Below are 144179 nucleotides of genomic sequence, written 5' to 3' on the forward strand. Positions count from 1 at the left end.
CGCGAACAGCTGAAGAGATAGAAGCTGCCACTGATTTGCTGCCACCGCAGAAACACATGGACTGCTGCCCCTTACAGATTGCCACCCCAAGCACCTGTTTGGAATGCTGCTACCTGGAGCCAGCCCTGAAGACATGGAATTCATTTCAAACGAATGCAAATGTAGTTCCTAAAGATTACAGATGACATCTATTCAGGGAACAGGAAACAATACCATGTGATTAATGTGACCAATAATGCTCAGATATCAAATTACAAAAATCTAGCACTTAGTGAACTAGTCACAACTGATCCAGAGCTTGAAATTTAGTTTGCACAAAACATTCATTAAACAATTCTGAACAGTGAGTTCATTCAGAAAATTATTTGTAGGCAAAAAGGCCATTCATTTACTAAATAAATTATGAGTTGTTCACCCAACTCCGCTCCATAAATGGAGACCCAACCAATCTGCCTATAGTAGACATTTCTTTGGTAATGTGCCTTGGATAACCAGAAGAGCACTCCCAGTGCAGTCATAAAGAATTATTGATCTAACACTTATTACACATTTTACAATGCCAAAGATTCAGAGGGAACATGAACATAATAACATAAATTATACATACATTACTGCAAACAAGCAAAAATGTTTTGGCAGTGCAGGCAGGAAACATAGCAACAAAGGAAAAAATGTTTAATATAAAACTTGCAGCGTATTCTTTTCCATATCTCATCAGAATTGCATTGTCTCTAGAGATGGTAGCAGCTGGGGGATGGAAGAAATGCAGGCAAGGTGCACTTACTGGTGTTCCATATTTATAGCTAGTAGGCCCACTCCCTCTAGTTGGTGAGGTAATGGCTAGCTGTGCTTCCTTAATTTAGCCAGGGGAGTAGTTGAGAGATGATATCCCTTATTGAATTTTCTACTTTAGAGGTTGCATTTCAGTGTCTTACAATTCATGAAATTGTGCTGATTTGGCAACTTGCCCATTAATGATTGTTTTTAGTTATTTTTTGTCAAGGTTCACAGAATTTATTGAGCATAAGGCCATGTTAAAGTTCAAGTTATCTACACTCAAGTTAAATCCTCTTGAGTTAACCTAGTTTGAGAGCAGCTATGCTGCTAAACAACATTCAAACTTCACAATGTGATTGGATTAGCAGCTGATGACTTGTACTAACTCCAGCTGTACACTAAACCCCCACTCCCCAACCCCACCAGGCCAGACAACTTGAGTAAAAAACACAATGAAGAGTGTTTGTGTATGGATGGAAATTTAGTTAACTCTGCAGTTTATATAAATCCAGCAAAAACTGTTACTATTGGGACTGGACACAGAAGGGAGTTTAACAAAATGTTACACTAAATTTTAAACATACAAATGTTCTTGTAAAAAACCACTTAAACAATGTACATTTGTTACTACTTATGTAATGAGTTTCAGTCTCTAGTTGCATTAACATGATCATTTCATAAGTACTTGTTTCCATTTGTGAAAAATGATTGGCTAACTCACTAATATCATGGTATCACTACTTACTTTTGTTGCCTCAGTCCTTTAAAAGAAATTCAGAGATAGTTAAACTCCATCAATCTGAAAAGTTTATGGACTAATAACTAATACTACAGATTTCAGAGTAGCAGCCATGTTAGTCTGTATCTGCAAAAAGAAAAGGAGTACTTGTGGCACCTTAGAGACTAACACATTTATTTGAGCATAAGCTTTCGTGAGCTACAGCTCACTTCATCGGATGCATTCTCACGAAAGCTTATGCTCAAATAAATTTGTTAGTCTCTAAGGTGCCACAAGTACTCCTTTTCTTTTTGGCTAATATTACAGAAAACCTGTAAAATGTCTTCACAAAACATGAAGAAAACTTTTCTGTTAAAATCTTCACCACACTTCTCTAGACATTGTCTGTGACTTTAAGAAAACACTGTCTTCATTAATCAGTCACTGAATCAGTATTTTTAAAAATAAGCCTTTGATCATGTCCCTTGACAGGACCTTGGTGGTTTTTTTCATATTAGAAATTCATTTTTTCCAAACAAGATTGTATTTTTCTTCCATTGTTTTGACCTCAGATGCTTTAGGGCTGCAAATCTCAGGCATCTGTCTGTCAAAAATATGTTTCCCATCTGGATGCCTTTCAGTCAAATGAAAACCTCAAGAGGCTTTTGCACCAAAATGATTCTCAATCAACAGTAAAACTTCTTCAGTCGATGTAGGAACAGATTTGACTACTATTGCAGCAACAGAAATTGTTAAAATTAACATGTAGCTGTAATTGAAATGGTGTTACTTTCAGCATTAAGCAGAGGAAACATAGATGGAAGCTTTCTGAGGTATACATGAAGATGCTTCTAATAAAATGGAAAAAGCGTACCTTCAAGACACAGTTCCTCTTCACCATTTTCCACAGAGATCATCACTACACATCCACTTCAGCACTACACATCCACTTCAGAATTATTTTATTATTTTTCCTTATTTGTTTAATCTCCATGAGGTTATTTGGCTCTATATTAATATAACAATACCAGATTTTCCATATAGAATGTTTTTTATTCAGACAGCATATATTTATGAAGAATAGGTATTCATAGAGGAAGTTGCTGCATATCAGCAATGTGAAGTATGTTATAGATAAACACCAAAGTACACTAATTTATGCAATCTACTGGGTATCCATATATCACCACTGCATATGAACTGATTGCACATTCTAACGTATCATATTTCCGAAGGGTTATCATATCACTTTATCAGGACTGGATTCAAGCTTAGACAGCTCTCAACAACTTATACGAACTGAACAAAGCCAGCTCTGTAACTCACGCCAGCAAATTCCCTCTTTCCAATCAACAAGGTATTTTGATGCTCAGTATACAAGAGAATTTCCATAGCTTGGAGGAGATACATTTAACTGATTCACGAAGAAAGGCTTCCAAATGCTTCTGGAGTAAGCTCATGGCAGAATATAAATACGTTTTGGGATTTAGCTGAAAACATTCAGTTGTTCAGGTGTATCTGACATGTCAATGTACATGTGATATTTACGTTAGTTCTGTTCCTGTTATTAACAATAGGCCAGACTGTAACTCTGTATAGCGTCATCAGTAGAAGGGGTATCAGATGGCCATGAAGTTACCCTGACTCACCTCTGTATTCTTCTGTAGGGTTGACCACCCCAAGCAGGCAAGTGAAGATCTGGCATACAAACCTGCAGATCTCAGGCTTCCCCAGAAGCATAGAACCATCCTTGTGGAAGCTTTGTGCCTCCACAGCAGCACTAACTATGTACTCATCATGAGGTGGTGGAGCATGGAAATGTATACAGACTCTGCCAGAATACTGTCTTCTGTCTGCATTATGTGTGTGGAGGCATCCCTGCTGGGAGCCAGGAGAAGAGAAAGATAAGGATCTTTCCCTGGCACCACTCCTGGCCTATCCACAGCCCCTCAGCCCACTCACTGCCTCTCACACAATGGAACCCCGGGCCAATGAAAAGGGTACTAGTCCTGCTTTACATTGCTGGCTGACAGTCCTTTTGCCCGCTTTCTGGGCTTTGTGACCTCAAGTTTTATTTTTTTTCCCCATGTCCTGCATCCGATAGATCTGTTGCTCAGCAACTTCCACCTCCATTCTCAGAAAAATAAAAGGAACAGCTCAGTGTGTGCCTGTGGATGAATAAAAAACGGATCCATCTTCTCAGACACTTCTTTTTATGGATGCGTAAAAGCAAAGGGAAAAGCATATGCAGTCTGAGAACTTGCAACATTGTGTGAATCCTATTGAGTGATTGCTCATAGATGAGCCTGACATCCAACCTAACTGCTGCACTTAATATTACAGGCTGTTTTAGTGATGCTCTGTTTTCTTTAAAACATTGCACAATAAGATCTAGGACCTACTTTCATTTAAGAAAACACAGCTCAGCTATCTTTCTTTAGGCATTTATAAAGCACTCATCTCCTTAGTAGACTCTAAACATATGGCAGTATAAGCTGGATATATACAGTGAGAAGTAAAAGCCAACTTATCTAAGAACAAATTAAATGAACGGAAAAACCCACTTGATTTCGCAGGTCTAAATTAAGAGTGCTGGGTAGATCAACCCACCTCTAGTAAAATTATTATTCGTTTTCCAAAGAGTAATGAGGCAATATTCTCTACAAGCTAAAGTTTTGGACTGGGAGCTAGGAGCCCTGAGTGCTATTGTCAACTCTGCAACTAACTTGCTGTCTGACCTTGGGCAAATCACTTAGCCCTAAATGTTAAAGCGTTTACTAATTTTGAGTGTCTCAGATTCTGGGTGCCCAACTTGCAACATCAAGGACCAGATATTTTTTTCAGAAGTGCTGAGTCCCAGCAGCTCCCCATCAACTTTAGATGGACTTGTGGATGCACATCACATCTAGAAGGGCAGAATACAGGGGGACACACTGGAGGGGGCATAGCATTAATACTTCTGCAGGTCTGTGGGACCATACAATGGAGTTGCTGGGAAGGACCTCTGAGAAACACTGTGTCTCCTCCCATGTCAGCCAAAGATTTCCATCTTCATCCTCATCTACAAATCGTGATCATGAATCTTCGCATAAACAAAAACAGGAGTCAGACCACCTGCTATAAAGATTAGGCAGGCCAATGTGAAGCTGCCTTGTGGTAGAATAAGGTATCTGTGTCGCCCCCCATCCCATTTCTCTTGTATATCGTGAGGTCAATATTCAACCCAGTGGAAATCCATGTCATATTTTGATACATATTTTACAGGAGAATACATTAGACAGCAGACGTTAAATTCTCTATCCAAATCCTGTTAGTTTTTCCAGGGAACAGCAAGTAGAACAGGAATAAATATCTGCAAATATAGTCTCAGAATTAAAAAAAGCCAGTTCACAGGGTCTAGTTTCTAAATCATTGCTGTATCACTTCCATTATCCCAAGTTCCTGTGAAAAGGTTCATCCACCTTTAGATCAGAGAACCTATCTCTAACAGGTGCACTCCAGATCCTGCATTTGATTAAATGAAACGTCAATTTTTAAATTTTTCCATCTGGAAAAATAACATTCCATAAAAAGACCAGCAAGAAAGAGTTCCTGTAAAGGTCAGATATACTGGAGGTGACATAAATCACAAAGCCCACAATTGTATCAGCTATAAGCCTCTGAGAAGCTGAAGGTTTCTATGCTCCTCTGTAAATGAATTTTTTGTTTTGTATTGGGTCAGCTCTATAGCTCAAAGAAAAGTTTCCCTTTTTGGCCCAGATTTAAATGGCTGGATCCTTATCTGATTACACCAGTGTAATTCTGAAATCATCTATTCTAGTTAATGATGTTACACTAGATTTACTCTGGTTTAAGAAAATTCAGCATCTGGCCCAATGCACTTAATGTACAGTAAAAACATTACAAAGACAAGGTGGGTGCGGTAATAACTTTTATTGATCCACCTCACCCACGTTGTCTCTTTAATATCCTGGAAAGCAATATGGCTACAACAACACTGCATAGAGTAAAATCGCTGATATCCAATCTGTAAGAGGTTCACAGCCTATAACTAGAGAGGGTGATATACTTCTAATCAAATATCTCCACAAAAAGAATACCACATAGCATATATAATAAATATCCTAGCTCATTGTAAAGTTGGTGGCCTTCCAAATTCTAATGATTGTGATGCACTGAGACATATTAATGGGGAACTTGATGAAATGCTACAGTCTAGAGAATTTTTTTTGACCTAGTGGGAGTGCTGGAATTTCTCATACCAAAGCACATTTCTCTCCATCTTTATTTCAGCCAAAATCAGCAGGCCAGCCTTCAACATGAAATGTTTCTCCAGAGCTCCTACAATGGAGACAGAAGGCCTAATCACATTTTAATTGAGCCAAATCAGACTTCCAAATTCAACACAGATTCAAGATATATTTCCTCTGGTTAAAATCTAAAAACACTGGGCCCTCCTCTGACAAGCGACTAATTCAGAAAGGACAGCCTTGCGGATATAAGGATGATGGTGTGTCAGAATGAAAACATATCCTCTGAAAGGGGTATCATGAAGAGGAGCAATGCAATATTTTATCTTTCTGACATCATAGGTCCCCCACAAAAAAATACAAACCCAGTTAAATAGGTTGGGTTCATTATTGGCTCATTGGGAAAGTTGGTCATTTTCCCCAGTCAACTGTTTTCTCAGGCTTTTCCTGTGGGGAAATGATTAGCTAAAAAATGGAGGTGAGATTGCAATGGGGCCATAGAGATGATTTACGGGAAGTAAGCTGGGCTATGCAATTATGATCCATAATGAGGCCTATGCTGTGAAGGAGATAATGCTCATCCCAAGAATGTTTTCAGGTGATTGTAGCTTGTTAAACTCTGCTCTTTTAGAAACTGCAGTGCACTTAGCTTGTTATAAATATAATAAAAGTGTAAATATACATTAAATAGTGAGTTGCTTGACTTTATCTGATACCTAACACAGCCTGGCTGAGCAATCTATTGTGAAATGATACTAACAAACTAACAAACCCACATAGGGCTCTGTCTTGTAACATGATGAGCATGCTGTCCCAGATCCAACAAAGCACTTGCTTAACTTTAAGCCCATGAGTAGTCCCACTGACTTCAGGATTGAGAGTATTTTTTTTCCAGGAAGAATATTTTCATCTAGTTATTGGCTTCAACACCTTTATTTTTTAAATCCAAAGTGTCTTGGGATGATATGCCTAGGCAATTGAAAGTGGTACATTGGCTCCTAGTTGATGCAAGTAATTGAGCTTGGAAAGCTTCGGTGCTCAGAATTAAAACAGGGCCAAATTTCTTCCTGACGTAAGGACATAGAAGCCATCTTACAACTGGCCAAATTCATCCCCGGCAGAATTACTCTAGGGTTGGATTGAGAATTCACTGCCTTCCATTTAAAAGACACCACTATAACAGATATTGCTACTGCCTGATATCCTACAACTCAAGAATCAGGGAAACAATTTAGCAGCTTACAAATGTTTTCATCTTAGACAAATGTTCTAAAAGCATCTTGATTGTCTCTGATTTTAACACATTCAGAATTCTTCTGCCTGTATCTATAAATGAATGCATGGTAGTGAATGAATCTATCATAGGAATCTACAGAGAAAAATCTCTCCAAGATTAGGTTTGAGCTAAAATTTCTTGTAGTGCTTTTATTTTTTGGGATTTATTTTAAAAGGTTGTGAAACTATAAGTTTATCTTTCAAGTGACGCACCAAATAGGCTATCATACTTTAAGGATTATAGTCCAGAATTCAGTTAGTCTTTGGACCCAATCTCACTCAGACCTCAGATCTAAAGGTTAGGGATGGCATTTTCATAAAGGCTCAGCATTGGCTTAAGTTAATGGGAAATCTTCCATTGACATCAGTGGGAGCAGAGTAAGGATGACACAGAGCACTTTTGAAAAGACAGCCTAAAATTTCACTATATACATTAAGATTTCCATTTACAAATATTCATCACAAATATTTACTAAGCAAAAAAGGAAAGTGAGGCTACCTGTAATAAAAATTTGTAATTCTCCATTTTCTGGGCATGACCAGTAGAATGCCAATCAAAGAACTATAAAGGTTAACCAACACTGATTGCTTACCACATGTTTACACTTATATATTATAAATCATTATCAGATCTGTTTCTTGTGGCTCTTAGTGCTTCCCAGTTATATACATAGGTCTTGTTCATATCTATATTTTAATCTATCAGAACAAACCACAGATACATTTTGCTAAAATAAAATTACCAGAATTTTCAGTATGATACAGAGATGGGGAAGCAACTGCTGTATAACAGGCTGGAGAGCATACACTTCAAAGAGAATATGTTGTTAACGGGCAACAAGACATTAGTCAAGCACTAAAGGCATTCTGCTTGCTAACTTCCTGTAAGTCTCAAAGTTGCAGGTGTATCTTTGCATAAGAATACAGAATGCTAACTGCTGATTCAATAGTATAGTGCAAATGTGTTTTCAAATTCTGATAGACTTTCCGTTTTTATTTTTTTAAGGAATTTTTTTAATCAAACAATTAAGCCTCTAAAAAAGGAATAAAGTAAAACCTGATCCTATGCCTAACTGAGCAGGTTATTTTAATACATTTGATTTTTCCCTCAACTGCTTCGCATCCTGGAGGAGTAAATCATATGACAAAGTTTAAAGGGAATTTATTATATGGGTCAAGCAAAGTATTGCTATTTCCTCTGTGCAAATGGAAACACTAAATCATACATTTTTCTCACAGACAATATTTTGAAAGGCTTGTGTTTTTCTACATTTCAGTCTCAACTCTTCCCACAACAAAAGTTTATTAAGAAGGAATTCATGTTCTTAGGGCATTACCATTCCAAATAAACAATTATCCCAAACACACCCCTGTTGAACAATGCAGACTTGTTCATCCAAAATAAATAATTGTCTTTCAATTAGAGATTTATTATCTTAACATGTTTAGTTTCATTGCTGGCTTTAGAGTAGCAGCCGTGTTAGTCTGTATTCGCAAAAAGAAAAGGAGTACTTGTGGCACCTTAGAGACTAACACATTTATTAGAGCATAAGCTTTCGTGAGCTACAGCTCACTTCATCGGATGCATTTTTTTTCCACTGCAATGCATCCGATGAAGTGAGCTGTAGCTCACGAAAGCTTATGCTCTAATAAATGTGTTAGTCTCTAAGGTGCCACAAGTCCTCCTTTTCTTTTTGCGAATACAGACTAACACGGCTGCTACTCCAAAATCCTATTAGATGGCAGATAGGAAAGATAATTAGCCTACAACTCAACTATCTCATGCTTAATTAGGGATCCCTTCAAATCACATACATAGAACTCTATTTCTCTGCTTCATAATGTTACTAACTCTTCATCTTAAGTATTGTAAACTGGCAGGAAACAATATGGTCAGGGATTAAACGAGTGCTCTTGAAATCTAGAGATGATAATGGCCCATATTCTTCTCTATATTCTAGGTGCTTTGTTCCACGCCAACAACATAAAGCAGTCCTAAGACTGGTACAGCAGGCCATGGAAGGATAATTCCAGTGTAGGAGAATGCTTTGATAGCAAACAGCCAGCATAATGGCTCCTACACCAACCTCCTTCCTTGTAGCTGGCAAAGGGGCTTACATGGGAGAGAAAAAAAGGCCTGGCTAGGACTTACCTGCTCAAGTGTTCCCTGACTGCTACAGCAGCTAGTTGGGGCCATTGGCATCTGGTGTTATTTTAGAGTTTGCACATTTATGAATTCTACCTTCACATTGGGAACATGAGTCAAAGAACTATACTCAGCCAATGAGCAAATAAAAACATAAGAGGTGTCTTTTGTAGCCAATGAAAACAGCTCAAATGCCAAATACTATATGCCAAAGGCAAAATTGCCATTGATTTCAGTGCAAGACTGGACCAGAAACCTGTAGCCTGTGCTGGGGTAGTAGGAAAGACTATGTAAAAAACTTGTGCACTATGGCCTATGGCTAAGATGGCATATTAATACAATTGTGATAAAAGATTCCTGCTCCTTTAAGATGACGTAATGAGCTCAGATGGGGTATTTGAGAGGACATTCAGAAACGGTTTGCAGGTGGAATTTTTTAATAATAATTTTGAAAAGGTCTGTTGGATCGTTGTACATATTTATTTAAAAACAGAGCTTGCAGCAAACTCTGATTTCAGGGATACAAGTTACTACTACCCAAAGGGAAAATCCTTCCAGCCTTCATGTTCTGAAACCTCAGCTACTGCAGCTCCATATTTTGTTGTTGATATGCTTAGCTTCTAATAGTATTTCCATTGTATTTGCATATGGTTACTTCTTTAATAATTATATCTTTTAAAAGGAAAAGAGATTGTTTCAGAAGATTCCATGATGATGGGTGTAGTGTAGGAACCTAAACAGAGTAAAACAGAACACTATGTTGCTATCTTATGGCAGGAGGGAGCTTTTAACAAGCCATTTTAGATGCAATGCTCACTTATTCATCTGGCTACTAGGCAGAAATGATTTGACCTTCTGCAGGATCATGAGAAACATGAAGCATATTGTCTCCCAGCAAAACAGTCTGAACAATGCCATGGACAAGTGCAGAAGAAAATCAAACCACTGTTGTGGGAGCATAGGAAGCGGCACTTAACTGATATCATGCAAAGTAGCAAATTTTGTTTTTGATTTTTTTTTGTCTAATGGATTTTTTCTAAGCAATGAGAGGAATAGAGCCAGTTTTTTGAATCTGCCAGTCTTTTCAGGATCTCCCTCTAACCTCAGTCATCAGAAACATGAAAAAAATCTTAAAGTTATAATCAGCCAATAGAAGGCCACTCAAACAGCTGAATTGTTTCTCCCAAGCCTCACTAAAACCTTTGTTAGCCTTTATTCCCCACAAGTCAGTGGATTTTCCCTTTTTTTGTGCAGAAGACTGGCAGGTTCCTGGTCATATCTGTGGTAAAAGACAAACATTTGTTTTTCATCTTTAGAAAGAACGGATTTGTAGTTTCCAGGTCAAGGACTCAGAGGATTCTATCTCAGAATGATTTATTCTGTCTATAATGCTATAATGACAGCATTCATCTCTCCAAGATGAACTGCAGAAGAAAATAAAAGTCTAAGTGGATATTACTCCAATTTCAAATTTAGAAATTTAGCTGCTATGAGAAGAATGACCCCATCGTCCCTCGTCTGTTGTTTTAAAACATCAATGTCTGATTACTTTCACTAAAACAACATTGTGGAACTACATGTTTCTGAAGGGAAGGTCTCCCAAATATTCACAATTTCCCTCTTACAGGGTGGTTGAAATGTATCCTGGATGCCTTATGAGACCTCGTTCTGGATCTGAAACCCATGTAGATGAGCTTCCTAACACGGTGTGATACAACATGAATAGAACTGTGTGGCAACGTACAATTTGGAGGGACAATCATATTTCCCAGGGTCAGTGCCTCTTCAAGATAATTTGTTTACCGAAACACATGCTGAAAGACTGCACTGCCTATAGTCAATAAATACCATGAATAAAAACCCCAAGAAGTGTAGCCGTTGCCATATCTACTATTGTTTTGTCATGTCCATGGTATGATAATTTTTATTTTTTTACTAGAAATCTCTCAGTGGTGAAAATGAAATCAAATCCAACCTTCTGAACATCATCCTTGTGAGGAAAATATATAATAAATCAAGCCCAAAATTGCTGATATCGTCCTTAGCACTACTTCATAGATTTATATTGTCCATACCTAGGCTGAAGTTTTCCCTGCCCTGATCTGAGAAAGAAAGGACTTTCATTTAAACTAAGCCTTCTGACACAGCACCCCAGTAATAATGGTTTATGATCTCTCAACCCTTTTTTTTAACTGAGCAGCACTTAATCAGCTAATGATTCAGATAGTGTAGAACAGAATCACATGTAGTCATATCTGCCTGTGTGCTCCCAAGTAGTGCATGTATATCAAAATAGCATAAGACGATAGGGGCTACTAAAGATGTACTGCAAACATAAGCCTAACAAGATGTGAAAGATTCCTCTTTGTATTACTGTACATTAAATGGGCCTGAAGAATAGTGAATGGTAATCCATGGGGAAGGCCGAAGGGTTGGCATCTTGATTTCACCTGTAATCTGAAAGTGTTTAATTTCAATAAAGGGTATGAGGAAATTAAACCTGGAAAGGATACAGTATGCATAACTCTCTATTTGTGAACAACCTGCAAATTGCTTCATTGAAGCATAAAAAACCTTGACTTTTCTTACATTACAAAAAACAGCTTCTCAATTTTTAATTGATAAGAGTACAAGAAATGGAGGTGGTAATTGTTTCAGGTGCTTTCTTCTGCACTCCTTATCCAGTGACTCAGCTTTGTTTTCCAAGCTAATCATTTTTTCTGACCATTAGTCAAGGGCCTCGAGTATTTAAAAGTAAGACAGAGCTAATATAACTATATTGTGAAGGGCAGACATCTATTGTGGCCCAATACCTGATTTAGACACATAGGTTAATGGAGTCAGACTATGATGGTGAATTGTTTTTTTTAAATCACTTACTATCACATTTGCCTGCAAATATTTCTATAATCCACCATCATCAGCGTAGCCATGCAATACTAATCCCTGTAATCAGAGCCTGTTGGCTCAGTAGGTTGTGTGTAAAATGCAACCTCTACCTTTGCACATGCTTATTTTATGCATACCTTTTGCCTGTACAAACAATATTTGCGTGAGCAAACAGAGCAAACAAAAATGTGCACATATAAAGTAATATGTACCCAAATCAGAGGTTTGGCAACCTTTTATTTCCCATTAGCTGTTCCCCTGTAAAGCAACAATTTGGGAAAAATTGGACGTGTATATTTTCTATTTGAAAATCCAGTAAAACCTTTTAATAAAAAACCTGAGCAGGTCACTTCATTTCTAAAAGCACAGTTATAGCAGTGTGTATGTGCAGCACCTTTTCCCCCAAATATTTCGTAAGGATTTTTAAGACAGAGACCGATCTGTATTCCCTTTGTAACTTTTAGGGACAATGAGATTGCATCCTTTATTGACTCTGTTCAGTAACCCCAAGAGACAAGGAACCACAACATCTCAAAATGATAGTCGCAGCTCTCACACTGTTGTATGAGGAATTTTTCTCTGTCTACAAACCCCGTGAGAAATTAAATTAATAGGAAAACTCCCACATTTACGGTAAGTAATTACATAGTTGTGAGAAGCCAATACAAGCAAGGAGATTCATAGTTAAGGTTGACACTCCAACCTTAACTACTATATTCAAACAGATATTATAAGCAGTCCAATACCATGTATAGTGTGACATATGCGGTTCCAAGGCAGAACAGAATAAACTGAGGGCAGAAACTCAGCCTTCCTTTTGAATTAGCTTCCTTTTGCTACTGTAAGTCACAGTCCAAGCAGATTTCAGAGTAGCAGCCGTGTTAGTCTGTATTCGCAAAAAGAAAAGGAGTACTTGTGGCACCTTAGAGACTAACAAATTTATTTAAGCATAAGTTTTCATGAGCTACAGCTCACTTCATCGGATTGTTAATATGGCATAAATACTTGTAGGGTAAAATGGTCCAAAGTGTCTATGTGGTTTAGGAGTCTAAATCCCACTGATTTAATAGGGCTTAGGCACCTATATCACTTAGGTGCTCTGAAAACGTTACCCAGGACTTATTACTGGCTTATGTTAGACACTTTTGGGAATGAGTTAAAAGAGCACAGGCTGATCAATGGGATTATTCACGTTCCTAAAATTAGGTATGAGCTAAATTATCTTGTTGAATTTGTGCCTAATAATTTAGACCATGTTCACTTAAATCAATGGAGCTACATAAGAATTACTGAGAAGAACTGGGCCCTCCATTTTGCCTTGGAAAGCTATAATAAAAGGCATCTTTCATAACACTAACTCAGTTACTATGAACTTCTGACAAACAGCAAATCTCTGCATGTATATGTACTTATTCCCAACACTTGCAAACCAAAGTACATATGTCAGAACACCATCAAATAAGAATAAAACCCTTAGATGGCATTAAATCACATTTTCCTAATTATTTCAACTTTGCCATTTAATGAATGATAAATTCAGAAAACCAGGAGACCTTTCTATGATAACCACTTATCTTGTTTGTACTTAGCCAGTGATGGTCACACAGTTTTATTTCTTTTAAATAAATCAAGCGAGAAATGAGTAAAGCAACATGGGAAATCTATATAGAAAACAGTTGCTTCATGGATGTATATATAGATAAACACAAAGCATTACACAACAGCATATAAATCTGGTCAATTAAATGGTATTTTGTGGTCATGGTCATTGTTATGATATGGTTAATCTGAAAAACCCTAATTCCAGTATCTAGATACAAGACCACGAGTTGATAATCACAATAAGCTAAGTGAAATCTTCTTGATGGACTGAGAAAACTGTGTAATATCTTCTCATAATGTTATCATTAATCAATTCCTGTTTTAATATTCTACTCCCTAAAGACTAAGTGACTATAAGCCAGAAAAAATATAAAGAAGATTCTTGTCTTTATCATATACATTGCACATTTTAGTATATTCTTTTTTTATCATAGAGTTTGTTACTAAGTACTACTAATACCTGCTCCGGCTGTTAATTAAGATTGGTTTGAGTAGATTATATATCAGTTCTACAGACAAATAAACTAGACTAAGTTAATTTCTGTTTAGGGTTGCCAGCCCTCCAGGATTGTCCTGGAGTCTCCAGGATCTAAAGATTAATTTTTAAATTCAAGATTATATCATGTGATGAAAACTCCAGGAATATGTCCAACCAAAATTGGCTACCCTACTTCTGCTGTTTTCCATCTTGTCAATAAAGTGTCCTTAACAAGCAAGTTTTAATATTAAGAACTCTTATAATTCTTACAGCATCAATAACTTTCTAAGGAAAGAATTAAAAAATGTATCAATTGCAAAGAAATTTAAAATTACTCATAATAAAAGTCCAGTGGAGGAAATGCATTGCTTTATTTATCTTTTGCGTGTCTATCACCTTTACAACGCATAGGGAGAAATATTTTTATTAGCTAATAATCTACTTGATGCACATATACATCAATAAATAAGTAGTTTTATGCAAAGGTTGTGTGGTAAGGAATCAATTGTGAACCAAACTTGTGGTATGTATAGCTACCTCTCCAATAATCAGACCAAGGCTGTGTTCTCCCTATGGCGTCATAACTTGAAAACTTTAAACCTCCAACTTAATGTTTAAATCTAGAAAAAAATAAAAAATAAGGGACATAAGATTATTATAATCCAATATATTTATTTACAAGGTACAGAAAGCACACATGATACTGGGTAAGGGAAGTAGAATGAATGCCAAAAATTTGGTTTTTCTCCTTTTAATATAAGCACAGCTAAAACTTGTTGCTTCGTTTACTTTTCTACCATTTTAAAACATTCCTTTGACTTTCAGTATTTATAACTGTCAACGCCATTCAATAGATTTATATTTGCAGATTCTATGGTCAGAAGGGACCACTGGATCATCTAGGCTGGCCTTCAGTATAGCACAGGCCACTCCCCAAAATAATTCCTAGAGCAGATCTTTTAGAGAATCATCCAATCTTAATTTTAAAAGGATTGGACATGAATTTTTTTTCTGGTTTTATGTACCTCAGCATGAATCTTCACGGCACTGATATAGTTCTTACAGTTGAGAGTACCATCATGCACATTTGTTTGCAAGACTTCATCCTCTGCTCCCATCAGGTTATCTACAGTTTAAATTCTCTCTCCTTTCCCAAAGCATTTCTCCGTAATCTCTAAACTATATTTAGTATTGCTAAAACAAACAATCAACAGTTTAACACAGCAAATCTATCTGATGAAAGAGGGACTCAGGAAATGATCAAAATTAAGAAAATAAACCTCAGAGAGAATTTCAGAGATGGTGTTCCCTGAAGCTAACATAATTTGTCCAAAAGAGGCTCAATTTCACCCACATTTCATTTAGCAATTTCCAGTAGCACCTCCCCCAAATATTACATTAGGAACTTGTTACAGATAACATTTAAAGATAGGGATGATGACAGCTGATGTACATAGATTAAAATCAGGCTCTTGATGTCATTTTCACCACAATAACTTTTCAGTTTTTCACCACAATAACTTCACTGACTTTATCATTGTTAACTCCTGATTTATACTGATGTGATCAGAATATCAGGGACCTGAATCTCAAAGGAGCTGGCCACCTGCCTCTCCTATTGACTGCACTTGGAATTGTGGATTCACAGCTCCTCTAAAGTCAGAACACATTCAATAAGACTACTCCCGTGCTTCAACTTAAGCTAAGGCTTAAGTATTTTGCTGCTTTGGGGCCTGAATTAAGAGTGCAGCTGACAGTCAGTTTAAGCACTATCTTGTAAATTTCATACTAGAAATCGTTGGAATCAGCAACTAATATTTGAAATAAATTATTGCTCAAATCTCATGATGTTCAAATAATTAACTAACTATGGCTGCTTTGAAAAAAGAAAACAATTCTAACTGATACTATCCAGTGTTTTAGAACCTGTTATAGTATTTGCTTCTGAACCTTTCTCTTTCACTTATCCCCATGTAGAAGTGAGCAGCTCTGCATCTTTTTACATCATCATTTCTTAAAAGCAGCCAAAATGAAGCTAGAATATCACAGAAAAATAAGAACTATGGTAGTCACGTCACCTGTAGTAATACTTCTTTAAACCTGTTTTTTATTAGTCTGCACTTCCATGTTTACCACAGGATATGGTCTCAGCAAAGAGACTTGTAAAGTGACTCAGGCATAATTTATGGTAACAGTCTGAGACAAGTATAACATTTTCAAGCCAAGAACTGTCAAATATACTAGTTTCCAAAACACCCACAAAAATAGCTCTGTCTGCTTCAGATAATTTGTTGAAGTTGATTTTTATTTGAAAGGAACACCAACTTAAAATTTAAGCAGTTTAAAAACACGGTTATTATTGCTAAATATTGTATTAAAGCAGTGCCCAAAGGCTCCATCTGGATTGTGAACCCATGGCGCTGGGCCTTGTACAAACACAAGGAAGAGCCACCACGAGCTGCTGGGTGCTCTCGGGTAAAACCAGGCCAATTTTTAAAGCACCTAAGTACGGATTAAAGATCCTGGCTTTAAGCCCCCATTCTTAAAAACCTTACCCATTAGCTGTATGCAGAAGGAGACAGGAAGTTAGAGAAGGGAAGAAGTTAAGGTCACAACCACAGAAAAGGAAAATTATTTTGGTAGCAATATCCTCTGATGGACTGTGGTGGTGAAAGATGGGAAAGAGGGAGGCCAGGGAAGAATAGTCATCACATGAAATAACTAGGCTATTGACTCATGTCTTGGCAGCTGGGGGAGTGAGCATAGTGTGAATGCTATGGAGACATCCTGCCTTATTCCTTTCCCGGGGGCAAAGAAAGGCTTCCCGCACCGTCTGCACTCATCTCTGTGCACTATGGCAGTAGAGAGCAAGCCGCAGCCTTTTGTGTGTAATGAGCTTTTCATCGCCCTCTATTTTAATGACTCAGCAATTACTTTTTCTTCAATTCAAATTGCTCTCTCTCCTCTGCCTGTGATGCAAATCAAGGCAAAGTCATGGAACAACTGAAATTTTTATCACTGTGGATTTCACCTTTTGGTTATAGGTTTTGTTGCAAACTTCTTTAAATCTCAAAATTGACAGATGATGGACAGATTCCTCAGCACTTATAATGTACTGTATCTGCACATGATTTGATATATTTAAGACTTAATTATAAGACATTAAAGAGAAGGCAGAAATTTCCACCATATGTTTTAAAAATGCAGTATTTGGTTTATGTCACAGAAAGACTTGTAAAAATGAAAAAATGACTATGTACTCATTACCCACCTAAAACAGTGAAATCTCTTGAGGTTTCAGTAAAAAGAATTACATCAGTTTTGGAAAGATATACAGAATTGATCCAAAGATTGGCTCTTATTGGTGGAAAAAATTAATTACCTTTATATCTTAAAATATGCAATTTAACTAATTATCTGTAACACTAGGATTCAGTATGGAAGGAAAAAGTAACAGATGAAGAGTGTTGTGGTTCCACATACCACTGAGTTGGCAAAACGTAAGTGTTGTATTTGTAACGTGTTCAATGTATCCTACAACGGGCTGTCTTTCCGCGACTGCTGTACTTAATTCAACTCCAGGCAAAATGATGATTTCGGGTAAAACCAATGCAATGAGAATCAGAATTGGACCCATCATGCCCATTCAGATCCACAGCCCCACCACATTTATTTCCTATGCCTATCCAATTTTTCCCAGGAAAGAAGCTTTGCCTTTTCCCACAATATTTTTAATTTGGTTTCAGAAAATAATTACAGTATTATACTCAGCACACTCAGATTGTATATGTACAAAGTGCTGTATTAAAATAAGGGCTAAATTGTGGCTTTGCTACAAGTCCCATGCAAAGGGCAGCAGCATCACTGCAGTGATCCGGGAGCAGGAAGGAATCAGATTGTCACTCAGCCCACCACTTGATTTCCAGTTTTGTCCCTTGCTTTGGTGTAAAGGGGCCTTAATGAAAACCAGGCCCAATATGCTCAGTTTCCAATAGAAACTAGTACTTCATGTAGCTCTTCAAGACCATTAGCAGGCTCTGGAGGGAGCCTCCTCCATCCCTATGAGTAGAGAGTATGGTCTTAATAAAGAAAGGGGCAGGGGAGGAGGAGGGAAGTAGGGGTATGAAAGAGGAAATCCAAGAGGCCTTCAAAAAAACAACCTGCCCCCTCAAAGCCCCACAGGACTAGCAGCATGAGCTGAACTATGTCACACACATTGAAAGCACTGGACATTCTGGAGGGTTTTAGTCTGGGACGACACAGTTTGCAAGCTCTGGGCTTGATCCTGAGAGTTGTTGAGCACCTGCAACTCCCACTGAGTTCAATGCAAGTTACAAGTGTCCAGCAGCACCTCTCAGGATCAGCCCCTCTGTTACTGCTTCTGATCTGCTGGGCCCTGCAGAGCCATCTAGTTGATATTAAAGAAAATTATCATCCTTAGGAGAAAAATATCAAGGGAAGAAAGAATATGTTTGCAATTACACAACAATAACTGGCATAGCACATCAGCAGCAAGCTCCTAAATCTTAGATCTATCTGAACTTAGCAAATGATGTCAGTTCCTGGCAGCAGTACCAGACTGGTCAAAGATTAAATCCAGAATTATCATTTTATTAGTTTCTGGATCACAGCAAGAAGAGGAAAGTTATTCCCAAAGTAGCTGCTTCAGGAGAGGGCAACCAGAGTAAATTTCTCTCACTTGGCACATTGTACTGGGGTCATTTCACTGACTAAGGGAAGATGGCCTAAGCTACAATCTGTGGCTAGTGATTAAAACAAGATAGAATTGTGTGTGAAAGAAAGAAACAAAGAAAGAAAGAAAGAAAGAAAATAGCTGGCCATGGCAACAAGATTCAAAAGTGACTTCAGAACTCCCAGACCCAGGAACCTGTGCGGAGAGTAGTAAAAAGAAGAGTATTGAAAATGAAGTACAATATACAGACTTCAGTCTGGATTCCATCTCCCAAAGGAAGAAAGAAGACATGGCCAACACCACTTCTCTTACAGCCTCTCTTTGCTGAGCAACATCTGACATATCTCAGGCAAACAAGTGTTGCAATTACATTTGGCAACAAAGGGGAAAAGGAGGTTGGGGAAAAGAGGCGGTGATAGAAGAGAAAACTGGAATATGCTGGTTACTGGTATGTTACCTCCTGCATAATCTGCAATCTAAACAATTGTGGGGGGGCGAGTAGTGTCCAGGAAGTGGATCTCTTGTGTGGACATGGTATCCACATGGCCCCACAGTATGCCAACATTTTTATGGCAGACTTAGAACAACGCTTCCTCAGCTCTCGTCCCCTAATGCCCCTACTTTACTTGCGCTACATTGATGACATCTTCACCCATGGAAAAGAAGCCCTTGAGGAATTCCACCATGATTTCAACAATTTCCATCCCACCATCAACCTCAGCCTGGACCAGTCCACACAAGAGATCCACTTCCTGGACACTACGGTGCTAATAAGCGATGATCACATAAACACCACCCTATACTGGAAACCTACTGACCGCTATTCCTACCTACATGCCTCCAGCTTTCATCCAGATCACACCACATGATACATTGTCTACAGCCAAGCTCTACGATACAACCGCATTTGCTCCAACCCCTCAGACAGAGACAAACACCTACAAGATCTCTATCAAGCATTCTTACAACTACAATACCCACCTGCTGAAGTGAAGAGACAGATTGACAGAGCCAGAAGAGTACCCAGAAGTCACCTACTACAGGACAGGCCCAACAACGAAAATAACAGAACGCCACTAGCCATCACCTTCAGCCCCCAACTAAAACCTCTCCAACGCATCATCAAGGATCTACAACCTATCCTGAAGGATGACCCATCACTCTCACAGATCTTGGGAGATGGGCCACTCCTTGCTTACAGACAGCCCCCCAACCTGAAGCAAATATTCACCAGCAACCACACACCACACAACAGAACCACTAACCCAGGAACCTATCCTTGCAACAAAGCCCGTTGCCAACTCTGTCCACATATCTATTCAAGGGATACCATCATAGGGCCTAATCACATCAGCCACACTATCAGAGGCTCGTTCACCTGCGCATCTACCAATGTGATATATGCCATCATGTGCCAGCAATGCCCCTCTGCCATGTACCTTGGTCAAACTGGACAGTCTCTACATAAAAGGATAAATGGACACAAATCAGATGTCAAGAATTATAATATTCAAAAACCAGTTGGAGAACACTTCAATCTCGCTGGTCACTCGATTACAGACCTAAAAGTGGCAATAATTCAACAAAAAAATTTCAAAAACAGACTCCAACGAGAGACTGCTGAATTGGTATTAATTTGCAAACTGGATACAATTAACTTAGGCTTGAATAGAGACTGGGAGTGGATGGGTCATTACACAAAGTAAAACTATTTCCCCATGTTTATCCCCCCCTTCACCCCCACTGTTCCTCAGACATTCTTGTCAACTGCTGGAAATGGCCCACCTTGATTATCACTACAAAAGGTTCCCCCCCCCCCACTCTCCTGCTGGTAATAGCTCACCTTAAGTGATCATTCTGGTTACAGTGTGTATGGTAACACCCATTGTTTCATGTTCTCTGTATGTGTATATAAATCTCCCCACTGTATTTTCCACTGAATGCATCTGATGAAGTGAGCTGTAGCTCACAAAAGCTTATGCTCAAATAAATTTGTTAGTCTCTAAGGTACCACAAGTCCTCCTTTTCTTTTTATGATTTTAGTAGTTTAACTAACTTAGTGACTTTACTACTAAGAAGTTTGTATTGGGGCAGGTCCCACAACTGGCATCTAGCCAGTGCTTTGACTTGCCAACAGTCAAATTTATTGCTGTTCCACTTTACTAGAATTCCTTTCACTGGACTCTTTGGAACGTTAACACAACTAAATGTCGGGACAATTTGGTGAAATAATGGCACACCTGGCATTATGGTGGAAGTTTACTGTGGGAAACTTCACGCTGAAAAACATTTTGGTCAAATGAAACCTTTTCTTTGCAAATATGTAAAATAGAGCAGACTTCTAGTGTCCTCCCGCAAACACTTTCAAAAATGTACAGGGAGGATTGTTGAACTATGTCCTGGTTGTCTGTAGTAATCTGCAGTAAATCAACAATCTGCCTTACAATGTATTTTCCTATAATCCAAAGCAATAAAGCATACCAGAGATCTGTCATATTATTTCCACAATATTTCTATCTAGTATCTTTTGCTCCTTTTATCTAGTATCTTGCTTCTATCTTGCATCTTTTGTATGATGACACAAATTCTGATCGGACATTACTTTAGCATAACTAAGATCAATATCTGGCTAATATCAGTATCTCAAGCCTCTGCACAATACTGTATTTTCATGTACTACATTTTTCCTTTCCACAAAGATGTACATATGCTCTTCCTTGCAAGCTCCTCCTGACAATTCACTTTGTTCAGTTAACTTTCCACCTTTAACCAGACTCTCTTGCCTACAATATAAAACATTATAAAAATTACAACACAACCAAACTAAATCCTTCCCACTCTCCTGTAACTATAAAATGCGTGTCAAACATAAGCAATCCAAATCACATGAGCTTGTTGCCTCTCCTGCCTCGCCACCTTCTGTCTGTACATTGTCTAACTTAGGACCTAACCACACATCCTTTACCCATTAAACTAGCCCCAATGAAGACAATAAAGAGTCCCTAGAACCTGAGCCTGTAATCATTACCAGATATAGTGCTACACGGGGTAGTAAGCACTATGTCCATTAGTATTTCCACAATCAGGTCCTTGTATAATAAGTTCTTCAGAGGAGGGCCTCTGGGTCAGTCTGCTCTCATTTATGTCAGTATGAATGCAATTCCACTGACTTCAAGGATATTACTTTAATCAGATTTATAATAGTGTAATAGATCAAAAATTTGTTCTTTGTCTTGCGTGTGTCTGTAAAGGTCCATACATACCAATGATGCTATAAAATAGTTTCCAGAGTTGTGTTTGGATGGGGCTTGCAATAGGCTACCACTCTCATACGATACTGACTATACAATCATATACTGACTATACAGTTATATACATGACCTGTCTTCCGCATGCATATTCATCTTGCTATCAATTCCTTTGCTTAAGCTCCAGATTTTAATCAATTTTCAGATGGTAAAAATCCAGCTATAGCAATTTTCAAATTCCTTTGTGGGGTGTTTCTTATAATCAGTTCTGCTATAAACCTGAGACTCTGCTTTGTGGATATCTTTTACGAGTTAAACCCTGAAGTTCAAAAACAGATTGTGTAAGAACTTGAAACCAGTGAAATTTGGCCACTATGAGGGTATTTTCATGAACCACACGCTTTAGATAATTCTTAGCTGGCTTCATTACCAGCTGTAGACTAGAAATGGAACAAACCTAATGGGTTACAACTGTTCTACAATCCATAAAATATCAAAATATGAAATCTCCTATAGACATATAATTTGAAACATTGTGTGTGTAGATTGCTAGCAACAAACTTATGTTTGTGTTGTAGTTAACAAAGCCATCGAAGTATCCACATTCTTATACCCTATGAAAAATATGTTTTCAATAGAATACTCTCAGCCTATAAAATCAAACGTCCTTTATTCTAAAATAAAAGTTCTAATAAATGTCTTGTATTGATCTTTTCTTCTGTTATACCTTATGGGCCCAATCCTACAATGATATGCATAATGAGATAAAGAACTTCTGTTACTAGTGCAATGCAAACCTTTCACAACAAAATCTGTAACCAGGTAGCATCCTGCTAGCTGTCTTCTAACATGGATCGGAATTCAGATGTATGTAGCTCTTTATGGATATGTTTAAACTGCAGTGTAAAATCACACTAACCCAGGACTTGTACCCAGGGTCCCACGGGCATGCAGGGTCTGAGCCTGAGTCAAGCTGGGACCCAGGGTTCAAGCCCTATTGCTTTGCAGTGTAGACGCAACCCCACTGAACTTGTGCTCTGGGAGTCCGCCAAAAGTATCCCACAATCCTATGGGCCAACTTTCTTTGTCCTCTGGACAGTCAAGTTTGGTGGACTGTCAAGTTTTCCCACACTACACCACAAACAAAGGGCTAAAGTGGCCACATTTTTGGAGGGCACGAAGAAGTCAGGGATATGGGTGGTTGGACTCCCATCTGATTATGCAGCATATATACCGGAACCCCAAGGTTCAACAATTCCTAACCTGGGGTTACAAGCAATGGTAGATACTCAAGCCCTAGGTTAACAAACCCAGGGACTGGTAACTTGAGTTCTTTACATTGCAGTGTAGACATACCCTATGAGTCCCACAAACCTTTTGTCAAAGCAAAATTTTGATGCTTCTAGCTAGGTACAAGTTTTTTTGAGATGCAGTTTTATGGCTTGGAAATTAAACTTCTAACCCTTGATCACAGAGTTGGGCCTTCTGGATAAGTGAAACTTCACAAATTATGAGCCCTATAATGCCAGGAGTTTAAACTCAAATTATCAGTTAGGTTTTGCATTTCACCTTTGCCATTCAAATGAGCCAAAACCAAAGCTAAACTCAAGGGGTGCAAGACAATGCAAAAATAAAGTAACAAAAAAAGTTCAGTGAAACCCATGCTAATTTAAAACCAGCAAGTTTAGCAGCGGTTTAATTAATACTTACCAGCAATGACAGAGAACAAACCATCAATTTACATGTCTCTTACTGAGATTAGATGATCACATGAAACTACCAGAGATACTTGGCCTGATAGGTCAAAGGATTTCTTTGCATATGAAGGATGATGAAAATCAGCAGAAGCTCAGGAAAACTTTAGGTAGCCACCATTTTGATTCAGGTGGTTATGCTTTATTTGGGGTGGAGGAGGGGAGTTGTTGTTTTTAAATAAGACTGGCTCAAATATTAATTTACATTAAACATTCTGAACACTTTGAGCAGGAGTTGTTGTTTTCTACAAAACTGTTGTTTTATAGAGTTAATCTCAAATAGCTATTCCTGATTTACTTCGTGGTTGATCCACACATGGAGTTAATCAGGAATAGTTAATCTTCTTTAAATTTGCACCCTACCTTTCATGTGTAAACAAGTCCATATTTCAAAATTATGGTCAATGTTGAATGTTCAATCCAAACTGAACGTAATTACAGTGAAATGAACTCTAAGGGAAATGATGAGAATTGGGAAAGGTACAACAGGATTAATACTTTTTTGTGTTTGTTGGCACAAAAAGGAGAACTTCTAGGTAGCCCATAGTCCGCTTCTGTAGTAAGACCAGTGAAACATCTAACAGCGTTCCTGTGAATTGCAGGCTGGTTCAGGTTGTTCAGGATTTCCAGAGGGTTATTTTTTTTAATCCAACAGACAGCACCTTTTTGGCTCCTACATACTTGCTTTATAGCATTATTTTAATATTTTTATAGAGAACAAGAATATCCACAGATAATAGTAAAGATTAAGGCAGGGATTGGCAACCTTTGGCACACGACCCACCAGGGTAAGCCCCTGGTGGGCCAGGCCAGTTTGTTTACCTGCCACATCTGCAGGTTCGGCCGATCACTGCTCCACTGGCCGCAGTTCACCGCTCAAGGCCAATGGGGGCTGTGGGAAGCAGTGCGAGGCGGGGGACGTGCTGGCCGCCGCTTCCCACAGACCCCATTGGCCTGGAGCGATGAACCACAGCCAGTGGAAGCTGCGATTGGCTGAACCTGTGGATGCTGCAGGTAAACAAACTGGCCCGGCCCGCCAGGAGCTTATCCTGGCGTGCTATGTGCCAAAGGTTGCCGATCCCTGGATTAAGCCTTTATGTTATCATTAGAAACACTGGAGCTGAGCTGCTGCAGTGCTTCAGTGGAGATACTCACTACAATGATGGGAGGGGTTCTTCCATTGCTGTACTTAATCCACCTCCCCAGGAGGTGGTAACTAGGTCAATGGAAGAATTCTTCCATTGACCAAGCGCTGTGGAGGCTGTGGATTAGGTCACCTTAACTACATCGCTCAGGGGGTATGAATTTTTCACACCTTAGCGTGACATAGCTGGGTCAACCTAACTTTAAACCTGGCCTAAAACCCCCCGAGAATTGGGAAAAAGATGCTTTGGGATGTATGCAGAAGGTTTCCTGCTCTTTCCTCTGAAGTGTTTCGTGCTAGGGAAACAGGAATCTGAGCTAGCTGGACCATTGGTCTGATCCAGTGTGGTTGTTTCTATTACATAAATTTAACAGTGATCAAAATTAGGACATCATCCAAACTGGAGGAATAGTGAATACACAGGGGGAGAAAACTGAACTACAAAAAACTTAGAGCAGCAGGGACTGCTCATGGGGGCTGGAAGGTGGAAGGTAAATCTGTAAATTCCACATCTTCAGGAAGAGAAAATAAACAGCACAGATAAAACGTATGGGATGTAAAGAAGCAACAACAATTGCCACATTAAAGAAAATATATTCTTCTCGTCTTTCCTGACTTTCTCTTACTTTTACTTTTTCATGTAACCAGACACTATAATTGCCTCGGAGAGGGTATGGGAGTGGGAGGTGATCCCCTTGCATCTTAACTTCAATGGTCCAGAATGTAGAATTATGGGAACTACCAAGGCAAAGTTTAAAAAATAATTAGGGCCAGATAGGCAACTGATCATTGGCAGTCATCACTGGAAAAATTAGGTGAGTACAAGAATATTGAGAAGATGCATCTACGCCAAATAATATTTTTGTCCCACTACATTAGTTTCATTTCCTTGTAATAAATTCTTCATTTTAAAAGGTATTTTGGCTTTTTCTTTTAGTAATTACACTAGCAGCATTGGAAAGCAAGCATAAATTTAAGGGAGCAGCATGCATGTATGGCACAAACTGCTCCCCATACATGGAGCCACTTTAGGGTACTACAGAAAGATCAATAGACCTTAATTCATCTTTTTAAATGAAAAATTGATTTTTGTTGATAATGAACCATTTTTCGCACTTTGCAGGTGATGCCTCTGTGTGAATCTCTGTTAAATTTGAAAACTTTAAACTTTTTTCTTTTCAGTAAAAGAACATTGGTACTTACTGCATGGGAAGAAACCAACCAACCAAGAATAAATGGACAGAAATGGCAATATTAATTGCTCCAGTTTGACTTTTTTGGGCAAAACCTCAAATCTAAATTTGTCCCTGCGTACTTAGACAGATACTCACTATTGCATAAAAAAAGTCCTTTCACGCAGCATAAGAGATACTTCAGAGGAAAGTTGCCTGTATGACCGCACACTGTTATTCTACACTAGGGAAGTATTCTACATACTTCCTGCCACTGCTATCATCAGTTAAGCTTGAACTGGTGCAGCATGTAATGAAATTTACAAAGTTCAACACATAATGCAAAATTGACATCTACATACCAAACAGCAGCTTTCAGCTGCACAGCAGACACAAAAGACTAGCTAGTTTCATAGGAATGGATAAGAGAACAGGTCCTATATATGTTAACTGTTCTTGACACGGACACTTCTTGGATCTGAATGGTTATTGTATTATGTCCTCATATGAGTGCTAATCAATAATTTTGGGCAACTGGCAGAGATACACACTTTAATACACCAAGAAGAATCTTAGTCCTGGCCCCAGACTACAATTATTGGGTAGCATTGGGCTATGACTGGGTAGTTGACAGAGTGAAATTCAATTACAACTAAATTTGAACCCCAGTATAAGACAGACTAAATTAAACCTCTAATGTCTTAGACAAGTGGGAAAGTGGCCTAAAATCTTCCCGTCATACCCAGTTGTTAGTAGTTAGTACCACAAGAAACGGGTCTATTTTAATGAATACTTCAGATATTAATCAGGATAGAATCATTGCTATATACATTATTGAGATTCATATCATCTCCCAATACATCTGCAGGGAGAAAGTGAGGACTAAATTCCAATAAATACATGAACGTTGGTTTTTCTAGTGCTTATGAAAAGTGCCAGCTAGACATCTCGTATGTAGGCCATAATTACCAGATGGGGGACTCTATCCTGGGAAGCAGTGACTTTGAAAAAGATTTGCACGTGGGGGTGGATAATCAGCTGAACATGAGCTCCCAGTGCGATGCTGTGGCCAAAAGAGCTAATGTGAGCCTTGGATACATAAGCAGAAGACTCTCGAGTAGGCAAAGAGAAGTTATTTTACCTATATATTTGGCACTGGTACGACCACTGCTGGAATAGTGTGTCCGGTTCTGGTGTCCACAAGTCTAGAAGGATATTGATAAGTTGGAGAGGGTTCAGAGAAGAGCCAGGAAAATGATTAAATTATTAGAAAACAGGCCTCCTTTCTAGTGATAAACTAAATAGGTTGAGCTCGAATCTAACAAAGAGAAGGTTAAGAGGTACCTTGATTACAGTCTATAAGTTTCTACATTGTGAATGAATATTTGATAATGGGTTCTTCAAGCTAGCAGAAAAAGGTATAACATGATCCAATGGTTGGAAGTTGAAGCTAGACAAATTCAGACTGGAAATATGGCATACATTTTTGACAGTGAAGGTAATTAACTATTGGAACAACATACTAAGGGTTGTGATGAATTCTCCATCACTGGCCATTTTAAAATCAAAACTGGATATTGTTCTAAAAGATCTGCTCTAGGAATGATTTTGGGGAAGTTCTGTGGCCTGGATCACACAGGTTAGACCAGATTATCACAGTGGTCCCGTCTAGTTCTGGAATCTCAATCTCTGAACAGTGAAGTCCTCTCTCTGCAAAGCAGGTACAGCATACAAACAATTCTAACTCCCCTGATGCAGCCCTGCCACTGAGCTTCAACCTTGATTTGGATAAAATACATTTAGGAGCAAAAAGAATAGCTCATTTTTCATGTCCATTCAAACCTTGGCTTCTCTGACTTCTCTTGAATGCTAAGGAAGGTGCCAATGGCTGCCAATTATGTAAAACTAAGAAAATTTTTCAGTCAACATTTTTTCATTAAAAAGTGCAGATTTGGTGATGATTAAATGTTTTGAGAAATCATGTCAGTTTCATTTAAGTGTTAATGTAGGGAAAAAGGCAAAAAATGTGAAAAAAGTAAGGTTTTGTTTTGACATTTTCAAAACAAAAGTGTTTGATTTTTTTGATTAAAAAACTTGTAATTACAAAATTTCCTTCAATTTTATTAAAAATTAAAAACTGTTAAAATTTCTGACAATCTAAACAAAACGTTTAGTTTTCGTCGAACAAAATGTTTCATTCAATTCTAAATGAATTCTTCACAATTTTTTTGTGCCTGAAATATTGAAAAAAAAAATTCATTTCAGATCTACCCAAAGCAACTTTTTATTCTGATTCTTCAGAACTGCCAGTTGAACCAAAAAATTGGTTATTTGCACAGTTCTACAACTATGGTAGTGGTTTTGTGTGATGTGGAAACGCTCCTCGGAACTGACCTGAGACCTGTACATCTGATACAGGCTGAACAGCCATTAAGTGTTTCTTTTGGTTACTGTCAAGGGGCTGATCCTGGAAGCACTCAGATCTGGGACATAGCGCATGGAATTATTGCAGGATTGGGCCTCCAGACTGGATCTGAATCATCGTAGAGGTGAAATGTTTTTATATAACATTACCAGTCTCTCTTATAGTAATAATCTACAGATTTCTGGTGATCAGTATTCTGATTGGTAGGAAATATTTTAAGTTTTTATGGTGGGGAAGTTATAATTAATTATTATAAAGTTACAGCCAAAATTAAATAGACTAATATTTGACTAATAAATTTCAGAGAATCACTGGAAGTTTTACAAGAAAGTAGCCCAGTAACTCATCACCTAAAGACAATAGTGGTACAATCTACAGGGAATATGAGTTGTAAAATACAAAAGAAAACACTAAAAACTGAATGTTAAATACTGAAACAAGTAGGGAGGATATTCAGAGGTGTGTGTGTGTGTGTGTATGGGGATGTTCATAAAAAATTAATGTTACAATTAATAAAGAAGACATAAAAAATGAAGACATTACTAACTAATATGGTACCAGAAAATCTGAATGGAATTTAAAACAAATATTGCTTATTATCTGTATCTATGTAACACGTCACAGAACTGGTGAATTTTCCATAAAAACTAAACTGGGAAAACCAAAGGTAATAAAATGTGTAGAAAACTGTAAATAATGAAACTGAAAATAATTAAGAGGAAATACATGTCATGACAGATTGCTTAAAGTGGCAACTTGCCAGGGTGATATATGTGCTCATATAAATTCTACAAGACAGATAGTCTTGGGAACATTTGGAGAATCATTTTGGCAAGTGTTGAGTTATCAGTTTGGAAGGATAATTCTAACAGAAAAGCAGGAATGGAGACCTGTTTAATTTGAGTAAAACATTGGTTTGCAATTAAATACCTATACTGCTATCACAGTTTAATACAGGAGTTATGGTATGAGCTAAGAATATAATTTAGAAATTAGAAGAAAATTGGGATCTCCATAAAATACAGACTTAAACAGGATTTCGAGATGGTTTATAATGCTAAAAAATTTGTTCCCTAATGTTTTAAACTAATATTTCCAGTAATGTTGGGCCAAATTTATACAGAGCATCAAGTTTCTTTATATTTGCAAAGTATGATAATGAGAAAACCCAGATTGCAAGTTTACTTTAAGAGGCTGAGGTGATACCTCAATTAATTTGAACTTGCAACAGAGGTCCAATTAATAAACTTTTAAATGGTTTAAGGTTAATTACTAATTTGTATTTTAATATATTAATCACAGGATTTCATTTCACATAAATCTTTCTAAAACACACCAGTGACTAAGTAATCCAGGAGGCTACTGTCATGCTGAATGTATTCTTTTGGCAATGAGTACATGAACCAGTCAGCTCATCTCTTACACCCAATTTATTTTATAAGTAATCTGTATTATCTGGAGATTCCTGCAATAATAATACATGCAGCTGAGAATTCAAGAGTTATAGTTTAAATTCAGAATTCATCTATTTCTGTAAGGTTAATAATCTTAACCTAAGAGTGCACTTCTACAGTGCCTTCCAGGAGGGACTCTCCAAGTGCTTTATGTATGTTTAGAGTCCCGATCGCCACCTCCTGCAGTAAAACCCATAGGGGAGGGAATCTCCATGATAACCTGCTTGTGGAGTTTTTCTCCATATTATTCCACTGGGAGAGGCATGGGTTCCCCTGATCCCCACTGAGTATGTGGCAGGGCCTTTCACAAACCCAGCAGATCCTCCAAAAGCCAGCACCAACTTTACTGAGGCTCTGTATCTCTGCAATGGCTCTGCCCCCAGAGACCCATCCTTCTGGTCCCTGACAGCATGATGACTCTGTTGGAGCTGCAAAACCAGACTCCCCCAGGATGTAGTAGACCCCTGGGGGAAGGGGCACACAAGAAAGGATAACAGAATCTTGGGCTGTATCATCTTTAATGACTCAACTCCAAAGTACCAAACAGAGGAATAGTTGTGTGACAATCCTCCCGCTTGCCTGGTTTTCTCCCCCTCCTACTGTGTGGCTGTTGGACCCATGAAGCTAACTTCAGTTCCCAGTTTTGCACAAGCTGAGGGAGACCTTCCTTCCAGCACAGATAGAAAAGTTATGAGCCAGTTCTTTTACCCTCCCCACACACCTTTGATGTAAATAAAATCTCCACTTTGTGGACAGGAAAACAGATACATAGACTCAGATCCTCAAAAGATATTTTGAGATATTTAGATTCCTAACTACCACTGAAATCAATGGGGGTTATGTGCCTAAATACCTCTGGGTCATAACAATTAAGTGACTTATTTAGGTCACACAGAAAGTCTGTGGTGAACTGTGCCCCAGAACCAGCTAAATTTCATCCTGTGGCTTAGTCAGAAGACCATTTAACATCATTTCCTTCCACATTAATGAAAAAATGCCTTTAAATCTTGACATTGGTCACAGCAGTTTGGTGGTTCTACCAAATACATTCCATTGGGGATTTTCTAAGACATGAGAGAGAAAACATACTGCTTTCATTTTTGAAAGCTAGTAGTAACAATGCCAAAATGCCAATGAGTGCATGTACAGTGTTTGCTGTGGGCTAACTATGGAACCAATCCTGCAAACTTGGGCAGAGTATAATGGGATGAGTCACCCATGTTAAGTTAAGCACATGCGTTAGTGTTTGCAGGATCAGGTATATAATTCTCGGACTAGACTACTCTATTTCAGAAGTCAATATTTGTCAGTAGTTCCACTGTGGTCACAGGGACTGCTTATGGGGAAAAAGGTTATTTGAAATGTTTGAAAAAGTTGTTTACATGAAAGGTAAGTACCCGAAGATTTGGATAGATTAAGAGAGTGTTCTACGTGTCTAAGATCTAAGTGATTTAGGTGCACTGAATGGGATTGTGATCCTACATCGTTATGGGTATGGATTCCCTGCAGATTCACCCTTACCTCTTTTGAAAATCTCACCCTTAACTATTTCCTTTTCATTTTTAAAGCAACGTGATGAAATAATTTCCAAACTTCCTTAAGGCTGATACTGAGTGTATTTTGCTGAGACTTCCGTTATATACTAAATGTGAAAAGGGAAGGGAAAAGAAAGACGAATACAGGAGGAAAAGTCAGTCAACATTATCCAACATCATTTTAATTTCCACCAAGAGAGTAATATAAACATATTAAACACAAACAGAACACGTTTTTGAAAAGACCATATGGCACTATTACAGTGTTTTAGCTTGATACAAATGTAATTTTTAATTTTATAAAAATTATAAAAAAGCATAGGAACATTTTTAAGTAATATATCAGTAAAAACAACAAGGAGTCCGGTGGCACCTTTAAGGTTTTTTGTTTTTGTGGATACAGACTAACACGGCTACCCCCTGATACTTGACATCAGTAAAAATAAATCTCAACATTTTAATAGTACTTTTAAAATTCTTACTGTAAGAATATTCAAAGTGCTTTTTAATAACAGTGTCGTAACTCAACATTAGTGCAGTGTGCCAAATAGATTTTAAAGCAAATATTTATAGCGAGTTGTACAATTTTCTAAAACTAGTAGACTCAAGAGTCTGAGAAGTAGTGTTAACTGAGGTAAGTAACTGACTTAACTAAACATTACTTAAGTACTTTACATGCTGATTCTACCACTAAGAGAAAAAAGTTGACATCCTTCATATGAAGACAGAAACCCTACTCATGTCATGAAACCAGCACTATATAAAGAGAACATTTAGAAGGCAAAGAAAAATGGCTTCTCCAAAATATTTATACTACTTAGAAAACTATGATCCTATGCCACAGACAGTATTTAATACAAAGATCAAATTCTTTACATTTAATAGGTGCACCTAATTCTCCACTGAATAAATTATTTTGTTGACAATTCATGGCATTCCAAGAAAGCCTGATTTCAAGATTTTGTAGTTAATATATCTCAGTAATTAAATAAGCCTTATTTAGATATTTTACAGTATATTTATGTCTGAATTAGTATGTGATTTTGTTTATTATCAGTGACAGCATCTTACTGCTATGTCTACTGCCAAATCTTTGAGCAAGTGAAAAGTGCAACACTGCAATAGAACAAAAACCCACTGCCTACTGTTACACTATACAATAATAATGGTAAGAGGGCCACTATACTTCTGAAAACCATGGTGTAATTTAGAGGTGCCTCAGAGGTTACCTTTTCAAATTACATCACTTTTTAAAATTAAAGTTCTTTATTGACTGTCCGAGGATGCAAAAATGTTGAATATTCACCACTCATTTGTTAAAGTCCTTATTTTTAAAGAGACAAGAAACAGAGTTTAAGAACCAATCCCTTGGCCCTCATTTGCATATTATAGGACCTGAACATTTCTTACTCAAATTTTTAGTTTGTTTAGAGAGGAAGATTTTAGTCAGTATGAGAAAAGGGAATAAAATATAAACTAATTCATTTACTTTTTAAGATGGTATGGTTTAAGAAGTCAAACAATTGACCATTTTTCTCAGTATAAGAATGTTTATACAAACCTTAGCACTGAATCGATAACTAGAGGTGAATTGCACAATTATCTCTCTATTCCTTCATTTTAAAAATTAAAATATCATTCCTTTAATTCCAATAATTTGGAACATCCAGTAATGTTTCACCTATTTTCCATCTGTCTGTTTACAAATGCATTAGGAATGGTTTAATGGACATACAAATAGATATATTTTTGTTAACCACTTCCCAGTATCAAACTTAAACATGGGCTAGAAAATGATAAAATATAATGCAGAATTATTTTTATCTTTTCTTGACAGGAAAAGTTGACAGCAGTGTCCATACTTATTGCAAAGAATGTAGCTAAACAATTTATTAATAAAATGATTTGATAGTACTATATATAGTTAGAGGGGAAACTCAATAGTTTATAATTAATTCAAATTACCATCCCTGATTTTCAAATGATCATTCGGTAATTTTTATTTTTGGATAATAAATTCTTGATCACTAGTGTACTGAATTCTAAATTCACTTATTTTTTGGAAAGATTTCCAGTGCATGTAAATGTGAGAGACTGTGATTCTTTAACATTTTGAATTATGTGCTGATGTAGGATTAACCAGAGGTGCTGAACTTAGAGCTCAACATTTACCAATAGTGATGCACGATCCTCATTATTATTACAGGAATAATAAATATACAGCAAATGGGGGAAGGATTTCTGACAATTATTTGGATCAACATGGTTCTCTAATGTTACAATAAAATGTGCCAAAGTGCACAATTAGTGTTACTAGGATATTGTGGAAAATTCTGCCGAAACTACATGCACATTGTCACAACTGTCACATTACCCTTCACACCTCTTTTGTCTGTTCCTCTCTTTCTTTCTCTTGATTTCTCAATACCACTCCTTTCTCTGCTAGTCTTTATCTCATCTACTTATGTACATTTCCAAAATGTACTATCAAAATCCAGAAAATGTAGGTACAGCACAAAAACAATTCAATTTGCATTTTTATTGTCCTTGCAATTATTGAAAAGCCCTCTCATTCAAATGGTTCTGCTCAGGGCTTAACATTTCCCTCCTCCCATCTACTGAAAGAACTGCACCATTACTAAGTGGCCTGAGACCGTCTTCAGAGCCTACCTCTACAATCCTTTCAACAACACAGTAGACTTTCCATAAAAATAAGAGAAACAATTAAAGCTAGTTATACTATATATTATAAACAGAAATACACTGCCCTTGAGTATATCTCTAAATTAATTCTCAAAGATCTGCTGCCTTTCATACCATAGCTACTCAAGAGTGCCTCAGAAGCAAGTTAGATACTTGCAATGATTCTGGGACTAGCTAGTATCTCTACTTTGTTAATTTTTATAAGCGAATACATCTCTCTCATGTTATATTATATTAACTCTGACAGAGCAGGGGAAACTTTTTGTTCCTATGTATAAACACTATACAATTAGTGAATTTTCTTTCTAAAACATAGTACTGTCTCACTGTAATGACAGGTTAGTTAAATCTAAAATAGATTCTCTAATCATCAGTTCTACCTTGGGGTTTTTAGCTTCACTGGTTGCTAGCTCCTTGTCAATAAGCCCCAGGTTGTGCAAATTAAGAATGGAATCAGCAATTATCCGTGCTGTCCTCTTCTGATAGCCTCCAGATGTCACCATCAAGATAGGAATTCGGTGGCTTCTGGCAGCCCTGAATACCGCTTCATCTCTTTTAACAATTCCCTGCATATTTACAAAAATGAAAAACAAAGTGAAATGATATGAATGTCACTTAGTTTATATTTTTACTGATATGGATTTGTAGCCTGTAGCTTATGCTTTTATGGCTTTATATACATGAGAAATTACCATTATGTGATCTACATGTTTGATTTTTTAATAGGAATACAATGAAAATCTGTTAAATAATTATTTAAATTATTTAAATATCCCTCTAGTAGTGTATCTAACAGTATGCTTTGGCTTTCTATACACAAACTTTTCAAAGACTATTTATTAATTGTATTACAGTGGTGAGTAGAGGTCACAACAGATTGGAGCCCCATTGTGCTAGGTACTGTACAGACTCACAGTAAGATAGTTCTTGCATAGAAAACCTAGACACCACAGAAAAGGGGTGGGAAAATGAAGCATTATCCCCATTTTACAGATAGAGAACTGAAACTATAAGACATCATAGCCCTGATTCAGAAAGGCATACAAGCACATACTTAACTTCAGGAGGACTACTCGCATGCTTAGGATCAAGTGACTTGCCTATGATCATATAAGACATTCCTAGTAGAACCAGGAACTCAACCCAGATTTCCAGTCCAAGTCCTGTGTCTTAATCACAAGATCATCTTTCCTCACCCTTTAAAAAGGGTACAATATGACTACTATAAGAACCTATGTACTGTACAGTTGAATGGGGTCCTTCATGATCCTGACAGGAGAGAATCCATCAAGAGCACCAATCCAGATCTATTTCTTACTAACAGAGGGGAACGTTCTAAAACATGAGAATAATAGGACAGATTAGTGATCAAGAGCTTCTATACTGTCACTGAACTCATTCTTTACTGCATGCAACACAGAAGTAAAGTTTACTAGGTTCAAGAAACCACCTTTGAGGAAAAGGGAAATTCAGAATTACTTAATGAGAAAACATATTAAAATCCACAAGTATCCACAAGGACAAAGTAAGGATAATCCTAAAAGACACATAATAAAAGGTGCAACCAACCCACTACAACTCCTCTCCAAGACAATAATAAAAGTAAGAAATGTAGCTTCACAATGGACTGTTCAGAAATCAAAAGGTTAAAAAATTACTATAAATAGAAAAGGGGGAAAGGAACTAAACAAGAATATTGAAAATCACAACTGTGGGGAAAGAAGCGGCCAAACAGATATAAAATGAGTCTGTGCTAGACAAAGGGGTTAAGAAAAATAAGATCATCCCTTATAAAAATGCATCAGGGAAAAATATTGGAACAAAATTAGAAAAATGAAAAAAGGGTGAAAATGAATATTTAAATTTGGCTATTTTAACTGTTTTTTAAAATCTATCTAAAGATTTTTTGTTTGTTTAAATGGTACTGTACAAGGACAAAGGGTTTAACTAGGAATAGTGAGATGAAATTAAGATAAAAATTTAGGCTGAACATCAGCAAAAACTCCGGTGTAGCAGATTCTTAAGTGAAATATTAGAAGCTTCAGCAAATGGTACATTTTAGAACAGACTAGACTCAGATGTAGAAAAATATACTATAAGGAAAAATTCTGAACTTGCAGAAGGATGAGCTAGATAACCCAGTAACTATGATTCTGTGATTCACAGAAATCTAAAAAGGGACAACAATCTTTGCATGGCTAGAGCACTTTCCATCCAAGGACGTCAAAGTGCTTTACTAACATGAATGAATTAAACCTAATCAATTAGGGGTATGGAACGGCTGCCATATGAGAAGAGATTAATAAGACTGGACTTTTCAGCTTGGAAAAGAGACAATTAAGGGGGGATATGATAGAGGTCTATAAAATCATGACTGGTGTGAAGAAAGTAAATAAGGAAGTGTTATTTACTCCTTCTCAGAACACAAGAACTAGGGGACACCAAATGAAATTGACAGCAGATTTAAAACAAACAAAAGGAAGTATTTTTTCACACGACGCACAGTCAGCCGGTGGAACTCCTTGCCAGAGGATGTTGTGAAGGCCAAGACTATAACAGGGTTCAAAAAAGAACTAGATAAATTCATGGAGGATAGGTCCATCAAGGGCCATTAGCCAGGATGGGCAGGGATGGTGTCCCTAGCCTCTGTTTGCCAGAAGTTGGGAATGGGCGACAGGGGATGGATCACTTGATGATTACCTGTTCTGTTCATTCCCTCTGGGGCACCTGGCATTGGCCACTGTCAGAAGACAGGATACTGGGCTAAATGGACCTTTGGTCTGAGACAGTATGGCCGTTCTTATGTTCTCACACAAAGAAATAATCCGTATCTTAAATATGGGGAAACTGAGGCACAGAAAGACAATTAAATAACTTGTCCAGTATCACACAATTTAGAGAGCCAAAAATATAACCTAGATTTCCAGATATTCATTTATGTGCTTTAAGCATAATATCTTTATTTTGTTTACAACTGGAAGTTTAATTCAAACATTCTGAAAGTAGAAAATATTTGTACGGGAGTCCAAACACTTTAAGCTAAAATAGTCTTTTGCTAATCTTGGTTCCCATTTCAAGAAGAATAGTTTTAAATGAAATATATATATTTCAGTACAGCACATAGTGTATCCTAACAGAGCAGAAGTTGCATTCCAAAACCATTAAAAAAAATACCAACAGTGCAACTAATTTCTCAATAGGGTCTTTTCAGCCTGCTTAAATATTTACATCAGAGAATAGTTAATAATAAGAACTATTCTGATGACTCTTTGCTTGCTTAACACTTTGCAATTTACAAATTCAGCATTAAATACAGAGCTTCTCTTCTATCATCGATGACAATGGAAAATGAGCATCATCACTCAGACACTAAACACCAATCCAATCGCATGCTATGTCATTAGTCAAGCTTCTTCTGAAATTTCTGTATCCCAAAATATTTTAGCTGATTTCTCAGAGCTCAGGATCAGATTCATTAGAAAATTTCCTAAGACAAACATGTATATGAAGTAGTATTTGTTGCATGTTATCAGCAAGCACGTATTGAGCGCAGATCTACGGACACTTAGATCTGCCTCAGTCTGCACAAGACAAAGCGTGGATCCCTGAATCCAAAGGGGAACTGTGCCAGAAGCTAAGCCACAGCATTGCTGGTAGCACTTAGTTGATTGCCTGGCCCCATCCTCTCCCACCAGCTTCTGCACGCTCTTTACTTGCTCACTGTGGCAGCCCTGGCAAAGAGGGATGAAGACTGCTATTGGCTGTTACAAAGTGGCCTGTGATCAACTGTTCTCCATGTCCACTGAGGCTAGGACAAATAGTAATTGGCTTAATCTGCAGCAAGGGAGGTTTAGATTAGATATTAGGAAAAACTTTCCAGTTCTAAGGGTAGTTAAGCTCTGGAATAGGCTTCCAAGGAAGGCTGAGGAATCCCCAGCATTGGAGGTTTTTATCAACAGGTTGGACAAACACCTGTCAGGGATGGCCTAGGTTTGCTCAGTGCTGACTCAGAGTAGGGGGCTGGACTTGATGACTTCTCAAGGTCCCATCCAGCCCTACATTTCTATGAAATTTGAAAACATTCAGCAGGAAGGACTGATTCACATATCAACTTATTCTTTTTTCCTTCTCTGGTGCCTTCATTTAAGGTTTTGCAAGCTCTGGGCCAACAACAAGGACAGCTAATGAATTAAATGCTAGAAAATGATAACTTACAAAACTGCAGTTGCTATGTCTGTCCTTTCCTGGGGACTAAGAGAGGAAAGACAAGACAAGAGGGAGGGGAAGCTCAAGATCAGAGAATAGAGTGATAAGTTTCAGCAGAAAAGAACCATCAACTGGAAGGATGCGATTAGATTCTGGGGAGGTTCCAAAGCTTCAAAGCTAAGGGGGCAAAGTTGTGGTGAATCCAGCCATTGATACCGGTATTCACGGGGGAACACCCCCCCCCCCCCGTAAAGTCTGTAGATATTGTATTGTTATACAAACCTGTGGTGAAATAGCAAGACCTCCCAGTGGATCACCATCCAAGATATCAGTTCCAGCATTATAAATGATGATGTCTGGCCTCAGTTCATTTAATGCCCCTTCCACATGTGTTTGTACCTTCTGAAGATATTCTGTGTCCTCTGTACCCCAGTCCAATTCAACCTTCCGCTTTATGGCTCCTAAAAAAAATTGATTTAATGATACTGAATCAAAGAAACAAAAGAACATGCTGTGAAGGAAAAAGCAAGATTCAGACAAAAGCAAGATGAAAAGCATAGAGATTACAATTTATGAACATTTTGAAAATATACAGAATTTCATAAGATTTTAACTTAAAAACATTCTCGCAACCTTTCTCCCTCTTCCTCCCCACCCCCCGCAAAAAAGCTGCAGCTAAATTAAACATTACAACCTGGGAACATTTTACATTTAAAAGAAAAAAATCTGGCATAATGAATAAAAGAAAACATAATACAGAGGGACTATTATTGAATAAAAGTAATCTCCATTTATATTTATCCCATAAATATTCAACAACTGGGAAGGAAATCAGTAAGAATATCATCAAACTGACAAAAGACACAAAGGCCTGAAAGTAGTAAAATAAAAATGTAAAGCAAATTTAATTGCAGTGCAGGCAAATGCTGGCATGAAAGGCTGGTAAGACAAAGACCATTAAGATAAATTATTAATATTTATTTGTATTACAGCAGCACCCAGAGGCTACAATCAGAATCAAGAGTCCCTCTGTGCAAAGTGCTGTAAAGATGCCAAGAACTGCTTACCATCACATATCCTTATCAGGTGTATTGGCAAACACTAATTCATGCTAATTGATTATTTTGATGTCAGCAGGGTTCTGTATGGGTCTGCCCCCACAGATCTGATTGTGGAAGTGCGACCTAATTTAAGTCAAATAACTACAAATGGGTGGAGCAAAACATCAGAAGAAATGCCGGATGGTGGATAAGGGTAAGAGAAAGGACACACAAGATTCCATAGCCTAGCTATGTGCACAGAAAAAGAGTTTTGAATAACTTACAAATACATTAAAATACAAATCGACAAATCAAATCCATTTCAGACTTTCTTCAAAGTAGGGACTGTGGCTCATTATCCTGTAGGTGCTGTACAAAACACACTGGTGCTCTAGATCCACTGAATATAAACAAAAATTATAATGATCAATAATAATTTGTCCTAATAATCTTTATGAGGCTCATTGTTGCATTCCTGTCCTCATCCAGCTTTGCAGTTGTTCTGTGTCTTTCCATCTTTCTTTTATTCCTTTCATACTCTGCTTCCTTTGTTTGATATTATTTTTCATGATTTCTGTTCAGGGAAAGCAGGGGCAGAAGTAGTCTTGGCACATCAGGTGGCAGTTCCCAGGGGGTTTCTGTGATCCAACCCATCACAACAACTATGGACAATACTTAGCTCACGTTCAGGGGAAACAATGTGGTAGCTGGATGGAGTTTAAAAAGAGGAGCGAAACATTTAGTAGAAAAAGAAACGTAAGTGTTGTTCTGATTAAACCATTAAATGTCACTTCTGACAATCACGGACTGATATCCCACAGCTTTCAGGTATCATGTCCTCATCTTCAGCAAACACAACCTAAGATTACAATATTTAATTGCTTACTATGTATAGTTTCCAAGTTCAAAGTAGCTCAAGTGACATTTTTGGGGGTGTGAACACACAAGATTTTTCTGGTTCAGACTCTCTCTCTCTAAAAAGAAATTAATGCTAATACTTCTGTGGATCTTAAGGTAGGCTGCTATCAATATTCCCATTTTACAAAAGTGAAATGGAGGCAAAAAGAGGTGGCATGATTGTTTTGAAGTTACACATTGACTTAATACCAGAATTGAGAATGGAACCCAGTCAGGCATGCTGGAACAATTTGTATAGTGGTAGTGTGGAGAGCCATTGAACCAAACTGTAAACCTTGTATATGATAGAAACCACTTCAAGCCAGGGAGAGCGGCAGCAACCCCCAGCATCCTTAGTTCCAGTGCCAATTAACCCAGTGGTCCTGACCTAGAGTCTTCTGCATTAGCACAAGACTACCTTTTCCTTAGCTATCCCTGAAGTGTTTCCTTTCCTTCTTTCTCACACCTGCTTTCTCTCTCCCCAGTCCCTTCCTCACTATCTCTCTCTGACTTTTCTCCCTCAATCTTTCACACTGGCCCTCTTCTCACAACGGTCCAATTCCTCCCCACTCCTTTCTCTCAACACTTTCTCTCCCAAATTTGTTAGTAATTTCACTGATCCTGGTTTCCTCATATCATGGCTGCTCCCTTGGGATGTGTTGCTGCTTAGAGCTAAGTAGTAGCAGTGCTGGCCACCTATTCCTCCCCACTTCATCACACCAGAATCACAGTGATGTAAGGAAGCCTGCAAAGAGATCAGTGAGTAAAAGAGGGAGGAGTCACCAGGACAAAGAAGGATGGTCAGGGCATGAGTCTAGGGCAGGGGTGGACAAACTTTTTGGCTCAAGGGCCACATCAGGGTGCAAAATTGTATGGAGGGCCAGGTAGGGAAGGCTGTGCCCCCCAAACAGCCTGGCCCCTGGCCCCTATCTGCCCCCTCTCACTTCCAACCCCCTGATTGTCCCCCTCAGAACCCCGACCCATCCAACCCCCCCACTCCCTGTCCCCTGACTGCCCCTTCCTGGGCCCCCCGCCCCAAACTGCCCCCTGGAATCCCACCCCCTATCCAAGCCCCCTGGAATAGGGGAAATGAGGGAAAGGGGGGTGAGGGAGTGGGGGTGAAGAGGCAGTGGGGAAGGGATGGGGTAGAATAGGGCAGGGAAAGGGGAATGTGGGATTGAGGGGAGGGGGATGGAGAAGAAAAGAGGGTAGGGGAATCGTGGGGGGAAGCGGAAACCTGGCATGCGGCATCCCCTTGGCAGCAGCTGGGGCTCCCCCATTAAGCAGGCCCATCAAACCCTCACCATGACAAGCCCTACTCCCCTACACATGGACCTGCCAATGAGCCCCCCACACCTGACCCCCACCCCACTGAGCCCCAACCAGCTGCACCTGGACCCTCACCCCATCAAGCCCCACGCCCCCAGCACCCAGACCCCCCCAATGAACCACCCACACCCAGACCCCCCCCGCCAAGGCCCATCTCCCCACACCCAGAGGGCCGCCCATGAGCCCCAACCACCTTTACCTGCATCTCCTGCAGACTCCCACTGCCCCTGCACCAAGAACCCCAAAACGAGCCTTTGTGCACCCAGATCTCCCACTGAGCCTCCCGCACCCAGATTGTCCCACACAGAAACCTCTCACCCCACACCTGGATCCCCCCACATTAAGCCCCTCCACACTTGTATCCTGCTGGACTGAGCCTGCCCATCCACACCTGCTGCACCTTTTGCAGAGGGACGGGGCCCCGGGGTTTTCCTGGGGCAGGCCCAGCCCTTGCACTGTATCAGGATCAGGTGCAGCTTCACTGCCGAGTCCCTGTACCGGGGGAGGTCAGGGCTTCAGGGTGATCTCCTATCTCAATGCCGCCAGTGGCCTGTCCTCCCCACTGTCATGCTGGAGCCACAGTTATTTATTGACAAATAAAATTTGCAGAATTTTAAAATATCATGTGCATAATATTTTGGTGCAGAATTTTAATTTTTTTGGTACAAAATTCCCTCAGAAGTAATGATAGATAGAGGAGGAAAACTTAGCTGACAGCTCAGAAGCCCCAGGAGTAGCATCTAGTAGTGAAGAAGAGGAGCTGAAGGGGAAACTTCGCTCATCTTGATTTTGAGTCACATTTCAATTGGCATGAGTGAGAGTGCTACAAGCAGGGGGAAAGCATCTGATTGGATGTGTATGGCTGGTATGACTAGGAGTCTATGTGTTTTCCATCTTAGCAAGAAAATGCCAAGCCTGGTAGAAACAGAAGTGTGACAAGTTTAGCAATTGTCTTTATTTTCAGAGGCTTTGGGGTGAAACTCACCCCAGTGCAGAGAGAGCCTATGCCTTCCAAATGGTTTAAGGCATATATTCATGGCCTAAAAAAACCTGAACTTGTATGTAGATGCTTAAATGGACCATCTATACTAGGACGAATGTCACCTTTTAGGTATTGTACACACACTTATTTAATAAAAGTCTTACAATTAAGCAACATGCAAAATGTTAACAGGATACTAATTTGATATGCTTAGTTAATAAACTGAAGAGGCAGCATGAATTGAACAAAGGACCACACAGCAGAAAATGTAGAGTAGCAAAGAACAATTCACACCATTTTTTCTAAATACAGCTATTAAAACTACAGAAGGGTTGCCATTTAAAATCAACAAGCGTGCTCCATTTTTTTGGAAAAGTTATAAATGAATTACACTCCATATCTTAGAAAACATTGCTATTTGATAAATAAGTATAGGAATGCACTGACCAATTTTGTTTTAACTTCATCTGTTAGTCATTTTTCTCTTGTAGACATGATGTACCCTTGACAAACATTTTTGATGTAATACTTTGAAATGAGTATGCTATTGTGTAAACACTGGAGTTAAGTATTTGAAAAATAAAGAAAGATGTACTGCATTGCATGTGTTCCTTGTCAATCATCCAAATTAAGCAAGTATGCTATTTATCAGAGTGACAGTTATATTAAAAAAATTAAGCAGAAAGAAAAAATTACACACTGCACTCTAATACTATAAACAAATCAAGCCTGCCACAGACATTTGCATCTTATCAAACTGAATCAAAAGATCAATCCAACTTTAGGCTTTTTCCTTTTAATTTAAAAAGCCAATTAATTAATTATGAGAGGCCACTACACCTAAGAGATACACCATGGTGAAACACCAAATTCCCAGTGTCTAACAGTTGTGAGAGTATTCTATTTCTTTTCACAATGCTTACAGGATATTCAGAGGTTTCTCATTTTCTAAAGGCTTATATAAATAACAATTCTGCAGGCAACATGATCCCTAGTTACGCAGAGTTAGCTAATCCTGAATGAACCATTTGTTAAAAAATGTTTAGTCTAACGAAACATATACAAAATTCTAAGTAGTGACAGTTGTCCTTAAATCAATAGCACGTCTAGCCTATTCTGATGTTTTGCATGGTCTCTTGAATGGCTTACTAACAAGACCAGCTAAAGTCGGCACCTTACATTTCAGAAGTTCATCCACTACTGAGAATACCTAAAATACAGCTAAAGATTTTTTCTTGATGATCAATGAACACTTAATGAATTTTCAGGTACCATTAGAGGAAGGACTCTGTTGCTCTTTGGTGAACTTGTCATTTTAAAAATCAACGTGTCAGTCAATTATAAATGTAGTGAAATTCTCAATAAAACCAAAACAAAAGCACTGCTTTGCACAGCGAGTTATATATAGTTGAATTCCTCTAATAACATCTGGAAGAAACATTACTTCTCATTAGAGGTCATGATACGCTATTCTTCATAGGAGTTTCAACTAGTGCTTCAACTGACTCATCTGAATGGTCCTGTTATGGGGTATGCCTGACCCACACTGGGCCGGAAGGGATTAACCCGACGCTATGGGCTGAGGAAGCCACGGCCCCTCACACCAGCTGGGCATGCTCCGACTGGAACCACAGTATAAGAGGAAGCAGCTCAGGTCAGTCTGGGCTGACCTCTGATGAGAGCAGATGTGTGCTGCAGGCTCCAGCTGGGAGAGTGCCGGAGCCACCAGATGCCGATGCCAGCCAGGACTGTGCCTCTACCGAACCTCAGCTGAGGCCAACGGAGACAAGGCAGTGATTGTCAAGGGACTCCCTGCGTTGGAAGAAGGTGTAGGAAGTGAACCTGGGAATGGTACAGTAGTGACGGCTGACCAAGACTGAGCAGCGAGATGTCAGTTCCCTGGGGCCTTGGATCAGGACCTGTTGGGCCTCTACCCCATTCAACCCACCATGAACACTGCCAATATGTGGGGAGGTGAATTGGGCCACCGGAGGCCACTAAATAGACTTTGGCCACTAGTCTTTAATGTCCTGAACCACTGGACAGCCCTATTGACTCTGGCCATTGGATCATACTGCCCTGGGAAGAAGGGCAACTACCTCGACTTTGAACACTGCGCCTTAACAGTCCTGAAGCCCAGGTCTGCCTTAGTGACTCAGGTCCCGGGGCCATACCACTCTTAGGGGCTGACAGGATATATCTGCCTTATGATAGGTCCAAACCTATGCATATAGACCTGTTAAGTAGAGTTAACAAAAAGTATCATGAATAATTTCACTTATTTCTCCCAGTTGGTTTTGTGCATTTTTGTGCCCTCAATAAGTTGCCCATCCAGCTTTTCCTGTATATTAGACTGCTGCATGGCATGGCATGAAACTTCTCATCTGCAAAATGTTTGCCTTTGTGAGATTTCATACACAAATGCCAGGGTGGCATCATCTATGTTAGAACAACCATGAAATAATGTTTCATCCCTAGATTCTACAGCATCTTGCATCAGCATCAGTAGCAGCCGAAGCCTATTTGGACAGGTGCCTCACCTCTAGCCTCAAAAGATGTGTGCCTAGAGCCTACATGTTTAAGTTAAATTATATATTTTAATTAAATGCCTCTGCAGCAGCTTTCTGTGGTAACAAACCCATGATGCTAATGGTAAAATTGTCTCTTCACATCTAGTTGCTGCCACTTTACAAGTATGGCTGAGATATCACTCTGTTTTGCCAATGTCTAATGATTATTGTCATTGTTTCTCTTCAGTGTATGCACATGTCCTTAGGACACTGAATAATGACCCAGACAGAAGAAATCTCAAATCAGTGGCAATACAACAGACTTCCTTTCTGACTGAAATTAGGGCAGATGCCCTTAAGACAAGGACACACCCATGGATCGTATACTTGGTAAATAGGATGAAAAATAAAGTCTGTAGATGCAGGCATCTAAGATAAGCACACTGACCTAAACTTATTACTTTGAGGTAAACCTCACACAAGAAAGGCCAGAAGGCCAGCAGTGATAATGTAGGAAGGAACACACAAAAATAGCGCACTATGTATACGTGATGGGAAAAATACATGGAACAAATAAACTGTTCCTGTTACTGTTTTAACTCTAAAAAGCAGCCAAATTTTGAAAAAATAAAATTTACCTCAACAGCCAAGTCTACACTCGAAACTTTTGCCAATATAGTAATGTTGCTTAGGGGTGTGATTTTACCAGCAAAAGTACTAGTGCAGACATAGTTATTCTGGTATGAGTGCTTTTGCCGGTATAGATTATTACACTCATGGAACTAGTAAAAGCTGTATCAGCAAAGGCACTTTTTTTGCCAATATAAACTGCATCTATACTAGAAGGATTTGCTGGTATAGCTAGACCCATAAATCATTTTAGCATAGACTGGCCAAAAGAAAAAAGTGTAACTACAACTTCTCCGTTAAAAAACCATAAAGCAAACTAAGCCCTGGTCTAAACTATGAAGTTAGTTCGAATTTAGCCATGTTAGGTTGATTTTATAATCAATGCATCTACACAACCAACCCCATTCCGTCGACCTAAAGGGCTCTTAAAATTGACTGCTGTACTCCTCCCTGATGAGGGGAGTAGCGCTAAAATCGATCGTGCTGGGTCGAATTTGGGGTAGTGCAGATGCAATTTGACAGTACTGGCCTCCAGGAGCTATTCCAGAGTGCTCCAATGTGACTGCTCTGGATAGCACTTTCAGCTCCGATGCACTAGCCAGGTACACAGGAAAAGCCCCAGGAAATTTTGAATTTAATTTCCTGTTTGGTCAGCATGGCAAGCTCAGCAGCACAAGTAACCCTGCAGTCCCAGAATTGCAAACAAGCTCCAGCATGGAGCGAATGGGAGACACTCGATCTGATTGCTGTATGTGGAGAAGACTCTATGCAGGCCGAACTCCGATAGAAAAGAAGAAATGCTAATATATATGCCAAAATCACACAGGGCATGGAGGCTACAACAGGGACACACAGCAGTGCCGTGTGAAAGTTAAGGAGCTCAGGCAAGCCTACCAAAAGAAAAGGAGGCAAACAGTCGCTCCAGGTCAGAGGCCCAGACATGCCGCTTCTATGATCAGCTGCATGGCATTCTAGGTGGGACCCTACCACTACCCCACCACTGTCCGTGGACACCTGCAAATGGGGAGTCTCACGCAATAGGGAGGAGGATTTTGTGGATGAGGAGGAGAACGCACAGCAGGCAAGTGGTGAATCAGTGCTCCCCGGCAGCCAGGACCTTTTAATCATCCTGGAGCCAATACCCTCCCAGGGCGGGTTCTCGGACCCTGAAGCCAGAGGAGGCACCTCTGGTGAGTGCACATTTGTAATTACAGTACAGAGTTTAAAAGCAATTTTGTTTAATGTTTGATTTGCCTTGAAGACTTGGGATGCATCCGCGGCCAGTACATCTACTGGAAAAGTCTGTTAATGTGTCTGGGGATGGAGCAGGAATCCTCCAGGGACATCTCCATGAAGCTCTCCTGGAGGTACTCTGAAAGCCTTTGCAGAAGGTTAATCAAACAACTTTGATTTGTAGTGTGGCTACAATAAGCAATGTGGCCTTGTCCTTCCCTCCTCCTGCACCCCACCTGGGCTACCTTGTCAGTTATCTCACTTTTTTTTTTAATTAAGAAAGAAAGAATGCATAGTTTCAAAACAATAATGACTTTGATCACAGCTGGCAAAGGAAATAAAGGGGGGAGGGTGGTTGGCTTACAGGGAATTAAAATCAACAAAGGGGGTGGGTTTGCATCAAGGAGAGAAACACACAACTTTCACACCGTAGCCTGGCCAGTGATTTCAAGGCCTCTGTGATGCGCAGCACATCTAGCTGTGCTCTTCTAATCGCCCTGGTGTCTGGCTGCTCAAAATTGGCCACCAGGTGATTTGCCTCAACCTCCCACCCCACCATAAACGTCTTCCCCTTACTCTCACAGATATTATGGAGCACACAGCAAGCAGTAATAACAATGGGAATATTGGTTGCAATGAGGTCTAACCTAATCAGCCAACAGCGCCAGCGAGCTTTTAAATGTCCAAAGGCACATTCTACCACCATTCTGCACTTGCTCAGCCTATAGTTGAACTGCTCCTTACTGCTGTCCAGGCTGCCCGTGTATGGCTTCATGAGCCATGGGAGCAAGGGATAGGCTGGGTCCTCAAGGATAACTATTGGCATTTCAACATCCCCAGTGGTAATTTTCTGGTCTGGGAAGTAAGTCCCTTCTTGCTGCTGTTTGAACAACCCAGAGTTCCTAAAGATGCGAGTGTCATGCACCGTTCCCGGCCATCCCATGCTGACGTCGGTAAATGTCCCTTGTGATCCACCAGTGCCTGCAGCACCATTGGTAAGTACCCCTTGCGGTTTACGTATTGGTTGGCAAGGTGGTCCAGTGCCAAGATAGGGATATGTGTTCCGTCTATCGCCCCACCACAGTTAGGGAACCCCATTGCAGCAAAGCCATCCACTATGACCTGCACGTTTCCCAGAGTCTTGATAACAGAACGTCAGTGATTGCACTGGCTACTTGGATCACAGCAGCCCCCACATTAGATTTGCCCACTCCAAATTGATTCCCAACTGACCAGTAGCAATCAGACATTGCAAGCTTCCACAGGCTATCGCCACTCGGTTCTCAACTGTCAGGGCAGCTCTCATCCTGGTATTCCTGCGCTTCAGGGCGGGGGAAAAGCAACTCACAAAGTTCCAGGAAAGTGGCCTTACGCATGCAAAAGTTTTGCAGCCACTGGGAATCATCCCATACCTGCAACATTATGCGGTCCCACCAGTCTGTGCTTGTTTGCTGGGCCCAGAATTGGTGTTCCACTGTATTAACCTGCCCCAATGCCGCCATGAGTTCCAATTGCCACATCCCATGCTTTCAGGAATGTCTGTGTCCACATCCTCCTCACAATCATCCTCGTGCTGGCGTCTCCTAACCAGGTTCTGCACATACTGCAGGATAATGTGCGAGGTGTTTACAATGCTCACAACAGCAGCGGTGAGCTGAGCAGGCTCCATGCTTGCCATGCTATGGCATCTGCACGGGTAACCCAGAAAAAAAGGCACAAAACGATTGTCTGCCGAGCCTTTCACGGAGGGAGGGGAGACTGACGACATGTACCCAAAACCACCCGCAACAATGTTTTTGCCCCTATCAGGCACTGGGAGCTTAACCCAGAATTCCAATGGGCAGCGGAGACTGCGGGGACTGTGGGATAGTTACCCACAGTGCACCGCTCCGTGAGTCGATGCTAGCCACAGTATTGAGGATGCACTCCGCTGACTTAATGCCCTTTGTGGGGACATACACAATCAACTGCATAAAATCACTTTCTAAAGATCGACTTCTATAAAATTGACCTTATTTCGTAGTGTAGACATACCCTAAATGACTTCTAACCCTCCGTCTTGACCACTTGGGGTCCAATCTCAGCCAGCCAATGAACCAGAACCAATACCATGTGACTCATGGCTAATCAGAACCATGATAGACACTGAAGTTCAAATATTTCCTGCAAGTTTTTGCAAACATCCTCAAAGAGAATTTTTTTTAGATTAAGTTCATGAATATTTTTGTGTTGCTGTATTTCACCTCAGAGTGAGCAGCATTTCAGTGGTGAATGGAGCAATTGTTCTGTAGTAAATAGATTTTTAATACTTTAAGATCATATCAGTTTGAAAAGTACTTACGTTTAGCAAATCCATCCCCCGGATAAATATATCTATTGTACACATCCATAATATAAACCCTATGATCATCCATGAAGTCTCTCTCATGGCCATTCCCCTATAAGAAAATTTCAATAGGTTGATCTTAGCAAGCAAACACAGTATTAAAGAATCTATGAGCATTAAGGAAATTAAGAATACAATGATACAGTGTTTAATGTTCTAGGTACTTTTTCTTGGTTATATCCTTAAAGGTTATTCTGATGTTGTGAATAACAATACTTGCATCTTTATCTGAGGCTCCCCAAGTGTTTTACAAATATTACTGAAATTAGCATTACAATACTCCTTTGCAGATACAGAAGTATTTTCATCTCCACTGTGCAGACAAGAAAACTAAGGAACGGAGCAGCCAATTTGCTCAGTGTCACAAGGAAGTCTGAACTCAAGTCAAGAATAGAAATCAGACCAAGCTCTAGGCTTTAACCACACTATATTCCAGAAGCTTGTCAGCTACTGAGAATACGTAAAATGAGACCAGAGGTTTTTTTGATAATCAATGAAATGTTGAAAAAGATAATTAACATTCAGGAAAGACTGCAAAAGTAAAATATCAATAAAATGTAATGAGAAACATATTACATTCTACCTTCTACCATTGTAAAGCCAGGAATCGCTATTGAAATATTGGACTTTGGGGTAAGGGAGAGGAATGGTTAAAGGGAAAATCAGATTCTGATCATCATCTCCTTTTTCCACACCCTTGAATTCATCTGCACTCCTATCAGACAGCATAAAACAATCTCTAATTAGTGGTTCTCAAGATAAAATATGTTAAATTATATCAGAGTTTATGTAAGGAATGAAAGCAAGACGGTAATCAGAATGATTTGATTTCAAAGTATAGGAGTAAATCCATGAAAATAATATTTTCAGTATTTTTGTTGTGTCATTAAACGTTAACTTGATAAAAACGTTGCAAAATTGTATCTCTGCTGTGGTTCCCAGTCCTGAAGACACCCAAGAGAAAAAGAGCCATTACAATGCTAAAACTGGCTAGTACATGTGAAAGGGTGGTGGAGAGTACGTGAATGCTCCACAGCATGTTTTTGTGCCAGTGATATGGACTGTTAGAGGTGGCTGAGCATGAACTCTTACTCCACTACTTTGCTACTCCCAGGCCCCAAAGAAGAGGGTAGTACAAAGATGGGGAACTAATGACAGTAAAGCTCTGGAGTGAGTCAAGTTCCCAAGGCTGATGGACTGAGTGGGTTCCCTGAGATCTACAGAACTTCTTCGTGACACTGGCAGATCAGCACATTTAGAGGACTCTTGTCTAGTCTGCTACCTCACATACTCCTTCTCCTAAAGAAAGGGAAACTGTGGGAGAGACTGATGTAGCCTATAATCTATAGATCACTGGCACAACAGCTATAAAATCAGAGATTTCTTGAGAAGCATTTTAACGAGGAGCCTTGACACCCTTTGAAAGATCCCTTCAGAAATACAACGTAACTACATTACATAATCTTTGGTCTTGTTTCATGGCCAATTTTAGCATGCAGATAAGAGACATGATGGAAGATAACATATTCTTCTAGACCATAACGTTTCATCTTAGCAATGAAACTGCCTCAAAAGTGGATTAACACCACATTAAAATACGGTATACATTTCTGATTAAATGCAGTTTTAGTACATTACCAGCTTTTCTAAAATAAATAATTTTTTTACTGCTGAACAGTAAAAGTAATCAGTCTACAGTATGGACTACTCAGGTTTATAAAACAAATCCACACAAAAAACTTTTTTAGCCCATTAGGATTTTGCTGAAAATCCTACTACCAGAGATGAGAGCTGCTCTCAATACACACAGTAAATCATTCCTTCTATAGAAGGGGTGTATGTTTGTGTGCATGTATATAGTGTACTCCATTAGCCTGAAATCACTCTTCCCATTACAAGCACTGAAGGTCAAACTCATCTCCTGTAAAAGTTGCTGCAATGATTATGAATGCTGAATTAATTATAATTCTCTTTAAGAGTCTTTTGTTTCTTATGGGATGCTGAACAATTCTCAACGAGTGTTAGGCTGCATCACCGTAGGTAGACCAGAAAATATTTCTACATTCTAGCCACATGATGGAGCTACAACTCAGCTTAAATTTGCAACAGCGAACATTTTATTAAGACAGCTTTATCACCACAGTTAAGGAGCATAAAATATAATCAAACACCAGGATTCTGCTGAGTAATTAATAATCAAACGCAGTAAGTGATGATCCCATGATTTTCTATAACCAGTTATTCAGACCACATCTGTCTTAACTTTTACTGACTAAATCTGTGGGGAGGTAAATTAGTAGCAATACATGGCACTGCTTTATCAAGGTATCTTTCTAAAGAGTAAGTTAATTACCTCTGGAGGGTTACCCTGGCTGCTGACTGATAGAGTAGGTTTTCTTCTAGTAGAATGGTTTTCTTCATTCATCCTTTTTAATTTGGCTTGTCAGATTTCTTATTTTTTTGGCCAGGTCTGTGCTGTCAGCTTCATTCTGAGTTCACAGTACAGTATTTTTACATTACACTGAATTCCAGGGCCAACAGTCTCTACTTTAAAAAGTGAGGCTTTATTTTTCCACATAAAATGAAAACTTATCTTTATCCAAATAGGTGAAGCAAGTGAGAAGATGAAGAAGGTTTACTGAGTATTTGGGGGCCAGGAAAACGGGGAAGGGGAGAGATGCCATTAATCGGGATTATTTTTTTTTAATCGCTTGACACCCCTAGTTTTAAGTCCAATTGCAGTCAAGGGCCTTAAGCACATACTCAAGAGCATTAATGACTAGGGATGGACTGCTGAATTTGGCTCAAAGAGCATGGAACCACTCCCTAGCTTACCTGAAATAATAATTCTAGAAAAAATTGTTTAAAATACAACTGATTTACGGTGAAAATATCACATGCAGGGAAAGTGACAGAGTTAGATTTTCAGTATTGCCAACTCTCATAATTTTATTGAAAGTCTTGTGATATTTGGTGTTTTTCTTAAAGCCCCCTAATGATATTTTGAGGCCTGACTCATGTTTTTCAAACTCCTGGCAATGGCAACACTGGTATAATTTTCTGAATCCTACTCACTGTACAAATCAACTCTCTGGTTTCACAGTCCTAAGGTTTAGTATGTACTGCTAAACTCATACTCCAAAGCCAAATCCTGAGTTAATCAATAATTATGGTCTGAAGAAACCTGATCTGTTGGTGGCTGCAGCAGGACACTTAGCTTGGGGAGCAACAAAAAGAACCCCCTACTATGGATCTTAACTCAATGGGCTCAAAAGGATTTCTTATTAAAGTTTTGATTTAATGCACTGTAATACAAGAAAGCTAAATGATACATGAAGCTTGAGGAGCAAAGAGAAAAATAAAAAAACTTAGATGCTAATCACAGAGAAACAAATTTAGGTAAACAAATTTTTAGAACTAGATAGATGAGGATTAAAAATAGTTTATGCATGAAGAAAAAACTATAAAACAATTGGAAAACCTGACTGATTTAATTACTAAATATAACCTAGAGAAGATACACAGTAATCAGCACTGAAGGAATCATCAACCAAACCTGAATCCCAATGGCACTTTGTCAGAAACCAGCACCCTACTGATCAGCAGACAAATGAATAGATAAGAGCAGGCTCGCCAATAACTTACTAAAAAAATTGAGATTATATTTGTGTGTCAGTAATTATATAATAATATCAACTTAAGAAATTAAAGGTCAGGTAATTAACTGAGTTATGGTGGGGTGCTTTGTGCCTACAATGCTACACATTTATTTCCTAAATCCTTTCCAATTGAGATCACCTTTGCATTCTGTAACTTATATTTTTACCATAATACGGTTGTTAGAAAAATTGTATTTTTGAGGATTTCTGCTTTTTGGTAAAACTTTTTTTTTTTTTTTTTTAACAATATGGGACATGTGAATCACTCACCTGATGAGCATCCAGATCGATAATAGTGGCCTTAGACACTCCTTCTACTCTTTCAAATAAAAACTGGAATCATGGTACAGAGGAAAGAGAAAAACAAAACAAAACTACAGTTAGGAATGTAGAGGAGAGATTAGAATGGAAGCTTGATGCTTGCATGGTACATTTTATTTTTAAACAGAATGTAGTGTATACATTTCTTATTTGCCAAAAATTAAGGGCTAGATATTTTTGAAACACTTTATTATGGAAACTTAACAATACATGAAGGAATAATTACATAAAACACACAGAGGTTTTTTTATGGTTTGAAAACCATTATCCTGATAAGCTTATGGACTCAATACACAAAGAGAATCCATGCGTTTACATCACATTATATACATGAACTACATTTGTAGTGGGTATTCACCCAGAAAAGCTTATGCTCCAATGCGTCTGTTAGTCTATAAGGGGCCACAGGACTCTTTGCCGCTTTTACATTTATAGGCTAGCTTTCAGATTCAAATCTTATAACTGAAAAAAAACAAAGTTCCTTCTACTTGTGTTTAGAGCTGAAAGAGGTGATGCAGGTTATCACATCATCAATGGCTTACATTTCTAAAGGATTGTGTAGGATAAATATATTACCTGGTTTATGATGATGATGCAGACTGAATGTGCATAAAGAGCATTCCTCTCTCTCTCAAAAAAGTTGGAGAACATTGTAGTAGGGATTCAACTTTATTTTACAAAGTTTATATACTAGTAGTAGAATTCATTAATTGCTATTCCATATGGCTGAGAAAGCACATTAATGTTTTTTAAAAATTCTTTGAGTCATAATAGTAAGTACTGTTAACTAATGGATAGTAAAAATGTCTTTAGTATATGTACAAATTATGGAAGAGAGTTATAATTTCCAATTTGCATTGGAATAGTTGGGAGCCCCAGGGCAGATTAAGAGATTTTGCAAATCAGTAAACTAACATACAAAAAAAGTTAGGGTACTTCACCATATAGTGTACTATATTTGTTTATATCTAAACATTTTAATTATTTTGGGTAGTATTTTATAGCATGTTATCAAATATTTTGTGATATACTTTGTAAGAGTAATTAAGTCTTAATTACAGGAGGTCTTATTTCAGCCTCTATATATGGATGTTTGTTTATAGAACATACCATACTAAATATAATCAAGTATTTCAAACTCTTTCCCCTCCCTTGTAAGGTTATTTTCGAAGACTTCACATTTTTATCTAGGAAGACAAAATGCATTAAGGGTAAAATCCTGTGGGCGGATATCTGTGCCCATGCAAACTTAGGTAGAAATCAGTGGAGCCCCCACATGGGTGTCAAGTTTGCCAACTGCAGAATCAGGACAGTTCCCACTGAACATTTAAAGACAATTAATCTATGATAGTTTTAAAAGTATTTTTATTTTAAAGAAAGAATTATAACAAAATGGTATTGAGTCATATTTACCTGCAGTAATCTGATTCTGCAGCCTTCTCCACAAAATTATTGCCCCCATCAGTGACAGTTATGCATGCATAAATGCTGCAGCATCAGTCCCTAGACTACTTTAATACTAATCCCTGTCTACAGACTGTTTTGTTTACTCCTGTTTATTAAGATGTAGGTTAGACTACTGATTTAAGAAATTTATGTTGATAATATTTTCATTTGTACAAACAGTAGAGAAAATTATTTTTAAATGTCCTACCTTAATAGCCAGTGTGATATCAGCATATGCACAAAATCCTCCACCTTTATCACTTGAACAGTGATGGAAGCCACCACCTAAATATAAAAATATAACTTTAAAGAAATACTAGGCTAAAAAGCTAGATACTATGGAAAACATTGTCAGTGCAAAATGTAAGGTCAGTGTTTGTTTGCTGTTAAGCAATGACCATCACATTTTTAAATTGAAAAAAGCATCTAAAACCCCTAACCCATTGTCCCGGTAACATATCACATTCAATGTCACCCCTTCATGTTTTATATATTTGGCCTATCAGGTCCCAAGAGAGAGAAGCAGTATGTGTCCCAATCTGAAGTGATCTGGCCCCAGAACCTGGAAATCTTGCAACCATATGAAGAACTAGGCTCAAAGGAGATTACAAACTACGTTAGAACCCATGCCTTTGTGGTAAGGCACTTTGCATCCATGGCCCACCCACCCGGAGCCATGTGCTCTAGTTTAGAGTAAAGCAGGAGGCCAATTCAACTCAGCAAACTGCAAAGGGTAAACCTACTTGAGGCAGCAACCAGGCAACAGGCATGCTAGAATACAACCTTCTTCTACCACAGTAATAACCTAATGAATTATCTTGGGGGGGGGGGAATGAAAACCCCCACAAAGTACCCAATTAACTTGTGCGGTTGTGCGATGGGATGGGATGGGATGGGCAAGTCCTTCTCAATCTGAAAGTCAGAGGTCAGCAACAGCCTAAAACAAGAACTGTCACTGACTGTCAGTCAGTACAGCCAATGTACCCAAGGCCTTCCTTCGTCCATGGGACATTAAACTGTAGGATAGATGCAAAATATTGTTTTGAATCAACACTAAGATCAGGAATGGATTTTAAGAGTTACTCTTTAAAATCATATATACCAAACATTCACCATATAGCACTAATTATTTTTAATAACAAATACAATGCATTTTATGTAAAAATCCGTAACACTTTACTGATAAACATGCTACATATATCTGACCCATATAACTGACAAACATAATTTCATGAATTTCCACAGAGCATGTCTGCCTTTGTTTTTTTCATACTGGATGTTTACTCTGTAGACTAGAGGATTATATTAAGAAACAATAGAAAGATGTGTCCAGAAGAATGAAAGAGGTAATATTTTATATTTGCACATAAATTTATTTTTCTCTCTCTCTCTCTTTCTGGAAGTATAAATTTGCTCAGATTCTTCTTTTTATGACATCATGGCTGCCCAGATGCTCACTACGTGGGAGTTACCGACTTTAGAAATGTCACAGAAATATACAAAAAAGGTGGGGAAAAATCTAACATCTGTGACCCCTGTGAAATCCAAAAGCTAATTATAACCCTGACTATTCCTTCTACAGTCACTGATCTTCCTCCTTTTACCCTATTATTGAGAAAGGATAGAAAGAAGGCCAGATTTATTTCCACTATACTCTTTATAATTTATTATTACTACAATTACATTTCTTTTTAAATGAAGTAATCTCAGTCATTCCACTTCACCTACTGGAAAACACCAAACAAATGGTTAAAAATACAACAAATTCAAACCTACTGTAACTAAGCTCTCACGACAACATGATACGTTTCAAAGATTTCCGTGGCTGGGAGAGACCAAAGATTTTTTGATTAAAGAAATGGATATTTCGGACTTTAGTGTAGTGCATCTCTTTCTGGAGTGCTCTTTTTTCTTCTGCGGCAGAATTACTGCACATCTATTAGCAAAATAATGTAGTTAGGTACCCTTGCTATTTATTTACCTCATGATAGGACTTGCATGCAAATGTACTGATAATTGATGGTTAGCAATGTAATGTATGTGCCCATAAAAAAAACATACTGTATTTCTCAAATCATTAACTTTTATTTTTTCACATTGTAGATTCACCAAATGCATTAAATATTTCAGTTTTGTAGTGAAACAGAAACGGACATTGACAAAACAGAACAATGAAGTCCTGCAGTTGAGTTAAATGCAACATGGTCTCTGTTTATTGGGGATGCTGAAGGGAAACCGCATTGCCGCAAGTTATCATTCGAAATAAAAGAAATTTGAATCATGCTACAGTCAGGACGAATCTCTCAACAATTCTAATCTAGCATCATTTAAGTGTGTATTAAATGTCAATAGTTTATAGGTTGGAACACTGAACCTCTATACAGGAATCTCTATATGTGAGTAAAAGGAATTTTCCTACAGCCCAGTAAGATTCCTCCAAAAAACCTGTGTTCTCCAAATGAGATGGGAAGAAACATTACAGTAAAGTAAAAACTCTGAATTTATTCTTCAAGAGATTTAAATTTTAAATGTTTTTCCACTTAAATTTTATCTTCTTCTGAAGCCTTCTTTACTGGCTACTGCTGGAGGCAGGATGCCAAACTAGACTTTGACAGTGGTCTCTATGTTCCCCTAAAATTTAGCAGATACTGTACATTAATCGTACAAAAGGGGTACAGTGAAATTGCTAACTTGGTATTTCAGAAGTGCCATATTGTATTGTTGTTCTTAATTTGGCAAATATGGATACAAACTATGTCCACAATGATTATCTTGCAATATAGGATGAGGAACAGAACACTGGAAGCAAATAACATTTTCTTATTCATAGCGTTTGTGCCCATAATTAATTAATAATAATAATTAATCCTCTATGTTCCCAGCAAATATTTCATCTGAGTAAGTTTCAAACAATTTTATTTTCTCACAAAAAGTACTGTATCTTTTAAACCTTACTTTTTTGGGGAAAATGAATATATAATTTAAGTAATTAAAAACAAATCATTTGTAAAACTTCTGTTAAAATTTTATTACCTGAACATATCTTTATAAAATCACAGTCATCCTTGTCTGTAAACTAGGGATGGAATTCACCTATGTGCAGAGGGCCAGATTGGCTATGCATGACTTAAGTCCCTATCTATCTATCTTAGCCCTGGTCTACACTAGGCATTGAGGTTGAATTTAGCAGCGTTCAATCAATGTAACCCTGCACCCGTCCACATGACGAAGCCCTTTTTTTCAACTTAAAGGGCTCTTAAAATCGATTTCCTTACTCCACCCCGGACAAGGAGATTAGCGCTGAAATCGGTTTTGCTGGGTCGAATTTGGAGTACTGTGGATGTAATTAGATAGTATTGGCCTCCGGGAGCTATCCCAGAGTGCTCCATTGTGACCGCTCTGGACAGCACTTTCAACTCAGATGCACTGACCAGGTAGACAGGAAAAGACCCGCGAATTTTTGAATTTCAATTTCCTGTTTGGCCAGTATGGCAAGCTGCAGGTGACCATGCAGAGCTCATCAGCAGAGGTGACCATGATGGAGTCCCAAAATCGCAAAAGAGCTCCAGCATGGACCGAACGGGAGGCACGGGTTCTGATTGCTGTATGGGGAGAGGAATCCGTGCTATCAGAACAATGTTCCAGTTTTCGAAATGCCAAAACATTTGTCAAAATCTCCCAGGGCATGAAGGACAAAGGCCATAACAGGGACCCGAAGCAATGCCGCATGAAACTTAAGGAGCTGAGGCAAGCCTAGCAGAAAACCAGAGAGCCGAACAGCTGCTCCGGGTCAGAGCTCCAAACATGCCGCTTCTATGATGAGTTCCATGCCATTTTAGGGAGTTCAGCCACCACTACCCCAGCCTTGTTGTTTGACTCCTTCAATGGAGATGGAGGCAACAAGGAAGCAGGTTTTGGGGATGAGGAAAACGATGAGGAGGAGGTTGCAGATAGCTCACAGCAAACAAGTGGAGAAACCGGTTTTCCCGACAGCCAGGAACTGTTTCTCACCCTGGACCTGGAGCCAGTACCCTCCGAAACCGCTCAAGGCTGCCTCCTGGATGCACCAGGCAGAGAAGGGGCCTCTGGTGAGTGTACCTTTTAAAATACTATACAAGGTTTAAAAGCCAGCATGTTTAATGATTAATTTGTCCTGGCATTCACGGCTCTCCTGGATATACTCCCAAAGCCTTTGCAAAAGGTATCTGGGGAGGGCAGCCTTATTCCATCCACCATGGTAGGACATTTTACCACTCCAGGCCAGTAGCATGTACTCGGGAATCATTGTAGAACAAAGCATTGCAGTGTATGTTTGCTGGTGTTCAAACAACATCCGTTCTTTATCTCACTGTATTATCCTCAGGAGAGTGATATCATTCATGGTCACCTGGTTGAAATAGGGTGCTTTTCTTAAGGGGACATTCAGAGGTGCCCGTTTCTGCTGGGCTGTTTGCCTATGGCTGAACAGAAATGTTCCCCGCTGTTAGCCACGCGGTAGGGGGAGGCAAAATGCAATCTTGGAACAAAAGCACATGTGCTAAGTATGAATTGTTAACAGCAAGGTTTACCGTGAAAGAGTGTACCCATTGTTCTATCAAATGTGTCTTTTCAAATATTACTGTCTCTTTTTATTTTCTCCACCAGGTGCATGTGTTTCAAGGATCACAGGATCTTCTCCTTCCCAGAGGCTAGTGAAGATTAGAAGGCGAAAAAAACGCACTCGCGATGAAATGTTCTCCGAGCTCATGCTGTCCTCCCACACTGACAAAGCACAGATGAATGCATGGAGGCAGACAATGTCAGAGTGCAGGAAAGCACAAAATAACTGGGAGGAGAGGTGGCGGGCTGAAGAGAGGGCTGAAGCTGAAAGGTGGCGGCAGCGTGATGAGAGAAGGCAGGATTCAATGCTGAGGCTGCTGGAGGATCAAACTAATGCTCCAGCGTATGGCTGAGCTGCAGGAAAGGCAGCAGGAGCACAGACCACCGCTACAGCCCCTGTGTAACCAACCGCCCTCCTCCCCAAGTTCCATAGCCTCCTCATCCAGACGCCCAAGAACACGATGGAGGGGCCTCGGCCACCCAGCCACTCCACCCCAGAGGATTGCCCAAGTAACAGAAGGCTGGCATTCAATAAGTTTTAAAGTGCTGTGTGGCCCTGTCCTTCCCTCCTCCACCACCCCTCCTGGGCTACCTTGGTAATTATCCCCCTATTTGTGTGATGAATTAATAAAGAATGCATGAATGTGAAGCAACAATGACTTTATTGCCTCTGCAAGCGGTGATCGAAGGGAGGTGGGGAGGGTGGTTAGCTTACAGGGAAGTAGAGTGAACCAAGGGGCGGGGGGTTTCATCAAGGAGAAACAAACAGAACTTTCACACCGTAGCTTGGCCAGTCATGAAACTGGTTTTCAAAGCTTCTCTGATTCACCCCGCACCTTCCTGTGCTCTTCTAACTGCCCTGGTGTCTGGCTGTGCATAACCAGCAGCCAGGCCATTTGCCTCAACCTCCCACCCCGCCATAAACATCTCCCCCTTGCTCTCACAGATATCGTGAAGCGCACAGCAAGCAGTAATAACAGTGGGAATATTGGTTTCGCTGAGGTCTAACCGAGTCAGTAAACTGCGCCAGCACGCTTTTAAACGTCCAATTAAACGCACTATTGAAAAGTATCCCTTGTGGTTTATGTACTCAACGGCTTGGTGCTCCAGTGCCAAGATAGGGATATGGATTCTGTCTATCGCCCCACCACAGTTAGGGAATCCCATTGCAGCAAAGCCATCCACTATGACCTGCACATTTCCAGGGTCACTACCCTTGATATCAGCAGATCTTTGATTCCGTTGGCTACTTGCATCACAGCAGCCCCCACAGTAGATTTGCCCACTCCAAATGGATTCCCGACTGACCAGTAGCTGTCTGGCATTGCAAGCTTCCACAGGGCTATTGCCACTCACGTCTCAACTGTGAGGATTGCTCTCATCTTGGTATTCTTGCACCTCAGGGCAGGGGAAAGCAAGTCACAAAGTTCCATGAAAGTGCCCTTATGCATGCGAAAGTTTCGCAGCCACTGGCAATTGTCCCAGACCTGCAACGCTATGCGGTCCCACCAGTCTGTGCTTGTTTCCCGGGCCCAGAATCGGCATTTCACCGCATGAACCTGCCCCATTAACACCAGGATGCCCACATTGCCAGGGCCCGTGCTTTGAGAGAAGTCTGTGTCCATGTCCTCATCACTCTCGTCATCGCGCTGACATTGCCTACTCGCCTGGTTTCGCTTTGCAAGGTTCTGGTGCTGCATATACTGCTGGATAATGAGCGTGGTGTTTAATGTGCTCCTAATTACCAAAATGATCTGAGCGGGCTCCTTGCTTGCCACGGTATGGCATCTGCACAGAAAAAAGGCGTGGAACGACTGTCTGCTGTTGCCCTGATGGAGGGAGGGGCGACTGACAACATGGCTTACAGGGTTGGCTTACAGGGAATTAAAATCAACAAAGGGGGTGGCTTTGCGAGAAATTGAATGGCTGCCTCAAGGATAGATCTCAAAAACCTCAAGGATAGAACTCAAAACTGGGTTTAGCAGGCTGTTGATTTCACAGAGGGAGGGAGGGAGGAGAAAATGAATACATAACAAATCTGGTCTATTTCTTGTTTTGAGCCACTTCATCTATCTTTATACATCATGCTGGCAGCAGACTGTGCAGTACGAGCGCTAGCCATCGTCACCTCCTGGGTGCTCGACAGAAGATGGTGCAGTATGACTACTGGCCATCGTCTTCTGCTAGCTGCAGATTAAAAGACGGTGCACTACTGGTAGGACTCAATCGCCATGAGACGAAACAAGGGAAATGACCTGGCTGAGTCACTCCCATGTTTGCCCAGGTGCCCGGTTAAAAGCGCACCCAGGACTACGTTGACGACAACTACCAGTCATACTGCACTGTCTGATGCCAAAAGGCAATAAACTGCTGCTGTGTGGCAATGCAGTACCACGTCCGCCAGCACCCAGGAGACATACGGTGACGGTCAGCTGAGCGGGCTCCATGCTTGCCATGGTTATAGCGTCTGCACAGGTAACTCAAGAAAAAAGGCGCAAAACGATCGTCTGCCCTTGCTTTTATGGAGGGAGGGAGGCAACGGGGGCCTGACGATATGTACCCAGAACCACCCGTGACAATGTTTTAGCCCCATCAGGCACTGGGATTTCTACCCAGAATTCAAATGGGCGGTGGAGACTGCGGGAACTGTGAGATAGTTACCCACAGTGCAAAGCTCTGGAAGTCGATGGTTGCCTCGGTACTGTGGACACAGTCCGCCGACTACATGCACTTACAGCATTTGTGTGGGGACACACACACTCAACTGTATAAAAACGCTTTCTACAAAACTGACTTCTATAAATTCGACCTAATTTCGTAGTGTAGATATACCCTTAGGTACTTATATGTCCCCCATTACTGTAGTATCTGAATGCCTTACAGTCTTCAATAAGGTTATCTCCTCACAAAACCCCTGTGAGGTAGGAGAATGCTATTATCTCCATTTGCAGAGGGGAAATGGAGGCACAGAGAAACTAAGTGCCCAAGGTTTTACACAATGTCACCAGTGGACCAAGGTCTTCTATGACCCCAGTCAGTACTAATACCACTGAACCATCCTTCCTCTCCAAAATAGTGACTTAAGAGGTGCTCAGGCCACGTGCTGACCTTGGAGTGAATTTCACACTAGGTGTTTATTCAATAAGCAACTGTAAAACTTCCATGGTGCACTTAACACAGGATAATGACGACAGTGAACGATATAAAACCAAATAAAAGGTAATTAGAGATTTGATAATTATATGGCATTTGAAAAATGATTCTGGTAATAAATGTGGATTTTCTTTAGGTTTTGAATTTTGTTATGATTTCAGTTGATAACATATAAATAAAACATACTATATTTCATTGTATATTGCTATTGAGGCCGTATTTGATGTTACATGTCTGATTTTTTAAAAATATGATTTAATGAAAATTTAAAAACCTATTAAAATAAATCATGTAATTTTTCTTCCAAATCCCATTTTTTCCTCCCTAATTTCCTTGATGTCTCATTCCAAGAGCTTCTGTTGCTTCAAAATTCAACTGAATCCTAGAGTTGAAAAATTAGGTTTTATCATGTAAATATTAAGATTTTTCAATACCATACTGGTATTGTCTACCTTTATTTAATTAATAACAAAACAATTAGGATTTATGCCCACAAATTAGCATTCTGTTGTTTGTTCTCTTTTCTTAGAATAATCTGATTGTTTTGTTTAATCTCAAAACAGCAATAAGGATTATAGTAGACTACGAAACTAAGATTCTCTTCTCTAAAATTAATTTTCTTCTCAAATTCATCTCTAAAAGTTATTCTTCTCTGAAATTCCACAATTAACATAACCTCTCTAAAATTAACTTTGGACATTTACATTTGAGGTAGGTGTGATTGTTATAAAACAGTATACAGGTCACGTTGAGAGGAAATAAATTATTGTTAAAGTAGTTGGTAAAACTTCATTTGCTTAATTACATTTGTACTTACCCACATTGATTGCCCATCCTCTGTCAACAGCAAGCTTTCCTGCCTTTAAGAAAAAAGCAGTAAGAATTTCAGGATTGTGTAAATATGGCATTTAGGTTTTTATCCTGTACCCCCCCTTAGGCATTTCTAAGGTCTCTAGAGACGTTCATTAAAGTCAATGGAAGTTTTATGAGAGCAAGGCATGCTGGAAGAGACCCTTTTACATGATGTCTATATTTCATTTTCTTGAGATTGTGCATCTAAAGTTAACTTTGCTATACACGGACCACTAGGAGCCAAACTGAAAAGTGCAGAAAATATGAAAAAATTCTTCAAATTGGTAAAACTTCCAACATAACAGTAGGAGTAAGAATAAATAGTGTTCAATCCTTTTTGTATCATTCCAGTTTATATAACAATCCTCCCAACAATACATTTAGAACCTCTAAATAACTGCAAACATATTGATACACTTAAGGTTTCCAGTGAGAAAACCTGCAATATGCAAAGTGTCCTGGGATTTTTTACAAAGTAACAGTTATAATGTTGAGCATCATCAATCCTTTTCCTCAGATACCTGGAAATGGTGACCATTGCTTTTTTGCGTACCCAAATTACATTCAAAGAAGGGGAAGAATCAACAAAGAAAGGGCACACTATGCTGGAATTAGGAAACTTGAACTTTTAAAAGAAAAATGTGAAATATTATGAGCAAAGAGCAGAGAGTCTTAAAGGAGCATTTCTGCTTTTGAAGGCAGACATTATTTTCTTTCATTACACTGATGAGTGATAAATTATAGGTACTTCAAGTGTCAAATATTTTTAAAGGGCATATTACAATCTCTAATAAAATAAAATAATTTCCCAAAAATGATGGAATGAAAATTGCATTTGCAAGGGGAACTGGAAAGCTTCAAAGTGAGAGACAAGGAACTCTTCCGTCAGTAAGATTGGTCTTTGGATACCTCCAGAAGATAACTTAATATTTAAGAAAACAGTGGGCGGGGGGGCCATTTTACTACCCAAACACTGCCAATTTATCCAGATTAGATCTTGAGGAGGAATTCCTGAAGGGAAGGACCCACAAGTCACAGTGCTTCTCCACTAGCTCCTCATTCAGTGCACTTCCCAGGTATGTCTCATGAAAAAAAAAAAAGGTCCCTACAAAGTCAAAAACCATCACAGACTGCAAGAGGGACTAATGAAGCAGTAGTAACTCTGATGATAACACTAATGACAGCACTGGTAGCAACAGAAGGCACATATTTTCTATTTCTGAATTCTTAAGAGCACATGTATCAGAGGGGTAACCATGTTAGTCTGGATCTGTAAAAGCGGCAAAGAGTCCTGTGGCACCTTATAGACTAACATACGTATTGGAGCATAAGCTTTCATGGGTGAATACCCACTTCGTCGGATGCAGAGCACATGGACAGAGCACATGGACAGTTGAGGTCTTTATTTAGTGCTCGACGCAGGCAGACACTATTCTTTTTAGAATTGGAATGATATTTCTATGATGAGAGCCAGAGAAGGCTTGGAACATAGTGTAATGGAAATCATGACCAAAAAATGGCCACTATTGTTATTTATTATTTGTATTACAGTAGCAGTAAGAGCCCCATTGTGCTAGGCATTATACAAACACAACAGTCCCAGCCCCAAGAGCTTATAAAGTGAGCAAAGCTCTTCCAGATAGCTATATTTATGAATACCGAATAGACCATTTATGAAATGACATCAAAACTGTCTATAGTGATTCACATCACAAAGCAGAGATCAGTGCAAGGCTCCCAGGTAGTGCTGCAGGACTAGCCAAAGGCAGTGACAGAGAGCCACTATATCACTCAGAGGAAACCCACTACTAGGGAAATAAAAAGACTTAAGCAGCATGGCAAGGACCCTCTGACACTCATGGGCCAAGGGAATTATTTTTCTTTCCCTCCTCCCCACCGTAACACAAATGCTAAAAAACTACAGGCCAAATTCTATCCTCAGCTATCCCTATGCCTTCCCATTGTAATCAACAAGGTTGCATGGATGTACCTGAAGCAGAATTTCACCCTATTTGTCACTGACCAATTTGCAGGTCACTATATTCAAGTTGCTTATTTTAGACTTGAATGGGATCTTATAAAGAGGAAACTAAAGTCCACATACAGTTAAGTCTTCACCTTTCACACACTGGTCTACATTTGCCTTTTCCGGTTTGGGCACTGGCAATAAATACTGAAGAAGTTACACTTGTTTCTACCTCAGCTGCTTTTATCCATATTAATAAAAGGACACATCTCATAAGGGTCCCAAAATTTGGACAATGACTTTATCACTTTCCTTCTGCACTCCTTGTTAAGCAATCTTTTATGAATAATGTAAGTAAGGATAATATTCCAGATAGTATGCCTACTTTTTCCACTTTTCAAGGCAGCTTTGGGCTGTCCAACAGCATTAGAAACTGTTACACCAGTACATTTAAGCTCAAATTTATTCTTCTTCAATCTTTAAGAAAACACAGTGAAAGTAAGGATATAATTAAAGTGTAATGGAAAAAGGAAATAGAAGTTGAAGACCAGAGAGGAGAAGGAAAGTTATTGGGAGAACACGGTCAAAAAAGGTCAAGATATTTTTTGATGTTAAAAAGAAAGGCAGACCCCACACCCAATGATATCAAAACTAGGGCAGCTGATTAATCACAGTTAACTCACACGATTAAATCAAAAAATTAATTGCAATTAATCACACTGTTAAACCATAGAATACCAATTGAAATGTATTAAATATTTTTGGATGTTTTTCTACATTTTTAAATATATTGATTTCTATTACAACACCGAATACAAAGTGTACAGAGATCACTTTATATTATTATTTTTATTACAAATATTAGCATTGTAAAAATGATAAACAAAAGAAATAGTATTTTTCAATTCACCTCATACAAGTACTGTAGTGCAATCTCTTTATCGTGAAAGCATAACTTACAAATGTAGATTTTTTTTGTTACATAACTGCAGTCAAAAACAAAACACTGTAAAACTTTAGCACCTAACAAGGTCACTCAGTCCTACTTCTTGTTCAGCCAATCGCTAAGACAAAACAACTTTGTTTACATTTACAGGAGATACTGCTGCCTGCTTCTTATTTACAATGTCACCTGAAAGTGAGAACAGGCGTTAACATGGCACATTTGTAGCCGGAGTTGCAAGGTATTTACGTGCCAGATATGCTAAACATTTGTATGCCCCTTTATGCTTCGGCCACCATTCCAGAGGACATGCTTCCATGCTGATGATGCTCGTTAAAAAAATAATGTGTTAACTAAATTTGTGACTGAACTCCTTGTGGGAGAATTGTATGTCTCCTGTTCTGTTTTACCCGCATTCTGCCATATATTTCATGTTATAGCAGTCTCGAATGATGACCCAGCACATGTTTATTTTAAGAACACTTTCACAGCAGATTTGACAAAACGCAAAGAAGGTACCAATGTGAGATTTCTACAAATAGCTACAGCACTCGACCTAAGGTTTAAGAATCTGAAGTGCCTTCCAAAATCTGATCGTTATCGAGCAGAACCCATCATTAGTGCCAGGCGAACGCCTGTTCTCACTTTCAGGTGACATTGAAAACAAGAAGCAGGCAGCTTTATCTCCCGCAAACTGTAACCAACTTGTTTGCCTGAATGACTGGCTGAAGTAGGACTGAGTGGACTGGTAGGCTCTAAAGTTTTACATTGTTTTATTTTTTTGTACATAATTCTACATGTGAAAGTTCAACTTTCATGATAAAGAGATTTCACTACAGTACTTGTATTAGGTGATTTGAAAAATACTATTTCTTTTGTTTTTTTACAGTGCAAATATAAAGTGAGCACTATACACTTTGTATTCTGGGTTGTAATTGAAATTAATATATTTGAAAATGAGAAAACATCCAAAAACATTTAAATAAATGGTATTCTATTATTGTTTAACAGCACGATTAATCATGTGATTAATTGCGATTAATTTTTTTAATGGCTTGACAGCCCTAATCAAAACCCAACAACTTGTAGCAGTACAAAAATGTGGAGAGTACCACTGGCCCCAGCACTGCCTAGGTGACTTGGTAGTAGAAGCTGTCCATCCTATTCCACAACCCACAGCAGAGAGAAGAGGGAAATGGGACCTTTATTTTCAGGATGGGTGTAATCTCCACAGGAGAATCAGGACCTCTTCTGCCACTTTTCCACCTTTGTTAGAAATTTATGTAAAATCTTTCTCCTTTGCTCAATTTCCGAGTTTGCTACTTGATTTCATGATCTACTATTGTTATTTAATTCTCATCTTCACCACCACGTTAGCAATGCTTCTGCCAAATGTATATGTATGTATATAGGTACCTATTTTAAACTGGTCAGAGTATTTTGTGTCATTATGAAAATGTAAGTCACATCAGAAAGGCTAAGCAATTATGCTGTTTAACTTGAAGTCTTGAAAATCATCAAACAGTTTTTGCAATACATTAGAGCATGATTATGTAGAGAACAAATTCAAACTTTACAAAATGCTTTAGATGATTAATACCAATGACTGGTAAGCAAATGAATCTTTCACAAAGAGAATTAATTAAGATGCCATTCTGTGCTTAAAATTAATTAAGTCATATTGTCAAAAGTGATTTCTGAACGCTCACAATAGACAATCACACACTTTAAATTGTTGTCTGAGCCCACCCACCAACTATCCATTCTACTTCTTTCCTGAATACTTCTAGATGACTGATTCCAACAACTTGCATGAAACTAGAGATTCTTGACAAACAAAGATGACATTTCATTTGCAGAATTAGGGAAAGCAATTTGTACAGTTTACAACACCAGTGAGCAGAAATTTTAACAAGGGAAGGCAATTAATTTTTTTCATGTTTATAGAGTGCTTGAGAAGATAGCATTATATAAGTGCCAAATAGTATCATCATTAGTCCCTATACTGGACATAACATTTTGAGCATTACCCTGGGAAGAAAAACATGAAAATTTTGTGAATAAATGCTAAACAATACTGAAAGTAAGAATTCAAACACTATTTAGATTTATCTTATTAAATTAGCATGTGTGTAGAAAATTATAGTGTTTCCTCCCAATCATTGATACTTCATCTAAATAATAGGGTAGTTATAATGTCGCTAGTTCTGCCTTCCTGTGATGGAATTTTTAAAAAAAGGATACTGGCAATCTGCCCTAAAAATTAAAAATGGGAATAATTCTGATTATATTATTTGTATTGCAGTCGCATCTAGGAGCCACAACCAAGATCAGAGCCCCATTGTGCAAGACACTCTTACAAACATAACGAGATACTGTCTCTGCCCTGAAGATTTTACAAATCCATGGCCCCAATCCTGCAATAATTTATGCACATGGTTAACTTTAAGTACTGTCAGCAAGCCTGTTGAGCTCAACATGCATAAAGTTAAAGCATGTGTGTATGTTTTGGCAGGATTGGGAGTAAATTGGAAAGACAAAGAAAGGATGGGAATGGAAGCAGAGACACAGAGAGGTAAGGCGACTTGCCCAAACAGACAGCAGGTCAGTGGCAGAACAGTGTCCTTGGTAATACTGCTTACATTTTTTTTTAAACTTAAATTGGCTAAAAAAAAAAAAAAAGTTAAGTGTAAGGCAGTTCAAAGTCTACCTTGACTTGACAGGGAAAGCATTCTGACTTCAATGTGAGAACTCCTGGATGGAGTGGATCAAAAGACAGGTAATGGGGATATAGAGTTTTCCATCTCTAGGCCACTGGGTCAAATCCAGCCCAGGTTAGAAACCAAAAAAGGTAAATACCCATCTTGATTCTGTTTATCATTAGAATACGTAATTCTATCATTTTCTGAAGTTCTTTCAGTTACAGTTACTGCATTTGCAATGTAGACTCTAAAAATACATGGTGCTCTGTGCAGCCTGAACACTATGTCATTATCGAATTCTAAGAACACTACAGATTTTTCCCGCTGGCAAATGCTAATTTGAAGTATTTTTTCAACAGTAATTAATTAATAATACATTCACAATTAAATATTAATGACAAACTCCTCTGGGAACCTAACCAGGTTCATTAACATCAAAGAGAGCTTTCCCCATGACAGCTGTGGTAATTTCTTCTTGAGTATCTATTAATGGCGCAGACATTTCTTTAGAGGTATGGGCCAAATTTTGCCTCATGTGCACAGGTTCCACTCACTTTCATGGGCACTATGTACACACCTTTCAGGGATGTAAAGGGAGAATTGGGCCTTGTGTCCCATATTACTTCAAAAAGTCCAGTCTAAAGACACTACATTCTAGAAAACCAAGCAAGTCCTTTCCACAGCGCTAGTAGTTATGTTCCTTCACACCAGGAATGCTTCTTGACATACAAGAATATGTTGCTATTCTTAAAACATGCATAAATCTGAACAAACACTTAATATAGCTTACTGAAAGCCCACTGTTTGCTGTAAGCCTTGACAGACAATACTGCCACATAAACAAAAACACATGGGACAAGATATTTTAACTCTATGAATTTTAAATTTTAGCGGAGACACCATTTTTATGGTGCTGTCTCCTTTCTTATGGTACTATCAACCCTTCTTTTGGGTCTACAGCATCTTCCAAAGCTAGTAATTTTAATTAATTTTAAGTTTTTAATTGTATTTACTTCTTGAACAAAGTGTGAAATTAATTTCCTATTTTGGGTGCTTTAAATAATACCCTCTTACCGCCTTTAGCAGGGGAGAAGCATGACTGGATAGCGGGGAATGGGAGAAGCCCAAAATGAATGCCTGGCAGGAAGAGAAGCTCTGCCACCCCCCAAATGGCAGTTCTCTACTTAGCTGTTGGCTTGGCAAATGGGTATGGAGGCAGCTGACTGGCTGCTGGGTGCCCCCTCCTATTTAAACTACACTAGGATTTTCAAAAGCCTCTACTCTCTGGTCAGTTATCTCACCCTCTGTCCACTTAGTTGTAGATTAGGAGTTGTCCTGCTTACGATGTTACGGGTCAGACTGATTGCCTGTTTTTATGGATCAGAAAGGAATTTTTCTCATTGGGCCAGATTGGCATGGGGTCTGGTGACTTTTTTGCCTTCCTTGCAGCCTCTCAGAGGTTCAGTTGGGATAGAAACAACAGGATTTGAGGTTCATATAATGCTGTTAAGATTACTGATTCATCACCACTTGCAGCCAGTGTTCAGCGTGGGTAAAGGCTAAAAGGGCCAGCTTTCAGTGGTAAACAAGACCCAGGATTGCACACTTGGACCATGCGCTCACTGGGGTAAGAAGGAAGGACGACCTTGGGATCTAGGCAGACTGAGGTTCCCCCTGCCCAGTCTTGGGGCCTCTGTTACTCCACCCCTCCTTAAGCCTTTATGTGTTATTTGCATCTTCAATTAATCTTTTATATTATTCACCAACGGAAAAATTTGAAAAAAAATGCATCTTGCTTTTAACGTACAGTCTGATTGCTGCAAAGTGCCTTTTATCCCACTGATAGACAATTAACATAGATAATCTCTCAGTTTTGTGAAAATACTGCTGCTGCCTTACACTTCCCCTAAAGCTTCCCAGCCTCCTCCACGTTTCATATCAGCTAGTAAGTTGCAATAGATCTTTTATTCTGATTTCTAGTGCTGAAAGAAAAAGGAGAAGTACACTGCTGAACCTCAAGACAATGCACTTCAGTAGCTATCCTTAACATAATTCAGGAATGGCAATGTGGTATTCTGTACCATTCCGAGGATCTTCATTGTAACAGCTAGTTTGGGAAAGGCAGGGGAGGGTGAAAATGCAGTAGATGCAGTGAAAATCTATCTGCTACCACATCAACTATAAATTTAGATAAGATCATTTATTTTCAATTTATAAACTCGCTGCTACAGGTCTGTTCCTGTGAAAAGAGATAGGGAATACCACTACAGTCTTGAAGCACTGCGGTTTGCTTTCTGAAATGTGCTTCTACTCTGACAAATATCATAGAAGAGTTCGATGGTTGTTGCCTCTCTGATTTCAGTATCAAAATGCGTTCAGTTTTCAATTAAAAAGATGTTTTTTCCCAACTACTAGCCCTGCTAACTCAGCCTTAGCTGAGTCTCAAGTGGGTTCTTTCCATCTGGCATATCACCATCTGTAATAAAGGTTCTGTAGGACAAATTAAGCCCTCAGTGACACCTGTGCGACTCCACTGCCTGCAGTGAGGAAGAACAGATGTAACTAATTGGAACTTGGAAAACAATTCTCTTATGATTAAACAGAATACAGCTCACTCCATTTTAGCTGTGCACCCACTATAGTGCTCAAAGCAGTAAAAAGCAGTAAAACCTTATTTTAATCATTAAAATGAGCAGGTATGAATTTCTGAATACACAAAATGAACTGTAAGAAGCTGTCACTTCCTCATTAGTTATATTTCAGACTAGAAACTCATTTTAAGCAGCACATCCTTTTTCTTATGGTACCAGAAAAAAAGAATTGTAAGAGCAGATGACATCCTGAGTAGGGTCAAAAATCTCTTCCTTCTTAGCAGTTGTTTCTCTTTTTATGCCCTCTCGTCTTGATACAGCTGCTAGGTATTGCAATGTCATGCTGGATTTAGCCACTATCTTTAGGTCAGATCCTTAACCCTCCTCCTGCCCTGGTCCAGTGTAGGATTAATAAACCGACCCAATCACAGATCCATTGGTACACAAGCACAGATGGCTCTGAATTATAAAATCTATGACAAAAGGGCAATGGTTAAATTTTTAAAAATATAGTTCATTAATTCAAATTGATGAAAGACAGTAGAAAAAAGCATCAATATCTTACCATTATTGTTCCTCCTGTTTGGGTTCTTAGAGGCTTCAACACCTTTCTCTGAACAAGGAAATTGGGAAGAAAGAGAACTGGTGGAATTTCTGTAATTGTAGCCACTACAAATGACCACTACAGAAAAAAATAAAGAATAATTACAAATTAGTTTCTGAATAATTTACCTTATCTCCAAACTACTACTTTAATATTCTGTCACAGTTACTATATACTGACCAAAAGCATGTGGCTTTAACATACAACATTTTCTCTCCTCAAAAACAGCAATGTCTATAATAGCAACGATTTATATTGGCATCTGAACAGCTACCTTTCGTTTAGAAACCAGCGGATCTCAAACTGCAATTTATGAGAAACATAATGTTTCAAAATCAGATTTTGGATTCTTCTGCCAAAGTTTGACAAAATAAATTATTTTTTCAGTGATGTCCAAATTTTAAATAGGCTAATAATGTTACAAAAACAACAGTGAACATTCGTTAATGGTATTAATTGTTAGCTGTGCTTACTACATTGCTCAACCCTAAGGGTCAAAAGAATACATCAAATAGATTTGAACTAAGAAGTTTAACACTTATTAATGAACATTTTATGTATATCTTAGCTTAAACAATCCATAATAATTTGATTATTTTCATGCAAGATCAGGTAACATTTATTTTGCATACTAAACGCTCCTGGAATATGTTTTAAGGCAAATGCTGTATTAAATAATTGAGAAAATGATTTGAAGAATTATTTCCAAAATATTTATAATACTTGATCTATTCTACTGAAGAATTTACTGATATTACTTCTAAGAATCCATACTAACAGTGTTAGGAGCTATACCACGTCTAAATATATTTCAGAACCTAAATCAAAGCTAAGAATATATAACATCTACATTTCAAGTTATTACTCAATATTTCATAAAGATATTCAGGTCAATAAATTGGAAACCTTTGCACAAGGATTTTGAGTGGATCCCACACTCTTCAGCATAATGAAATTTCAAGAGATTCTGTACACCTCTGTGATTCTCTTATTTCATCAGTTGTGCGATTGCAACTGATGGGTGCATTTTAACAAAAGAATAAAACCTATATGCTTATTTAGTCTCTTTAGGTATTTAAATTATGACCGCTTACGGCCAATTTAAAGGAAGACTGTAAGTATCATTTATTGGAGCGGCTATGCATTAAGGTGTTTAAAACATAAAAAGTATATAGATTCAGCATTGCTTACTTTGACAGCAGTTCACTTAAGAGTTTGTTATACTTTTATATTGAAATAGATTTCAAAGACAACATATGGCATACACCATATTGGAAACTGTTAATAACAGCTGTCCATCATTAATATAATTACCTTCACTATCATCTTTTAATGTGGCAAGACTTGCAAATATTTATTTAAAAGCTGTTGTAACTTCTGGTCGGTGCTATAAATATAAAGAGCCAATTTCACCCATAGTGCATCTTAAATAGAATTGCACTAGGCTGAATTTGGCCAAGTATAAAATCTGGTGTCAAGCATTACAGACAGTTGGAAAACATAAGAACATTTCACAAAAAATGTTTGCCTCCCTTTAATTTATGTTGACATTTTCTGGCCAGCTCTATAAACACACTGTAACCCATATGTAATAATACAATATGTAATCTCCTCCACAATGTAATTTGGCCAAGGAAAAGTATAGCCTTACTATATGGCCCCTTTCATTTGCACAGTGCCAGCTAAGGAGAAAAGCATGAAAGAGACCACAGCTACAAAACTGCAAACAGCTATTTACATGAACATTTAAAAAAGAAAAGGGAAAACGGAGTCAGAAAAAGAAGAAATGGGGCACCGAAAAGAGTCAAATCAATGTATTATATAACAACAACAAATTTGGAATCATGATGCAATCATTCCATCTTGGCATTCTTATGACTACACAGATGACTCAAAGCTTTGCAATCATAGTTAAGGGCAGTTATTGAATGCTTTCAGGTAATTAAAGCCCAAGAACTCTCAATGTTGGTATATGCTATATATGTTCATTTTATTCTAACAGAATACTTGACTAGATATTTAATATAAGATAAACATAAATCATGAGGAAAGTCTTCAGTCCTGAAAGATACTGCTAAAACTGGGAAAATATACATTTTATTGAAATTGTTCCTCACAAAGATTACAAAAGTCAGGAAATTAGTGTCCTTGATCATATTTTGACACAGTTCTGCTCACATCCCCCCCGTCCCAATACACACAGCAAGACTTTTAATTACTATTTTAATGTCCCCATCACCCCCCACCGTTTGGAGTATAATAATATTTGAAAGGGATAAAATACATTCGAAATTGGGGGTTGGACTAGATGACCTCCTGAGGTTCCTTCCAACCCTGATATTCTATGATTCTATGCTCAGATGCTTTTCTTGTTACTTCCAAAATTTATTATCCTGCCCTTCCCCCTCCCCTCATTCTCACAGTTATTAGCCATGTGCTTTAGAAACTGAAGAAAAGAATATACCACTTTATAATTGTGTTTTACAGTACATGTTCATCATACTGAATGACTTTATCAGGTTAATAACCCTAAATATGAAACAATAAAACACATATAAATGGGAATGTCACCAACCCAACCATCTGCCCACCAGGTTTTGACCTGCCAAGGCACCTGTGGATCATCCCTGAACCAGTTGCAAACAAGACAGGGTAATTGTTTGGCCAATCTTTTGAAATGGGTTTTTTCTAACGACCCACGATGTACATGCGGTCAACTTCAGGCTATGTTGCATAGCCTTAACAAGCACCCGTTGACTTACTTCGAAGTCAGACTCTTCACCTGACTGATGACGATGCTATCAAATGGCTGGGCACATTGTCCAAATGCTGATGAATGGGAATGTAAAGGTCTATGATACACGATATGCTTTAAATGTTCATAGGAACATGTCTGATAACAAAGAGCTTCTAAATAAGTTTGTTTTGGATGACTTATCCACAGAATCCTATTTGTAAAGCCAAAAATGGCATTTTTGCAAAACATATTTTCATTTGTTTAGGATTAAATGGTTTTCACGTATGACAGGATTTATCATTATGAGGCGAAGATATCAGTATGGGTTGGGCTCAAAAAACCCACTAATCTTGGGCATGTGGAACGCTTGCCCTGGTGAATGAATGTACCTGTACCAGCAACTTCGGCAGAACTGAAGCTTACATTAAAAAAAAGGGGGGGGGAGAGGGACTTTTAGACCAATATGTAATTAAAAAGTTGACTTTCTGAATGCATGCGAAGGCAATGTTAGCTTCTTGAGTCTGCACACAGTTCCAGTACCTCTGCTGATGTAGCTGTTCCCCAAGTCTTTCATATCTACTAGGTACATTTAATTCTCCAGTAGGTAACTAGGAAGCATCTGAAGCACTGTGCATTGGTTCAATGTACACCACCCACCACAGAATGGGCAGTATTTTATCATGTTTATCTACCATGCAAGGCTTCCCACTGCAACTACACATAGGAATGAAAAGGAGATAAATTCTGCTTTCCTATATGCTTTCTATAGGAGCTGAGCAGTAGAATGGCGGATTTCTTGTCAAATTTGTTTGTGGCTGCTACGCACAAATCTAACAAAAGAATTTGCTTCATAGCAAATAGCCCTTGTTTCGGTAATTCCAAATAACTATGTTTAATAAGCCTGCTTCTAAAAGCAAATGGCTAACATAGGCAGCTATATGTTTGTTTTAAGGGTAAAGGAGAGCTGTGAAACTTATTTTTCAATTTATCCTATCCAAATGGTTCTCCGGTTAAATATTTAATTGGACCTTGATCTTCCATATGGTCTGTAAAGGAGCAGTAACAATAATTCTTTGTATAAATTCAACACAGAGATTTTTAGCCCCTGATTTTCGTAGACTTTTCTCACAAACCTTTAGGACAATATTGCTCAAGTTTGGGTTTGCAATCCCAAAGCAGGTTATGAAGCTATGGTCTGGGGACCACATTTTCTATAGGCTAAGGTTTTTTATGTGTTTTAAAATAATTATTCTCATTATGTTTTGAGCACTTCTGGTTGCAAATATAACTTAAGTGTAAATGCTGCTGTTACAGTGCTGACTGAATATATATCACTGGGTAATCTGAAATTTCCATACATACATACATTTTTAAAATATGAAAATATCAAATGAATCATGTCCTGAATGTAAGCACTGGCTCTGGTCATATTTGGCAGAATAGTTAACACTTTTTATAAATGTATTAATTTCATAAAAATAATAAATTATTATGTATTACACTGCAATGGAGGGGCTGGCTAAAACAACACAAAGGATGTTGGGATATAAGATACAAAATATTCTGAGATATTTGATCATTGTCTGCAGCTTCAGGCCAGCCCTGCCATCAGAACTTCCAAGCTCTCTGCTGTAGAGCTGGGAGCCTGGAAGTCCTAGGGCAGGCTCCCAGGGCTGTGGCTCGAGGGCAGTCTGCAAGGGCTGCCCCCTCCCAGGAATGTGAGGGCATCCAGATTCCCAGGCCAGCCAGCTCACTATGATTCTAGCTGGCCCAGAAGTCTGAAAGCCCTGGAGTCCCCAGCCTGGAACTGCAGATTTTGAGAGCAGAGCTGGGCAAATAGTTGATTTTTCAGTTCAGCCAGTAAACCAAAAAAATCAGAGGCCATATTCTGTTTGGTTCCAAAAAATGTTGGGAATTTGTCAGCAAACTGGAAATTGCTCTAGAGCCTGGTGATTAAGGCACTCGTGTGTGAGGAAGGAGGTGTGGATTCAGATGTTCCCTTGGCCTGATTCAGAGGATGAACTTGAATCCACATCTCCTACCTTCCAGGTGAATGCTTTATTCTCACATTCTCTCTCTCTGGGGCCCAATTAATTTTTAAGTATTTATGCACAGCAGAACAGTTTCAATAGGAGAGACTGAGACACACTCACCTTAGAAGAGAAAATAGTTTGGTGGTTAGGGCCCTCACCTAGAAAAGGGGGAGATCTGAGTTCAAGTCCCTGCTCCAGAGTGGGCAGTCAAACCTGGCTTCTCCCACATCCTAGGCAAGTACCTTAGCCAGCGAGCTAAAGTTTATGAAGAGAACAGAAAGACATGCATTCAGTTCACTGATCCTGAAAATTTTTTCCCCAGCCAAAACTACTGGGTCAAAAGTGCAATAGTTCTGAGTTGACCGAAACTGCATTTTCCAGTGAATAAACTACTTCATCCAAAAAATGTCACCCAGCTACACATGGGAGCCCCAGCAGCTGCTATTAGCAGCTGTGAAACTGATGAGAATGTCAATTTCACTCAGCAGCTGTTCGGGCTGGGGAGCAGAATTCATTATATAAACACTGTGTTAGTATTTCCAAAATGTGTGGGTTTTAGGCAGGGAGGGGAAGGATTGCTGGTTCACAGAATTTTTTAAAAAAATTAGATTCATTCTGATTTGGAACTAAATCAAATTTCAAAAATGCAAATTTCCTGCAAATTGGAAATCATATGTTTTGGCCAGCTCTACTTGACAGAGACTTCTTTTTACTCAGGGCTTCAGTCTTTTATTGAGGGGTGGATATTTCTATTAATTGACACTATCAAAATGCTTATATTTATTGTTCATGTGTCCCAAATAAACTGAAAAATAATATTAAAATTAGAGGACTTCTTAGTGAAAGTTACACCTTTATGAAATACAACTTTACCTAGCCACAATTTTCAATTCATAGGGTTTTTCAGCTCAAGGTTCATCATTTCAAAGTGGCCCAGCTAGAATGAATGCTAATCACACAATGCTACTTTACTTGTATGGCAATATTTGTAGTTACACCCACTCTGCATCAATTTCTAAGTGTGGAATATTTACACACACACACACATACAACTTGAAAGTGTCATACTCATCACATACTGCACATGTACTTGCAAGCATAATTCCTGCTTTTTACAAGTGCAAAAGCATGCCACAATTTGAAAGTCTAACTCAGTAATCAACACTGGAGTAAGCACAGTAAACTTTCAATACCAATAAATTAAACCTATTTTAGATTGTTTCCATGTACTTATGGGGCAAGCTGTCTAATGCTACTTTGAAGCCACAATTCTATCATGAAGAGACTTCCTATTATAAAAATAACTTAGTACCACATCAACATTACAAACAAAAGCACTAAGTGTACAGAAAAAATCAAAATGTAATTACAAAGGAAAAGTACAGGGTAACAACGGATAATGATAATGATTTGCATACAACATGTAGCCAATGTAGTCACTCTAGCAAGACATAACAATTCAATGACTAAATAATGAATATTTTATATTCATAGTACTTTATGTGCATAGCAGAAGCGCAAAATGATTTACTGGATACCTCTTGAAAGCCCTCCAACATATGGTTCTGTATGCATATAAAAAAATTAAAGAGAAATATATTCAAACATTTGGAATAGATGGTAACTCGAGGTAATTTAATTTTCCAAGCTGTCAACTGGTCAGAAATATCTGTCTTCATGACATCGCTCTTTATTAATTTCTTCTGATACGGAATAAAAGGACAGACATTATATAGTAATCTTAGAAGCCACTGTACTTTCTGCATTAAGCTTATCTAGATAACATATTATAAATCAATACATGTAACTATTTCTTTGGTAAACATTTATTCTCATTCGGTCATCATCAACTTTTAAATCCTATTTCCATTCCTTTATACGCTGTACTTGTTGCATGTAACTATGGAACTTGCCTCCAGTCAAAATGGGTCCTGTGTCCATAAGAGTAACAAACTGCAAGTTTCCTATAGACAGCAAACACTGCACTCAAAGATGTGTCTTGATTTTTCTCTTATGTGCTCTTCTGTGGTTACAAAGTGTACCTAACCCATTTTTATTTGTGCTGATAATGCTACAGGAATTTTAAAAAGGATTCACCATATTCTGCTCAGAAGTGGGAGTAAGTAATTTTCTGAGGGTAAGAATCCAGTTGATGTTTTATTTTTAAATATTTCACTGTTTAAGAGAGGTAAAATAAAAGCATGTATTAGACAGACCCAGTATACCATTCACCATCTGAGCTTTTTTTTTGCTGCGAACACCCAAATGAAACTACTTGAGAGTATTAAGTTTGATTCACAAAATAGTATGCACCACCATTTCAGGATGTTAGCTTTTAAGAGTTCTTCACTTAGGCCTAGATCCTGCAAAGACTTGACTTAACTTTAAACAGTATGAATAATCTCATTTACTCATTTACTGAGATGTGTATAAAGTTAAGCACATGGATAGAGGCGTCCATCTTTAGCAGGATCAGTTCCTTAACCTATATAAAACACCGATTTATCATAATGGAAAAGGTTAAAATATTTCCAAAATTGCTATCTACAGCAAGCAGTATCTAAGACATTGGAGATCAAAGTTAAATCTAAACAAAAGAAACAGAAAAACAACTTCAATGGAGAGATGTCACATTAAAGCAGACAGCATGAGAGTGATCAAAAGTAAACTTTGGTCTACCATCTTTCATGTTATACATTCAAGTACTACAAACCAGTATTTTTAACAGCTCATTAATTAACATTAAAATAATATCTTAGATGTTAAAAATAAAATGGTATTCATATCTTGAGTGGATTTCTGAAGAGAGTACCAAGTTCAAGGAAACAGCAGATAAAGGTTTTACACCCAAAGGTCTGAAACCAATCAACTACACATTTAGAATCTTATTAGGAACCAGACACTAAGGCCTTGTCTTCACTTGAGGAAAAAAGTTGTGTTTTGACTTGAGTTAACTAACACAGCATAAAATCCTAGTGAAGATAAGGCAGTTTGCTATTGTCACAAGTTAGGTTGAGGTTAAACGTATGCTTCCATAGTCTTTACCTTGCATACTACCTTGTGTGACAACTACAAACTGCCTTGTCTTCATTAGGGTTTTATTTTGTGTTAGCTAACTCGCATTATTTAAGACACAAGTTTTTTTCCTAGTGAAGACACAGCTAAAGGCCCAATTTATTTTCATCAGTGCTGAGAACCTTTAATTCCAAGTGAAATCAACAAGAAGTGTGAGCACTCAGCTCCTCTGAAAATCAAGCACTAAAGTAATATTATACCTTTTTCTGGGGGGAAAAAGTGCTTCAGCTAAAAACTTCTGCAGAACTACTTGCTTTATAAAGGCTACAGACCTACCACCAGATCTTGCCGTTTCACAGTTGTACCTCTCATTTTGAAGGTTAGGCTGCAGGAGAGATCTGCATAGGTAGGATGGTAGCAATAGTTTTAGTTAAGGTTGCCTAAATATTTACATTACATTACCATTTTCATTCCATCATAACATACCATTTTTGACTCTTTCAACTATTATTCTTCAATTTTTTGTAAGGTAAATAATGTAAATTTCCTGGAATTTACATATGAATTTTTCAACCTTTTAAAGTGGTTATTCTATACATCTCAAATATAAGCTTAAAAAAAAGAGAAAATTTATATACAATTCTTGTGATTTTTTTGGACAGTTTTAGCATTGAAACAGAACAAATTTGAAAACTGGCAGTGAAATTGCCTTCATTGACATGAAATGCCTTTTGAGTCTTCCAGTGAAAATTGCTTTTGATTTAAGTGTGTTATGAGGGCAATTCATGGAAGCTTTTTTATACTTTGAACACAGCTTTTTTTAATCTTTAAAACACCTTTTACCTATATTGTATGCAAAGGAAAGTTATGCTGGGCATGAGTTCACTGCAGACTCTTCCATAGGACCCATTTCTCATTAAAATGGGTAAAGATTTCCCAACAGTGGTCCAACTGGTTTGCTGCACAGCCCTTGCTGGTGGCCTACATAGAAGTCACTGGTCACAAGACACAGGCTCTCCTTATTTCCAGCTGCTTAAATAGTGTTAAAGACAGATAAAAATATATATATATTTTTCAAATATTATTTTTCTATGTAGGTGATTGTTGTCATTGCTACAGGACTGTTAAATAATCGCAAATGAGAGGCGTGATGTCCATGAGATACTCTCTTATGATATGTTCCACTATGAAAATATACGAAAAACCTTGTTTTTAGGATAAGACTTAAGAGTATAATGGCACGAGGTACTGCACTCTATTTCCACTGCCTGCTATAGGAACTAAGGTTGCAAATAATCTCCCAATATTTTCTCAACACCTGACTGGATTAGGCCCTGCATGAAGCCATAAGACCCCTGCCACATTTGCTGTGCAGTAAACAATGAATAATAGAAAGCTCAATAAGTGGGTCTCCATGATAAGCATCGGAGCTTGTCAAAATTTTTCAAAAATTCTACATTTTGACAAAAAATTTCATTCATTTGGCATTTTGACAAAAAAGGGGAACATATGAAAGGGTTATGAGTTCTTCCTCTCTGTTATTAACAAGCTTAATTCAAAATGAACTTTGTGCAAGACAGAGTGTTAGAGTGGTATCTAATAAAGCAGTTTCAGGTAATGGAATTTCTTTTTTTCTATTTACGAAACCTAGGAAATGCCATTAAAAAAGCATGTGAAGACAAGATTAAAACGGCACATATAAACGTTCAAAAGTCAAGATGTGGTAAAGTTAAAGTTAGCAGCTTAACTCTAGCCTCTTGTACTTCTACTTTACAGTATACTCTAATTCAGTGGTTCCCAAACTTGTTCTGCCGCTTGTGCAGGGAAAGCCCCTGTCGGGCCAGGCTGGTTTGATTTCCTGCTGCGTCCACAGATTCGGCCAATTGCGGGTCCCATTGGCCACGGTTTGCTGCTCCAGAATGTATGGGAGCTGCAGGAAGCGGCGGCCAGTTTGTCCCTCGGCCCGTGCCGCTTCCAACAGCTCCCATTGGCCTGGAGCAGCGAACTGCAGCCAGTGGGAGCCGCGATCAGCTGAAACTGTGGATGTGGCAGGTAAACAAACTGGCCCAGCCCACCAGGGGTTTTCCCTGCACAAGCGGTGGAACAAGTTTGGGAACCACAGCTCTAATTGCATGATTACAGACCATTTCTCACATAATACAATGTCATCTTATGCAATATTTTCTACATTCGTCTAAGGTATGCAGTAAATGAGAGAGGGTTGTCCAGAAGCCCTTATTGCGTCTTTCATTTAGATAGCTTGAATTCTGGCATACACAAGGTATGCACTATAAAATGTTGCACATTTATCTGAAGTTAAAGAGAAAAAATGTATATGATATTTATTGCATTTGTGAAATGGTATCTGCTCTTGTAAATAAGACCACCATAATGTACATGTACAAGAGACAGTTAAAACTGTTCACAGAACTTTAATCTTGACATTTCTTGTCTTGAGTGATTAACCATTCACCCTTAATGTTCTCTTACTTCTTAAAAATGGGATTTTATTAATATTCTTAAGATAGAAAACAGTTTTTCTCAGTGATTCTTATGGAGCCAGATGCCAAAGTAACCTAACAAAGGTATCTTATGTACTGATCAGTAAAGCAAGTATCCAAGCGACTAATACCAGATGGCAAAAGTTACAAAGCAAAAGCCTGAGTAATAAAGCACACTAGACTGAACTAATGACAACCCCAGCCAACGCCAAATGTGAGAGAATACTTCCACCACCTTTCAGTGTACATGTTTTACTTATCTATAATTGAGCCTTCTTCTTTAATTGAATTTCCATATATATAATCACATTTCATTACCCTACAAATAATATTTTCTGCAGGAATTCCTACTGATCTTAATACGATAGCTATTTGCCCAAGAGTCTAGGTGACAGTCAAAATCAATCAACTGATTTCAAGAACTTTTTATAAAAATTAAGAAAAGTAAATAACCAATGACCATTACAAAAAGTTTGTCAGTTAACATCAAAAACCACTGTAAAAAAGGGTCAAGGTGAGAAAAAAACCCATGATATATCAACCATGCTTAAAAACAGCATCCGATGAAGTGAGCTGTAGCTCATGAAAGCTTATGCTCAAATAAATTTGTTAGTCTCTAAGGTGCCACAAGTACTCCTTTTCTTTTTGAGTTATTTCTCTGTGGCTCCAAATTCCTACAGATTTTTGTATGAAAATTCCTCAGGTCATGCAGCTGTGTCATTATGATGCTCACACTGTCTCTGTTTTTAATATATATATATATATATATATATGCAAATTACTCACAGAAAAGTTTCTGAAAGATTGTCATAATTTCATAGCAACAAAACAATGTGTGTTTGTACAACAAATACAGACAATGGAATTTTTATACTGAATTGTATAATTGATTGCTCTCCATTTCCTGTTGTAAATAACATGTGTTTCATAAAAGACATACATCAAACTAGAAATCAGAGCTTCTGGGACTTGGTGGGTTTTTTTGGCTCAGAATGACCAATTTGGGTTTCTACATACAAAAAGTTAATAAGTTTTTTGATAAACTTAACTTAATTTGTAATTATATAAATTGATCAATTGCTCTTATAGCCTAAGGTGTGGAACAGTGTAATTGTCATAACACTCCCAGAAGAACAACACCTTGCATTCCACTGACACACAAGCAAAAGAGTGATCCATTTAGCACAGGTAATTTCTATTATAATATTCACTCACACATTTACAGATCCAGACTAACACGGCTACCCCTCTGGTACTTGACACTCACACATGTTATCGTAAAACAGTAAATTGTTTCTATTTTGTGCATCCCAGAAGTGTAAGGGTGCCAAATATTTCTTAGGCTTACTGGTGCTTATTTCCTTTTGAAATTTCAGAATGCTGATTTGAAGTAAATGGATAAAGTATTTCTTTATATAACACAAATATTGTAGCAAGATGGATACAAATATTAAAGCTAAATTTTTCATAATTCATTTATTACTTCAGGGACCGAAAGCCTTCCATGAAGCGTCTGAAAATCTCCAGGGCCATGTTTTGCAACTAGAACTGTGCTTTTACTAAAGGATGTGAAGGCAAACGCATACATCTCTGGACAACTTTTCAGTTAAAGATATACAGATACTAAAAAGCATAAATTATTCCACTTAAAAAATCAATTTACAAGAGTTCTTCCTGATCTGTCTCCTCAGTCCTAGCTTATCTCCCCTCCAACTGCCCTTCAGCCTGTTTTCTCCCCATCAAAAGATCTTAGGTCAGCCTCTTTGGCTGCTACTAACACAGTGAATGTCTACCTGTCTCCCCACAACAGTTGGGAATTTTCCAGGGGCTCTCTATCTCACCTTCAATTTTGCTACAGCATTCTTATGACTGACACTCCACTCTTCATTCCCAGAAATATGAGCAGCTCTCATTGCTCATCAGAGCATGGGCTTAGATCTGCTATTTGTAGATCTGTCTTTCACTTGTCTGAGTTAAAAGGCAGCTAAGCAGACTTTGTGTGGGCCTTTTCACACCAGATCTTAACACTTTTACACTTTAAAACTGTAAGTCCTTCTAGCAAACTCCTTCCAAGCAACAAAGAGAACTCGGGATAGTTCACAAGTCACGCCTCTTGATTTCTATAGTTGCAGGAGCCATACAGACAGGAAGAGATGCCATTATCCTATGCATTCAGATGTGACTAGACTACTAGCCTAATGGAACTAGCCTTCTTAGTCCAAGACATGTTTGAAAACCATATTTGTTTTAGGCAGTAGGGGGCTATGAAGATAAATGAATCTTTGTTTATCCTGAGCCTGGTCAGGGCCATTGCTATCAGAAGTATTAATAGGAATTCATATGCAACCTTCCCTCACAAATAGATAGAGAACATGTCTCCGTAATAATGTAACCTCTTTCCACAGCTTTGTATGGAACGCCACTACCTTTTGTTCAGGGGCATTGTGTACGGATATCTAGTATCTTGAGAAAGATACGGTCCACAACCTCCTGGCTCAGGGACAATTCATCTGACTCCACTACCAAACAGTTTAGCCAATCTGTAACTAATTTTTCCTTCCTTGCTAGTTAGGGGACAAGGAGCACTCATTCCCAACACCAGTGGGGCTTCCCGGCACAGAAGGAATGTTCTGACACCCTCTGATTGTTTGTAAATAGGGTGACTTGCTTATCCATTTCCATCATAATTACCCTTTAGGCTACTAGGCTTCTGAATGTCCTTAGTGTATTTAGGACTGCACTTTCTCCCAGAACATTTATATGTAGCTATGGTTCCTAGACAAAGTACTCTGAGTGTGTAGTCTCCCAAATAGGTTTTCAGACCCAAAACAGGAATGACCATGATCACTACAGTTTTGAAGTCCATTCATAATTGCAATTTCTCCCTGGACTTCCACCATGCCAGAGAGGTAAGGAGGTCAATTGTCAATCATGTATAAAGTGAGAATCTGTAGCTTATGACTAAGGCTGCATGTCTGTCACAGAGATCATGGAAGTCACGAATTCTGTGACTTCCCGTGACCTCTGTGACTTCTGCAGTGGCCAGCAGCAGCAGCAGTTTGGGTGTGTGGGAGGGGGCCCAGGGCTGGGGCAGGGAGTTGGGGTGCAGGGCAGTGCTTACCGGCATGGGGAGCTCCCCAGCTCCCACTGGCATGTACCTGCAGCTCCTAGGTGGAGGGGCCAGGGCACTCCACGTGCTGCCCATGCCCGCATGCACCACTCCTGCAGCACCCATTGGCTGCGGTTCTCAGCCAATGGGAACTGCGGAGCTGATGTTTGTGGTGGGAGCAGTACGTGGAGTCCCCCGGCCGCCCCTCCCCCTAGGAGCTGCTGGGACATGCCTGTCAGAGCCGAGTAGGGAGCCTGCCAGCCCCGCCAACCCTCCCACCCCCCAGCACCAGCCGGGGTCCTGGGTCGTGCGCCATCACCCACCCTGCTCCAGCACCAGCGGGGGTCCTGGGTTGCTGCCCGCCTCCCACTCAGGTCCCAGGCTACACGCCGCCGCCTGCCTCCCCCCAAGCACCGCTGAAAGTCCTGGGCCAAACCCCCTCAGCACCCGCAACACCGCGGCCCAAGTTTTAGTTAGGGGTATATAGTAAAAGTCATGGACAGGTCAAGGTTATGGGCTGTGAATTTTTGTTTACTGCCTGTGACCTGTCCCTGACTTTTACTAAAAATACTCGTGACTAAAACATATCCTTACTTATGACCACTGAGACCTCAGAGTCCACTGAGATCGATGACTGTAGAGCTGTCCTCTGCATAGGTATTAGGAACACCTCTATGACACTTAGAACCATGCTATGCATGTGGTGCCTCCTTCCTTGCCTCAAGAAATTATTTAATAAATATATGCTAGGTGGTCCTATGGAACCAAGGCTCAATATTGAGAGAAGCTCTGGTAAAACAGAATCAATAAGGCATGAAGCCCCAAGTGAGACTATAACAGGTGAGTCAAGAGGTTTAAAGATCAGTAGGAAGCAATATGAGTGACCAACACCACATGAGGAAGGGAGCCACTAGGCAGATGAATACAGGGCTCAAAAAAATGAGATTTCAAGCCTGCTTTTATTGTCCAAAAGCAATGACGGAAAACTCAGAGCAACTCCTTCTGAATCACAGCATATAAGATCATAATTTTCTACTTACAAAGACAGTTCGAGAGTTTCTAAATTCACATTCTATGTCACCTGTATTCATCTAATCTCATTCTGTCCACAGCATCTGATCTAGTACAGTTTCAAAGAAAGGCATGTCAACAAAAATAACCTTTTTACAATTAGAACAGTTACAATTAGAACATTCTCTATTCAGTATTAATATGTAGAGATATCAACTGGCATTGTAAGCCCTTCCAATACAGATGGCAAGCAAGATTGTCATTAAGGTCTCTCTCACCCTTGAGCACACTTGTGTCTTTCTATTCTTTTGTATTCCAGTGCCACATATGTGTCTTGAAGTATGAAGCCTCCTTTTTTCAACAGACTGGCACAAAGAAATCCCTACACAAATGCCTTCCTAACATTACATAAAACCCGAACCCATTAAGCCATTATTATTTGTAGAAGAACATCTAGTATAGTATATTCTATTTTAATGCTCTATTCAACATTTATTCTAACTACTATAGCACTTTACTCTAAAATAAAATTTACCCTTGTAAAGACTAGAACCCCTAGAGCTATGGAGAAAATTAATTGTGTTTCAAATGTTACTAATTTCCTTATGCTCACTTAAATTTGCCAAAAAGTCATTTTGCCTGGAGCAAAAGAAAAAACAAAAATGAGTACAGTTAGTAGGATGACTTCAACATGTTAAGTATGTTGCAGAAGAGAATAAGACACAACCAACTAGTTACATTAAGTCCATTCCAAGTGATAGATGTATTCATGGTAAATTCTACATTTGAGCCCTCTACTTTGAGAGCAGCCCACCAAAAGTCTTCACTCCTGCTATCAAACTACAAGGGCAAAACTCACTTTGTTTAAGTGATTGGAAAACCTAACATGAAAGTATTGCTTTTGATTCTGTACATTTTAGGGTGACATGGCTGTAAAGGAAAACCAACTCCTATAGTCTATGTAGCACCACAGTCTCTCTCATCTTCCCTTCTATATTTTGAGTCTTCCACCAGAGCCTTTAATCCTCTTCCCACACTTTCCGTGACAAGGGTAAATTTGTTTACCATGCTGAGGGGGTAGTCTACACAAGATTATTCTATAATGAGGCTGGTAGTAGCCTGATTACCAATTGCTTTTAGGCTTATGAATTTTTCTGATATACTGAAAATACAACTCTATTTTGTCCATTGTCTTTCATAAAAGTATATTCCAAAATGCTTTAGAGAGAAAATATAGTTACAAAGTTAAAAAAAAATTCTAGCAGATGGATAAGGGGATTTAAAAGGCATTTTGAATTGGATTTTGAAAAATAAATGGAAAGTCTAAATTCAGAGCCAAAGAAAAGCTGTCCCAAATGCCAGGAGCTATGAATAAGAAACATCTTGTACCAATAGTGGCAAGACAATATGATGGGACAAACAGCAGGCTGGTGCTAAGCAAGCACACTGAACAGTGAGGTAAGCAGACATGTATACTGTCTACAAGGTAAAGCAAGGACAAATCCAGGGAGATTTTTAGGGCTTGATCCTGCACCACTGTTGTCAATGGAAGCTTTGCCACAGACTTCAATGGGTGCCGTATTAGGCAGTTAAAAAACAAGGGCAATTTTGAGCTGAATGGAAAGGGCTAATGCACTTGTTTAAGGACAGGGTGGGTTGGTCACGTCTTAATATTTTAAAAAAATTAAATCCAACTCTGATTCCAAAACCACCAAGCAATTAAATATTAAAAACACAGAGTGATCCTACAGGATGACTACATAGAAAAAAACAAGCAACCCTACGATTGTTCTTCCCTCCCCTTATTTCCCCTATGTCTGTTATCAATTGTGGTGTTACTCTAAACCCTTTGGAAGGGAGGGACCCTGTCACGCTCCTAGTCCTTTGTGTCATATAATAAACAATGACAGCTCAAGTGAGAAAGGAGGAAGTGACATATTGGACATGCTGGAATTTGAAGAGCTTGCGGGAAGCCAAAGGGAGAGGCTATGGTCATGGCAAGAGGGAAGGAAGGCACAGCGGAAGATTTTAACCATGAAGCTAAGGAAATGGAATACATGGGCAACATTGTAGAGGTAGCAAAAGCAGATTTTCAAAGGAGATGAGGGAAGAGAATATAACTTCAGAATCAGAAAAGCTAAATGGAAGGATTTATGTTAGGGGATGCTTCTGTCTCAGAGGCATTTATAAGACTTTTATCTACATTTCAAATAAGCCTAGCAGAGAAGTTATAGGAAAACTTCATTAAGTTTTGCTTTGTTAGTAGTCATTCTTTATATATATATATATATATATATTACAGTGTATAGCCATCTTCTGTATATTTCAATTTTAGACTGACCACAGCTGGGAAAGATATTGAAGGGAACCTGAGAACAACTAAAAAAAATATATTGCACTCATTCTGGTGATCTGTATTTGTAGTATTAGTATAAATATTTGTATATACCTTAACATACTTATTTTGCTTAATTATTTAACAAATTTCAAATAACCTGGTTCAGTTGATTTTTTTTTCTCTAGATGATTACATTAGCTCTTCTGGCCACAGCATCACACTGGGATCTCATGTTCAACCGATTATCTACTATGACCCCCAAATCTTTTTCAGAGTCCGTGCTTCTCAGATGCATACTGCATTCTATAGAACCTCCCTGATTCCCTGCCCAGTTTGCACAGAAAAATGTTGGTCTCTTCCGACATCTCAGTAGAGTTTTAATAGCAGGTAATGTAGGGAGGTTATAGTTTAAAGATTCCTAACTTTTACAAAATGTACTTAGGTGTGTTTATCAGAACACCGAAATATAAATAATGAAATTTGAATGAACATACTTGTTCAATGAACAAAATACATTTTGTGGTGCATTCTCCTTGCTTTTTAAGTAGCACTTGTTCATGGGGGGAGGGATAGCTTAGTGGTTTGAGTATTGGCCTGCTAAACTCAGGGTTGTGAGTTCAATCCTTGAGGGGGCCGTTTAGGGATCTGGGGCAAAAATTGGGGATTGGTCCTGCTTTGAGCAGGGGGTTGGACTAGATGATCTCCTGAGGTCCCTTCCAACCCTGATATTCTATGATTCTATGATTTACATTTAGCCATATTAAAATGCATAGTTTGCTTGCGCCCAGTTTACCAAGTGACCCAGATCACTCTGAATCAGTGTCTTGTCCTCTTCATTATTTACCACTCCCCCAATTTTTGTATCATCTGCAAACTTTATCAGTGATAATTTTATGTTTTCTTTAAGTCAACGATAAAAAATGCAATCTCTGTTGGACCCCAGTGGACCAACAGAGCTGCTTCATGATGATTCCCTGTTTGCAATTATATTTTGAGACTTCGCAGTTAGTCAGAGTTTAATCCTTTTAATGTGTGCCATATTAATTTTATCTTGTTCTAGATTTTTAATCAAAATGTTGGGCAGTACCAAGTCAAACACCTTAGAGAAATCTAAGTATATTATATCAACATTATTATCTTTATCAACCAAATGTGTAATCCTATCAGAAAAAACATCAATTTAGCTTGACAGGATCTAATTAATACTGATTTGCACTAATCATGGTGCCCTCCTTTCATCCTTTATTGATCAAATCCTGTATCAGCTGCTCCATTATTTAGACAGGGATTGATGTCAGGCTGATAAGCCTATAACTATCCTTTTTAAAAACTGGTACAAGATAGGCTTTTTTTCAGTCTTCTGAAACTTCCCCATTGCTCCAAGACTTATTGAAGGTCAACAATAATGGTCCAGTGAGCTCCTAGGCCAACTCTTTTAAAACTCTTGGATGCAAATTATCTGGACCTGTTGATTTAAAAATGTCTAGCTTTAATAGCTTGTGTTTAACACCCTCCAGAGTTAAAAGTGGAATAGAAAGAGTGTCATCATCACTATATGATGAGACTATACATATAATCAGTTTTTTCCCCAAATACAGAACAGAAATATTCTAGTCTAGATTATGTTTAGATCTCATTTATGCTGTCACTTACTTCTAGGAAAGAAAGGAAAATAGTGTACGATACAGTTAATAGCAGTCTTAGTGACACCATTGCTCAGTTGCCCTTCACCTCAAGGTATAGGCGCAACCCTAGTCTGTATCCAACATAATCTCAAGATTACTGACAGCTTGTCAACTCTACTGATGTAGAGACTTGACTTCCAATATGAATTTCAACAATTATCACTGAACCTTTAAATGTTGTGCACTATGACAAATAGAGGTCTGACTTTGAAACAGTAACTCTGAAAAAGAGTTTAAAAGTTAGAGGGCAAATCCAGAATATAGCTCTGGTAAACTGCTGATATGGAATTTGCTGGTTTATTAATAACAGGCACTGACCAGGAAGAAGGAAGCAATATTATGCCAGTGGCAGGACATCTACTGCTTGAAATAAATTCCAAAAAGTTTATTTCAAAGATAACCAGTGAGTACATCACCTTTAATTTATTCAGGTAGCGTCTTGTGTGGACAACCAACAGGTCTTCTTCAGTAGCTTCTCGTGCCTGTACAATCAAGTCATCTGCAATTAGTTTTTCTTCTGAAACAGCAGGGAAAAAAAGGAGGAAGAAAAATTGTTATTCAGCATTGTTGAACTTTCTAATTTTTCTCCCTACAATTTTAGAATCTGGCTTGTAGGTGTTGGAGTTCCTACTTTGCATTACATGGACTTTTGATTCAAAGTGCTAGTACATGCTTCAAACACACACTCTATACAAGTTATTAATCACATATAAATAATATAACAAAATTGTTTATGGATAAAACTAAAATAATTATAAGAATTTAATAATGCTCATAGGCCACTTTATAATTTCAAAGTGCTAATTTCTTTGTTTAAACTGGAAAGGAAAGGTAGGCAGTGAAGGTTTTAAAATAGAAGACAGATGAGGCAAAACACAAGAATAAATATCCAAAGGGCACTGATAGTTTAAACATGTACAGAATTTGAAAACTCTGGTCCTAGTATCAGCAATTATTCACCTTGATTCTTTAATATATTTTACTACAAATCCACAGTCAAGCACTGACATTTAATTCACTGAATCATCAGAGCAGGAAATGCCAAAATTCGAAGAAGAAGAATTACTTAGGGAGTTCTGATAAGAAGTGAACATTTAGGCTTAATTGGTACATTTAACATTGTCAAACTCCTATTGATATTTAATTTGCAGAAGCCTGGAAGCAATTACTTGCTCTCCATATTTGGTGACCCATAGGTAGCTTACATAAAATTAAGTTTTACCAGTACAAACTACTGCTTTCCTAAATATCACCCCAAGATATCTGTACATGGATATATACTATATATGAATGAGATATTTTTAACGCAAGCAGGAACATATGTGGATACATTTGCTGGACAGTATACCAAACTTCATTTCAGTGCATCGGGGATGGCTAAGCAACGCACATGGTGGAGAACAGTTATGCATGCTTTATCTATGGTGATCAACTGTTGGAAGTATAACACCAGTGATCATCACATAATTGTTTATGCAATGTTGCTGTAGCCATGCTGGTCCCAGGATATTAGAGAAACATGGTGGGCGAAGTAGTATCTTTTATTGGACCAACTTCTGCTGGTGAGACAAGCATTAGAGCTTACACTGAGCTCTTCCCAGACTTGAAGAAGAGCTCTGTGTAAGCTTGAAAGTTTATCTCTCTCACCAACAAAAGTTGGTCCAATAAAAGATATCACCTCACCTACCTTGTCTCTATAATTGTTTATATTATATAGTACTAGAGTATGTGTCTGCCGAGCAACTACACTTTGTGAAAAGCCTTCTTAATGCAGCTGCAGAAAGACTACAATCTGATGGATTTTGTTTCCACTGGCATGATATAAAACAATATCTGCAACAAGTATGTAGTGGTAGAACTTTTGTGTTCCTACTGACCAAGGCTTGAAAAACCCACCTTGCCCATTCACCCAGCTCATGTAGAAATTTTTCCTAGATGAGCAGGGCCAAGGAGGCAACAACTTCTTTCCTGAAGAAGGGAGAAGTAAGTATAAGAATAGAGTAGCCAAAATGTCTCTAGTAGTTTTCCAGTCAGGGGAGGCAGAGAATTGAGTGCCCCTTCTCTTCTACGAAACGAGAAAGGGGAGCAAAGTGTCTGGGGCCATCAGTTTTTCCTTGAGGAACTGGAGAGTGAAGAGCAGAGGTGTCCATATGGAGAAGAGGAGTTGGAAGAAACACCAGTGTGTCCAGAAGGGCAGCCACCTCAGAGGAGCCCAACAAAGGTAGAAGGACCAAATGTTCATTCATTGGGGGACAGAGGGGATGGAAGTCAGGATTCATTGATTGAAGAGGGTGACTGGGAAAGATCCCAGAATTCATTAACTGGGGTGAATATCAGAATGCATTTAATGTGCATGCATATGTGTGCTCCTGAGGGGAAGAATTTAATTCATGTGCAGAGACAGAGTTGCTTTATTGACGGAGGAGTGAATATGTGACAATGTCATTGGAATAGGCATGGCTCTGGGTGGGTCATTGGCTTGGGCATGGTATGTTTGACAGGTGTTTTTGACCTGGCCAAGTAAGCTCAGTCCTCGGGTGAAAAGATGTTGAGGTTTTACAGGCTCTGACCTTAATTCTATATTTGAAATTCCCAACAGCATTTCTGCACAGAACTTTTCATCTGTGTAAACAGTAATATTAGTGCCTCTCATCACACTAATCCTTATGCCTCTATCAGATGATCTCAATGCACTTTACAAATGTTAATTATCACAACAATATTATGAGATAGTAAGGGATGGATACATGCAAGCCACAGTTAGTCTCCTTCTTCCTGAAATGTCATTTGCTACTTAATTTGTAATATATTAGGTTCCATCAGCAATCTCAAGAGTAAGTCAGATTCACACCATATATAATTTAATGCAGCAAGACAGTCATTAAAACTTTTTTAGTGGTAATAGTCAGGGTGGAATGTTCTCTCTTCTGCTATAGTGTTCCAAAGAGAAATGCTCCAGTTACAGTTAGTCATACTCAGTGCTTCCCCTTGTAAGTCATGTATTTTACATGTTTACAAGGATCACAATGCATAAGAAGGATTTTTTTTTCATTCATTTCAGTAGAAATGGAGCCATTGTGCAGTTTTAGTTTCAGGGTTATCTTTAAAATAAATAGTAACTGGAACTGCAAAACAGCATCTGCTTCCAGTGTATGAAGACAACCTTTTATTAATTTATGTTCCCCTCTTATCACCTTGTAATCTAGTACTGAAAAAAAAACATTTAGTAACCAATTGTAACCACAATGAACACTAAGTACATTAAATGTCAAAATGTTCATTACATCATTATGATTTGAAAAACAGAACAGAGTCAGTTGGTAAAGTGGTCTGTTGTGGACAGGGGTCATCTGTGTCTGACAAGTGTTTGACAGTATATGTCAAAAGGGAGTCTCTCAGAATACATATGTCAACTGGCATTAATTTGGCCTTCTTTATGATAGTCTCAGAGAGACTAAAAATTAAATGGGTACCAAGATTGAACTCTAACAAATGGGGATTGAGCAGATCTGGTATACTTGCACTTTTTCATCCTGTATTGCACCTGTTCTGAGGATAAATAATTTACTGAGTACCAACAGGATACTTTGTATTCTAAAAACATAGGGCATTTGCCTTCTACACCTGAATCAGCACAAGCATAAGAGTCCCCTGTTAGAGTCCAACAGAACAGACAAACATGTTTAAGATTCTCAAAAAATTTTACGATTATTTCTCTTTAAAATACGTAGCACAAACAGAATAGTTTATATGGGTTTTATAAATGTTTTATGGGCATGCATTTGGGATCTTCTCTACCATATACAATTTGTGAAGTACTTTGGCAGTTTGAAAAATTCACTTCATCCTCTGTTATTGAAAAGTAGGGAACTTTCTATAGTGATTGGAATTTTGCATGCTAAGCAACCATTAAAGATATTTCTAGCTTCTGCGATTTGAAAATAACCTACTAATGCATTGCTGCCTTCATGAGTCTTTATACAGGCAGGTCCTGTACCTTTGCTGTTGCTCATAGTTTTGCCAAGCAGTGGGTCAGAATGAAATTAACCAACTAGTTACTTTTCCTGCTGTTTTTCAAACCAAATGACAGAGTGAAACTGATAACCATTATGTGAGTTTCATTCTACACATGCACAGCACCACAGAAATGCAGCCACAACTAGGGTGGAAAGTTCTTTGCAAAATATTGGTGGGGAAGGAAGTGCCAAGGACAGTGGAGTAAACTCATACTTTAAAGAAAACTGCTACAGTTTCTTTAATGTCCAAGCAGAGCAGATAGAATCTCAGTTTTTAAATTCTCACTTGCAAGAGCCTCAGCAGCGTAAAGTGCATGGACCTCAATTTACATAAGAAACGTTAAGGGAAAGTTAAACTTGCTGAGATTTAAACTTGTGGTTTCACAGACATTAAAGTATTACAAAGGCGATACATTTAAAAAGAAAAAAGCTAGGTTTGCCCAGAAAGTAAAAGCAAGACAGACAGTAATATAGAGCAACTATTGTCTATATTAGCAATAACTATAGTTAATGTGTACAGAGCCTGCATGCAATTACTTCTGTTCCATTTTCTTTGCACAAGTGTCAGCTTAACACCACTTAAACAAAAGTTGGATAATAAGTATAACCTTGTCATTATGTTACCTTTCAAGAAATTGATTACTTTCCCCCATTTCCCTGCATCAAACGGATGTAGCTTCTCCAATCCCATAAATGTGATGTTGTAGTCTGGAGAATATACAATAGGCCAGCATGTTGGTGGGACTTCAAGATACAACTCAGTTCTGTGAGGCCTTAAGGAAAAAAAATAGAACCATCACTGTTCCTAATGATTGGTAAAGGAAAAGCTAATGACCTCACCCCACATTAAGCAGTGGGGCCATTGTCTGGCTTGTTGAGAATATAAGAATAGCCACACTGGGTCAGACCAACGGTCCATCTAGTCCAGTGTCTTGTATTCTAACAGTGGCCAATGCCAGACGCTTTAAAGGGAATGAACAGAACAGGGCAATTATCAACTGATCCATCCCATCATCCAGTCCCAACATCTGACAGTCAGAGACATAGGGACTCCCAGAGCATGGGGTCGCATCCATGGCCATCTTGGTTAATAGTCATTGATGGACCTATCCTCCAGGAACTTATTTAATTCATTTTTGAATCCAGTTATAGCTTTTGCATTCACATCATCACTGGCCAAGTTCCACAGGTTGACTGTGTTGTGTGAAGAAGTACTTCCTTTTGTTTTAAACCTGCTGCCTATTAATTTTATTGGGTGACCCTTGGTTCTTGTGTTATGTGAAGGAGTAAATAACAATTCTTTATTCACTTTCTCCATCCCATTCATGATTTTATAGGCTAACATATCCCCCCATTGTCTCTTTTATAAAATGAATAGTCCCAGTCTTTTTAATCTCTCCACATATGAAAGCTGTTCCATACCCTTGTTTTTGTTACCCTTCGCTATACCTTCTTCCTTTTCTAGTATATCTTTGAGATGGGGCGATAAGACATGCATGCAGTATTCAAGGTTTCGGTATACCATTAACTTATATAGCAGCATTATGATATTTACTGTCTTATTAGCTATCCCTTTCCCAATGGTTCCTAACATTCCATTAGTTTTTTCTGACTGTCACTGCACATTAAGCAGATGTTGTCATAGAACTATCCACAATGACTCAGAGATTCTTTTTCTGAGTGTTAATAGCTAATTTGGACCACATCATTCTGTATGTATAGTTGGAATTATGTTTTCCAATATGTATTACTTTGTATTTATCAACATTGACTTTCGTCTGCCATTTTCTTGCACAGCTACCCAGTTTTGTGAGATTCCTGTGCAACTCTCTGCAGTCAGCTCTGGACTTAACTCTCCTGGGTAATTTTGCATCTGAAGACTTTGCCACCTCACTGTTTCCCTCCTTTTCCAGATCATTTATGAATATGTTGAACAGCACTGGTCCCAGTACAGATCCCTGGGGGATACCACTATTTACCTTTCTCCATTCTAAAAACTGACCATTTATTCCTACCTGTTATTTCCTGTCTTTTAACCAGTTACTGATCCATGAGAGGACCTTCCCGCTTATCTCATGGCTCTTTAACTTTGCTTAAGAGCCTTTCATGATGGATCTTGTCAAAGGCTTTCTGAAAGTCCAAGTACACTATATCCATTGGATCACCCTTGACCCCTAAAAGAATTCAAATAGATTGGTGTGCCATGATTACCTTTTACAAAAGCCGTGTTGACTCTTCCCCAACAAATTGTGTTCATCTATGTGTCTGATAATTCTGTTCTCTACTGTAGTTTCAACCAATTTGCCTGGTACTGAAGTTAGGCTTACTGGCCTGTAGTTGCCAGGATCGCCTCCGGAGCCTTTATTAAAAATTGGCATCACATTAGCTATCCTCCAGTCATCTGGTACTGAAGCTGATTTAGGTGATAGGTCACATACCACAGTTAATAGTTCTGCAATTTCATATTTGAATTCCTTCAGAACTCTCAGATGAATACCATCTGCTCCTGGTGACTTATTACTGTTTAATGTATGAATTAGTTCCAAAACCTTGTCTCAGAGGCGATGCATAGAGGGGTATGGGGGGTAGCAATTGCCCCCAAATTGGCCTGCTGAGGGCAGGGAGGGACAGGGGCTCTGTCCTTCTCTCCCTGTGCCTCCCCTACAGCATGTTTGGCCGCTGTCCCTGGCAGCCAGGCAGGGAGCGGGATGGAGCCACTTCTGCCTGAGAGAGCAGTGGGGGATGCTGCGGCTCCAGCTGCCATCTCCCCCACTCGGGTGGGAGACTGCTGGAAAAACCAAACATATGGTAACCCATCCCCCCAAACCCTGCCACCGTCACTTCCACATTGCTGCTGGCCAGGACGCTGGCTTTAGAGCTGAGTGCCTGGCCAGCAGGCTTCCCTCTCTGGCTGCCCAGCTGTGAAGGCAACAGACCTGTCAGCAGCAGGGCAGAAGTAAAGGGTGGCAATCCTACGACCCTCCTACACCAGTCTTGCAACCTTCCCACCCTGACTGCCTTTTAGGTCAGGACCCCCACATATTACAACACTGTGAAATTTCAGATTGAAACATCTGAAAATGTGATATTGACTAATTTTAAAACCCCCTGGCCATGAAATTGACCAAAATGGACTGTGAATTTGGTCGGGCCCTACTCATGTCCAAGCACCTGACTGAAGCAGTATGTCAAAACACACAAAGAAGATGCAAATGATTATGTACATTAACTCATTCCAGCACTAAAATCAATTATTGGCAAAACTGAGTTCCAGTTCTACCTGTTCCACCCTTCTCCAAGTTGATTAAACACTAACCCATTTTAAATTTTAAAATGTAGGTCCAATTTTTCACTTGACATAATCTAAAGTTTATTTTGATGTACTGGGCTCAAGTTTCAAAGTTTTGTTTCTAAATACAAAACAAAATGTACTGTCCCTACACATTAGGCATATAAGTAAGGAAAGATGCTCAACCAAACCTAAAACTCTATGGAAATACAAAACACACTGGAAATTTAGGGTCCAAACTGTAGTCTTGATTCACACAAAACTTCCACAGAGATTGTTAGAAATTCTTCCTGAGTCAGGACTACAGAATCACGTGATTGTTCCATTGTCTTTCATACAAACTATACCTCTTATAGAATTAAAAGAACATTTTTTTTAAAAATCATACCTCAGGCTACAAATATTTTACCTACTATAGTTAAAATTAATACCTACAATTCCTGGAGATAACAGGAAAAATACTGGGAGGAAGGGTTCTTTCCAGAATCAGACACCGCTTTTTTATAATCAGTTCTCCCTTTTGTCTGTGTGGGTTATTTTTCACACAACAATGGAGAAAAATTAAACACACAAAAACCTCAAGAAAATATGGCTGTAATTCAGGACGGATGAAAAATCATTTTTTAAAAAATGGATTTGTTTAATTTAAATTAACTGTTTATTTTTAAAAGTATTTAAAATTAAATTTGAAATTATGGAAAACTAATGTTAAGGCCTAAACTTGCTATATTCTATTAAAATCATGTACATTAAATAAAGAAAATATTAAACAATATATTTGCTGCCAAAATTTAAAAGAAGGTCAAATCACTGAACTGGTGAAAGTCACTAAACTAAGCACCTGGAACCAAAGTTTGTTGAAGTGCTACAACCAGCTTTTTACAGTAGTAGAGAATATATTTTTCTTTTCAGTTTATTCAACTAGTTTAGTTCAAAGATTAATTCATACAAAGTTAAAAAACCAATTGGGAGCTTAAAAAGAACAAAAGCTTGTTTCCTCTTCCAATCTATGAATAAAAACAAGCTGTAAGAGGATGAGATCTACTAATTCTAAAGTCTTGAAGGACATGGTGACCAGAAACAATCAGTTCAATTCACTAACTACTATAATACCTGTAATTAATAAATTATTTATTTTCAATACAAAACATATTTTGATAACTTACTTTTTTTCTGAAATGCATCCGATGAAGTGAGCTGTAGCTCACGAAAGCTTATGCTCAAATACATTTGTTAGTCTCTAAGGTGCCACAAGTACTCCTTTTCTTTTTGCAAATACAGACTAACACGGCTGCTACTCTGAAACCTTTTTTTCTTAGATATCCAAAACATTAAGGCAGTTTGGTTTACTTAATAAAAACAATTTTAAAATGCTGGTGTTGTGCTTTTTTAATTGTATTCCAATATCCATCCAATTGCAGTTTGGCACAAATCACAAACAACAAATTAATCTAGTAAATAATAAATGCATCGTTTGTCATTTTCTAACATAATAAAAAGGTAAAAATTAAGAATCTGAATAAATATATGTTAAACTATATATATTGCTTAAATAAATGTGTATAGATATGGTGTATCCTCCTACTTAGCAAAACGAAGCACCAAATTTAGTGTAAAAGCTATATTTAGCTGCACATCAACTTGTTTTAAGGGTTATTGACCAATGAGATTCAACCTTTCTTCAGGAAAACGAGAAGTACAAATGGAAAAACGAATTATAATCTATTATTTAAATCAAAGTTTCCTGTTTCTTGATTTCAAATCATAATTAAAAATGGTGATTGAAATCAGTCCATCCTGCTGTAAAACCACAAAAATTGGTAAGGGTACTCTTCAGTTCTCCATAAATTACTTAAAGCTTTAGGAGTGGGTGGGTCCTTAAGCTTGCATGTTTATTTCCAGCGTTACAAAGTATGATAAATGGTCTTGAAAAATCACCAAAAATGTATTACATAATTTATGGACAGCTCCTCAGTAGCAGCTGTAGTATGTGAAACTACTTTTAACTCATTTTTAAAACTGATCGGATTTCACATTGACTACATCTATTAAAATAATGCCAAGAGTAACAGCTAAGGGAAAAAGAGATTATGAGATGGGAGGAAAGCTGGATGGTCAGATGAGCTACAATAACAGATAGCCAATGGATGAAAGCAGAGCAACACAAACAGGCTGTTCCCCCAGGAGCTGTGCTAGAGACTACGGTGCAAAACGGTGAAGCAGATCAGAGAAAAGAAGCTGATGCTGGACAAGTGGAGGAAACTGACTTGGAAGGGGAAAGAGAGAGACTCTGGAGCGACGGGTGCTGCAAAAACAAGATGCCTGGAGTGGTCCAGGGGTGAAAGGCTGGTGCAGAGGAAGCTGGGAGGGGAGCAGCGAGGGTCTCCCTGGGGCGGGGCAGGTAAGAGGGTTGTTGGGAGGGGGGGCCTACGGCAGGAAGCCGGCGCTTGGCGTCTCCTGTGCTGGTTCAAATCCCGCTGCCGTCACCTGCGAGGACGGTCCCTGCCAGGCTCCGCCCCGCGGGGCGATGCAGGCCGGTGCCCGCCAGCCCGGCCAGGACCGGCTCTGAGTCAACCGCACCTGCCTACGGGGCGGAGACAGCGACCACGGGGGGCCCTGGTGAAGCCTCCAGCGGGCCTCGGCCGGGCTACCCCGGGCCTGCGCCCTCCCTCCCGGCAGCGCGGTGGGGGCGCCACAACCGCTCTCCCCGACTCGGGGCGCGAGGCCCGCGCCACGCCGGGAGGGGCCGGGCATGGCCCCGCCTGCCTAACAAGGCCCGGGCCGGCCTGGATCGCGTCAGCTACTCACATCCCCCCGGCCGCCTTCAGCCAGCCAGCGCTCCGCCGCGGGAGGGGCGGGGCGGGGCGGGGCGGGGCCGAGCCGAGCCGAGCCGAGCCGCCCCACACCGCGGGCGGGAGGAGGAGGAGACACGAGAGGCCCAGCCCAGGCCGGAGCGCGCGGCACTGGCTGGGCAAAGATGCGGGGAGGGCTTGGGGGTGGAGCCCCGGGCTGGGGGGCAGGAGCTAGGAAGGGGGCCCTGGGCTGGGAGGAGGAGCTAGGAAGGGGCCCTGGGGTGGGCTGGGCTGGGGGGAGGAGGAGGAGGAGGAAGGTGGAAAAGGGGAGGAGGGAGAAGTGGAGGTGTAAGAGTCTCTTGCCCCAAGAGCACCCCAGAGTTTGCACAGGCGTCATCTCCTCTCTTTTCCCTGGCCCGCCCCCTTCCTTTGCAGGACACCCCAGCTCGGAGCAAAGGGCAGCACCTGGACGGACACACACACACACACACCCCGGTTTCCCTTTCCTTACTGTGGGTGACACTTTGCCAATTTCATCTCTGCCGCTTGGGCTCCTGTCTTTGCAGGCCAGCAAGCAACACCCACTTCGCTCACCTTTTCCAGCTCTGTCTCGGAGGACAGGCTGAGTGTAAAAGAGCTGAAAGAGGCCTGTACACGGGTACAGCTGGAAAGGGTCGCACGGAGATCACTACCCCACCCAGGCTGCCAGCAGAAGTTATACTGCCCCTGCCTGACACTCTACACAGTAAGGCTGGATTTGCTCTGTACTTGGATGGGTGACTTTCCAAGCCATACTTTAAATGCTTCCTGTTGGCAATTCAGTGGCTGTCACCCTGAGTTACTACAGGTTTCAGAGTAGCAGCCACGTTAGTCTGTATCCGCAAAAAGAAAAGGAGTGCTTGTGGCACCTTAGAGACTAACTAATTTATTAGAGCATCACACGCAGAGCAGGCCCATCTTTCCTCGGGACCTGGGAGCCGGCACCCACAGCTGACCTGCTTCCCTGACCCCAACGCAACGTCCCCCGAAAACTCCACCCTGTCCTGCCGCACGAGCAGGGCACGAGGGGGGGCAACAGGAGAGTGGATGGGGCAATGTGGCATACAGGACCGGCTGCCGTGACACTGCTCCTCCGCGAACAGGATGAGCTCAAGGTACTTGTGGCACCTTAGAGACTAACAAATTTATTAGAATATAAGCTTTTGTGGGCTACAACCCACTTCATTGGATGCATAGAATGGAACATATAGTAAGAAGGTTATATATATCTTATATATATATATATATATATATATATATATATATATATATATATATATATATATATATATACACACACACAGACAACATTGAAAGGTGGAAGCAGCCATACCAACTGCAAGAGGCTAATTAATTAAGATGAGTATTATCAGCAGGAGAAAAAAACTTTTGTAGTGATAATCAAGATGGCCCATTTAGACAGTTGACAAGAAGGTGTGAGGATACTTAACATGGGGAAATAGATTCAATATCTGTAATGACCCAGCCACTCCCAGTCTCTATTCAAACCCAAGTTAATGGTATCTAGTTTGCATATTAAGTCAAGCTCAGCAGTTTCTCGTTGGAGTCTGTTTTTGAAGCTTTTCTGTTGCAAAATTGCCACCTTTAAGTCTGTTACTGTGTGACCCGAGAGGTTGAAGTGTTCTCCTACCGGTTTTTAAATGTTATGATTCTTGATGTCAGATTGGTGTCCATTTATTCTTTTGCATAGAGACTGTCTGATTTGGCCAGTGTACATGGCAGAGGGGCATTGCTGGCATATGATGGCATATATCACATTGGTAGTTGTGCAGGTGAATGACCCCCTGATGGCGTGGCTAATGGGATTAGGTCCTATGATGGTGTCACTTGAATAAATATGTGGACAGAGTTGGCAAGGGGCTTTGTTGCAAGGATAGGTTCCTGGGTTAGTGTTTTTGGTGTGTGGTTGCTGGAGAGTATTTGATTCAGGTTGGGGGGCTGTCTTTAAGTGAGGACTGATCTGTCTCCCAAAATCTGTAAGAGTGAGGGGTCATTTTTCAGGATAGGTTGTAGATCTTTGATGATGCACTGGAGAGGTTTTAGTTGGGGGCTGAAGGTGACAGCTAGTGGCGTTCTGTTATTTTCTTTGTTGGTCCTGTCCTGTAGTAGGTGACTTCTGGGTATTCTTCTGGCTTTGTCAATCTGTTTTTTTCACTTCAGTAGGTGGGTATTGTAGTTTTAAGAATGGTTGATAGAGATCTTGTAGGTGTTTGTCTCTGTTTGAGGCCCTGCATGAGGTTAGAAGGCACTGTGTTGTCTTTCACATGAAATGTAACACAGAGGTCCTCACTACTTGGGGTATTACAATTCTTGGCCAAATTGCAAGATAGATTATTACACTCAGCTACCTAAATTCTCCCTTCTTTTTTCTGTGCTAAATTGTGTGGGTTTCTTGATGTTAGAAAGCTGCCATTTCACTGGTAGATCAAATAATTGCTAGACAGCATATATGGATGGTGAAGTGCTGTAGAGCAAGAAGTGCAGAGGAGCAACTACAAATTGAACTCCAGAATTAACACCCACCAGCACAGGCTATTGCACATTGCATTACTGGCAATTGCTAGAGGCAGGGGACTTAATCTGGTATGCCAATAGGTAAGTGCAGCATAACAAATGCTATATATTCCTAAATGCGTCTTGATATTGTAATACATCTCTGGCTGCGCTCTCAACAATAGGGATAGATCTCAGGCCTCTATTGTTAGATATGCTTTGCAATGAGTCATTCCAGTAGCAAACAGGTTAGTTATCACAATGTGTACAAGTGGGATGACAGAGACTCTAGCTTTATTATTTTAATAAAGATTAAGTATTTTGTGAATGACTTCCACTTGGGTGTTCTGTGATTCATGTTTGATTGCTTAAATTAAAGGAAAATAGGGGCTATATTGGCCCTTACCCATTGTGATCCAGATAGTCAAAGGAGAAGCAATCATGTATATGAATGCAAGAAGCTACAATTCAGCCAGCAGAGAGCAGTAGTGCTTTTGTCCACTAGCCAGTATAAAATTACAGGCCATAGACAGTATCAAGGCTGTCACCCATTGGGACTTCAATGATGAATATGTTTGGTTAGTTTTTTGTTTGTTTGTTTGTTTTTAAAGGATCTCTTACACTTGAGACTCGGTACTGGACTTTTAGTGACACAAGAATTATGAAAGATCAATTGAAGATGAAAGGTTACACTGTGAACTGGATTAAGGAAACTATAAAAGATAACAGAATAAAAGGTTTCAGAGTAGCAGCCGTGTTAGTCTGTATTCGCAAAAAGAAAAGGAGTACTTGTGGCACCTTAGAGACTAACAAATTTATTAGAGCATAAGCTTTCGTGAGCTACAGCTCACTACATCGGATGCATTTGGTGGAAAAAACAGAGGAGAGATTTATATACACACACACAGAGAACATGAAACAATGGGTTTATCATACACACTGTAAGGAGAGTGATCACTTAAGATAAGCCATCACCAGCAGCAGGGGGGGGGGGGAAAAGGAGGAAAACCTTTCATGGTGACAAGCAAGGTAGGCTAATTCCAGCAGTTAACAAGAATATCAGAGGAACAGTGGGGGGTGGGGTGGGAGGGAGAAATACCATGGGGAAATAGTTTTACTTTGTGTAATGACTCATCCATTCCCAGTCTCTATTCAAGCCTAAGTTAATTGTATCCAGTTTGCAAATTAATTCCAATTCAGCAGTCTCTCGTTGGAGTCTGTTTTTGAAGCTTTTTTGTTGAAGTATAGCCACTCTTAGGTCTGTGATCGAGTGACCAGAGAGATTGAAGTGTTCTCCAACTGATTTTTGAATGTTCTAATTCTTGACGTCTGATTTGTGTCCATTCATTCTTTTGCGTAGAGACTGTCCAGTTTGGCCAATGTACTGATTTGAAGGTATACATTGTCACCTTCCTGCCACACTACAAAAAGAAGGATTCTGGGTGGACTCCTCCTGAAGGTCGAAACAGCAGCCTGGATTTCTACATAGACTGCTTCCGCCGACGTGCACGAGCTGAAATTGTGGAAAAGCAGCATCGCTTACCCCATAACCTCAGCCATGCAGAACACAGTGCCATCCACAGCCTCAGAAACAACTCTGACATCATAATCAAAAAGGCTGACAAAGGAGGTGCTGTCGTCATCATGAATAGGTCGGAGTATGAACAAGAGGCTACTAGGCAGCTCTCCAACACCACTTTCTACAAGCCATTACCCTCTGATCCCACTGAGAGTTACCAAAAGAAACTACAGCATTTGCTCAAGAAACTCCCTGAAAAAGCACAAGAACAAATCCGCACAGACACACCCCTGGAGCCCCGACCTGGGGTATTCTATCTGCTACCCAAGATCCATAAACCTGGAAATCCTGGACGCCCCATCATCTCAGGGATTGGCACCCTGACAGCAGGATTGTCTGGCTATGTAGACTCCCTACTCAGGCCCTTCGTTACCAGCACTCCCAGCTATCTTCGAGACACCACTGACTTCCTGAGGAAACTACAGTCCATTGGTGATCTTCCTAAAAACACCATCCTAGCCACTATGGATGTAGAAGCCCTCTACACCAACATTCCACACAAAGATGGACTACAAGCCGTCAGGAACAGTATCCCCGATACTGTCACGGCTAACCTGGTGGCTGAACTTTGTGACTTTGTCCTGACCCATAACTATTTCACATTTGGGGACAATGTATACCTTCAAATCAGCGGCACTGCGATGGGTACCCGCATGGCCCCACAGTATGCCAACATTTTATGGCTGACTTAGAACAACGCTTCCTCAGCTCTCGTCCCCTAATGCCCTACTCTACTTGCGCTACATTGATGACATCTTCATCATCTGGACCCATGGAAAGAAGCTCTTGAGGAATTCCACCATGATTTCAACAATTTCCATCCCACCATCAACCTCAGCCTGGACCAGTCCACACAAGAGATCCACTTCCTGGACACTACGGTGCTAATAAGCGATGGTCACATAAACACCACCCTATATCGGAAACCTACTGATCGCTATTCCTACCTACATGCTCTAGCTTTCATCCAGATCATACCACTCGATCCATTGTCTACAGCCAAGCGCTACGATATAACCGCATTTGCTCCAACCCCTCAGACAGAGACAAACACCTACAAGATCTCTATCATGCATTCCTACAACTACAATACCCACCTGCTGAAGTGAAGAAACAGATTGACAGAGCCAGAAGAGTACCCCGAAGTCACCTACTACAGGACAGGCCCAACAAAGAAAACAACAGAACGCCACTAGCCATCACCTTCAGCCCCCAACTAAAACCTCTCCAACGCATCATCAAGGATCTACAACCTATCCTGAAGGACGACTCATCACTCTCACAGATCTTGGGAGACAGACCAGTCCTTGCTTACAGACAGCCCCCCAATCTGAAGCAAATACTCACCAGCAACCACACACCACACAACAGAACCACTAACCCAGGAACCTATCCTTGCAACAAAGCCCGTTGCCAACTCTGTCCACATATCTATTCAGGGGATACCATCATAGGGCCTAATCACATCAGCCACACTATCAGAGGCTCGTTCACCTGCGCATCTACCAATGTGATATATGCCATCATGTGCCAGCAATGCCCCTCTGCCATGTACATTGGCCAAACTGGACAGCCTCTACGTAAAAGAATGAATGGACACAAATCAGACGTCAAGAATTATAACATTCAAAAACCAGTTGGAGAACACTTCAATCTCTCTGGTCACTCGATCACAGACCTAAGAGTGGCTATACTTCAACAAAAAAGCTTCAAAAACAGACTCCAACGAGAGACTGCTGAATTGGAATTAATTTGCAAACTGGATACAATTAACTTAGGCTTGAATAGAGACTGGGAATGGATGAGTCATTACACAAAGTAAAACTATTTCCCCATGGTATTTCTCCCTCCCACCCCACCCCCACTGTTCCTCTGATATTCTTGTTAACTGCTGGAATTAGCCTACCTTGCTTGTCACCATGAAAGGTTTTCCTCCTTTTTTCCCCCCCCCTGCTGCTGGTGATGGCTTATCTTAAGTGATCACTCTCCTTACAGTGTGTATGATAAACCCATTGTTTCATGTTCTCTGTGTGTGTGTATATAAATCTCTCCTCTGTTTTTTCCACCAAATGCATCCGATGAAGTGAGCTGTAGGTCACGAAAGCTTATGCTCTAATAAATTTGTTAGTCTCTAAGGTGCCACAAGTACTCCTTTTCTTTTAACAGAATAAAAGTAATTGATTTAGGATTTTCATAAGTATGTCAACTACCCACTGTGCATTTCTGATGTTGAATAAAGGCTTTATCCTTCCCAGATTTTCAATGACCGCTTTATAGCACTCTTCATTTGAGGATCTCAAAGTGCTTCACAATTTATAAATTGTGAAAGCAGATAAACAGATAAAGTTAATGACTTGCCAAAGGTCACACAATATGTCAGTAGCAGATCCAGGGATAGAAACCAGGGGGAAAATCCTGATCCCATTGAAATCAATGGTAAAACTCCCATTTAATTCAGTGGGTTCAGGATTTCATCCCATGAGCCTGAAGACCAATTGCCTGCTCTTGCCACCAGACCACATTATTAATTTGCATGCATGCATGAGGTGCACATTTAATTGTTGGGTTGAGGCCCCCTTGGAACACTCAAGCCATTGCTAATTTCAGAGTTACCTGATACATGAGAGGGAAAAAAATAACTTGATTTAGGTGTAAAAAAACAAATTCTAACATGCACATAACAAATTTGTTCTGTACAAACACAGCTAATCAATAATGCAGCCATGAACAACAGTCCAACTATGGGAACAATATCCATCAAACCAAATGACTAAAGTACAGATTTATCATTTTCTCGGTGGAAGAGAAATAATTGCTTCCTTGAAGAGTACTAGGAAAATGTCTCCCACTTTAAAATATCTTGGCTGTAACTTGACATTTAGTTTTCACAGATGCCTGGATTTACCTTGGTATTATTTAGCGCCAGGAAACCATTATCCTATGAAAACATTTTTATCCCTTTAACATTATCTTTTAATTATAATTTGTTTTCATGTTGACTTCTTATGCACATTCCTCAGAACATTAATTCATTCATATCTACCTTTTATTTCTTATTAATGACTTTAATGTTTAGTACTAATTAGGATTGAGTGTTATTTGTTTTATTGGCCTCAAATATAATTAATAAGCTTTCAAAATTAAATAAGAACAATTTACACTCAGGCTGATTTCTTTATTTATTGAATTCTCTATGTGTTTTCCTCATATACTATTTGCCGTTAATCATGCTCATCTAAACTACATCTTTACGCAGACACCTTCCACGCTTCTCAAAGATGAAAGTTTTACTTAGTTCCCAGCTTTCTCCAAAGAGTTACCCGGTGAAGGAATATCTCCCACAAATTCTGGTTAGCTATGAAATTCATTGGTTTTGTTTTAATTTTTCCTTCTGCTCTGCTCCACTCCACAGTGGTTTGCATAGCTTTTTTTTTTTAAATCCCTAGGATTATCCACCAGCAGAGCTGATAGCATAGAGAGGTCCTGCCAACAGTTTCCTGTTCTTTTGGTCTATCACTTGTGGCTATAACAGTGGCATTTCCAACACTACATAAAAATCGTGGGGAAGGGGGCTCTTTTGAACCACTCTAAGAACAGAACGCTCCATGAAGATGCAATTTCATAACTGGTCTTACTTGCTGGAAGTTGGTTGTTTTTAGCATCAGCCAGGGTATGAGAGGTGGTCAATAAATACATTTACCTTAAAAAAGACATACACTTTTAACAAACTCCTTGGTTAGGAAGTTTTGCAATGAAGTAATAATTCTCTACATTTCAATATGTATTTATACCTTAGGAATTTTGTGATTATGTATTATTTGTATTGCAATCGTGCCTAGGAGTCCCATTCATGGACCAGGCCCCATTGTGCTAGGCACTGTACAAGCACACACTGTACAAAATATGGTCCCTGTTCTAAAGAGCTTACATACAATCTAAAGCTTCAAACACTTGTGCACATGTCAACTTTACTACCATGAGTAGCCCCGTTGAAGTCAATGAGACTACTCATGGTAGCAAAATAATCACATGTAAGTATTTGCAGGATTGGGGCCTAAATTGTAATCTGTTCTTTTCATATATAAAGCGAATAACTTACTCTTTAAGTAGCCCAAAAATATATCCATAGGAAATGGACTATGTAAGGATCACAGACAATGGACTTTTGGATTTCCTCCATGCATCAGTATTCCTCTCTAAATAGAATTTTCAAGACAAGAGAATTGGGGAAACTACAAAGGAAGGTAAGTATAATCTCCAGTTTACAAATAAGGAAAATGAGCCACAAATAAATTAAGCTAAATCAGACAGAGCTGGACATAATCTAGGTCTCCTGTCCTAGGAGAACTGTATATACTGAGAAATAGAAACATCAGAATAACAGCACTGTCTGTAAAGCACTTTGGGATCCTTCAGGAAGGAGGGTGCCAGATACATGCTAAAATAAGCAAATAGGTGGATTGCAACCCGACTTGCACCGTATTCTGATGTAATTTGTCAAACTGATATCTCTACCATCCATTCAGTTCTGCTTCTCTTGAGACAGTGCAAGTTGAATAGCTTTGGATCACACTAGTAAAACATGGTAAAGGGATTCATTAATTACAATGTACTTGAAGGCACAGGCATATATCATGGTTGTCATCAATAACCATCAGCCTGTCAACTCTCAAGGTTTGGTCAGGTAAACATGCTTTCAAGTCAGTCATCTAGGAAATCACTAATTTCATACTGTAAATCACAAAAGACACATTAGAAGGCACACCTCACTTCCAGAGAGGAATTATTTTGCTCACTTATGACCCCAGCATTGCCAGCGTAGGCATACTCCTGTGTTTGCATGGAACCCCATCAAAGCCATTTCAGATTATATGTCTTGTCTTCAAGGGGGGCTTTGTATAAGCACAGGGGTCTGTTTGCACAGATTCACGTGCATGAATTGAAATACCATTGTGATGGTATGCCTGCCCCACATTGGCTCTTAGGGTTTATGGAGCCCTTTGGAGACTTAGTAGAAGGTGGCCAATCAGAGATGGGGCTGCGAGGAGCAGCCAATCAGGGCTGGAGTGGCCCATATAAGAGCTGGAGACTCAGAGCAGAGCAGTTTCAGTTATTCCCTAGAGCTTGAGGAGGGAGGTGGACTAGTTCCCCTTGCAGGCTTAAGGCAGCAAGCACCCTGGACAGAGCACTGTTGCAGGGATAGACCCAGGGACCTTAAGGCAGTTCCTGGTGGTTGCAGGGATTTGCAGGCTGAGGCCCTGAGGTAAGGGCAAAGAGGATTCTGTGGGGCTGCGAGGAAGTGGCCCAGGAAAATCTCTGAGGAGTCAGAGGGGGGTGCTGCAGCAGCAGCTATCTACAGGGTCCCTGGGCCCAGATTAGTAGATGGGCCTGGTTACCCCCTCTCGCCACTGATGAATGGCTGGATTAAGTGACTGTGACAGTCCCCTGGAAGCGGGGAGCCCAGAGTGCAGTACAGGGAGAGGGCTGTGTCATGAAGAGGACACGCTGTCCTGGAAATGATGTGGGTCCCTGGAGCAGAAGTGATGTGGCAAGAGGCCCACCAGAAGAGGGCACACTGGCTACCAAAGTTGATCCCTGGGACATCCAGCAGGGGGCACTGCAGTGGTGAGTCCCACCCCATCACAACCATCAAAAACAATCTTCTTGCTCCTGCAGATAGAGAAAATATGACTAAAACTATGCATTGTATGAGATAGCATAAGTTATGACCTCCCAAAAATAAGGCTGGGCTTCTGCCAATATCAAATCCATTCACTCTATCCAGCCTCCAAATTATAATCGGATATAATAATATCAGTACTACTTTGATTAATAACAATAGTGTTGAAGACCAAAATCTTCCTTGGGAGACAACATGCTTTTGAAAGCATAATGAGTTCTATGAGAAATCTTCATCAGCCTCTCAAAACTCTCATAGTTTTAAAGTGTAGATCTCTGGATTTTCAGTTTTCAGGTAGGTATATTAAGAGGTGTTTCAACTTCATCTGAATATCCAGGTGACTGTCTGAGACAGTGGTTTGATCTGTTATGGCAAATTCCTTAGCCTTCTGACATTTGGAACTCTCTATCTCGTAAACACTAATCCCTGCTAAAACGTATTCTCTCTGTGTCACCTTCCCAACAACCCACAAATGTTGTATTTTGGAGCAACTGGGCAATCTCATAGCAGTGCTAAATTAAGAATTGTTGCAATTGTGTAATTATTTTCACCCCATTATCTCTTTTCCAGCTGCAATTTGCCTAAATTTTGTTACTTTGAATGTCTCCCAAATGTATACACAACACAAAAAACTTTCTGCATCTGCCCTGATTCTTTAGATTTTTTTCTCACCTTTGCTTTCCAAGTTTTTGTTTTTTGTTTTTGTTTTTTTGCCCCCTTCCCCTCATTCATACCATACCCTCCATCAGTCCAATCTTCAGTTTAGTGCCAGTATGAAAATATGAAACTGTTCTTGGTGGTTAGGCCTTCTAGAATTAGAGTAAATGGTTTACCTGTCAGCCTCCAAGTAACATGGCTTGCATTAGGAGTCCCACGGTCAGAAATGACTCTTGGATTAATCAACACTTACTGGATACAGCACCTTATATTCATGCATCAAAATCCATAGTAGAGCTGGGAGGTACACTCGGTAAGCACTGAAACACTCATTTACATGACAGAACCAAGTCAGAGAGCAGTCAAGTGTGTTATCAAAGTCACACAGCAAGCAAGTCTGTGGCAAGATCCAGGAACAGAACCTAGGAGTCACGGTTTCAATTTATTTTTTAAACACTAGATAACACTGTCACAGTTCAGAGTAACTGCACCTGTACATACCCCTCCCTGGTCCAGCAAGGGCATCTACTGTGAGGCTTCCCCCTCCCCAGCTGTAACTCTCCCCCCTCCCCCACCATGTTTTAGACAGATATTTTATTGGAAACTTTAATATACCCTGCGACACGACACCAACTTCCAGCTCGGGCCCTGGGGAGCTGGATGGGATGCGGTTGGGGAAGAGGCATGACGGAGCAGTCACTCAACAACTGCTCTAAGGCCAACTTGTCTGCCTTCGCCACAGCTTCCTGGATGGGGCCCACCATGTAGAAGGCCTGTTCCGGCAGGTGGTCGTAGGCATCTGCCAGGAACTCCTGGAAGCCCTTGATGGTTTCCTTCAATGGACCAGTTTGCCCAAGTGGGCAGAGTCACTCATCTCTCTTCCTCCTGACCGAGGGTAATTCCAACACTGAATGCCCCAGCAAGTCAGACTGCCTAAGCAGACCTGCTTTTGCCTTCTCCTCCAGCTATAAACAGTATAATTTACCCATAGTTAAGTTTACAACACAAGCCCTTTCTGGACAAGCATATTTATTCTAAAGGTAAATACATTACAGAGAAAACATACTGTAAACAATAAAAGAACCTACAAACCATGCTAATTAGTTTACCAGAGAGATCACCCTAACTCTAACGAGCTCTGGCCTGTGAATAGTCCTTCAAACCACATGTAGGGTGTTTTTCTTGGTTACCAAGTTCATAACACCTTTGCTCAGAACAAGAACACTCATGAGAAGTTTAGTACCCTCTTTTATGCAGCCTAGGTCTTTGATCTGGGAATAGGTAATTCATAGACCAGCCTTTCTCAAACTGTGGGTGGACCCCACAGTGGGTTGAGACCCCATTTATATGGGGGCCCCAGGGATGGCATTAGACTTGCTGGGGCCCAGGGCCGAAGCCTGAGCCCGAGCCGGAGTCCAAGCCCGACGGCTTCAGCCGTGTGTGGCGGGGCTCAGGTTACAAGCCCCCCACTTGGGGCCAAAGCTCTTGGGCTTTGCACTCTCCCCCCACTCAGGGCAGCGGGGCTTGGGCTTTGGCCCCCGCACCCAGGGCCGTGGAGCTTGGCAGGCTCAGGCTTCGGCCCCCTCCACCCAGGGTAGTGGGTGCTTGGGTGGGCTTAGGCTTCAGTTTCCTACTCCTGCAGTTGTGTAGTAATTTTTTATTGTCAGAAGCGGGTCACATAGCAATGAAGTTTGAGAACTCCTGTCATAGACAGTGGGTTTCTCCTCAGGGGCATGGTTTCAAAAGGTTGGGTCCAGAAGTGGAATTTGCATTCCCTTGGAAATCCACTCACCAAAAGTTCATTCTTGTCTAGCCCATTGTTTAAAAGAGTCCTAACATAACATTTAAAAGTGTTATTAAAGAGTTCATAGCATTTCATGTGGTTTACACTAGCCATGTCTTCCCCTTAAATAAGTTACATAAAACAAACATTTCCCTTTTTAATACATGAACTCCTAAGTTCCAGAGTAGCAGCCGTGTTATAGTGAGCTGTAGCTCATGAAAGCTTATGCTCAAATAATTGTTAGTCTCTAAGGTGCCACAAATACTCCTTTTCTTTTTATGAACTCCTAAGATTCTTAAACATAATTCACTAAGGTTTGTCCAGAATATTGCAGGAAATTGCCATATATGTCACAAACAGTACCAGATTGCAGTACAAAAAATGGAAATTGAGCGACTTCAATAGACTTTATCATGCCCCTGAAACAGATGCAGGTCTCCTCTATATATGAAGGGGACCTAGTTCACTGCAAAGCCTCATTCCCTTTCCTATGGACACAGAGGAAGGTGTTCTTCAGATCTTTGCGTGGAATACTTACAAATGGCCTTTTTTTTTTTTAATTATGACATGTAAGAAACTTTCACAGGCTCATGAGTTGTGCCCTTGAGCTCTATCAAAGGGAATTTATTGTAAAATTATCATAAATCTAGATTCTGGTATCAGATTTTTCATAGGTAGATGTATGTATAAAACAGGTGAAACATCTGTATAGTCAAGAAATATGCTATAAGTAATATGAGGATAAATAGCTTCTAAGGAAATATGAAGAAAGCAATGGTTTTTAGATTACAATAGAATCATAGAAGATTAGGGTTGGAAGAGACCTCAGGAGGTCATCAAGTCCAACCCCCTGCTCAGAGCAGGACCACATCAACTAAATCATCCCAGCCAGGGCTTTGTCAAGCTGGGCCTTAAAACCCCTAAGGATGGAGATTCCACCACCCTCCCAGTGAAACAGTGTTTTCCTAATATCCAACCTAGACCTCCCGCACTGCAACTTGAGACCATTGCGCCTTATTCTGTCATCTGCCACCACTGAGAGCAGCCAAGCTCTATCCTCTTGGAACCCCCCTTCAGGTAGTCGAAGGCTGCTATCAAATCCCCCCCCACTCTTCTCTTCTGCAGACTAAAAGAAGCCCAGTTCCCTCAGCCTCTCCTCGTAAGTCATGTTCCCCAGCCCCCTGATCATTTTCGTTGCCCCTCCACTGGACTCTCTCCAATTTGTCCACATCCTTTCTGTAGTGGGGGGCCCAAAACTGGACACAATACTCCAGATGTAGTCTCACCAGTGCTGAATAGAGGGAATTAATCACACTCCTACTAATGCAGCCCAATATGCTGTTAGCCTTCTTGGTAACAAGGGCACACTGCTGACTCATATCCAGCTTTTCATCCACTGTAATCCCCAGGTCCTTTTCTGCAGAACTGTTTCCTTAGCCAGTCGATCCTCAGCCTGTAGCAGTGCATGGGATTCTTCCGTCCTAAGTGCAGGACTCTGCACTTGTCCTTGTTGAACCTCAGATTTCTTTTGGCCCAATCCTCCAATTTGTCTAAGTCACTCTGGACCCTATCCCTACTCTCCAGCATATCTACTACGTTCCCTCCAGCTTAGTGTCATCTGCAAATTTGCTGAGGGTGCAATCATCCCATCATCCAGATCATTAATAAAGATGTTGAAGAAAACATAAACATAAGACAAAGCATAGGATATTTTTTCTGTAAAGCTTTTTCATAGCACATCATTACATGAATTTCCAAAGAAGCTTTAATTAAGCTTTTAGTGAGCAACATCTTGGAAAACCACGCTACTTTAATCTCTTTGATCCTGAAAGCTTTTATCTATTATGTGGTGACATGATTGAGATCAGAAACCTATTTCCATGGTGTGTAGAAAATGTAAAATTATTGATTACTATAATCCAACAGGGCAGAAAAAGATCTGTTTTATATAGCTCAGAAGCTGCTGTAGATTTCATATTTTAGTATTGCACACAGCTGCTGGAAATGCATAGTTTTTGTGCTTCTCAAAGACATCATTACTCTTCTCATAGTCTCATCTTTACTTACAAGTAGCCTAAATCCGCCTCCCTTGTTGACATTCATCTAGTCTGAAATTCTCTATTTTTAAAACAATACAGCCTGATAGCACTAACTACCATTTTGTGGCTTCAGATTAGACCTCATTCTTTTGAAAACTACACTATTTCAACAAATTTTAGAATATACAAATTTCAGCTGTGGTTTATCTAAAATAGAACTATGGCCATTTTAGATTCCCTAAGATTAAGTCTCTGCTAAAGGCTCTAAGGAGACCATCTCATGAAGACAGAGTCATAAGATTTGATTTACTGCTTTACACTGTAAATCTCTTCTTGAATCTCTTATTGAAAGCGAGACAGCTGAAATTGCTTCTAGTGGAATGAAATTCTTTCCAAATGAGCACAAGTTTTCAAATCAAGTGTTAATTTGCAAGTCACTTTACAAGCATGACTAGCTAATTAATGGGGCGGTGGTATACAAAGAAGGGAAATGGAATGAGTTTAATAAAGACAAAATAGTACACACAAGTACACACACATATGTGTAACCTCTGATTTATCTGTCTTCATATAGATATACATGGTCAAACTTATTTAGAAAGTTGTATATGTTCTTAGGGAAAGTCAGTATCAGTCACAGTGCGATACTGCAGTCTATAAAGCACTTTGGTATTCATCAGAATGAAAGACCTCATATACAGTGTGTACGTTTTTTTAAATTTTCAGACATGAGAAGATGCAAACAATAATACATAGTAAGATAAACTCAGTTAAACTGAACTTTGCTTTACTCTTACCTCATAGTGCCTTTGCTAATGGTGAGCTATGCATTTCCTTTATTATGCATACAGAATAGGAAAAAGCTGATGAATTAAGTAAAATACAACTTCTGTCTTCTATGTAAAATAGCTTCCTATTACTTCCAACGCTATATATTAAAACTCAGGTGATTGGTATACAGCAGGTATCCAAAATGTGGTAAAATTTGGTAAAATATTCGAAAAGGACTACTGTTTCTTAATCTAAAAGATAAGGATTAAATTCTATATTCCAAATTCCCTTTTTCTGTATAGCTTCAGATGCATTTCTTATTCAGAAGGAATTAACATACATCATACCCTTTGATCAAATCTTTGAAAAAATAAAAGGAAGTGAACTTTTACAGTGCACTTCCAGCACCACCAAGAAGTGGTTTAGTAGAACCCCAGTTGTATCAAACTGTGGGGAAAGAGAGATTCAAATGTTTAGCCCAAAAGTTTTCTGAGAAAAGATTAACATGAACCACTGAAAAGATGTCTATGTACACATAACACATTTCTATGTAGTACAAACATTCTCTAGAAGGGATACTATATCCCTTAAAAGATTACTGTCAATGGTCTGAGGACACTCAAGCTTATGTTGGGGAGGACATGGCTCATACATTTCAAACCAATGTAAGAATTCTACCTGAAATGTAGATGTAACATATTAAGGCAATGTGGTTGTAAAGTATAATGCAGAATTATACATAGCAATTACTTTACTGATTTAATAGATCAAAACACAACACAAAAAGAACACTGAGGTGCATGAATTTTCTATTACTAGCATCTCAGATAACATTTGCAACTGAAATAAGAAAAAATAACTGATTCAGGAAAGAATATGAAGTGCTGATGAAAACGAACACAACCACACAAAGTACACACATGAAATATTTCAATCCATTCACCATTTATGGAATATTTTGTTATGAACTTATTTTTAGATTTATAAAAATGCACCCTTCAGAATAATTCAGGGACATGTACAGCTATTTATGCAGAAACAATATCAACATTTAGTTGAGCAGTCAACATAAATAAAGAAACTAGCCCATTATATTACAGCAATATATCACATTCCATTTGGCAAAAGCCTGTATAAACAGATGGGGTTCACACCATGTGCTAAAAGTCACCACTTTTTTTTAGTGTTTCAGACCAGTAAAGGAAATTAATTCCAGAATCAAGAGCATTCCAGTTGAATTTCCCTATCAGTAGCCCACAGCATTTTAATCTAGGCATTGTTAGCTTGAACATCTCGCTGATCTCAGCTGTCGTGGAACAGCTTGGAGAGAGGTCAGCTCTCAGGTAACCAGAATTTAATTCATAGATACTAAGGACAGAAGGGACCATTCCAATCATCCAGTCCGACCTCCTGCACAACGCAGGCCACAGAATCTCACCCACCCACTCCTACGAAAAACCTTACCTATGTCTGAGCTATTGAAGTCCTCAAATCGTGGTTTAAAAGACTTCAAGGAGCAGAGAATCCTCCCTCAAGTGACCCCATGCTACAGAGGAAGGTGAAAAAACCTCCAGGGCCTCTCCAATCTGCCCTGGAGGAAAATTCCTTCCCGACCCCAAATATGGCGATCAGCTAAACCCTGAGCATATGGGCAAGATTCACCAGCCAGATACTACAGAAAATTCTTTCCTGGGTAACTCAGATCCCATCCATCTAATATCCCATCTCAGGGGATTAGACCTATTTACCCTGAATATTTAAAGATCAATTAATTACCAAAATCACATTATCCATCATACCATCTCCTCCATAAACTTATCGAGTAGAATCTTAAAGCCAGATAGATCTTTTGCCCCACTGCTTCCCTTGGAAGGCTATTCCAAACTTCACTCCTCTGATGGTTAAAAACCTTCGTCTGATTTCAAGTCTAAACTTCCTGGTGGCCAGTTTATTCCCATTTGTTCTTGTGTCCACATTGGTGCTGAGCTGAAATAATTCCTCTCCCTCTCCTGTATTTATCCCTCTGATATATTTATAGAGAGCAATCATATCTCCCCTCAACCTTCTTTTAGTTAGGCTAAACAAGCCAAGCTCCTTAAGTCTCCTTTCATAAGACAAGTTTTCCATTCCTTGGATCATTCTAGTAGCCCTTCTCTGTACCTGCTCCAGTTTGAATTCATCCTTTTTAAACATGGGAGACCAGAACTGCACACAGTATTCTAGGTGAGGTCTCACCAGTGCCTTGTATAACGTACTAAAACCTTCTTATCCGTACTGGAAATGCCTCTCCTGATGCATCCCAAAACCGCATTAGCTTTTTTCACAGCCATATCACATTGGCAGCTCATAGTCATCCTATGATCAACCAATACTCCAAGGTCCTTCTCCTCCTCCGTTACTTCTAATTGATGCATCCCCAATTTATAACTAAAATTCTTGTTATTAATCCCTAAATGCATAACCTTACACTTCTCACTATTAAATTTCATACTATTACTATTACTCCAGTTTACAAGGTCATCCAGATCCTCCTGTATAATATCCCGATCCTTCTCTGATTGGCAATACCTCCTAGCTTTGTATCATCTGCAAACTTTATGAGCACACTCCCACTTTTTGTGCCAGGTCAGTAATAAAAAGATTAAAATAAGATTGGTCCCAAAACCAATCCCTGAGAAACTCCACTGATAACCTCCCTCCAGCCTGACAGTTTGCCTTTCAGTAGGACCCCGTTGCAGTCTCCCCTTTAACCAATTCCTTATCCAACCTTTTGATGTTCATATTGATCCCCATCTTTTCCAATGTAACCAATATTTCCCATGTGGCACGGTATCAAACACCTTACTGAAATCTAAGTAAATTAGATCCACTGTGTTTCCTTTATCTAAAAAATCTGTTACTTTTTCAAAGAAGGAGATCAGTCGGTTTGGCACGATCTACTTTTTGTAAAACCATGTTGTATTTTGTCCCATTTACCATTGACTTCAATGTCCTTAACTAATTTTTCTTTCAAAAATTTTTCCTGGACCTTGCATACTACAGATGTCCAAACTAACTGGCCTGTAGTTCCCCGGATCACTTTTTTTCCTTTCTTAAAAATAGGAACTATATTAGCAATTCTCCAATCATTCGGTACTATTCCTGAGTTTACAGATTCATTAAAAATTCTTGCTAATGGGCTTGCAATTTCAGGTGCCAATTCCTTTAATATTCTTGGATGAAGATTATCTGGGCCCCCCGATTTAGTCCCATTAAGCTGTTCGAGTTTCGCTTCTACCTCAGATATGGTAATATCTACCTCCATATCCTCATTCTCATTTGTCATGCTACCATTCTCCCTAAGATCCTCTTTAGCCTTATTAAAGACTGAGGCAAAGTATTTGTTTAGATATTGGGCCATGCCTAGATTATCTTTAACCTCCACTCCATCCTCAGTGTTTAGCGGCCCCACTTCTTCTTTCTTAGTTTTCTTCTTATTTATATGGCTATAGAACCTTTTACTATTGGTTTAATTCCCTTTGCATGGTCCAACTCGACTCGACTTTTAGCCTATCTCACTTTATCCCTACATGTTCTGACCTCAATAAGGTAGTTTTCCTTGCTGATCCCTCCCATCTTCCACTCCCGGTATGCCTTCTGCTTCTTCTTATCACCTCTCTAAGATGCTTGCTCATCCAGCTTGGTCTACAACTCCTGCCTATGAATTTTTTTCCCCTTCTTGGGATACAGGCTTCCGACAGCTTCTGCAGCTTTGATTTAAAGTAATCCCAGGCCTCCTCTATCTTTAGATCCGTAAATTCTTTAGTCCAATCCACTTCCCTAACTAATTTTCCTTAATTTTGAAAGTCAGCCCTTTTGAAATCAAAAAACTCTAGTTGCAGATTTATTTTGTTAATCCTTCCATTCAGTTTGAACTGAATTAGCTCATGATCACTTGAGCCAAGATTATCCCCTACAACCATTTCTTCTATGAGGTCCTCGCTACTCACCATTAAATCTAAAATGGCATCCCCTCTAGTCAGTTCAGCAACTACTTGATGAAGGAATCCATCAGCTATCGCATCTAGGAAAATCTGAGCCCTATTATTATTACTAGCACTGGTCCTCCAGTCTATATCTGAGAAGTTAAAGTCTCCCAGGATCACGCAGTTTCCATTAGTATTACTTTATTAAAAACATTAAAAGTGCTCTATCCCTATCCAAATTAGATCCCGGTGGTCTATAGCACACCCCAAGCACTATCATAGTGGAGGCTCTACTAGGTTTTTCTTCCCCAATGTAATTTTTGGCCCAGACAGACTCTGTCTGATCCATTGCATCGCTTCTTATTTCTTTACATTCTACCCTCATCATTGATATACAATGCTACTACCACTACCTTTACCTTTATTTCTGTCTTTCCTAAACAGCACATACCCTTCAATACAGTTGTCCAGTCATGACTACTATTCCACCATGTTTCTGTTATCCCTATAATATCTGTTTCACTTCCTGCACCAGTAGCTCTAGTTCCTCCATTTTGTTATCTAGGCTCCTCGCATTGGTGTACAAACATCTTAATTTTTGCCTGTTTGGCCTCGCTCACCATTTTGTACCCTATTAGGTTATACTGGCTGTAGAATGATTGTGCCTATTAGACTAGTATCCAACACTGTCCCTCAGCTCCTTATATACATTCTCCTACCCACAGGCTGTATCCTTTCTTACTTCATCTTCGTCCCTCTCAATGCTAAGATCTGGCATGGAGATTACCTGGACATCTCTCAACCATCTCCCCAAATTCCTAGTTTAAAGCTCTCTTTATCAGTTGTGCCAGCCCTCCATCCTAGGGAGTCTATTTCCTTCCCTACTCAGATGAAGTCCATCCCGAGAGAACTGTCCTCTGTCCATGAATGCCTCCCAGTGGCCATACATCCCAAGCCCTCCTTATTGCAACCACTGCCTAAACCATCTGTTGACAGTCATAATCTTGTCACACCTTTGTTGCCCTTCTCTCGTAACAGGTAGATTCCACTAAAGATCACACCTAGGCCTCAATTTCCTTAAGCGTCTTCCCCAGCCTCGCATAGTCTCCCTTAATACTTTCCAGCGAGAATCTAGGCGTATCATTTGTTTCCCAAATGAAGGATAATTAGGGGATTCTTTCCCCGGTCTCCTTTAGGATCTTTTCAACCCTCAGTCTACATCCGGATCTTAGCACCCGGAAGACAGCACACACCCTTCTATTCTCTGATCAGCTGCTAGTTACAGGCCTGTCTATTCTTCTCAATAAAGAGTCCCTGATCACATAGACCTGCCTTTTCCTGGTGACGGTGCTATTCTCCAGTCTCTCCCTGTTCCTCTGGCTGCAGTTCTTCCATTCTATTTTCCCTTATAATCCTCTTCACCCATCCTATATCCTCCTGGGGCTCATATTTTGGTGTAGTCACGCCTTGACTGTTTCACCCTTTTCCTATAGGACTAGCCTCTCTTCTCTTCTTCCTTGCCCTTCCACCTTCAGACAACTACCTGCCGAGCCCCTTCTTCATTTTCCAACTCTGCAAACCTGTTCCTAAGCTCTATTTCTCCTTCACTAGCCCGTCTTTTCCTCTGCCTGGTTCTTTTAGTCACATGCTTCCACTGACCACTTTCCTCACCCAGTCTCCCCTCAAAATTCACCCAGCCCTGCTTCCATCTATAAGTCTGAGCTTTTCCCTTCAGATACCTCATATCTTTGCTCCATCATCTGCTCAAACCCCTTCTAAACTCAACCAGACTTTCCACCTGCATCTCCAAACCTCGGATCTTTTCCTCCATCAGCTCTATCAGACGGCATTTCATGCAGAAAAAAACTCTTACCAGTCCCCCCTCCAGGATCATGTACATACCACAGCTTCCACATCCAGTCATCCTCATTGTGTCTTCCACTACAGGAGTCACTCCTACAGCTGCCTCTGTATCCATCATAGCCTTCCCACCTAAGTCCTGTTAATCTGGGAAACACAAGCCACACCAAAAAGACCACCCCCCACAGCAAAAACAAACCCCAAACAAGCACACACAATACAAACTGCCCTTTCAAACTCCCCTGTTTACAGCTCTGTTTGGTAGCTCCCTGTGCCACTGCAGCTGTCATATGAGGCATTATAGATTAATATCAACACTTTGAATTGAACCTCAAAACAACTAGGTAGCCAGTGTCGGTGGCTCCCTACAACCAGTTCTGCTAAGTAAATGCACCAATTATAGCTTCAGAGGTTAGCCCATTAAACTATAGAGGTGGCAAAGTATGATTGATAGAGTCAACTATGCTAACATGGTTGCAGCTGTTACACCAAACTTTCTAGGATGTGGCAATATCTTGTTTAGAGTTTCTTTCATGGGCCTGCTTTTGTACGAGAAATACTACAGAGTTTCAGTACTTAAAGAGTCTGAGGACCACACCCATTGGTGGTGAAAAAAGTGGAACACCTTAAGATATTTCAGAATTGCATTCTTGAATCATACTTGACAGCCTTTTTATAAGTGGACCTTTGATACTACTGACCATGAGGTTTTGGCATCCTGCTTGCAGGTCTTTGGCTGGAGTAGACAGGACCATTCTTGAGTGATGGCTAACAAGTTACATGATATCACCCAAGAGGCTGTTAGGGAAGCTAGGGATCAGAAAGGCATACAGAAGCCACGGTAATAGGGAGGGGGCGCTGGTGTAGTAGCTACTATATCCCTCTACACTGCTTTAGTCCAGAATCAACCCATACTACAGAACAAACTGTTCATACCACACACCAGGAACTTGGGCTGAGATCTCTGTGCCTCTGTTTCCTCATCAGTAAAATGAAACCTCAAAGGGGCACTGTGAGGATAAATGTGTTAATGTTTGTAAAGGGACTCAAATACTACAGTGATGAGAGTCTCATGAAGACTTAGATTTGGTGGGTTTTCATAGTAGCAGCTGTGTTAGTCTGTATTCGCAAAAAGAAAAGGGAGTACTTTGTGGCACCTAGCACTAACAAATTTATTAGAGCATAAGCTTCGTGAGCTACAGCTCACTTCATCGGATGCTTTGGTGGAAAAAACTTGATTTGGTGCATTCTCATGCAATCCAAAGTCAAAATATTTGCAGTGGAGGCTTTTGCAGTGTCCAGACAGGGGAAAAGGAAATTCACTAGAGACAGGGAAAATTCCCCCTCTCCACACTATGATCAATCGAACAATGATTAACAAATAATAATAAGACCCACAGACGTTTTCCAAAATATCCAGCAAAATCTTTCTTATTGCTCAGAGGAAGGAACTGCTCATTTCATCTTCATTTTTATTCCACAGGAAATTATTTTAACAAGACATGTGCTGATCACAGAACATGAAAGTAATACACATTCTACATTTCTGAGGTTAAAAAGCTGCTCATCATCTGAAGTACGTCAATGACCAGCAATTAGCACCCACGACATTTAGTTACAGTGATTACACCAATTCTTGTATTAACACTGGTTATTGCAGCTTACATGATCTTGATTGGTGGCCCGTGGTGTTTTAAAGGTATCAGCAGGGGATTGATGACTTAGCTCTGTCACCTACAGGAAAGCTGAAAAATATCAGTTGGTAATAAAGTTCAGCTCATTGCCTGCGACCCTCTGTGTGGCAAAGGCTTCCGTTTCTCTTCCCCACCTGGCTTCTTCTCTCTGATCCACATGGCAGTGATGACAGTATCTATTGCTGTCTCAGAGTTAACCATTCATTTGTTCTTACCCTATAAAGTATTAACTTCATTGTGACAAAGTGCTGCCAAATCAGACTGGAATATACACTTATTCTCCTCCTGTGCTACTGTCACAGTGGTTCTTAGACATAGTAAGAATCAACTCCTCCTTTGCTGTGCTAGCTGGAGGCACAGAAACCCAGGATAGCTGCTAAGAAGTCCAGCAGGTGGGAAGGTTGCAGTGCACCCAAGTATCTACACACCCCAACCTTGCTAGGTGAACTGTGGCAGGCCAGGACCATACCAAATGTGGTGTACCCAGACATATGCTGATGCAGAGCATTTTCCTGCAGTTTCAACCAATGGCCTTCCTATGGGTGCTCAGCAGAAAGCTGCCTATGCATATCTGCCTACTCTCTCCCTAGCCTAATTCTCTTCCATGCAGCTTCTTCCACTAACGGCAGCTTACGCTGTCTGTGACAGTGGAGATGGATCAGACCAGTTGCTGGGGGGCCCATGAGATTGACTCAGTCTGCACAAGACTTGTTCCAAATCAATCAGACTTAGTGCCACTCCCGTCCCATATCCCATGCTCAGATTCACCCCTTATTCTATCTGCACTGGATGCCAGACACAATTGAGACAAAGGTTTTGAGAAGTATATTGGTTTGTTTGTTCCTTTTTAGCAATCCTAAATAACCAACCAGGCCTCCGGTCTGCTGTGTGGAAGGTATAAAACACCACCTAACCATTGTCCTATCTTGTCCATAGGTAAATTCCCTTCTCACCCCCTAAAAAAGGCACTCTGGCTAAGCCCATAGCATATCTGGAGATCCACTCAGGGAACTATCCACAGTATAGCAGATGGGTGGGTGCAACTCTGTGGGAGCCAAAACAGCCTCTTGGTCTCAGAAGGGACCCTTTATCTTCAGAGGGGACTGATGCAGGCACCAATCAGCTCCCAAACCCCCCCCCCCCCAGCTCATATTGGCCAATCACCACTTACTCAGGGAGACACAGACCTACATAAACCCCTTTCCATGCACGCTCTCCTCCTGCCTATGAGGATGAAAGGAATGGGGGGGGGCAACGTGACCTCCAGGCTGGCCAGCATAAAGGAAACAAATGTAGAAGCCATCCCATCCTCAACTACCCATCAGGACCCAGGGGACTGTCTATCCCCTACCATCTGACCAATTCAGTCACTCCACTGTGGAGGGGGAAGGATAAGCGGCAACTTAACTAATTTTGACACTTTAAAAGTATTATTTGCTCACTTCAGCAGGCTTTGCTTGAGGACCTTGGAAGACCTGTTACCATGACTAAGGCCATGAGTAAATCACAATTTCACAGACTGAATAAGAACATAAGCCCAACATTGTTTTTTTTCTGACAGCGGAGAGGAAGAAGCACGACATGCCGCCTTCTGCCCTCTCACACACACAGTTGAAAAAAATTGATTTATTGAGCTAATTTGGCTGCTTGCAAGGAGAGAGGGGTTGCATCTCACCACATTGTGCTAGCCATCTGGCCCTAGCCCGCCACTATTGCTTCCTGTCTGGCCAGCCAGCAGCGAGAGGGGCAGCATTGACAATGCATGGCGATTAGGAAACCTGCCCCAGCCCACCCCACAGCAGACCCTGCAGGTCCAGGGAAGACACCTCAGGAACTGAGTGTAGGATCCACTGCTTGGAGCACGAGCATGGTCTGCAAGGGGACCCTGCCCAGCAGAAGGTCAGGAGGGTGGAAGGGGGCCCTGCCCAGTAGGGGGCTGGATCCTGGTCTCATCCTGATCCCCCTGCCAGGGCAGGGCCTCCTCATACACCTGCCTCGTGTTCCAAAACAGCAGATTGCAGTCTCTGCTTCTGGGGTGTCTCCCCTGGCCTGCCTGGAGAAGCTGGGGGTGGGGCCAGCCTGGGACTCCTAATTGCTGTATATTGTAAGTGCCACCCCACTCTCCCTACTGGCTGGCCAGTCAGGAAGCAGGAGTGGTAGCCAGACCTCACGTGGTGAGACACCCCGACATGCTCCTGCCTGCAGTCACCTCTTACTCCCCGAGATGGGACTGGCTCACCATCTATCCACCCCGCACTCAGATATGTGACTGGCTCACTAAAACCCCATGAGCAGCCACAACCTCAGCAGGGAGGTGGAAACTGGGATACCAGCTTTCACCTCCCCGCTGCAGGGAAAAATCACAGGAGTTCAGGGAGTGGACTCGAGGGCTGTGCAGATCCTGTGAAGTTCCAACACCTATTAGGGTGACCAGATGACCCAATTTTTATAGGGACAGTCCCGATTTGGGGTCTTTTTCTTATATAGGCTCCTATTACCCCCCTACCCCGTCCCGATTTTTCTCACTTGCTGTCTGGTCACCCTAACACCTACCCTTGACACTTCCATGATTTGTTTAAAAAAAAAAAAAAAACCCAACCAACCAAAACATGAGGTCCACGGTGCCTTACCAGTAACACCACACAATTGTGTAACATGAGCTGCAGCTCTCCTGCCTCCCAAGGGAGGCAGCAGAGAACACTGAGCCTAGATTTTCAGTTGTAAAAACAACAACACCCTCCCCTCACCCAAGCTTTTTATGTTAAATATCTGAGGCTGTATTTGTACATTGTAGGTTAGGGGCAGTGTGTGAGAAATAGCATTTATAGGAGTTTTCCTGCTTTACAATTCACTTTCCATATTTTTAACAATGCTGAGACAAGAACAGATAATGCTCTCACTATCTTATATGTATTTTAGGGCAGAGCTGGTAGCACCACTTATTATTAAGATTGCCCGACACTTCTCATTGTAAGAATCGGTTTTCAGCTGCTTATAACTCTGGCCAAACTAACCATTTGGGATTAAATTTTCCATGACAGATGTTTGCTTTCAGGCTGAAGGAATTTTCTAATCTATATCTCTGTATATTTAATGCCAGCCAAAACAGGTCAGCTGCTTCTAGGAATGACACTAATGAAAAATGTCATTTTGCCCATGTTACAAAATTCTGGCTGTCTTTCCTTTGAAAAGCTCTACTGCCCCCCATGCTTTGGAGCACTGACTTGAAATGTGGCAGGGGGAAGCCTTTGTGTCAGGGATTGGGCCTTTTGCCCTCCTGTGAAAATCCACCAAAATTTGACCAAGTTATAAACCTTTGAAAAAAAATTGCAGCTCACAAATGCTGAGCAGAGAGTTTTCTAGAAACTTTACAGTTAATTCCCCAGAGGCACAGGTAGTCTTAGATTCTGGCAGATGTGTGTGTGTGTGTTTTTAAGGGTCTGAAGTTTAGGTGGCTGTCATGGGTTAAGATGCTATTTATTATTATTTAGACACGAGTTCAAAACTAGAGCAGTTTCCATTCAGCAGCCTAACCCCCTTATGAAACATAAAAAAAAACCCCAAATTCCCCTCCCCACCAAACAAACCTGACCCACACCAAAGCCTACCTTCCACAACAGCCCAGGCAAACAGATGCACCTTGCAATATATTTTGTTCTTGCCAGAGGCGACTAAGATTTTGGATAAGCACCCACTTTCATTTTTAATAAATCTAAATATTAAATAAATAAATATAACTGAATGACATTGGAGCAAGGACTGTGTCACAGATTTATTTTTATCTCATCATAAAGAATCATTCGTTTGTGACAAGCCCAGTATCCTCCTGAGGACATCACAAATCCGTATGCTGTCTTTTGTATTTAAATTTCTGATTTAGCTGACAAATGTAATCACAAGTAACTACAAACAAACTCCCTAGTGTTTACAAAACTCGCAGTGTCTGAAGAGAACAAGTTATTCTAGCTGCTTCAGCCTTGTTATGTTAATGTTTTCCCAGATCTATGTCCTTTTCTGGATGGTACAATATGTTTTGGATTTGTTTTGTGCTAATTCTTTCACTTATCTTGCACGCTCATGCTGAGCTGGTGTTGGGTGGATGGAGGTGGTTCTTTCAGTACAAATATGAGACTTTGGGATGCCTCCCATTGTTGAGTATCCAGTTCAATAGATCCAGAGACTGCTCCTACATACATACAGCCAGATTTCAGAGGTTTGCAATGCAGATTGGCCTGCTGAACTGTGGAGAGGTCTGCAGCTGGATTTTGTATTAGATTATAGACTACGCAATCATCAAACACTTTACCGATAAATTCAGCCTCTCTATGTTAAAGTAGATATTACAAGTGGGAATTAAACTCTTAGAAACTTTGATTCAAGTTTTACCTGAGTAAGGTCAATAGGACTAGGCCCTTTAGGCCCAATTCATCCCTGTGCTGGTGCACAGGAATGCACCAATCATGCCCTCCTTACCTTGGGCTGCCCCCAGAAATCCCTCCTGTGCCAGTGTCTCTTGCAAGGGGTGTCTCAAGCTGTCTGTCCTGGCTCTGTGTTCACAGGGGAAGCTCTCTGAATTCGGAGTATTTCCCTGATGGGCTTGGCAGCCACTTTTCCTTGGCATAACCAGTGCAAAGTGGCCACAGCACAGGTCCCCCCTTCAGTCTTTCAACTATTTGTAGTGTCCTCTTGAATAGTGGAACCTAGAGGTTAACCCACAATGTAAAAAGAAAAAGAACTTTACCTGTCCCTTAAAGGAGAGCTGCAAAGGATTTTTTTTTAATTTGGGTTTATGATCCTATTTCTGATTCATAATGAAGGCCTGAGCTGATTCTGCTTGTGTTTTGCTTTTGTCAAGAAAAATAGTATACAAAATTAAGTTATTCTTTTTAATTTAAAAAAGGGAAACATTAAAAAAAATAAAGTTGTACGTTTGTCTCAGATTACCATCTTGGAAAAGGTGACTTGCTTGGCTAAAAGATGCCTTGCTTGGCTCTTGCAGCATTGTTTTTTCCATTAGCCTGTACAACCCTATTCTGCAATGAGCTACGTGCAGGGTCTGCCCAGGCAGACCTCAGCGTAGGATTGAAGCTTGTATTGCAAATTGACAGTATTTGCATATTCCTTCTAATACCAAGCCATATCTCTGGCTCCCAAGGGTGCTTTCACTTTATAATCTTAGCTCTGCTTCTAGTAAAGGATTATAATGTGGAATGCAGCAATTCACTGAGCTACTCACATGTGTAAAGTTAGTCATGTGCATAAAATTTTTTGCAGGATCAGTGCCTCGAATTTTAATTATATGATTTTTTTAAAAGAATTTTGAAAATCATTGGAAAATGTTAATAGAAGGGTTTTTTTAGCAGCGTTGATGTAGCCGTGTTGGTCCTAGGATATGAGAGACACAAGATGGGTAAGGTAATATCTTGTTATTGGACCACACATTCTGTTGGTGAAAGAGACAGCTTTCAAGCTCCACAGAGCTGAAGAAGAGCTTTGATGCTCAAAAGCTTGTCTCTTTCACCAACAGCAAGTTAAAGATTCACCCAATTTAGCTCTCTAGTAAAGAATTTTGTTATTTTATAAAGACTGTTTGTTAAGCTTTGTAGGGAAATATCTATCCGTCTACTGAGTCTTTATTAGTTACAAATATATGCCCTTACTAGAAATAGATCTAGCAATGTGGGAATGGGAGAACTGAACTATAGCATGGTATTCACATTTTTATGCAAATTTACCAGTTAAAAATATAGGCCTGGAAACCTGTACTGAGCTCTGCAATCTCAGCTAATCGCTGAGTTGCACCATAGCCCAGTGCAAAGATGTAGGGACAGGAAAAAATCTATAATGAGGCCAAACAAGGCATCTTTTAACAAAAGCCTACTCAATGTAATGTACTGCCTCAGTGTATAAAGTTCAGGCATGGGTAGATCTGTGCTGAAAAAAAAACCCACAAAGTCAAAAGAATATGTTCCAAAAATGGATCAAATAAAGCAAACTTTCAAGCTATGTATACTACATATGGATATTTTAGTCTTTCTTTTTTAAATGGTGGAAGTTTAAATGTACAAATGAAATGAATATGATGATATTCAATATTTATAAAGAAAAATCTTATTTGTGTGCCACTTTTAACCAAGTACTTTTTCAATTTGAAAGGGTTGTTTGATTGTAATTAAGCAAATGTTACTGAATAATTCACCGCAAGAAATACCTTTTTTTTTCTTCCTTAAGCCTGTACAATCAATTAATTTGGCCCCAGAGGCTCAAACATTCAAATAAATAACAAATCTTTATTCAAATAATAGGTTAACAGTCAAAGGTTGGGAACTGTTAGAGCAGTGAATTATAAACAACGAGACTATATTTCTCAAATAAAAACTAATAACTGAAAAACAAATTTTCAATCAACCTGAAAATTTCCACAAAACCAGGCCTACGTACAGCATAGTTTCCACTGGGATTCTGTGTGAGATTTCATTTTATTGTTACAGAACTAAGATTGGCATTTTTGTAATTAATTTACAATGTTAATGCACATAGGACATGGACAAAGTAATTCACAAAGAGATTCCACATGCTGTACAGTAGCTTTGAAATCATCTTTATTTCTCAATGAATTGTCAGATACTCACTTAATAAGGCAACTTTGCTTTCTAGGGGCTCCTTTAAATTGAAGAACTCAAAGAGCTTTCAAGCTTCAAGAGTTCCAGACATTGGGTGGGAACATTAAAGCGTAGCTATGCTAAGATTGGGCCAATTCATGAGGTTAGTCCCACCAAAGTCAAAATCATTGCAACTTTCATGAGAAAGTCAACGACAGAATTTAGTCTATTATTATTAGAGATAGGCCAAAAATTAGAAACTTAAGTGCAAATCCCTTTGAAAAAAAGTTGTTTAGGGGTATGAAACAAACAGGCTTCATCTTAGATTCAGCCATTATTCCAGATTCCTTTTAATAGCTCAGTTTCTTGTTAACCAGTGATGCTTCTTTGGGTAGAAATTACATCAAAACTAAATTTAAAGTCAATACTCAATTTATTCATTGTAAACATATTTTTTCTTTATAACATTTTAGGTATAATTCAGGTCCTGTATGGTCACTTGCTTTTGCATTTGGAAATCTGTATTATCAGGATTGCCAGAGTATTCAAAAATGAACATACATAACTATCTTTTCCATCTCTTCTCATACAGAAGTCTTCCATGCCTCTAATTATTTCCATTGCCCATCTCTAGACCATGTTCCATTTCTGTTCTCTCTCCATGAGAGATGGGATGACCAGAACTAAGACACAGAATTCAAGATGTGGGTACACCATTAACTTTTTCTTTAATGGCATTATAATATTCTAAGCATTTTCTATCCATTCTTTATATATGATAACATTTTCTATGTTGATTTCTGCTAGGCACTGAGCAGACTTTTTCATTGAACTGACTACAGTGATGGTCTTTTTCCTAATTACATGTAATTTAGAACATAGCATTGTGTGGGAGAAGTTAGATGTTTCCTCTAATATGCACTATTTTGCATTGTCAACACTAAATTTCAGAAACCATCATGATGCTCATTTGCTTAGTTTTGTTTTCTCTGAAGTTCTCACAGTCTCCCCCATACTGATGTACCCAAAATAATGTTGTCATCTGCAAATGTTGCCCAACTCATTGTTCTGTCCCTTCCCCATGCCTCCTCTCTTCAGATAATAACGAATACATTCAATACCAAGGATAATACAGATCCTTGGGACAACCCGACAGTAACCTCTTGCCATGCTGAAAACTGACAGCCTGTTGATTTAGGCCTGCTCTATACTACGAAGTTATAGCAATTTGAAGTTGCCATTGCATCGACCACTTTATGCATGTGCCTACACTCAAATTTGTCCTCCTGCCACCCCATTACGGTGATGCAGTAAAACCACCTCCCCAAATGGCATTGAGCCATGGCTGTGAGTCTAGACATTCAGTGACCTATGTTTGACTTCTAACAGTCCTCCAGCAGCTGTCTCACAATGCCCAAAACTGACCGCTTTAGTCGTAACTGTGAACTCCACTGCTCGGGGTCACGGAGGACCCCAAACTACTTAAAATACAGCAAGTATTTTTTACAAATGCTTTTCGCTGACTTCCCAGCTTGGAGACACATCTAGCAGCTCTCCCTTTTTGTGTGCAGCTGCCAAATGACCATGAGGCGACACGCTCCAGACGCACTCCTGCCTGGAAGAGACAGGAGGTATTGGGATCTCCTGGGCCTGTGGAAGAAGATGCTGTTCAGGCACAGCTGTGGAGCAGATGTAGAAGAGTGGACATCTACAAAAAGATTGCACAGGGGATGCAGGCAAAGGGGTATGACAGGGGAGCAGCAGCAATACTGGGTGAAAGCCGAAGGAACTGCAGCAAGCATAACACTATGCCAGGGAGGCCCAACAGTTGATCTGATGCTGACCTGCTGCTGTTCTGATGAACTGCATGTCATATTTGGCAGAGACCCCACCTGCACCCTGCAGGTCACCTTGGATACCTTGGTGGAGCCAGAGTCACAGACCCCTGCTGTGAACAGCGAGGAAGAGGTGGGACATGCAGCACAAGGTCCAGCTATGCCCTGAGTTAGGATACATCAAGATTCTGCCACTCTAGCCAGTCCTGCTAGTCAAGCCAGGGCGAGCCTGATTCAGGGGAAAGACCTTGGGTGTAATGAATAGTTTCAGTGAAAGATAGTGGAACGGTTATAAACGTACAGCAAAACACAATAATTCATTGGTTACATTGTATTATATGTCTAAATGCACACCAGGCACGACACAGCTCCTACCAGCCCACAAACCTTCAAGGCCAAAGCACAGCCAAGCACAGTACATTAATATGGCTAACCATTAAAGTGCCCTTTCAAAGCCTCCCACAACTGCATCACTCCATGCTGGGCTCTTGTCATTGCCCTTGTGGTCTGACTGTTCAAATTTAGCAGCGAGCCACTCTGCCTCCATCATCCTCCCTAGTGGCACTTTTCTCCCTTTGCCTCATGTACATTACACAGCAACATAATAGGCAGCTATAACCACTGGGATAGTATTCTGACTGAGATCCAATCTTGTCCGTAAATACCACCAGCTTCCCTTCAATCTACCAAAAGCATATTCAACCATCATTCTGCACCTGTTGAGTCTGTAGCTGAATCTTTCCTTAGTGCCATCCAAGTGGCCATGTATGGCTTCATGAGCCAGGGGAGCACGGGGTAGGCTGGGTCTCCCAGGATCTCTCTTTGCATTTCAACATTGCCAATGGTAATCTGCTGGTCAGGAAAATAGGTCTCTGTTTCCAGCTTTCTGAACCAACCCTGTGTTCTTAAAGAAGTGAGCATCATGCATGTTTCCCTGATCAGCCCACACTGATACTGGTGAAGTGTTTCCTGGTGATCCACCCACATTTGCATAATCATAGGAAAACAGCCCTTGTGCCAAATTAGAGATACGCATGCCAGTGCCATCTATCATCCCACTCACTTCAGGAACCTCCTGGCTGCAAATCCACTCACTATGTCCTGCACATTGCTGAGAGTCACAGTCTTTGCATAACAGGACATGATTTAATGGCCCTATGCACTTACATGATAACTGGCGCCACACTGTGGATTTTCCAGCTCCAAAAATAATTTCCTACTGACTGATAACAATTCAGCAAACTTCCAGCACATGATCACCATTCACTTCTCAACTAACAATGTAGCTGTCATTCTGCTATGTGTGCCCTGGAGGGCTGAGGTGAGCTTGTCACACAGACCCAGGAATGTGGCCTTTCACTTCCGAAAGTTTCTGCAGCCACTGCTGCTAGACCCAAACCCTGCATTATGATGCAATCTCTCTAGTCAGTGCTCGTTTCTCCGGCCCAGATGTGGTACTCCACCATTTAACGCTGCTCGGTGAACACCACCACCAACTATGAACTGTTTTTTCCTATGTCCCTCAGCAATATGTCCTCAAACAAATCATCATGTCTCCCACTGCTGTGGTTCTTCCTCTGGCTCTAATAATGCTGGAGAATCAGGCATCCTGTATTTTCAACATTCAAGAAAACCATACAGAATTGTGTGGGCTCCAGGCTTCTGTCGGAGATGGTGGACACTGAACTGTGCTGCATGGGATCTTAAAAAAAAAAAAAAAAAAAAAAAAAAAAAAGGCAACAAATCATGGGATAGGGACGGCATTATGGGATGGAGCAAGTTGCTTGAAGGGCACTTGACTCCTAGCTCCCAGTGTTCCTTATACAGCTCATATCTATGCCACAACTGCAAAAACATCCCTGAATGCACTGGGCTGTTTGGCGGCGCATGGTACCCTGGAATATCTGTTCACCATGCACCACACTTTGCATCAACACAAGCACTCCTGGTGACCATGTGAAGCGCTGACGCAAGCAGTCAAGTATGTACACACACGAACGATATACTAACTGCGTCAGTATATGGCAACATAACTCGCGTCAACCAGTTTGTAGCGTAGACATGGTCTCACTGGTCTTCTACCTGTATGACAGTAACAGTGTTGGCTGGGGAAATGCAGAATGACTAGTTTCAGCTCTAACCCAGAAAGACCAACTCTGTGGGTGGTCTGACTTTTCAGTATGGCCAAGCACCGGCAGTTCTCACTGACTTCTGTGGAAATTGTGAAAACCAGGCCACTGATTTTATGTAATTTTAGGCAATTTAGTTTGGAAATTATAGCCTATACTTAAAGATGCTGAAAATACCTTAACACAAAAAAGATGAAATTATCTCCAGATCTCTCTACTTACTGCTCCGTATGCTATTTATGGAATCACTGAACTATTTAAAGACTCTTAAGCAGATTTCCTCTGAAGTTGTTATTAAAGGCTCCTGGTTAGGTAGCTGGGTGACCTTTGAGCCTCAAAAGCCCTTTAAGGTATTTAATTTTGACAGGCCTGCGTACAGAATTTAGAGCCAATCAAGCTTGAAAGTAGAAGCTGACCCAGGTGAAATAAACTTGTAAATGCATTTCATTCATATTGTTTACTGTAGCTATTATCAGAACTGGCAAGGAATGACTCTTTGTCAAAGTCATTTAGTTCATTCTGACCACTGTAGAATTTCTCAAGGAAATATCTAGAATTTTGATACAAGATGAATATGCATTTCTTTAAGAGAAATATATACTTTAGGTCAAATTTATCACAGAGAAAATTGTCTTTTGTCTAAAGATGGACCCAAGCTGCAAAATTCAGATCTCAGTTTCAAATGGCCTGAAGTTTATCCATTATATATTATTATTGATAATAATTATAATTACTGTAGCACTTAGGGGCCCTAGTCATAGACCAGGACCCCATTGTACTAGGTGATGTACAAACACAGAACAAAATGATGATCTCTGCCCCCCCCAAAGACTTACAATCTAAATAGTCATTGGGGAAAAACATGAGCTATCTACACCTACTCTCCATTCATTACAAACTCTTGTACAATATTTAAAATACTCTGGTATATTTAGCTAAGTCACATTCTCCCATCTCATCCCCTAACAAAATCCAGCTTCTGTTCACAGGGTTCCACTTAACAAAATGGCAAACATGGAAATTGAATATAACTTATGTCTATCTCCATTTTATTTCTTCCATAAGCTGCAAAAGTTACATTCATACTGTTCCCTTTTTTTCTTTGGTCAAGAAGTTGCTAGGTGTCCCTTGCCTACCATCAAGCCCTATAAAAGTCAGCAGTTTAATCTCTGCATTCTGCTGACACTGGAGATACTAATAGTGTGAACCTGGAATGTTTTATAAACACCAGCAGAACCTCTAGGATATGGCTAATGTTTAAAATACATTTTACTTTAGGGTAACAGTTCAGTGTGTGATGAATTGGTGTGGGTTTTAAAATTTTGTTATTAATACGAATTTTTTAAAATATGCTAATCAACATTCTCTAAGCAAATGTGCCTTTTTTGTTGTTTAAATTTCATACCAAAGAAGAGCTGACAGAATAATGCAAAACTATTCATGAATATTCACTGAGTATTTAAATCAGTGTCCCTCAGCTATGATTGCATGGTCTTTTGTGTTCAACTTCCATGAACATTTTGAAAGACTGTGTTTTATTGGCAGATGTCTGCATAAAGTTAACAGCAGATTTCAGTGGTTATATCATCAACATTTTAACAGTTCCATACCTTCCTCAGTTTAGGCCAGTTGTGCTTTGCATAAGTCACATGGCTCTTCGGAAGAGGTGTGTCTATTCCATTAAGTCTTCAGTATATGTCTTTTCCATCATGACTTCATCTCATATTCTGAAGTATTACATCAACCATTGTTTGCACAGAAAATTTCAGAGAAAAATATCCACCACAACTCATAGGAATTACTGAGTTACTTAAAAGGAGAATTCTCCTCTTCAATTAGGGTAAGATTTTCAAAAATGACATCAATGAGGATTAGAAGTCTAGGCACTTTTGAAAATCCCCCTAGGCACCTATCTGCATCTAAATACCTTAAACATCTGGCCCTAAGTGATTTAGAAATGTAAGTCTTGTTTAAGTGCATAAGACTTGTGAGTCCTAATACCTAACTCACATTTGCACATGGAATTTAAATGTCTCAATCACTTAGGTTCACCTGCTCCAAAGGTAATTGGGTGCCTAAGTCCTATTGGAATGAGACACCTAAATATCTTTGATGATCTGAGCCTTACACCTTTTTGAAAATTTCACCTTTAGGCCCAAAATTTAGATTTTGTATTTTTTAAAAAGTGTTTTGTAAAATCTAGACTAAATAGAAATGTTTATGACATTGTAAATTGTCAGTTAAAACCATTGTTGTAAATGTAAACTTCCCCCAAAATGAAAACAAACAGCAGCATCAGGCTACTGTATGAAAACCAGAAAATGAAACTGCCTAGAAACCCTAATGAAATGAACATTTCTATTTTTATTGTCTAGTTGAATACAAACAGGAAACTCCCAGCATAACCAAGGTTAAAAGCAAATCAGGTTAAAAATAAATTCTAGTTTAGTAATCTCTGGTGTTATTTCAATAAGAGATAAACAGTTCAAATATTTTTTTAATCAGGTCTGTGTTCCTTTCAGATTTTGTAGGTATGAAATTCGAGGTTTTGTGTTTTTAGGGGTTTCTTTCCATTCTAATATTTTAATGCACTCTAATTATTAATTTTTATTTTGTACAACAGTTTATTATTATTATTGTATACAGGACCCAAAATGTTTTAGAGGAAGGATGACCTTGTGGTCAATGCACTGGACCAGGACTGAGGAGATCTGAGTTAATTTACAATCTCTGCCTCCGACCTGCTGTGAGACCTTGGACAAGTCAATTAATTCCACTGTGTTTTAGTTCCCCATCTGCAAAATGGGGATAATAATGCTTCCATAACTGCTGTGAGAACAAATTCATTAAATGTTCCTGAGGCATGCAGATTTTTACTGTGAGGGGGCTACAAAAGAGAAAGATAGCTTTACCAAACAAACAGAACTCTACAATCCCTGCCTTTAAAAGTTTACAATCTAAAGTGAATCTGTGTCATTGATATTCTTTTGTAACTTGTTTTATGTCACTGATTCACAAACTTTTTTGTACTGCAGGCAAGTTCTTTGACAGACCATTTCATGACTATCTCCCTTCCTGATCCTGAACCTACACCTTCCCCGCTGTAACCTGACTGGCAGCTTGGTTACATGAAAGTGACATTAAAAGAGAATTAAGGAAACAAAAGACACATAATGTCATTTATGCAATGGATGCATAGAAGTAATACAACACCCTCTTCCCCATTTTGTACATATGCTATTCATTTCTGTTCCCTAGGTACAGGGCTTTTTGGTGCCAAATAAGTCCTGGTTGCTCTCTTTTTCCACAGCTCTAATTTCTCCAGTTCATTTTGCAGTGTGGTTCTGTCATCCTGTGTGTGTGCTACCCTGACAATTTTGTGGTCCTACACAAATGTAATCACAGTTAGATTTACACCCAAAAAACCCCAAAAACCACTGGCCGAAAAAAGACACGAAGCAATTACACAGAGTACAAAGTGGGTTTTTTTGTTCGTTTGTTTTTTAAAATTACTCAACAAAAGCGTCTAGAAATCCTGGGTTACAACTCCCAAAATGGACTCCTTAAATGATGGTGCACTCCTCCCCGCTGGGATGCAGGTCTGTGGAACATGTAAAAGTGCTGCACTGTTAACCAGTGGACCACAGACCATAGTTTTCAAAGGACTATTTCTGTCAATCCAATGTTATATAATATAGGAGTAAACTATATAATCTGTCCCAGCTGTTAACATTTACTAGTTACCCTACGATAACTTAGGCCCAAATGCCGGAGTGAGAACTGTGGTGGCAGATTCCTGTGTCCAACTGAAGACCTCTTGACTTCAGAGTGCCTAAGTGCAAATGCCCAGGTCTACCTACATCATTCTCATTGTAGGACTGGGGCGTTAGTTTTCACTACTACACTGAAATATATATTGAAATGAGAAATTAAAAAAGAAAAAAGAGTGCATAAAGCAACACATTCCCTTTGCAATTATTAGTCACTTTCCCAGCTAATCAAGCTAGCATAAACAGTTTATTATATAATACTTTTTACACCTTCATTTGACTATTGAAGAATGTTGAGAACATCCCTTCAGGCTTGCAGAGATCTAATGATGGATCGATTGAAGCTATAAAACTGAGCACTGTGGTTATTTCTACCTAGCTTTTCCCAACAAGTATCTCTGCAAGGTGCTTGAGTGAAATAAATAAATCCCCATACCTAAGGGAGGAAGTGGATAAAAATTTAAATTATAGCATTCAGTTAATGTTAATAAGGAATGTAAATTTAGATTACATTGGGTTTACTTTGTTTTAAACTATCAAGAAAGGAACACTCTTGATTAGCAAATCAGTAAAGTAGGGGCCCAATCTGCCATTCTTTGCACAGCCAAATCTCCCATTGATACCAGTGGAAGTCTTGGGTGAGTGCAAAGTATGGTGAATTAGGTCCCAAAAGAGAAACTTATCTCTTTTTAATTCTGTATTCTTATCATATCAATCCATTTCACTTGCAAGAATTTCCCAGATGATGTAAAACCTTCTCAAATTATTCAGGATAAGAGTCATAAGGCTGAAACTATAAAACAGGATATCATCAGATAAAAATAAATGTTTTTCACTTTCATTTACCTTTCTAGTGTAAATGTTACAGCTATTAAAATAGGTCATTTACAGTTGTCCCTTTTCAAACTGTTACATAATACTGCTTTGGCCTTGTGCCTGTTAATGCAGAATATTGTTCACATTAATGAGCCATTCACCAAATGAATGAGTGAATGAAAGTCTCATAAGAAAGAAAAGCGATGTCAAAAAAGACATATTAACATAGGAATGAGATCTTTTTTCCTTAAATCTACATAATGGAAGCTGATGAAAGCCTAGGAATTCCTTACACATTGACTGTAATTAACATTAATATATACTTACATAAGTGGGCATATGAATTCCACATTACAGGTAGTGGCAAGTACACATTGGAAATTTTTAATAGGCAAAATCAGGTCTGGCAATCTTGAGTCTTTCAAATTTAACAGGATCTGGAACTATTTTGTTCAATCATACTTCCTGACCACCTGCATTGCACAGGATATTGTGCAAAATTATATAACTAATTATCCCTACCTTTCTGAACCTACATAATTCTTCTGATTTCATATCTTGGTGCAACCATGTGGCACTGGCAATGATCCCACAACTGTTTACAAAGTTCTTATACTTCCATATCAGGACTGTCGGACTTTAAGAATAACGTGCCTCCGTATACTAGCAATCCGTGGCCTAAAATTTCAGGTGTGACATTATTTCCATGACTTGTTTTTTAATTCTAACAAAACATTCATACAAAATATAGCACATTGTTCAGACAGAATGGACCGAATATTAATTGCCTTATTCACATAACTAATTCCATTGATTTCAAAACTGCCTTACCATAAATGGGACTATGAGTGTGAGTAAAGCAGGTAGAATTTGGCCTGATATACAGTAGAGAGCAATACATTCAAAACAGGCATGGTAGAGTAACACTAAGTCCCACTACTTAAGGATGTGCTTAAAAAGTCCTTTGCTGGATTGGGAAATTTGCCAAATTTCAACTACAAAAACCACAGGCTCTAGAGGTGGGGGAGGGGAGGAGACTACAGCAAAACTGACTATTTTCACTTGTACTCAAAAATGACTGAACCATTTTAAATCAAGCTTAAAAAAATAATTATCCCTCATGAAGAGACTAAGCTTGTAAAATTTCAGCTCAAAAAGGTAAAACTCCAACCAAGTCATAAGCAATTGAAAGCTGGGAGTTATAATAAAAAGTGCTGAGCAAATGGAATATAGTTGGGAGAGGTCAGGTTATACTGTGTCCCTGTATAAATATTGTAGGGGAGATTCTATGCTGCACTAAAACTCGTAGCCCGGGGGAAGGGAACACTATGATATCTTTAAGTCACCTTAACCCCTTCACAATCCTGGGGTACTCCAGGCCTCTGGTGTAATTTAGACAGCCCTGAAAGCCATTCTAAGTTATAGCTGTCTCACAGGACTGCTTTATGGGTCAGAGCACGGACCAGCATCTCTGCAGGTAGCTGTAGCCTCACCTGCTCCAGCCAGATACCCTATAGACTTGCAAAGAGGTCCCTCAAGGCAGTCTTATGACTGTCTTACTAAGTTGGAACCAGGGCTTTTAGGGTCCCTCAGAGCTGCTCCAATGCTTTTACATGGCTAAAAGGGGCTGCAGAGGGAGTGGGAATCTTTCTGTACACACATCTATATAAACATTCAATTTAAAACAAAAATCTTCTACCATATTCTTAAAACCTTTTGTATTGTCCTATGGACATCTCTGTTCACAGACAGTGAATTTTAGGGCTGCACACTAGAATACTCATGGAAAGTGAACTTTAAATTTGCTTTCTGTGAGCACACCCATACTCACATGATTATAGGAGCTAAGTTCTTCCAGGCCCCGATTCAGAACAGGACTTAGCACATACTTAATGGGAGCTGAACACATGCTTAAAATTAAACTTGTGTTTATGTGTTAGGCCGAATAATTATGCTTTCCTGAATGAATCAGGGTTTGAGCTAGGGAACAGAAACACAAATACAGTGCAACTTGTGACCAATCACAACTAAGCAACTCAGTTTGCTGTTTTGGATTTCAAATACCAAGCTATATATACCTTTTCAAATCATTTCATAGACTATTTTATGGATTAAATTTGAGAAAACAAACACTAGTCTCAGGAATTCTGTGAACAATGACTAAGGTAAACATTTTCTTATATATTATTTGTTATGACTTTTCAGTCAACGTTAGTAATAGTGTAAATAATGGGAAGGATAACAATTAGTGGGCTAATATTCTTGATATTTTTTCCTCTTTACCCACCTATGCTCTGTGTTGCCACTCTTGGAGAAGAGCGGGGGGACTGGTTGGGTCCACTGGGCAGGGGCCCAATGAAAAGGTCCGAAGGGCCTGGGGTGGAGGGTGGGCGGGGCATGCCATCATGCAAGACCCGGTCAAGGTAAGCCCGAGCAGTGGGTGTCAAAGCGGCCCTCACTTCCTGAAGTACACACCAGGGAGTACAAGGCCTGGAGAGCCCCATACGCTGAGTGAGCGTCAGGGGATCCAGCCAGTCTCCCCGGTCATAATCCAGGAGGTCTCTGTCTCTGACTTCAGCCAGGACCAACCTCTGGCGCATCGAGGGGGACTCTGCCACCTGCACACGGAGCTGGAGGTTGTGTAGCAGGGGCTCTGTGAGGAGATCTGCCCCCTCGGTGGCCACCGCGGACCTGGTCACCAAGAACAGTTTTCAGGTCTGGAGGAGGTCCTGGTAGAAGACCGGCAGCCCAGAGATGTCTCGTGGAAGACCTCTCAGATCGAGATAAAGGAGCTGCTGGTCATATCAGAGCCCTCAGAATCGGCTCAGGAAGGTGTATGCCAGTACTCTCCACACCGGACTACCTGCACCATAAAGGAGCCTCTGCAGGGCCTGGAGGCAGAAGACATGGACCCGAGTGCATAGGCACTTCAGACCCTGGCCTCCCTTCCTCAGGGAGAGATGGAGGACCCCTGCAAAGACCCAGTGCAGTCCTGGCCAAAAGAACTCCAGAATTACTGCCTGGAGGTCAGCCAGGAAGCCCAGAACCAGGACCAGGGTGTTGAGCTGGTACCAGAGCATGGACAGGACTAGTTGATTGAGTACCACTGCCCTCCCTCAAAGGGAGAGGCATCGAAGTAGTCCTGTCCATTTCCGGAGCTGCTCTATCACCCTGCCCTGTAAACCGTGCCAGTTCTCTGGCGGACACGGATGCATGGCAGAAAGGTAAACGCCGAGATAGAGCAACGGACCTGCGCTCCACTGGATGGCCTGAAGCGCGGGTGGGAGGGAGCTCGTCTGCCACCCGTCCCTGACCACCAGGCCAGAGCTCTTGACCCAGTTGACTGGGGCGGAGGAGGCTGCCAAGTACACGGTCTAGCAAGCCTCCATTCCTGCCAAGTCACCCGGGTCCTGGACCACGAGGAGCACATCTTCGGCGTATGCCAAGAGGATCAGCCGCCACTCTAGCTCTCGAAGCACCAACCCCGTCAACCTCCTGCAAAGGAGACAGAGGAAGGGCTCGATCGCCAGAGCATACAACTGGCCTGAGAAGGGACACCCCTGCCATACTCCCCGCCCAAAGCTGACCGGCTCGGTCAGGGTCCAGTTGAGCCTGACCAGACACTCTGTGGAAGTATACAGCACCTGGAGAAAACCCACAAGCTGGGATCTGAAGCCTTACACTCACAGAGTGCCCAGGAGATATCTGTGCACCCTGTCGAACGCCTTCTCCTGATCCAGGGACAGGAGGGTGAATGACCATCCCTACACCCAAGCTCCAAGAGATCCAGGACCAGATACAGATTATCAAAGATGGTACGGCCCGGGACAGTGTAGGTCTGGTCTGGGTGAATCACGTCCTCCAGCACGGACCCCAGCTGCAGCAAGATGGCCTTCACTACAATTTTGTAGTCCATGCTAAGGAGTGAGACGGGATGCCGATTCTATAAGTTGCAGAGGTCCCCCTTCTTCAGCAATAAGGCGAGCATGGCTCACCTGCACGAGAGAGGGAGGACCCCACTTTGCAAAGACTCAGCCCAGACGGTGACTAGGTCTGGGCTGAGGATGTTCCAGAACACACAGTAGATCTCCACGGTCAGCCTGTCCATGCCCAGAGATTTATTGGTGGGCATGCGGCAGAGGGCTTCCGAGAACTCGGCCAGAGAGAGAGAGGGGGGTGCAGCTCTAGCCGGTCCCAGTCGCCCGTGCTGACGGTCGGGAGTCCATCCCAGAGCACTCTGCAAGTGGTAGGATCGGTCGGATCCAGGGAGAAAAGGTGTGCGTAGAAGGTCCTGGCCCTCTCGCACATCTCCGCCGGATCCGTGAGGGGGGTGCCATCCTCTACCAGAAGGCAGGTGATGTGCTTCTTGGCCCCCTCTTTTCTCCAGGGTATAGAAGAAGCAGGAGCCGCGATCCATCTCCCAAAGGAGGCGGATGCGGGATCAAACAAAAGCACGCTGGGCCCGATGGTCGTTGAGGGCCCGGAGCTCCTCCTGCTTCTCCCGGCACACACCACAAAGGGATGGATCCTCAAGGCTGGCGGCCAGATGCCTCTCTAGCTCTAAGACCTCCTGTTCCAACTGCTCTATTGCCGCATCCCTCTGTTGGCTGGCGCCCCAGGTGTAGTCACGGCAGAAGAGCCGGGTGCGCACCTTCCCCAGGTCCCACCACCGCTGTGCTGAGGGAAAGGCATACTGCTGCCCTTGCCAGGCAAGCCAGAACTCCCAGAAGAATGCCATGAAGCCCACATCCTCCAACAAGCTGTTGTTAAAATGCCAGTAGGCTGGTCCCAGCCTCTCCGCACAAAGAGAGACTGTCACGGTGGCCAGATGGTGATCTGAAAAAGGGGCTGGCCAGATGCTTGAGGAGTGGGCCCATGAAAGATGGAAACGTGACAAATAGATGCGGTCGAACCAGGAGTGGCACGACAGATGGGCCTCCACCCGGACATAGGTAAATGTCAAGACATCGTCTGGGTGGTGGTCGCGCCAGACGTCCACCAGGGAGTGATGTTCGATAATCTCCCGGAGGACGTCCGCAGCGGCCGGGTTCTGCTCGGTCCCTGAGCGGTCCCGCTTCTCGAGGGTGGCGTTCAAGTCCCCGCCCAGGACCAGGCCCTCATGAGGATCCAAGGATCTGAGGAAGGCGGACGCCTGATGATAGAATCGCAGCCGCTCCGGACCCGATGTTGGGGCACAGACATTAACAAGGTTGACCACGAGCCCCTCCATATGGACCCGAAGGTGCAGCAGGTGGCCTGGCACAGCCTCGGTGACCCCCAGCACCTCGGGCCATAGGTCGGGGGAGAACAGGGTTACCACTCCAGCCATACGAACTGAGAGATGGTTAAAGTAGACCCTGTCCCCCCACTCCAGCCACCAGCTGTCTTCAGAGGCCAGATCCGTATGGGTCTCCTGCAGGAAAACCAAAATCCTGAAGGAAGGGGAGCACCTGGGACCTGCGAAGACCCATCCTACAGCTCCGGGTATTCAGTGTTGCAAAGGTGATAGGTACCATGAGGAGGGCTGAGGGGGGGATCCTCGCCAGCAGGGACACTCATGGCCCCCAGTGGGCCGCACAGAAAACCATGACCTACCCCAAAGGTGAGC

The 144179-nt window shown here is 40.0% G+C and overlaps 1 protein-coding gene across 5 annotated transcripts; it reads right to left on the reverse strand.

Moving 5' to 3' along the window:
* Window positions 1-31720: 31720 nt before the first annotated feature.
* Window positions 31721-100995, reverse strand: HDAC11 (histone deacetylase 11). 5 transcript variants are annotated; one of them, XM_043518113.1, is made up of 11 exons: window positions 100855-100995; window positions 95382-95530; window positions 91158-91258; window positions 78621-78647; window positions 72274-72390; window positions 63472-63514; window positions 55111-55187; window positions 53406-53468; window positions 49432-49528; window positions 38752-38930; window positions 31721-34829 (listed from the first exon to the last, which is right to left on the reverse strand). In XM_043518113.1, coding segments are annotated over exons 1-11 (1098 nt in total). In that variant the 5' UTR covers window positions 100857-100995; the 3' UTR covers window positions 31721-34586. The 5 variants fall into 5 exon arrangements, with proteins under 5 accessions (XP_043374048.1, XP_043374051.1, XP_043374049.1 ...); XM_043518116.1 differs by lacking the exon at window positions 100855-100995 and adding an exon at window positions 100627-100808; XM_043518114.1 differs by lacking the exon at window positions 100855-100995 and adding an exon at window positions 99213-99231.
* Between the last annotated feature and the right edge of the window lie 43184 nt (window positions 100996-144179).

Source organism: Dermochelys coriacea, chromosome 7 (assembly GCF_009764565.3).
Source record: "Dermochelys coriacea isolate rDerCor1 chromosome 7, rDerCor1.pri.v4, whole genome shotgun sequence".
Lineage (NCBI taxonomy): Eukaryota > Metazoa > Chordata > Testudines > Dermochelyidae > Dermochelys > Dermochelys coriacea.

Bases quoted from the DNA above. Each gene is read 5' to 3' on its own strand.
- HDAC11 (XM_043518113.1), bottom strand. The intron at 72,391-78,620 runs GTATCCAGTAAA...TTTTTTCTGTAG, and splicing joins TGTTGGAGGGCTTTCAAGAG to TGGTCATTTGTAGTGGCTAC. The intron at 53,469-55,110 runs GTAGGACATTTA...CCATGATTCCAG, and splicing joins ATATCACACTGGCTATTAAG to TTTTTATTTGAAAGAGTAGA.